At 59.1% G+C, this 129448-nt stretch overlaps 1 protein-coding gene across 22 annotated transcripts; it reads left to right on the top strand.

Moving 5' to 3' along the window:
- Window positions 1-11281: 11281 nt before the first annotated feature.
- On the top strand, window positions 11282-114065 carry TSNARE1 (t-SNARE domain containing 1). 22 transcript variants are annotated; one of them, XR_004627955.1, is made up of 15 exons: window positions 35420-35439; window positions 48247-48372; window positions 55135-55284; window positions 56276-56770; window positions 67572-67649; window positions 68445-68514; window positions 79980-80070; window positions 83081-83155; window positions 83640-83699; window positions 93237-93398; window positions 103736-103808; window positions 105192-105650; window positions 109286-109368; window positions 110602-111160; window positions 112870-113007. XR_004627955.1 is itself a non-coding variant. In XM_034668688.1 (14 exons), exons 2-14 carry the CDS (start codon window positions 47435-47437, stop codon window positions 113457-113459), a joined length of 2454 nt encoding a protein of 817 aa, XP_034524579.1. In that variant the 5' UTR covers window positions 11412-11430; window positions 47339-47434; the 3' UTR covers window positions 113460-114065. The 22 variants fall into 22 exon arrangements, 17 of the variants coding, with proteins under 17 accessions (XP_034524581.1, XP_034524579.1, XP_034524578.1 ...); XR_004627954.1 differs by having other exon boundaries at window positions 110602-111348; window positions 112870-112996; XM_034668688.1 differs by lacking the exons at window positions 35420-35439; window positions 109286-109368; window positions 110602-111160 and adding exons at window positions 11412-11430; window positions 47339-47459 and having other exon boundaries at window positions 112870-114065.
- The last annotated feature ends 15383 nt before the right edge of the window (window positions 114066-129448 follow it).

Raw genomic sequence — 129448 nt, 5'->3', positions numbered from 1 at the left:
CTGGGAAACCAGCTCCAATCAGGACACCAAGACTCTCCCAGCTGGGCTTGGGGAGGTCATGGGGTGGGGGCTGGGAGGGTGGGGAGGCCCAGGACTCCGAAGATCCACCCTGCACAGCCGCGGGCATTTCCAGATGTGCAAGGAAGGTTCCAGACTGTTTCCCAGGTCCCTGGGAAGAGGGCCGCCCACCCCCAGGAGACCCTTCTGACGGCCTACGGTGGTGCCGAGGGCGGGGCCAGAGTCCCAGGGGATGGGTGGCAGGTGGTCCACTAAGAGCTCTCAGAGATGGTGACCCGAAGAGGCCTCTGGGAAAGTGGGTGAGATGAGCCCCCTGCAGGAGGGGCAGGGTAGGGAGAGCAGAGGGCCGGTGACGGGGTGTTCTGGGGAGGGCCAGGTGTGGCTAGCCCGCTACCCCTGCCCCCCTGCCCTGATACGCACCGCCAGCTGCCCTGTCACCCACTAACTCCCTCCTTGACCCCGTTTCGGGTGGCCTGCCCCTTCTCCACCTCACAGCCCGTTCTCACCCCCCGTGTGGCCAACACCGCTCAGAGCTGTGGGCACAGCTCTGCGCGGCGGAGGGGGGGGGTCTGTGCTACCCACAGCAGTCCTCCCACCTGGGCCCCTGCTGCACCCGACAGTGGGAACGGGGAGGCCGGCAGAGGCCGTGGCCCCTCGGCCCCCAGAATCTAGGCAAATCTGGAGCAATGTGGCAGGGGGACAGGTACGTCCCTCTACCATGGGGCAGGAGGCCACCTACCTTCTTGGAGCCTCAGTCTCCCTGTGTCTCATACCCGCTTCATGGGCTGCAGGTTCCAGAAAACTCTGCTCTGGGGGGCTGGGCCGAGGGGCACCCACAGACCCAAAGCAGAAAGAGCGGTTGGCCCACGGGGGGCAGGGGGTGGGGCTGAGGGAGGGTAACCAGGCCCAGCCGCAGGATCTGAGGAAGGGACATCTCGGGTCAGCTGCTGGACACCCTGGTTTCTGCCAACAGAGTGATGTCTGTGTTGGCCCCAGGTTCCGGGTGCAGATGGCAGGTGCGGGGCTGGGAGGGGCCTGCATGGCAGTGAAGTGGACAAGAGTCCCTTCCATGGCCAGCCAACTTGCTGGTGGGGCAGAGAGCTCCCCAAATGATGCCTGAGCCTGGCTGTGCTCCCTGGCCTCAGTGCTTACCCTCGGCCCAGAGCTGACCCGGTTTCTGCCAGAGTCCTGTTCCACTGGCTGCTTGTGCAGACAGCCTCACTTTTGGGGCCCAGGTCAGCTGATGGGGGTCACCCCTCTCCCTTCCTGGGGACAGGGACCCCAGTACTGCTTCCTGGAGCCAGGGGTGGTGGGTTGTGATGGCTGGAAATGAACTTCCAGGACACAGCAGCTAATTTTCCAAACTCCTTGTGGCTCACACGCTCCTGAGCCGTGTCCTGTACTCACAACGCACCTGCAGCCCTGAAGTCCCCCCAACCTCCCACCTGTAAGGTGTCTCTCCACCTCCTAGCCAGCCTGGGTGGGGGTCCTAACTCGGAGGTCCCAATAACCCCCATCAATTCCCGGCAGGAGACTGACTGCTTCAGGCCTAGGTGGATCCAGGAGCTCATGGGTACTCTATGACCCCATCTTGCTCCTCAGCTCTCAGACAAGCTTCTGCTTGTGGCACAAAAACGGGGCCTTTGAAATGTGCGTCTACTTCGTGGCAGCCCCAGCAGAGGAGCGGCAGGAAAGGCTGGGAGGACCCGACGGGGAGGGTGGGGGTCAGGAACGGGGTCCTGGCACAATGGGGCCTGCGGGAAAGAGAGCTTCAGCCCAGACGCAGACCCTGAGAGTGAGATTTTCCTGCTGGAAGTCTACTGGCGAAAGCTGATGGGAACATCTCATGTCAGGGGTGAGGGTGGCAAGGCTGGGTGGAGGGAGAGCCTGCACTGGGTGCCAGGTCCCGGAGGCCTCACCTGGCCCCATAGGAGCAGGGATGGCTCTGAAGAGCTGTGCCCAGGCTGCCCTGTGGACGGCAAGCGAGTTCCTCTGAGTCAGGGTCAGTCCCACAGAATGAGGCTGGAACTGGCGTCTGGCCACACCTGAGTGGCGGGGAGCAGGCTGCGTCGGCCTGAAGGGGAATCTGGGGGTGACCATGGAAACCACTGCAAGCTCCGTGGCCGGGGAAGGGGAGAGGCTTGATGGCAAAGCACCTGCCTCTGAGACTCCCCACGTCTGGCAGGGGGCTCACAGGTCAAGAGGCACAGTGCCAGCGGGAGGGTGAGAGGGAGCTGAGGAGGAAGCCGCCCTCTTTGGAGGACATGGGTGGGGGGACCTTAGATAGGGAGGGGCCACAGGGTTCCCACCTCTGTGAAGCACTCCCTCAGCTGCCCGAGAAGCACTCAGGACAGACTTGTGATGCAGAAGGATCCAGACCACCAGATGCCTGATGGGCACCTGAGCACTGGTTCTGCCTGGGATCACGACTGTAGAGAACCTCCTGCCCGGTCACCTCTGAGCCCAGATCCCGGTCACATGCTGAGCCCTGACCCCGGTCACATGCTGAGCCCTGACCCTGGTCACATTCTGAGCCCTGACCCTGGACCTGCTGCTGACCCAGACCCTGGTCCCAGGCTGAGGCCCTACCTCATTGAACATCCACGGACACGGGCTTTGGCCACAGGGAGGCCTGGGTAGGAGAAGCAGAGGGCAGTAGTGCTTCCAGGTGGGCACGTGGGTCCACTGACATCCACCGATAGGTCCGTGTGTCAGCTGGGCCCCTGTGCCCCGGCCCCAGCCTGCCGCCTCCCGGCCCCGTCTCCAGGCAGAAGAGGCAGAGTCCTCACCGCGCTGCACTCCATGGTGACTCCCGAGATCGCCCTCGCTTTATTTTTATCCCCATCAGGCCCTATAAATACAACAGTGATCACCAAACACGGGCAGTGCGCCCAACACCTCCCACCCCAGCACCGGCCCATGGTCACCAGAGGAGGCCGGTGAGCTGTGGGACCCAGGGCAGAGGGACAGTTGCATGAGGATCTGGGGACAGACCCCATCTCCCCTCCCATCTTGGACAGCCTGGCACTCCACTTCCTTCTCAGTTGCCAAGAAGCTGTGTGCCAAGCTCGGTATACTTTCTGTCCACGTGGTCAGTCTCAGGTACCCATTTCCCCAAGAGGAACTGAGGCCCAGAGAGGTGGAGTGACTTGCTCAGGGTCACACAGCAGGGAAGAGCAAGAGCCGGGTCTGAACCAGGACAAAGCTCCCGGTAGCTCTGGAAGCCACATCTCACGGTCGTGGCTGCGTGGAACAGTGTGGGACCAGAGGCTGAGGGCAGCTGGGGGCCCCTGCTGTGCTCATCACAGCACCGCCGCTGCTGGGCCTTGCCCACTGGGCCCTCGGCCCGAAGTCCTTCCCACAGCCACCTTCCCTGCCACGATGAGCCCGTAAACACTGGGGAAGAAAGCATTGAACGCTGGACTCTTCAAATTGGAGAATCACAGGGTCAGAAGGCCCACCTCCCGAGGCCCCCACCCCTGCACACCCAGGGCCCAGAGACCCCCTTGCACTTGCCTTGGAAGCATGTTCTTCCTTGACTGACAGCAGGGGAGCCCCCAGCCAGGAGGCCGTGCTCTGCCCTGAAGGTGACACTGCACCCCAGTGAGGATCAGAACTGAGGTCAGAAGCCTCGTTCTCCAGATGGAAAAGGAATTTCCAGATCTGGGAAGGCCCACGTGGCTCTGGACACGGGGACTGGACCTCAGGCCTTGGGCTTCCTCAGCTGGTGGCGCTCCCTGGCCCGGCCTCATTGACTGCTGCCCTTGCAGGGGCCTGGGGCCAGGCGCAGAGGAGTCCCACCAGCCGGGGCCTTGCCGTTTGTCGTGGGGGCTGCGCTGGCCCCTGCTCACCTGGTCTCTGTAAGGGTACCTGTGGTGAGCCTCCTGCGGGGAAGAAAACCGAGGGACACCCCTGGGGGGGTCTGTCGCATGGTCGGCACTACGGTAACGCCTCCCGGCAACCTCCTGCTGCCCCGGGCCGTCCAGCTCTTTCTCTGCTGAGCCTGGCGCACCTCGGTCCAGCCCAGAGATGGCGGCCATCCTGGTGCCAGGCGCCTCCGAGCACTGAGGCTCCGTGAGGTTGGGGGGTGAAGGAGCACGAGGCCCGGCAACCCCAGGGCAGAAGCCGTGGTGGTGCCTAGAGCCCCCTTGCCCACCTGTTCTTCAGAGACCATGGCTTGGCCAAGGGGCAAGTGTCTGAGGGGTTGGCCAGGGGCTCCGGCTCAGAGGGCGTTGACAGAGCATGGGGAGCAGTGAGGACCGAGGGGTCAGGGAGCAACAGTGTGGCCCCCAGCCCTCAGGACCCATTCCACCACCACAGCCAAGGAGGGCCAGGAGGCTGCATCCTTCCCCTGGAATAGTCCAGACCCTCTCCCAGACCCCCACAGCTCAGCCACTCCCAGCCCATCATTCACTGGGACAAACACAATGAAAAGCAGCTGTATGCCAGCCGCTGCCGACAAGTTGTGGGGGGGGCAGACAGTGCCCTGAGTGCTTTTAACAAGGCCAGCTTGGAGGAGGTCCCACACCCAGGCCAAGGGCTACGAAGGCTTCCTGGGGGAGGGGCAGTTTGTGTGGGAAGGGCAGCCTTGAAGGATGGAGGATTTCATGTTCCAGGCAGAGGAACCAGGCTGGGTAGAGAGCAGGGGTGGAGGCAGAGGAGGGAGGGTGCAGCTGCGGGCAGGGGTCAGCCTCTGGAAGGACCTGGAATGCCGGGTGAGCCAGGAGGGGCATGAGGCAGGTGGTTCCACACCCCCCAAATCAGACCAGGTGCATAAGCCAGGGAGAATGGGAGTGCTGCCCGGTGGGGCCTGGAGCCAGGGGTTCCCCTTCCTGCCACCTCTGGACCCCATCAACAACCCCGGGAGGAGGGGCTGGCGGGTGCTTTCCGCCTACACACAGCACTGTCCTGAGCTTTGGCGGCATGCTCGTGGGGAGGGAGCCCTGGAAGCACAAAGTGTTGTGATTTTGCAAAATGCCTTTCTCTGTGGTTTTTACCTTCACTCATTAGCATCTCATTACCATGTTTCCCTGCAGCAGCAGTGGGGGAGGGGGGCTTGGGCTCCTGGGGCGTGGGTGGGGGTAGCGTACTGAAGTCATTTCTTGCCTCTGTGAATGTGAGAATGTGAGAATGTGTATGGCCGTGTACGTGTGCAGGGCTGCATCTGTGCGTGTGTGCGTCTGAGAGGGGAAGGAAGCCGGGGGCCGGGCCAAATCTCCGTGTGCTGCATCTGAAACAGGAGTTTGGGCAGAAACCGACACAGAAGCTGGATGTGGGACCTTCCTCAGCATCCGTGCTAGATTCATGCTGTTCCTGCCTGACAAACTCCTACTCATCCTTCGGCACCCAGCCCAAATGTCCCTTCTCTGGGAAACCGAACACCCTGGTATTCGAACCGTGTACTGTTTTCTCATACCCGCTAACGACAAGCTCATGGCTCAGTAGGTAACTCTTCGGTCCCGCGTACCCGTCTGCTCCTCCAAGGTACTCTGCGGGCACGGCGCATGTGTTCTTAGCACCAGAGCCTGGCACCCACTGAGACAGCAATGAGAAATCAGACGCACCAGGAGCTCACATGTGCCTCAGGCTTCCAGGGGTCCCAGCCTGGGCTGAGGGCCGCTACAGGCGTTCCGGGCATGACCCACTCAAGCCTTCGGTTGCCTCCGCAGAGCCGGAAACACTATGGTCCGTGCCGCACACGCATGAGGAAGTGAAGGCTCAGGGCAGGTGTCTGACCTGGTGGGCCGCCCGGCAGGCACGTGGCAGAGCCAGGAGAAAAGCCGTACACTCCAGGGAAGGTGCCAGAGTGCTGGCGGGAGGCTGGGGCTGCTGGTTGGCTGCGGGGCTGGTGGCTCAGCGGGAGGGAGACGAGGGGCAGGGGAGGGAAGACGGATCCTGCCTGACCCTAAGCAGAAACTCAAAACAATGATGGGCTGTGCTGGCCGAACACCTTGGAGGAGCTCAAGGCGTATTGCAGGCTGTGGCTAGGTGAATTCCGGTGTGAGGATTCCCGGGCCTGCGCCCCCCAGGGGCCTGGGCTCTGCTCCTCAGTCATGGGAAGTCCCACCGCCAGGCCTGCCTTTCCAGCCCTGCCCTGAGCGAACGCTCTGTGTGTGTCCCCGACAGGAGCCCAAAGCACAGTCCGGGGTGAGGGCGCCCCTGTGCAGAGTAGAGGGGCTCCACCTCTGGCCTTCACACCCTGCCACCGACTGCTCTTGCCCCTGAGTTTCAAGCCCTCACCCCCACTCTTCATGATGAGAGGAGACCTGTCCTTGCTGAGCCCCTGGGAAATGGTGCTGGCCTGATGCACCGTCCCCAAACCCCCAGGTGCCCCTGGAGCTCAGGAAGATGGAGGCCCGGGTCCCGCAGAGGGTGGAGCCTTTGCCTCTGTCCACTTCCTGCAACAGAACCTTTGTCCTTCCAAACTCAGTCACCTCCTAAGAAAGCCACCAGCCTGGTTCTCCCTCCTTTGGCCCCAGGGCGTCAGTGTGAGGCCTGGAGAGGCTGAGCCCCTCTGCCATCGCCTGCTGGAAGGACAGCAGGGCCGGCTCAGGCAGCGGGAGGCAGTGCCTGGCTCTGCTCATGGTCCCGTGTCTGGGGCCACCATGCGCGGCTGCGGGCCACCGCATTGCCAGGGAGGCAGGGACTGTGGCCGCGTCCAGGGAGACGGAAATGAGCGTTAGCAAGCATCGCGGTCACAGTCCCTCTTAGCTTACCTTCCCGCTCACTCACTCTCGGCCCGCCTGCCCAGCCAGGGTCCCCGGCTCGCCACCCTGGGGTCTGCTGCACAAACCGTGTGCCACGGACTGCGAGGAGAGAGAGTGGCAGATCCTGCCTCCTTGGCCCACGGCCCCATCCCACAGAGAGCTCCCAGCAGCCCTGTGTGTGTCCCCCCACCCCAGGCCTGGCCAGGTTCCCCATTGCAGGATGAGGAGGAGAAGAGGCGGTGGAATGGAAGGGTTCTGAAGTCAGTGGTGGCTGTGAGGTCAGGGCGTGTCCCCAGAGGATCATGGGACAGCCCGACAGGGACACTCACCACCCCTCCCGGAATCACTACCCCTCAAGACTTCCCTGTGCCAGCCTCCTTGTCTGGGGTTGGGGGGGTGCTTCCCTGATCCCAGCCCCTTCGGGTCCCCAACGCCCCCATTCCGCTCCTGCACAGCCTCCACTCGGGTCCCCAGGGCATGCCTGTGACCTTCGTGTCAGACGGTGAGCACCGTGTCCAGGCTGTGTCCTGACGCCAGCTACTAGGTGAGCCCATCCCCCGCTTATGAGGCCCAAGGGCCCAGAGAGCAGCAGGGAGCTTAGCCCCCAGGAGGAAGCCACTTCCTGGCCTCCCCAGCCGCTGCAGGGGCCCAGGGACCCAGCTCTGGCCACGGGGGTCGGAGTCTAGGTGTGTCTGTACACGGCAGGCTTGGGGTGAGAGCGCGCCTGTATGCCTCCTTCCCACAGGCCGCACAGCAGACATGGTGGCCACGTGGCAGACCTAACTGGAGCAGCCCCCAGAGTAAAGGACTCTGGGGTCCTGGTGGCTGCGAGGTCACCTGCGCGGCCCTGCTGCCTGTCTGGCCTCGAAGGTGCAGTATTAGAAGTAAATGAACGCTGATCTTGTCTAAGCCAATGCTATCGGGGTGCTCTGTCCTTAGCAGCCCAATCTAATTGTGTGGTATCTCCAGGGCCCCGCATGTCGCCTGACAGTGGAAGCTTGTTGAATGAGCCCATGACAGTGAACAGGGGGAGATCTGCAGGACAGGAGAGGGGACACTGCCAGGTGGCAAGCCTGGGGGGCGGGTGTGGAAGCCAGGCAGAGCGCGTCCTCCCGGTGCGCTGGGGCCTCCCCAGTCAGGGCTGGGGAGGAGCAGACTCTCCGTTCCCAGGAGGGGCGGCAAACGCATCCCTCACCGACCACGTGATTAGCAAGGACAACACTCATGGATTTGCTTTTACCGTTTTTTGTTTTTTTGTTGTTTTTTTTTTTTTTGCCACTGCTGCTTGGCGTCAAATACCTGGGAGGCTGTTACAAGTCTCATGATGGAGTGGATTCCCCAGGAGCCCCGTGCGGTGACAAGTCCCATCTTCAACGGTCGCGGGGCGTGGCACGGGCCAGGTGCTGGGCCCATGCCAGCCCTGTCTCAGCCCGCGGCCCTCTTGTGGTGCCCTCTGTGTGGGTTCCTGGGCACACCGTGCTCCCTGATTCGCCCAGTCCTCTACCCTGCTTGTGCCAGGGCCTGCCTCACTGGTGACACGGGGAGCACCCTGTGAAAGCGTGCTCACTCACACACCTGTCACTGCTCCTTGAGGCCACACCACGTGCTTCCGCACAAGCACAAATGTCCGGGTCTGCCCTCCACAAGCCCCTCCTGGGCAGGACACACACTTGGGTGGGTGACAGGTCCATCCTGAGGTGCACAGGGGTCATATCTCCTCAGAATGGAGCCCTTAGCAGCAGGAAGGAAACGGGGGCCTGTTTCCTCCATGATGATGAGGCTGGGGGTGCAGTTGGGGCAGAGGTTCCCCATCCTCGGCTTGGGACCCATCCCTTTGCTCCCCAAGTGGCTGCTGTCTTCCAAACATTGCCCGCATTCTGGAGAGAGGATAAGGACAGGAGAGAGCCGGACAGTCAGATCAGCTAACCAGCCACATCCAACCCTTCTGAAGGAGCCTGGAGACCACCGTGCCTTCCACCGTCAGCCCCCCACCAGGATGGTCGCACAGCCAGGCTGGGCACAAGGCTTTCCTGACCAGAACGAGTTCTGTCAGTAAGGAGCAACGGGAGACCGGGCCACAGTGAGTCTCGGGCTCATGGGCTTGATGGGGAGCAAGTGAGGGCTGTGGGAGCAGCATGGCCATGCGAACCGTGCTGTCCGGGCAAGAGTGAGGGAGCCAGGCTTCGGAGCGTGGAGAACAAGGGTGGGGGAGGGAGGTTCACTGCAGATCCCCACGCTGACACTGACCCGGAGAGCCCGCACAACCGTGGAGAAGCCCCTGTTGTTCCCCACGTCAGAACAAGCATTTCCAGGGACAACTTAGCGGGAGCTGCATCAAAGCTCCTTCTGAAGCCCCTCTGGCCATCCCCAACCTTGTTGCTCACACCCCTGCTGAGGCCTAAGGGGAAGATCCAAACTGGGGGAGTGCCGACTAAGGACAAACCAACCCCTGCTCTCAGGTCAGAACCCTCCCTGCAGGAGCCAAGGCCTGCCGCTCATTCTTTTGGCCGCAGAGCTCTGCCCGGGGAAGGGCCTGGCGCTCCAGCGGAGCCAGACTGTCCAGCTCTCAGGCAGGCGTCTGTCTTGGGAGACCTCTCCCCTGAAGCCCCAAAGCTGTGGTCAGCGGTCATGGCCCAGAACTGGCTTCCTTTGCACTCCAGCCATCCTGGGGGCAGGGTGAGAAGCCCTGTCCAAATCCTGGCTTGTCTGTGAAATGGGCACATGCCACCGGCCCCAAGGCCATGGTGAGCACGAGTACGAGCTGCGGCACAGGCTGATCTGAGCAAACGCCTGCTGGTGCCCCTCTTCCTTCCCACCTGTGCGTGTGCGTGCACACAGACACAGACACACACATACACATACACTCCTTTCACGTGGGATCATCCCCGCGCTCTCGTCCCAGCACATACGCACGCACACACACACACACACTCCTGCCACGCGCGATCATCCCATGCACTCGTCCCAGCAAACACGCATGCACACACACACACACTCCTGCCACGTGCGATCATCCCCGCACTCTCGTCCCAGCACACACACACAGTCACACACACACACTCCTGCCACGTGCGATCATCCCCGCGCTCTCGTCCCAGCACACACGCACAGACACACACACACACTCCTGCTACGTGCGATCATCCCCGTACTCTCGTCCCAGCACACACGCATGCACACACACACTCCTGCCATGTGAGATCATCCCTGCGCTCTCGTCCCAGCACACACACACAGACACACACACACACACACACACACACTCTTGCTACGTGCGATCATCCCCGTACTCTCGTCCCAGCACACACGCATGCACACACACACCTCCTGCCATGTGAGATCATCCCTGCGCTCTCGTCCCAGCACACACACACAGACACACACACACACACTCTTGCTACGTGCGATCATCCCCGTACTCTCGTCCCAGCACACACGCATGCACACACACACACTCCTGCCACGTGAGATCATTCCCGTGCTCTCGTCCCAGCACACACGCATGCACACACACACACACACACTCCTGCCACGTGAGATCATCCCCGTGCTCTCGTCCCAGCACACACACACAGACACACACACTCCTGCCATGCGCGATCATCCCCGCGCTCTCGTCCCAGCACACACGCATGCACACCATTGTGTGCACACACTTGGTCACACTCGTGTCGTGCCCACACCTTCAGCCAGTGTCCATGCGCACAGTGCCCACACATACACAGGACTCGTTCACACTTAAATCTTGAGCACACACATCTGGGCACAAACTTAAGGTCCCGGAACGTCCTGAGCATCAGGAAGCAGGCCTGTTCCAGAAACCCAGCTGACAGGAGGCTGCCCCTGCCCAACTCCTCTGTGGAAATGCCCCTCCGGGCGCTGACCACCAGCAAGTAGTAGGAGGCTGCCTTTGACCCAGCCGGAGAGGACATGCCGGTAGTGAGGCGGTAGGAGGACCCGTCCCTGTCGGGACCCTCTCCTGTCCCCACGGTGGCTCTGAGCTCATCTGTGGGGAAGCAGGCTCAGACAGAGGGCATGCGGGCCCAAGGTCCCTCCACCAGCGGGACCCAGCCCTGCAGGGGAGGTAGCGGGGAGGAGGCAGCCCGACCCCAGCAAGGCCTCTGGAGGGGGAGGTGCTGCTTCAGGGAAGGGGACCCACGGTGCTGTGGTCCAAGGCAAAGGCCTCTGAGGCCGTGGGCCCCGGACACATCTTGTCTAATTCACTTTCACGGTCACTCTGCTCCCCACTTCTCTTTCGCCAGCCTCGGTTCCACGGATGGGGAGACTGAGTCTCGGGGCTGACAACAGGCCTGCATTCTCACAGGGTTGGGGAAGTGACCGCGCGGCCCTGGGGACCCTCGGGCGGTGCTTGAGGACTATGGCCCTCCAAGTCGGTCAGGAGCGCCAGCCTGAGAAGCCTTTCTGGCCTTGCCGGCCGCCGTCTCCAGCCGTTTCCGGTCGTCCGCGCGGGGGCAGTCTGGGACTTGTAGTCCTTGGACGCACGCCATTCGCGGCGTGGCGCGGCTAGGGTAGCCATTGGCTGGCGCGAGGCGCCGGGGCCGACGGGACGGACGAGGGACGGCCCCTCGGCGTTCGCCCGGCGCGGGAGGGGCCGTCACGTGATATTTAGGTCCCGGCTCCGCCCCCTGCGCCGCCCCTCCCACCGAGAGCAAGTGGAGCGCCCCCGCGAGCCGCCCCAGCCCAGGTGAGGCGGCGGGGTCGGGCCGGGCAGGGTCGGGCTGGCGGGGCCAGGCGGGGCCAGGCGGGCCCGGCCGGGAGGNNGGGGGAGGAGCGCGCGGGGCGCTCGGGGGCGGGGTGAGGTGAGGGGTGGAATCTCCGCGGGCAGGGCGGTCACGAGGGGCGGGGCCTCCGGAGGGCGTGGTCCAAGTGGGCGGGTCGGGGCGGACGGGCGGGTCGGGGGCGCTGTGGCTCCGCCCCCCAGGGCACCGGTGTCTGGGGACCCACCTGAGCGCGCATGCGCGCGGCCGCCCTGAGGCCTCGGGTCCCGCTTGTGGTGCTCACGGCGCGGTCGTCAGCCCCACGCCTTCGAGGCCGTCGCGTCCGCGCCTTTCTGCCCTCATCCACGTTCGCCTTACGAGGCGCCTCCCGGTGCCGAGCGCTGGGGGCCTCCGAGCGCTGGGGGGCCTCCGCCCGCGGAGCCTGCAGGTGACCCGACCTGCCCTGGCCCGTGGGAGCCCCCCCGGGGGCCTCCTGCAGGAGGCTCGCCTCCCACTGCTCCCAGGCCCGGGGCTCCGTGTGCGCCGCCCGGCGTGGTGGCAGCAGCCACGCGTGGCTCAGGTATGGAACACTGCCCCATCGCAGAAAGTTCTGGGTGCCGCTGCACAGCGTGGGCCTGCTGCCGTCCCAGCTCACCTGGCTCCCTCTCCTGCCCTGCGCGCTTCCAGTCCTTCTCCTGGGTCCTGGTGGAATGGCGGCTCACCTGTTGCAGGCACGTCCAGCTGACTGTCCCCACTGCCCTCTCCCACCAGTGTTTCCGGCCCCACCTCTGCTTCCCTCCCTTGCCAGCCCCATCTTCTGTCGTTGCCACGCGTTTGCTTGTGTTCCGTCTTGTCTGAAGCCCCTGGGAGGCAGGGATGGGTGGGGATTGTGCTTCACTGTACCCCCAGCAGGGGCAGAGACTGGGGCAAGGATGCAGATGAAGCTGGTCGGTGTGGGAGTGTTGCAGCCAGTGGAAAGGGTACGCACACGGTTCAACCAGTGGCGTGGTAGCTCCCAGTAGAACTCTGGTGCGGCAGACGCCTGCCCGGGACAGTGCAGGTTCAGGACCCACGTCGTGGTTGCAGATGGCTGTGGGAGATGGGCAAATCCAAGGGTGCTTCCTGGACGAACTGGAGCTTTAGCTGGGCCACCTCCGCATCTGTCGTCTGTTGGCCTGGCTGCCTTGGCTGCCCTGGCTAGGTCCTGGCAAGTTCCCTGTGCAGGTGATGTGGGTGCCTTGGGAGGGGCTCATAGGCTTCTGGGCAGGCAGCATCTTTAAGTCCCTTCCCCATCTCCCTGCTACCTTTAGGGTGAAGGTCCGGGTCTGGCCCCTGCGTGTCCCTCCAGCCACATCTTTTACGACTTACTTTGCATTCCCCAGCCCTGTCAGCGGCCTTGTCTCCTTCACATCCCACGTCTCTTTTCACCAGCATGACAGCTAGGTCTTCTTCTTGGAATGCCCTTGTGTTCCTCATGTCTCCTTTGGAAGCTCCCCATCCCCTGCCTCCCTGCATGAGGGTCACCCACACGCCCGTGGCCCATAGCACCCAGTGCTCAGCTTGCCTTCTGTGTTACCCTGAGATGATGTGTGTCTGTGTGTGTCCCGCATATGACTGCACAGGGACCTCCGTCTCGGTCATCCTTGTGTGTTGGGTGCCCAGCTCAGAGTCTAGAGTATTGTGGGCAGCCCGCAGATTTCGATGAGGGAGTGGACTGGCAGCATAAAGCAGCAAGGAGAACATGGTGAGAAATGCAGTTGTGGCTGGGGGTTGTTCAGGATGTAGGGAAGCTCGAAGCAGGGAGGTGGGACTTACCTTCCAGCTGGGGGAGAAGACTCCTGCTGGGCATCCTGAGGGCGGTGGCGCTCATCGTCCCCGCCACACCGCATGGCACGCTCGTGCCAGGCTCTGGCCCTCAGCACTTGAGGCTCAGGGGCTCAGCAGGACAAGGGCCTGTGACTGTCCCCCCAGAACAGGTGAAGAACCAGGCAGAGAAAAGGGGACTTGGCCTGAGTCCCTTCACTGCGAAGTGCTGAGGTCCCGGCTGTTCAGCCCCGGACATATGGCAGCTTCCGAGGCCTGGGCACGTCGTCGCTCTGACTCCTGTTGGGGACGCATGCACAGCTGGCCACGGCTTAGGTGTGTCTGCAGCTCCTGAGTTTGTTCCGACGGCGTTGTGTGCTCCGAGTGCAGTTAGCCTGCAGGCTCAGGCTCGCTGTGATTTACTCTGTTAGAATCTGGTTTGTGTGGTGTCAGTTGTGACAGATGCACTGGGACTCTGGATGTGGGCCTCCTCTTGGATTCAGCGTTCTCTGCCCTAGCGCCCCACGCTGCCTGGCTCCTGAATAGTCCCCGCATCCTTGCCATGTCCCTTCCTGGGTAACAGGAGCCCGAAGGGAGAGGAGCAAACAGACAGAAGGAATGAGGGGCCCCCTGTGTGGCCGCACCTCTGCTTGGTCAGCGTTGATTCTCGCTCACGCTTCTGCACCCTGCCTCGAACACCTGTCTCCCGTGTGGGTGCGTGAGGTGCGCGATGGGAACTACCAATTCCTGGTTCTAGGGATGAATGTGGGGCTTACAGGGGGCTCCTCCTGCACCCGAGTGGGACCTCCGTGCACCACCCGGCCGACCTGCCGCCTGCGCCTGGGAACTGCATCTCTGCTGCTCACCTGTGGCCCAGGCCTGGAGCCAACGGCTGCCCGTGGCTGTATGTTGAAAGAGTGAGGTTGGTGGTGATGGAGCTGAGCTGAATCCGCATTCTTATTGTGCCATGCTTCCTGTCAGTACCGCTGTGGCGCCAGGAGAACCTCTCGTAGCAAGGGAGCAAGTTGCCTTGGCCTGTGTCCTGGTGGAGAAGACAGGACTTGCCTGTGAGCCAGACCTGGTAGCTTGCAGGTGTCTGAGCCCGCGGAGCCGACGGGGATGGCGACGCCTCCTGGGGTCCCTTCGTTCAGTGTGCTCTCTGCCATCCAGGGCTGTCTTCAGAAGCCCGTTGCAGCTGTGGGATTGTCCCCGACAGCCTGAAGCCTGGTGAGGACAGGTGTAAGGAAAGGTGACTGCACAATTGGCTTCAAACCCATGCCACTCTGGATGGAGCCCTGCCCTGCTTTTAGGTCCTCCGCAGGCTTGGGGGAGCCCCATGAGGACTCGGGCCGGTTCGTGGGCTGCCCGTGTCACTGTGCTGGGGCATGTGCTGGACACGCAGGGTCTTCAGCAGGGCCCCACGATGGTGTCTGTGCTCAGGGCTGTCACATGTGATGGGCAGCGCTCTGAAGGATTCTCGAAGGCCAGGGCTTGCATGCGGGTCAGGATGTGCGGTGACCGCAGGGGGCTGCCCTGAAGGCTTTCTTGGCGTTGTCAGGGAGGCTCCCGTGTGCATGTGATGGAGTGAGGTCACAGGGAGGGGTCGGTGAGGGGTGTAGAGAGGGCCCCCCACGGTGCATGTGGCTGTGGGGGTGCTGGAGGGTCCAGTCCGTACTGGGGAAGGGGTCCTGGATGCTGGCGAGGCCTGTGCTGAGTCTTGAAAACTGAGCTTCAGCCCTTGGGGCCACTGGGAAGGAAGGGGCTCCAGGCAGCAGGAGGCCTGAGGGAAGCACAGCAGTGCGGGCTCCCACAGGCCAGTGTAACTGGGGCCAGGCTGTGAGGACCTGGAGGCAGGCGAGGCCTGGGTGTTGGTCTTGAGCAGGGGGGGCCTGGCGGGAGCCATGCTGAGGATCACTGGGGGAGGACTGGAAACAGGCTGCGGGGGCAGGGGTCTGGGGTAGGAGGCTGCCGCGGGCCGTGAGAGGCCTGCATCCTCCCCCAGTCCATGGGATCCAGGCCTGTTGGCCCCGTGGCTTGGGATCCTGTGGCTGGGTCCGTGGTGGTGGCAGCAGTGGAGTGATTGCTGGCTGGGGACCGCTGCATCTTTCCCTGTGGGCCTGGGGTGGCAGGGTGCTCACTGCCCCGGCAGCACGGGGCTCCCGCCTGGGGAGAGAGCAGCCCTCCCTGAGGCAGACGTGGGAGGGCAGAGCCCGGTGGTCACGCAGACCTCGCGAGCCCCCAGCCTGGAGCCCTGGCCCAACAAACCTTTATTGTTTTCTGTAACCGGATCGATGGAAAATGGTCTTATTTTCTGCCTTTGATTTCCCCTGAGAGGCGGACTGGGCCCAGCCCTGACCCGGTTGGCGTCCTGGTACGGAAACGGTGATGTCCTGCAGGCGAAGCTATGTGGTGTCTCAGCTGTGGCATCCTGACTGATGTTCCTCATTAGCATGCCCCCGAGCCTGCCCTTTCTGGTCCTGCAGCCACCTGGAAGGGGCACTGGTGCCGTCGCAGGGGCGGGCACGGAAGCCTAGGCAGGAGGGAGGGGTGTGGGGGCCAGGGGGTGCCTGAGAGGCTGCCGTAGCCCCCTTCTGAGTGACCTTCGAGCTGGCTCCCGCTTCGGAGCGCCTGCTCTGCTGGACGAGCGGGGCGAGGTGTGGGCTGCTTGTGAGCAGGGACGCGGGAGAACCGACCATGGTCACTGCAGCAGTTGGCTCCGCTTGTTGACCGCTGTGTCCACCCGGCCCCTGCGGGGTTCCTGATGTCCTCAGATCCGTAGACTTCCCAGGCCTGAGGGGCTGATCTCCAGAGGCCCAGGCCCATCAGTGACCGGTCAGGATTTGAACCCAGCCCTCGGGCTGCAGAGCCCTCTCACCCCTGAGCTGGCCTGCCTACCCCGCACTCCTGCCCTGCTGCTTCGCGGGGGGCCCTGATCAGGGGTGCTTCCATCCTGAAGGATGCCTTGTGAGTTAGAGGACCGTGTGAACATGGCCATGACTGTATGAAGAAAGACTTAATCCCGGTCTTTCCCCCATATTGAGCTGCCAGCAAGCTCTTTCTAGAGGAGAGCTTGGCAGAGGTCTGAGAGCTTTAGGGAGTCCAGGTGTCGAAGTGCAGGCTAGCACGTGGAGACCGGAGGCCGGGGTGACCGGTGAGGCTGGACGGAAGGGGGTAGAATGAGCTTGCTGTCAGGTGGCCGGCTCTCCCCGACCTGTGCAGAGCTGTCCTCTGAGTCCACATTGTCCGGGCTGTGGGGGCCTGGTGCCATGCTCAGGCACCCGCATGTTCACATCTGCCCTCTGTCACCCAGGCCAGACCCTGGGTGTGGGCTGAGGGGCGCTGAGCCTGCACTGGCTAGGAAGCTGGACTTTGGGGATGTGGGGTGGCGGTGAAGGAGGAGGGTGGGATGGCATCTAGGGAAGATGGGGGCGTGGGGGTGGGGGTCAGGCACCCCCGAGGGGCAGTGGGGGGCATTAAGGGGCTGGGCAGAGGCAGCCAGGAGGAGGCAGGGGTGCCGTGCCCACTCTCTCCTGCCGCAGCTCCCTTTGGCTGCCCTCCACCGGGATCCATCAACCATTCCAGCCAAGGACTTGGAAAGGGACGTGTTTTGAAACCCGCAGCCCAGAATCAGTCTTCGCCCACATTAGAATCACACAGCACAGCAGCCCCCTTCCTGGGCTTGGCTGCCTGCTCGGCATGGGCTTTTCTCAGTAGTGCTAATGAGGAGCCGGACTCAATACTTGGTCTGACCTGCTTCCCCCCTGCATCACCAGCAGCGAAGATGGTGATGAGTGTGCCCGGGCGGGGGTGAGGAGGGGGAACTAGGGGTGGGGAGGGAGGCCGGTCTTGTTCTTCCTGGTCCAGGGTGCAGAGAATCTCCAGTTGGTGGGGTGGGCGTTCTAGCTGTCCGCAGCCTCCAGTGGGGCCTCCTTTACTCGCTCGGAACGGTGTGGCTTTCCTTGCCACGTGCCGTGTGGTCCTCTTCTGCTGAAGACCCTTTGGGGCGCTGGTCCGCACACGGCTGGCCGCCTCCCTCTCTTGGCTTTTGCAGCTCCTTGCGGTTTCACCTCATCACCTTTCCAGCCTCTGGTCAGCCTGCCAGGCTGACTTCTTGGCCTCCCGAGCCTGCCCTTGGGTGTCAGGTCTGCCGCCTGTCTGCCTGGAATGGCCGGTGCCAGCCCCACCTGGTGACCTCCTCGCCGTGTTGAAGGCTCTGCTGAATGCTGCTGTCTGGAAGCCTGCCCCATCTGCAGGCCTGACACCTTGGCCTGCCTCTGCTGTTTGCTTGAGTCCTTCGGGAGGGCAGGGCACAGGGGGGCTGGAGACTCATGGAGTCTTGGCTGGCTGATTGCTCGCTGCCTGCAGTGTTGGGCTCCCTGTGCACTCCCCCAGGGTTACTTATGTCTTTTCTGTCTCTGTGGCCCAGGGATGGGAAGAGCACATGATAGGCACTCCATGACCACTTGTGCAAGCAGGAGCTACCGATTGGAAAGAGCTGTTTCTTAGCCAGCGGCACTGGTGTTAGGAAGCTGTGAGGGGCACTGAGAACATGGGTGGGCCAGCCGTGAGCCGGTGCTTCACAGGCGCCATGTCCGCTCCTCAGAGCAAAAGGAGACCCCTGCTTGAAGCTGGGGCAGGGGGAGGGTGACTCAGCTGCTGGGTGGAGTCTTCCAGATCCTGCAGCTCACTGCTTCCCAGGGCCTGGGTAGCCCGGCCGCTGTGAGCAATGAGCGTCTGGCAGGTGGGAGACATGTGAGGAGTGTTGCGGTGACTGTGAGACCACGTGGTGGTCTTGGTGCCACCAGCAGAGCAGGGCAGTGGGCAGGTCCTTTCGCTTGGACTGTGAGAGCTGACTTCGTTTGCCCAAGGCCAGAAGCAGGCTCGGCGGAGCTGGGAGTAGACCCCAGTGTGTCTGGCCGTGAAACCTGGGCCCTGTCTTAACTGTGCTGCCCTGTACGCTGAGGAGGCTGGATTGTGGAGAGCTGCTAGACTGGCAGGTTTGACATTGCTCATCAGGATGGGACGGGATGGGGGCTCTGGTCACCCCTGCTGTGTGCACCCCCTTTCTTTACATGAAACAGCTCCGATTTCGTGTGTCACCTGTACCTTGTGAGTACTGTTGCGTTTGAAGAAGGGGTTCAGTAGTGAGGCATAGTTCTGAAACTCATTCAGCCCTCCTGTTACACGTGGGCGAGCGAGGCCAGAGCTGTCTGCCGCTGTGTTGCAGGCCTGCGTCCTTTGGTCTGACGGTATGTTGGGGCAGAAAACCTGCTGCTTTTCTGGGCCTCTGCTGACCTGCAGGAGGGGTTTGGAGGCCATTGTAAGAGAGGGGCCCCACAGGTAGCACGCAGGGTTCTGTCTTTTGTGCAGGAGGGCCAGGTTGGCAGGAGTGAGGTTAGATATCAGATGTAGGCATGGATATGATTGGGTGGGTGGGGGTCCTAACGGTATAGGCTTCAGCTTGCTGCGGTAACAGGCATCCCCGTGTCAGTAGCCTGAAGCCAGAAAGATATGTGTCCACCAGGCGTTGGCAGGACTGGCTGAGTGTGTTCGGAGCCCCGGGCTGACGGAGGAGCCACTGTTGGGGATGTGTAATCTTTTTGCCAGAGGCAAAGAACTCGGGGGGTCTTGTCCTGGGAACGAAATGCTTGGCTCAGAAGGGAGCTGGGTTGCTTTTCTTCATAACTCTTTGTCCAGAAGGAGTCCCGTGGCTCACCTCCAGGGACCAGGGAGCTCTGTGTCGCCCTGCTTCCCGAGGGAAGGGACTGGAGATGGTGGCCAGCTTTCCTGACACTCACGCTGCTGGGCCAGGCAACCTTGTACCTTTGGAAGACCACTCTTCATCCCTGGGCTGCTTCTCTTTCCTCCTGGGAATCCCCTGTGCACGGGGAGGTTGAGCCCTGTGGTGGTTCACCTCCCTTCTGGTCTCACATTCCAGGAGGCACGTGCTCAGGAAAGCAGATCAGGTTTGTCCACTTAGTGACTTTGTGCATGGAGATGGAGAGCCTGGTGTCATTTTTATGTTATTTAATTTTTTATATCATGACAATGGTAGTTTCACACGCAGTTGTAAGAAACAATTCTGAGCATCCCGGGGACCCTTCCCCAGTTTCTTCTGTGGTGACATGGGTGTCACGCCCAGGATATGGGCGTGGGAGCAGTCCAAGTAGATTCCATCACCGAGGGGACCCCTCACGCCCCCTGCTTGCTGCCCCTGCCCCTCAACTCCTGGGAACTGCTAGCCCGTCCTCCTTGCTCTAATGTCATTTCAAGAATGTTATATAAATGGAATCCTATAGCGTGTCACGTCTGGGGACTGGCTTTGTCCTTTGGCGTGGTTCCCTGGAGATTTCTCAAGGTTGCCACATGTATCGGTAGCTTGTTGCTTTTTATGACTGAGCCCTGTTCCACAGCGTGGATGGGTCGCAGTGTAGCACGTTGAGTGGCTTGTGTAGTTCGAGAGTCACACCACGTGGGGAGCACGCAGCCGAAAGTGACAAGTCTCCCCTTGCAGCTGGCCTCGGCCCCACCTCCGCGGGTGATGCTGGTCTCGCTGTCTTACGGGTGCCCTCAGGTGTGTACGAATGCCAGTGTCCTCCAGACGCACGTGCGGACTTTTCTGTTTGTCCTTTGTCTTGTGCAAGGCACGTGGTAACAAATTTGTGCACCTTGGTTTTTATTTCTCCCCCTAAATAAAATGTCCTGGAAATCTTCTGTATTGGTGCAGAGAGCTTCTCTTTCTCTTTTTGACAGCTACAGAATATTTCAAGTGTGGAGGTGCCAGAATCAATTCAGCAGTCCTTCACCGATGGCACCTGAGGTGATTTTCCATCTTTCCCGTTACAGAAGGGACAGCGTGGTTCCTGTGTCACTTCATACACGTTTAAGGGGACGGTATGTGTGTAGGACGAGTGCTCTCAAGTGCGGGTGCTGACCCAAAGACACACGCTCCGCCCAACTGCCTCCAGAGTTGCTGTGCCCCGCGGGGTGTGGGTGCCCCCCTCCCCCCGCCCTGTGCCTGCCGTGCACCCTGCGCCCTCAGTGATGTAGCCTCCGTAAGGACGCATCTGGATTCCCTTTACTAGGAATGAGTTTGGTATCTCTTCAGGTATCAGAGAGTCGTTTGTATTTTTTTTTTGTGAACTTTCTGTTCCTTTGTTCATTTTTTATGCACGGCGTTGCTGATCTTCTTCCTATGGATGATGGAATCAGCTCTTTGAGAGTCGGATGAATTACCGCAGGTGCTTCTGCTGGTTCTCACTCGTGAGCTGCCGCGGGAAGCTTTTATGGAGTTGGATCCATCTGCTCTTCTGTCACGGCTGTGGATTTTGAGATCGAGTGAACAAGGGCTGCTTTTCTTCCCGTTTAGGAAGGTCCCGTGTTTTCTTCCCGTGTTTGCTGCTGTACTTGCAGGGTTTTCACTCGTTCGGCTTTCGCCGTGGTGAGTGGTGTGAGGTAGGGGTCGGGCTGACTCCGTCCCCGTGTTCGAGCAGTAGTGTCAGCCAAGTGCTGACATGATCAGTTTCTTCCCGGTGGTTTTAGGTTCTAGCTGACTCATGCTCTAAATTCCCATCTGTATTCAGATTTTTTTAAATGTATTTTTTTTATGATAAGAGCACTGGGCATGAGGCCTGCTGTCTCAAATTCAGGTGTGCACTACAGCGTTGCTGACTAGAGGGGCGGCGTTGCGTGGCGTGTCTCTTGACCTTATTCATCTTGCTCGACTGAAGCTTTGTACCCGCTGGTTAGCAGCTCCCCGTTACCCCTCCCTTAGCCCCTGCCAGCGTGCCACGCCGGACTCTGGACTTGGCTCATTTACGTGTACCACGTCAGTGGAATCGTGTGGTGTGTGTCCTTCCGTGACTGGCTTATTTCACTGAGCACGCGTCCTGTAGCTCATCTGTGTTGGCGCGTGTTGTGGGATTCCCTTCCTCAAGAGGCAGAGCGGTACTCCGTGCCGTGGACGTGCCCCACCGTGTTCGTCCATTCGTCTGGTGATGGACACTTAGGCTGCTTCTGTACTTGGCTCTCAAGCTGATGCTGCTGTGAGCGTAGGAATGCTGCTACTCGTTGAGATCCTGGTTTCAGTTCTTTTGGGTAAATCCTGAGAAGTGGAATTGCTGGATCCTACAGTAGTTCATTTCTTTTTTTTAAAAGATTTTATATATTTATTTGACAGAGACAGCCAGCGAGAGAGGGAACACAAGCAGGGGGAGTGGGAGAGGAAGAAGCAGGCTCTCAGCGGAGGAGCCTGATGTGGGGCTCGATCCCACAACACCGGGATCACGCCCTGAGCCGAAGGCAGATGCTTAACGACTGCGCCACCCAGGCGCCCCTATTTTTAGTTTTCCGGGGAGCCTCCATACTGTGTTGCATAGTGGCTGTGCCATTTTGAATTAACCGTGTGCGAAGGTTCCAGTTTCTCCACATCCTTCCCAACGCTCGTTAGCTTTCTTTTTTTTTTTTATAATAGTCATGCAGACAGATGTGAGGTGTTACCTCTGCTGGTTTCGATTTGCATTTCCCTGATGATAAGGGATGTCGAACATTTTTTTCATATACTCGTTGGCCATTTGTATGTCTGTTTTGGAGAAATGTCTGTTCAGGTCCTTAGCGCTTTTAATCATTGTATTATATCATTTTTTTACCATTGCATTGTAGCAGTTCCTTGTAGGTTTTGGAGTTGACCCCTTATCCTGTCTATGGTTTGCATACATTTCCTCCCGTTCCTCACGTGCCTTTCGCTCTGGTGATTGTCTCCTTGGCTTTGCAGAAGCCGTCTCAGCGTGTGTCGTCCGGCTTCTCTGTTTCTGTTTCTGTTGCCTTGTGCTGCAGGAAGCTGTTTTCAAGACCCATGTCAGAGGCTTCTCCCTGAGGTTTTCTTGTAGGAGTTTTACACTTTGGGTCTTGCAGACATTTGAGTATTTAGTTTTGAGTTGATTTTGTGCGCAGTGTAAGATAGGCTCCAATTTCGTTTTTTTTTCATGCACGTCTTCATTTGTGGGAGAGACTGTTCTTTCCCTGTGTGCACTCGTGGCTCCTTGTGGAAGACCAGTTGACCCTACAAGTGTGGGTTTACTCCCGGGTTGTCTGTTCTGCTGTGTTGGTCTTTGTGTCTGTCTTCATGCCGGCAGTATGCTGTTTCAGTTATGGTGGTTTTGTAGTATATTTTGAAGTCAAGATGTGTGATGCCTCCAACTTTTTTGTTCTTTCTTGAGATTGACTGTTTGTTTTCTATGGGCTGTTCCCATTGTCCCTGCGAGCAATTGTAGCCACTACTTTAATTATTAATCTCTTATACTATGTTTTAATGTTTCAAAGAACTTACTGGTTGTTTTGTCATAATTTTGGGGGGCTATTCTAGATTGTTTATGTTTATATATGGACTTTTAATTAGCTTGTCTGTTCTTTACCTAGTCCTTCCACCAAACACACATACACACACTCAGAACCCCCAAACTGGGTTGGTTTTGGGTTGGAATTGTGTTAAAACTGTATGTAACTAGGGAGAAGTGACATCTCTGTGATCCGAGACTTCCCTTCAAGCTGTGGTTTACCTTCCCACTCAGTTAGGTCCCTTTTGCATTCTTCTCCAGAATGGCCGCACTTTCTTTGTTTTGCGGGGTTTTGGCTTTCGTACTGTTACTGTGAGGCATCTTGACTGCCCTGTCTGATGAGTGTGTGTGCACACTGTGGGTTTCCGTGTACAAGTCTGTCCCCTGCTACCTTGTGAATTCTCTTGTTTACTTAGTTATCGTGGGTTCTTCAGCTCTCAGTGTAAGCAAGCAGTAACCTTCCCCTTCCAGTTTTTTTTTTTAAGATTTTATTAATTTATTTGAGAGATAGAGTGAAAGAGAGCGAGAGAGCGCACGTGAGCTCATGAGTAGCAGGCAGAGGGAGAGGGAGAAGCAGGTCCCCGCTGAGCAGGGAGCCCGATGTGGACTCGATCCCAGGACCCCAAGATCATGAACTGAGCCGAAGGCAGACGGTTCACCGACTGAGCCACCAGGCGCCCCCCCTTCCAGTTTTTATACTCCAGCCTCTGCCCGTTACCCAGCTGTGTGGGCCAGTTCTCTTCACGGAACGGCGATGAACCACGGTTGTAGTGGGCGCCTGTTGGGTGCTGCTGTTGGGGTTTTCTCATCAAGCAGGTGTGTCTTTTGGGTTGAGATAGATGTTTCACGTGCCAAGCAAGAACCTCTCCTTCCTCTTTTGTTGAGTGTTTTATTTTATTTTTTTAAAGCAAAAATCACTGCTGAAACGAGTTCCCTTTTAAAAAATCATCTGTGGGGTGGGGGGCCTGGGTGGCTCCGTCGGGTAAGTGTCCGACTCTTGATCTCAGCTCAGGTCTTGATCTTGGGGCTGTGAGTTGAAGCCTGGTATTGGGCTCCGTATGGGCTTGGATCCTACTTAAGAAAGACCATCTATGGGGTGATCGTGGGACTTCTTTCCCTGGATGCACAGACACGAGACCTTCTGCGGATGGAGTTGCTGAACGCGAGGTGTCTTTGGAGTCCGCGAATGTACTTCTCGTGGCCTGATACATAATCCCCGTGAGGGCCGCTGGCCAGTTGTTGCTCATGTGTAATTTAGCACCTGTGCATTGCTCTTCACAAGTGAGGTTGGTCTGTGGTTTTCTTGTGCTTTTTCCAGGGTTTGCTCTCAGTGCTGCACTTGGCTTCATAAGGGTAACTTGGAAATCTTACGTGTGTTCAGGGGCGCCTGGGTGGTGGTTAAGCATCTGCCTTCAGCTCAGGTCATGATCGGGGGGTCCTGGGATCGAGCCCCGCCTCGGGCTCCCTGCTCCGCGGGGAGCCTGCTTCTCCCTCTGATTGCCACTCCTCCCGCTTGTGTTCCCTCTCAAATAAATAAATAAAATCTTAAAAAAAAAAAAAAAAGAAATCTCGTGCGTTCTAAGAACAGTTTTTTTTTTCTTTATTTGCAGAAACTCAGCAATGTTCTTTCTGTTTATTCAGCTTTGACATTCTTTGCACCCGTTGTTTTTAAAAAAGAGCAGTTGAACAGCATTGAATTCCCTGGCCTTTAAAAGGTGGGTGGAGCTCCCCTGTGAAACTGTGGGGGCCTGGTGCTTTTTCATTAGTTTGTTTTGTTTTTGTTTTGAGGAAGAGAGTTCTTTTTAAATTTTCTTTTTTGGGGTCAGTTTTATAAATTACATTTTCCTGGGAAAATATCGGTCTCATCCAGGTTGTCAGATTTATTCATGTAGACTTGAGTAAAATGATTTTTTATGATTTTTTTCAATTTCCCTGGTTTCTGTGGTTATATTCTTCTTTGCTCCCTTTGTTGCTTGGTTGGGGTAGCTAGTACAGTTGACCTTTGGATAAAATGGGATGCTGACGCCCTGCGCTGTCAAAAATCTGCATGTAGCTTGAGCCTCCCCCAGAAGCTTAACTAGAAATGGCCTCCTGTTGGCTGGAAGCCTCACTGATGAACAGAAATAGTGGGTCAACACGTATTTTGTACGTTGTACGTATTATGTGCCGTATTCTTACGATAAAGTAATCTCGAGGAAAGGAAGTGTTAATAAGAAAGCCGAAAGGAAGAGAAAATACATTTACAGTGCTGTACTGTAAAAATCCGCACATAAGCGGATCCATGAAGTTCAGACCTGTGTTGTTCAAGAGTCAGCCCTAGTTGTTATTTTATTGTTTATGCTTGTCTTCAAAGATTCAGCTTTTGGATGTTTTTATTAAATTCATTTTCTATTTTTCTGCTTTAAAAAAAAAAGATTTATTTGAGAGCGAGCATGCGTGTGCGTGCTTGCACCAGTGGGGGAAGGGCAGAGGGAGAGGGGCAGAGGGAGAGGCAGACTCCCCACGGAGCAGGGAGCCCCATGCGGGGCTCCATCCGGGGACCCCAAGATCACGACATGAGCCGAGGGCAGACGCCTAACTGCCAGAGCTGCCCAGGCACCCCTGTTTTTCTGCTTTTTAATTCATCACATTTTGCTTACAGTTAATTTCTTTGCCTTTTCTCAGTTTATCCTGTGTCTCAGGTGTATGATTTGTATGCTTGGTTCATTTGTTCACATTCTTTTCCAAAACGTGTTTAATATTGAAGCGCTGTTTCTTACTTTTGGATTGGATGTATTTTCCATAACGTTGCTGTCTGGAAGTTCTGGAATTTTGTTTGTATTTTTGTTTTTGGTCCAAGAGTTGTTTAGGAGCAGGTTTTAAAATTTCCAAGTGAAGTGTCTTTTGATTTATTGGTTTTGCTATTTTGTTAGTTTTAGTTGCATTTTGAGCAGAGAATCCTGACTGTTCTCTTTCTGGGTTTTATGCGGTTTTCCTTGTCGCCCTGCTATGCAGCCAGTTTTCCTCCTGTCTCATGGGTGCTGGAGAAGAAGATGCGTCTCCTGGCTTGGACGTGCAGAGGTTGACGTGGGCACCCCCCAGTTGTACCGCCTCAGTGTTGTCATTTGGGCCGCATGTGCCCTTGGTTTTTGTGCCCGTGCTCTGCTGTGGTCTCTGCCGTTGGTACATTTCTGTCTCCTATGAATGTTGGCTGCTGCGAGACCTGGTGCATAGCGGTTGAAAACTATTTTATTTTTATTCTGAATTGCTCCCGTTAGTATCATCGAGTGCCCTTCTTTGTCTCCTGTCTGCGTTGTCTGCTTTAGGGCCATGACTCGTGGTGCTTTCTCTGGTTTGCATTTGCTTGGCATGCCTTTGCCCGTCCTTTTATTCCTGACCCTTTGGAATGACCTCAGATGGGTCTCACCTGCCACATGAAGTCGGATTTAGCTTTGTGATCCAATCTGAGCATCTTTTTATTTTTAAAATTTCACTAGAGGAGTTAAAGTAATTGACAATAGTTGGCAGGTCAGATGTATTTGATTTTAGTTCTGTCGTGTGTGTGTGTTTAATATCTTTTACTATCTGGTGTGTTTTCTTTTTCTAAGTTTATGTAGTTCTGACATTTACCAGAGTCTGTATCTGTCTTAAGTGTTACCTTTGTCATGCTATCTCATGTAATGCCCTTAGCACTCTGTTTGTGGGGACCACTTATGAGGACCCTCTGTGCCAGGCAGAACATTATCTCCCCCTGCCCTGGCCCCCCTAACCCTTCGCCCCCGGAGAGCAGCTCCCACCCCTGAAACCTGTGAGTGCGTTCTCGTACATGGCGGAAAGGGAATTTGCGGGTGTAATGAAGTCTGTGGTCCTTCAAAGAGCTTATGTCGGATTATCTGGGTGGCTCAAAGTGGTTATTTGAGCCCTTAAAAGCAGAGAACTTTCTTCAGCGAGGAGTGGGAGAGATTCCGAGGGTGGGAAGGATTTGAGGCGCAGGGCCGCGTGCGAGGACTGGAGAGGAGCCTCTGGCCCCGGGCTGACCAGATGACTGCCAGCACGGAAGGCATGATCTCAGCCCTCTGGCCTCAAGGACCTGCATTCAGCCAGGGCTCCAGGATGCCTCTCAGAGCCGCAGGCAGCCCAGCCCAACTCCTGACACACAGAGCCGAGATCTATGTCCTTTTACTGCCAAATTCGTGGTCATCTGCTCTGCTGCGGGAGGGAACACATGCTGCTTCTGGGGGCGATGATGACCTTTCTGTGCTTTGTGCTCCTTGCATCCCTCAGTCACCGTCCGTGTAGCTCATTCCCTTTCTCAGCGTTTACCTTCGCGCTGCTGATAACTTGTGTTTATTACGGAAATGTTCGCTGTCAGTTCTGCGCTCTGACTGGGAGGCGATGGGAGGGTTCCTCCTCCTCGTCTCCCTCCGTGTTTACTAGTCCAGTTGCTTCTCCAGAGTCAGGCATGTTATCTGTGTTTGGTCTGTCCAGCCCCACGTCTGTCTGTCTTGCACCCACGGGGACGTGTGTAAGTGCTCCCCGCCCTTCAGATCGAGGTCCCCTGTTGGCTTGGCTGGGCTGCGCTTGCCCTGTAGATGCTTTCTTAGAGGGAGCCCGGGACCCTCGCTCCTGCAGGCCCCGTAGCGGCCCCTCCACGGTCTCCTGACTTGTGGTGTCGCTTTGCAGATACCCCAGGCCTGCTGGTTCATGTCCTCCTCTTCCTTCCGGGCCGCATCTCGTCTCTGTCCTTTGTGATACTTCTCTCGTCTTCGTTTTCTGAATTCTGTTTGCTCAGGGTTCTCTCTCTCAGCAAGGGCTTGAAGCTGTGCTTTGGCGACTCCCCGCATGGGGCCAGTGGCTTGTTACTTCTGTGTTTTTGGGCACACTGCTCCTGCCCTGCTTCCTGCTGGGGTGTGGGTGTCACTCTGCTCTTGGGGGTGTCACTGCTGTGTTCCGTGCCCCTCACCCCCACCTCCAGGGTCTCTGGATCAGTGCTGGGCTAGTCTTTTCTCACTGTTCTTTTTAAGAAACTTAAAATCTTTTTTCTTATCGTAGTAAAATACACATAATGTGAAGTTTACCATTATAACCATTTTTAAAAAGATTTTGTGTATTTATCTGAGAAAGAGCACGTGTGTGTGTACACTTGTGTGCCCGTGAGCAGGGGGAGGAGCAGAAGCGGTGGAGAGGGAAGGGGAGAGAATCTAAAGCCAACTCCACACTGAGCGAGGAGCCTGAACGGGGTCTGATCTCACGACCCTGAGGTCATGACCTGAGCCGAAGCCAAGAGTCAGATGCTCAACCCTCTGAGCCATCCAGATGCCCGTGTTTTTTGTTTTTTTGTTTTTTTATGTAAACTGTGCACCCAACGTGGGGCTTGAACTCGTGACCCCCAGATCAGGATCGCATGCTCTGCGGACTGAGCCAGCCGGGCGTCCCTATTGTAACCATCTTTAAGTGTGGAATTCTGGGGCATTGAGTGAATTTATATTGTGCCAGCATCACCACCATCCATCTCCAGAACTTTCTCATCTTCCTAAACTGACACACTGTCCCCATTACACATCAGCTCCCCGTGCCCTCTCCCAGCCCCCGGCCCCATCATGCACTTTCTGTCTCACACTTGGATGCCTCCAGAGACCTCATAGGAGTGCAGTCATACGTATGGCCTTGGTCCTTCTGTCTGGCTGTTTCTGTTTAGCATAATGTCTTCAAGGTTCATCTGTGCTGTAGCGGGTGTGGGTGTCGGAATGTCCTTCCCGCTCAAGGCTGAACAGTATCCCAGTGTGGATGGACGTTTCATTGTCCGCCCATCTGTCCGTGCATGCTGGAGTCTGTTCCCCTGCTGGCCCCTGTGAATGACGCTCTCTGAACACGGTTGTAGCGACATCTCTTCCAGTCCCTTCCTTCCATTCCTTTGGGTGTTTGCCCCGAAGTGGAGTTGCTGGGTCATGTGGAAATGCTGTTTGTACTTCTGACGATGTCCACACTGTCCACAGCAGCTGCACCCGTTTGCAGCCCCGGCAGCGCACGAGGGTTCCCCCTTCTCCACATCCTCGGACACTTGCCATTTTCTGGGGTTTCCAGCAGCAGCCATCCTGCTGGGAGCGAGGTGGTGTCTTGCGGCTGTGGTCTGCATTTCCCTGATGACGCGTCACGTGCAGCAGGTCGGTGTGTCTCCCCTGGCGGAGCGTGTGTGCGAGGCCCTCTGCCCTTGTGGGACGGGACTGTTTGTTTTTGTTGTCGGGTCTCAGGAGCTTTCCTTATGTTCTCAGTATTAATCCCTTATCAGATACACTTTGCAGACATTTGTTTCTGTTCTCTGGTTGCCTTTTCACTCTCCTGATAGCGTGTTTGATGCACAAAAGTCTTTAATTTTGATGGTGTCTGATTCATCTATTTTTTCTTTCCTTGCCTCTGCTTTTGGTGCCAGACCTGAGCAACGACAGCCACATCCAGGGCCACGAAGCTGTTGCTCTGTGTTTGTCTCTGGAGTTTTATAGTTTCAGCTGCTTCTTGGAGGTCTCTGATCTCTTTTTGTGTTGATTGTGTGTATGGTGTTTGGTAAGCGTCCACCTTCGTTTTTCTGCACGTGGATGTCCAGGGTCCCAGCACCACTTGTTGGAGAGACTGTCCTTTCCCTGTTGCGTGGTCTTGGGGCCCTGGTTGGAATCATTCGGCCACGTATGTGGTGATCTGTTTCTGGGCTCTCTGCTCTGTGCCACTGGTCCATGTGTCCGTCTTTATGCCAACACCACAGTGTCTTCATGGCTGTAGCTTTGTAGTAAGTTCTAAAATCAGGAAGTTTTAAAATACCTACAGTGTTGTTCTTTTTCAGTATTATTTTGGCTATTGAGAATTTATTGTTCATTTTAGAATGAATTGTTTTTTTTTTCTGGATCAGCTCTTTGTACGAGTTCTCCCTGCCCCCTTCTCAGAGAGGCGGGGAGTGGGGACCTAGAGGTGAGCAGCCTCCCTCCTCAGCTGCTGTCACAGAGGCAGACGGCCGTGGCCATCCGCAGGTGAGCCTGTCCCCCAGTGAGCCCACTCCGTGGGAGAGCCCTCCCATCCGGCTGCTGTCTGTCCTCACATCTGCTCCTCTCCTGAAGCCTGACTGGCCTCTCTGGGGGCCTCTGACACCAGCCCTACTTGCCCACCTCTGTTCTCCATGATTCAGGGTCAGCCTGTAGCGCTCAGGGAATGTATTTTGCAGGTGCTCTCTGAGACCTGCCGCTGCCCTGCTCCCTTCACACTTGGGAACGTCACTGTGCTTCCTCCTGTGAGGGCCCTGCCTTGGTTCACTTGCTTTCAGTACCTATGTACCTATGTTGTGGGGCCTGCAAATCATATTCGTTTCCTACTTTCTCTGAATACGAAGTCTGAGCTTTTAAATTTTTTGTTTGATTACTTTTGGGGGGTCATTCTCATTGTCTTAATGTGATTTCTAGAAGGAAGTAGGGAAAACTCCTGTTCAGTCTAGAACTGTGGGAAGGGCAGCAGGACAGTGTGGTCCCCATGCCTGCTCTGGTGCTGGTACTTCGTGAGGACTCATGCACACCCCTGCTCCCTCCTGCCAGGATGGCAGGGCCCCCAGCCCTCCAGGGCTGAGCCCAGGCTGGGGGAGGGGATGGCCCAGCAGGCTGGCTTGGGCCTCTTGCATTCAGCACTGCGGACAGCTCTGGGGTGTCCCCTGCAGGAGCCTCTGACTGTGGTGGGGCCTCTATCCTGGGCAGCCCGTCCTGCCCACAGGGATGCCTCCTCCCTGCAGACCCCCGGGCGAGTGGCAGGAGGTGCAGGACTGTCCTGGTGTCTGAGCCGCTGGCCTGGCACTCATTACCCGCCGGTGGGGCGTGCAGTCAGGGGAGGGCTGTGGGGTACTGCTGTGGGGAGGGGGCGAGGGAAAGCTCTCCTTTCACCAGGCAACCCCTCTTAGGTGGGTATGTATTTTCAGTGCTGTGGTGAAGAGTGTGGGCTTTGCTGCCTGACCCCCGGCGACCCTGCCCCCTGCCAGGTGGCACCCCTCTGTGATTTAACTCTGCCACGGTCCCCCCCCCCCCACCTTCCCTGAGACCTTGTTGCAGCTCTTGCTGCCTCCTGTAGCAAGCGCCCTCTCCTCCTTGGCTGCTAACCTGGTGACATTATTCCCGCTGAAACAACAAGCAAGCTGCCCCAGCCTCCGGTCCCTGAGCACTGCCTCACCCTGCTGCGAGGGAGGATGGGGTGTTCGTGGTCTGGCTGGTTGTCCTGCGGTGGCTGGCTCATGGAGGACAGGACGCTGCTGCAGGGGGTGATGGCAGGTGGCAGGGCCCGTGCCAGGGGAGGCTTCCTTGTGGTTGGACGCATGGCAGCCTTGGTGGGGTCATCCTTGGTGGGGTCATCCTGCTGTTGGTGCTGCTCCTGGTGGGGCAGAGTGTGATACGACAGCAAGACCGGGGGCGAAGCCGCACTCTGGACACGTGCCGTGTTCATGGTGATGGTGGTGTGATGGTGCCTGCCGGGAGATGGCGCCCAGGCTTATGTCTCCTCTGCTCGCCTACATGGGGCTGAGTGCCCCCAGTGCCCCAGGGAGCTCCCTCCCGAAGGGAGAAGGTGCTCTGGGTTTGGGTCATACAGGGTGCGCTGTCGGGGTCACGTTTTTATATGTGTGCCTTGCCCTGTTGCTCTGCGACCAGGGCCTCAGCAGCCCCATCAGACAGTCCCTCCGCACTTGGCCCCACAAGAGGGAACCTAGGGCTTTGCGGTCTTGTGGAATGTTCTTGCTGGTGCCCGTGGCTGTCCTTCTTCGCTGGCCTCCGTGCAGACAGCTGGCATGTGACATCCAGGCCTGGCTTGAGCTCCAGCCTGATGGGCCTGCCTGATAGCTGCAGCCCGGTGGGTGGGGCCAGCATGGGTCTTGGCAGGATGCGGGCCTGGGTCTGGATCCCCCTCGACCTCTTACTGGGCTTCCTGGGCAAGTTCCTGCCTCTCTGAGCCTCAGTTTCTCACCTGAAGGGTGACAGTAAAGGTTCCTTTCCTGTGGGTCTGAGGATTAGATGGTGACCAGGTGGGCTGTGCCGAAGCAAATGGGGGCCACAATCCCCCCCAGCCCTGTCCCCCCCCCACCAGAAGTCTCGGGGTCTGAGCGGGAGTGTGACTTGCGGGCCTCATGCAGCTGCGTGGACGGGCACTGCCCCCACCCCTGTGACTCAGGCTGTCTTCTTGCTCCTTTGCTGCCACCACCCTGGGAGAGGGCTCAGCGGATGGAGCAGGCAGCTGGGCAGGAACTGGCCGGGCCTGGAAGCCTGGCCTTCTGTGGCTTTCCCGGAGAGTGGAGAGAGGGGTGGGGCAGGGGACAGCACGACAGGTGGAGAGAGAACAGCCTGTGCGCCTGCTGTCCTGACCGCCCCTTGGTGCTGTCAGCAGTCCTGCTTCTCTGTGGCCCGTTCTGGGCGCTGTTCCGTGAGATGGCTGGGGTGCCCGGCGGGCACTGTGTGTGATGTGGAGTCCATGTTGCTATGACAACATCCCGAGGCGTGCCATTGCAGCCCCCCCAGCTGGCCCTCCTCTGCCTCGGGCTCCGTGGCGCACACAGGCGTGTGGGGCTGAGCATCTGCCTGGGTGGGTGTGTGTGGGGGGAGAGGCAGAAGTGGGTCGGGGGATGGTGGCCTGAGAGTGGGTGCGGGCACGAACTGGGGCTCTGTGCCTCGGGGTCTCCGTGGCCAGATGCAGCTTAGGGAGGTGAGCGTGTGTGCCCAGGTCACCTGCAGGAGACTTGCCCCAGCCTGCAGCCAACTCTCCCCCTGAAGGAAACAAGAAAATCAGCGGTCGTGACTGACCCACCCCTCTTTCGGTGTGCCCTCCCCGAGGCAGGGGATTTGGGTTCCGGCCGGCTGGCCTGAGGCGGCACCATGCCGTGGAAAGACGGTGCTCCGTTGTCTGTCTGTCTCCAACAGCCATTCTCTGGCCACACGCGAGGGCTGGCTTGGGAGACAGTCGGCCGGGGACCCGCTTCTGCCCAGTCGCCTGGTGGTTCCGGGCAAGTCTTACCCCCTGGGCCTCCACAAATGGTCGTATATGCCCAGGACCTGGGAGATGGCCCGCCTCATGGGAATGTCTGGGAAGGTCTTGTCCGGGTTGTCCCGTCAAGGTGGTTGTGTCCGTGGTGTTATGGTGGGGAAAACCACACGGAGGAAATGATACGAAGCTCCTTCCCTCAGTCTCCTAGCCTGCCTGCAAGAGTCACTCCTGCTGCTGCCACCACCCTGTGCCCTTCAGACACCCTGCCCTCCACCTCGGCCCCTCAGAGGCCACACTGGGTGTGGGAAGGAGAAGGCTCGGGGCCTGGGCCTGGCCTCGAGTCGGCTCCCTCAGTGCTGACAGCTCATGGCCCCGGCACCCGGCTGTGGGAGTTAGTCACTCATCAGCAGGTATTTATTGAGTGAGCTGGGGGCTGGCCTTGGGCCGCCCGTGGCTGCAGGGGCTGGCCGGGAGAGCTTGCTGAGATACCGGGGAGGGAGGTATTTGCCCAACGCTCCGGGAGGAAGGAATGGGACTGGACAGGCTTCCTGGGGGATGCTGATGAGAGCCTCCCTCTGGCTTCAGTTCCTCGTCTGCTGGGGACGGAGAGGAGGGTCTTCAGACGCAGGGGAGGAGAGGCTGGGCCCCTCCTCTCATCTGAGCAGCTAGCCCTTGTCAGGTGTTTCAGGGGACTTCCACAGGCCTGGGTGGTTTAGGCGGGGTCTCTAGCCAGGATTGTCTGGCCTTGGGGAACCACAGCAGCCTGTAGCCCCAGGGTTGGCAGCAAAGGTCCATCTGCTCCTGGAGGTGAGGCTGGGTCGGGCCCCCCGGGGTGGGGAGCCGTGTTGCTTCCCTTTATCTGTGGCCCCTCTTCCATTTGGCTGTAGTCCCCTGGGGGGCCAAGGGCATTCAGGGTTGGACAGACCTGTGGCACATTGGTCTGTCTCTGAGAACCGAAATTAGGAAATTCGGGGTCAGGCCTTGCCGTGTGCCCTGCCTAGGCTCAGGTGGTGACCCAATCTGGGGTCAGCCTGGACCCCTCCTGGGCCAGACTGTGGCTGGGTGGGGTGAACTGTTCCCAGTGAGCTGGGTTGGTGCTTTAGTTCCTCTCCCAAGAAGCAGAGAGGAACAAGGTGGGGCAGGAGCAGGAACCGGATGTGCCTGTCACCCATGGTCGTTCGTTCTGCAGACGTGGGCTGCTCCAGGTTGTTGCCGCCCGGGGCAGCTCCCAGGGCACCAGGCAGGCTGGGCGCAGTGTTGACGTGCCGTGGGCCCACCTGCCGCAGATGTCCCTGAGTGCTTGCTGCGCGCCTGCCACTCCAGCCCCGGAGACACCTCGGTGACTGAGGCCGACACCCCCTGGCCTGGGGACTGCTGCCCACCAGCCTGCACGCACCGCCACCCCCCCCCCGAGTCTTTCCTGTCCCCTGGATCATCGCACCCTCATGTGCAGCCCAGGAGCCCTAGCTTGTGTGCTCGGTGAAGGGAGGGTACGTTTATCTCTCGTGGTTATTAGAACTGACGCGTCGCTGGTGGAGAACTTGGGAAATCCCGGGGCTCACACCACGAGTGCCCCCGGGTGCTGGGTCCTGAGTGCGGTTCATCCGCCCGCGGCCTCCCCTGCCCAGCCCCTCGGCCACAGCGCTCGGAGCGGTGTTGTGACCGCTTTGGCGTGTCCTTAACGCACCCTGCAGGGCACCCATTTACCGTGGACAGGTCAGTGTGGGCGCCCTCCGCCTTGTGCAGCCGTCACCACGCTGTGGCTCCGGACGTCTTCATCGCTCTTGTAGAAAGCCCAGCCCACGGCGGTCATCCCCCACTCCTACCCCCCATGCACCTGGCAGCCCCTATTTGCGCCTGGTCTGTGTAGATGTGTCTGTTCTGACATTTCACACTAACGGAATCAGCCGTGCGTGGCCCTGCATGGCGGCTTGTCTCTCCTGGCGGCGTTCATGGCCTGTCTCGGGGCGTCTCCCAGGGTGACACTCAGCAGCTTAATCTGTTCCTTCCAGTCTTCTGTCTACACACGGGCAGAGCGTTGAGTGTGGTAGAACTGAGCTACCCCGGCACACACAGACCTCACGGGCTCAGTTTGGTGACTTTCGACAGCCGCGTTCACCTGTGAAACTGCCACCGCCACCCAGATTGAACATCTGGTCCCCCAGGAGGTCCCCCGGGCCCCTTCCAGCCACTGCACCCCATTCTGAATCCCCGCATCAGACACGCGTGTTGCCTGTCCTAGAATGTCATCTGTGTGGTGTCGTGCAACGTGAGCTCTTTGTGGCCTGGCTTCCTGTGTGTGGCACGATGTCCCCATGTGTGTCGCACCTGTGCAGGCCAGGCGGCCCTTCAGGGGTGGGTGGGCTGGGGTTTGTCCCTTCCCTTTGTTGGGATGTGTCTGGGCTGTTTTCACGTTGGGAGGTGACGACCAGGAGCGGGGGTATCATTACACGAACCGTGCAGTAGGTCTCCCTGGTGGCAGCTCCTGCAGGTGGGACCCACGCTCCGCCTGCGCCTCGGGGTGACTCTGATGGAAGCAGTTCTGGCCTCATTTTTCTCAGTGCTGTTTCTGAGTATTTCCCCCGCAACTAAATGTATACTTTTAATGCTATTAAAAGTCACGATGTAACATTCTGCCTTTGGTGCCTGATGTGATGCATATGATTCTTCATCTCTGGTTATTTCGCTGGTTTCTGGTTTTTGTTTTTAATTTTGTAATGTTTCTGAGTATTTCCTGTCTGACTGGTTGGAGCACGAGCGGGGTGTGGGGTGCGGTCCTGCTGCCAGCGTTCTGCAGGGGTGTGTATCGTGGGCCCGGAGCGCTGCCCTGTGTCCCTGCCACGCGTGGGACGCCCCTGTGGCTGCTGAGGGGTGTTTCTCGCGCAGGTGGGCCACACATTTCTTCCTTGCAGTCTCTGCACCATCCTTGCTGATCGACGTTACCTTTGAATGTGTTTTAGAATCACTCTGTGGAAGTGCTGTGCGTACAAGGGTAGCAGCCCCGTCCTGTCTGCGTTGTTGCTTGTCTTCTGGTTCTGCCTGTGTTGCATTAAAGTCCTCGACCCTTTAATCCATCTGGACTGTTTTCGTTTAGGTTTCGAGTTGAGGAGCTGGTGTGGTGGTTTTCAGCGGCTCATAGGTCCATTGGAGCGCCGGGTCCTGGAAGGACGCGGGTGGGATGGGGATGGGCTCTGGGAGGGGAGGCTCCTTTCTTGACACCTGAGTGAGATCAGGTGAGTCTTCCTCCCCACTCTGTGCGCCAGGTCCTTGCTGAGGGCGTGTGGCTGAGGCTGGGGCGGGACCCCTGTGGTGGCTGCGCGCGAGCTCACTGAAGCGGACTTCTCGTTGACCCCCGTGTTCAGCTGCGCTCCTGCCCAGCCCAGGTCCTGACGGGGCGGCCCAAAGCTGCTGCTTCCTTAGGGGAGGTGGGCTTTCTGCTGTGGGTGTCGGGGGGGGGGGGGGTTCACACAGTCTTCATTTGCACCGGAAGCTTATTGCCCCCATGGCTGTGGCCCTAGGGGTCCTGCGTCTGGCAGGCCCCCTAGTCCTTGACTTGTCCCTTCACCCTGCACCTTCTCCGGGGCCAGCCTTGCAGTTCTCAGGGCTGCCTGTGTGGGAGAACAGGCGTTCCTGTGGCCCCACCGGTGAGCACACCCTGCTCTCTCTCTCACTCCCGGGCGGCCCCGTGGGAGACCGAGTGTGCCCAGACTGAGGGAGGATGGCTTTGTGGTGGCCCCAGGGGTGGTCAGAGGCAGACTGGAGACTCAGACCTGGTGGCGCCTGCAGTCTCCTCACACCCCGTCCTGTAAAGGGGGAGCAGGTCACAAGCCTCCCTCTGGGGGTCCCCTTCTCCTCCCTTCCGCCATCCACACAGTTCTTCCGTAGTTGGCGTCTGCACCCAGGTGTGGTGGGGACAGAGCCGTGTGTCCTGTGTCGGGAACCCCAGTGTGTGGGGCTGGGGGTGGAAGGAGGCACTTGCTTTTAGGACCGTGCTGCTATGCCCGTGACATGGATGGGTGGGTGCGATGCTGTTTTTCGGTGTGAATGACAGTTTGTTCCTTTCAGGACCAGGGCTTTGAGAGACTGCCACGCGCCCTCGCAGTCTGAACAGTGGGCTTGACCAGGAGACAAGGCCAGGCCTGCCCAGTGGGCTGGCCCTGCGGCCGGCGGCTACCAGGCCTGCCTGGCAAGTCCTGAGGAGCAGAGGAAGCGGGTTCCTGTCCCAGGGCCCGTCCTGCCAGGGCGCCCACCCCCTCCTCTGCCAGCCCATCTTCCTCTTTGCCACAGGGACTTAGTGGCTGGTGGGGACAGGCCTTCTGCCCATACCGCCTTGCGCCGTGGTAGCCCTCAGCGGCCCACCACCCCCCGGGCACAGGGTGGGCCAGGTCCCTCCGGGGCAGCAGTTGGAGGACTGCCTGTGTCCTCCCGGAGCCCTGGAACCCTGAGAGGTGTATTGTAGCACGTGGAACAGGGCCTAGTGCGTGGTGGCTCTGGGCGTGTTGTCCACTGACAGTGCCACTCTGTGGGAGGCCAGCGTGGTACAGGGCCGTGGAAGCGCAGTGTGCCTGAATCCGGGCCTTGTCTTTCCACCCAGGCTGCTGCTTCGGTGGGGGAAGGGGACCAGGAGCTCCGGGTGTTGGGGCCCCTCCTGGCATCTGCCCTGCAGGTTCTCTCCTGTGTGGATCTGTGGGCCGCAGCAATCTGGTGGGGGCTGTGAGCCACAGACACCTTCCCAGGCCCTCTGAGGGCAGGGCTCTGAGGCCCCAGGTGGTCCCCCTTGATGTCTGGCCTCTCCCTGCCCCACTCCTGCCTCTTTCCCATTTCAGAATGTTTTCATTTGAGAGAATTCTCGAGGGACCTGGGGTCATGGATTTCCCACTTCTGAAGTGATGTGCTTAGTAGCCGCGTCCCAGGTGAACGGGTTGCAGTCTTTTAACGTTTCCCTGGATTTGGAACTAACACCCCTGCTTTGCTGCTCTCACCGGCACATTAACTGCAGACTAGATTGGTTCTGTCTGCTGTTTCATCTTACGGGGCTGCCTGTGTGCTGACTCCTCCCTCCCTGTCGTCCTTGTNAACTATAGAGAACTGATGGTTACCAAAGGGTGGGGAGGTGGGGTGGAGGGTGGGGGTGTGGAGGCCTGGGCTGGGTCGTTGGCACCCCCCTTGGCCCCGCCCCTGGCCCCACCCTCCTTAGCCCTGCTGCAGGTCCCCTTGTGGCCAGGAGCCTGTGCCCTGTGCCGGGGCAGATCCCTGCGTGGCGGAGGGGGCTGGTGGTGGAGTGACCTTGCAGAGCACTGGGGCCAGCACGCCTCTGCTGCATGGTGGTCTTGGGGTGTCCTGCTGGGAAGGTTCCCCTCCTGTCACCAGCCTGGGCTCCTGCAGCAGCCTGGGGCAGGTCCTGGGGGCCCTAGTGGAAGGACGGCCTGGCAGGAGCTCTGAGGCCCGCCCTGGCCTCCTCCTGGAGGGCGGCAGTGAGTGAATTCTTCATGCCGTCGCGGTGTCTTGGGCGAGTTGGGGGTCGGGTGGGGTGTTGAGGGGAGAGTCCAGGTTGTTACCGCCATTCCCCTGCCTCCCTCGTGGCTGGGGTGTTTGCCCCACTACCCATTTGTGTGAAGTCTGGCGGTTCTGGGCGTTGGGCTCCCAGGGCCCTTAAGACAGGGCGCTGTCCTGTGACCGGGTCTGTGGCGGCTGGAGCAGCCCCCGTGGCCCTGGCTGGGTCTGAGCCCTGCATCTGCGTCAGAGACCAGAGGGTGCTCTTCCCAGGGAGCCGGTCCTGGCCTGCCTTCCCCTGTCCTTTCTTCCTGTGGCACCGAAGCAGAGCACACTGCGTGCTCTCTGAGAAAGCCCGGTGTCTCTGCGCCCCGGGAGGGAGGAAAGTGCCAGGAAAGGGTGGGGGTCCGAGGGGCTGGGCGGCCTGAAGGAGCAGAGGAGGGGAGAAGAGCAGGGAGAAACCAGATGCAGGGATGGGGGCTGAGCCCTGACAAGCCCACAAGTCACAAGACAAGTCCTCCCCGAGCGTCCCTAGGAGGCTGGGCCGTGGGCAGCGCCTGCTCTCAGAGGCCCGGGTGAGCAGAGGGTCGGATGCCCGTCATGTGGGTGATCTTTCCTTTCACAGCCTTGGGATGTTGCGTCCTGCTTAAGACACTTCCCTGCACACGGTTACAGGAGCTCACCTTTTAATTTCCTTATACCCTGTGATTTTTTTTTTTTAAAGATTTTATCTATTTATTTGGCAGAGAGAGAGACAGCCAGCAAGAGAGGGAACACAAGCAGGGGGAGTGGGAGAGGGAGAAGCAGGCTCCCAGTGGAGGAGCCCGATGTGGGGCTCGATCCTGGGACTCCAGGATCATGCCCTGAGCTGAAGGCAGATGCTTAACGACTGAGCCACCCAGGCGCCCTCACCCTGTGATCTTTGAACCAGAAGCCATGATCCATTTGGAATATATTTTTTTACTGTGGTGGGCCTGGACCCCTTTGTCATCCCCCACAGCTTCCTAGACGATCCTGCTTTGATTTGAGATGCCCCATTTATTACGTACTGGGTCTGTTTTCAGACTTTCTCATTCTACTGGTTTATGTTTTCACACACAGAATTTTAATTATAGAAGCTTTCTGGTGTGTTTTGAGGTAGACTTCACATGCCTTGAAGTTCACCCTTTGGAAATGGACAGTTCAGCAGTTTTCGGTCTGTTCACAGAGTTGTGTGTCCACTTTCACTGTCTGATTCCAGAACATATCCATCAGTGGTCCGTCCCCAGACTCCTCTGCCCGCAGCCTCTGGCGACCACCAGTCTGCTTTCTGTTCTCATGGATTTGCCTCTTCCGGACATTTGCGGGAAGTGGAATCACACACGTGTGGTTTCTGTGTCGGGTCCCTTTGGTCAGCGGGATGTATCTCAGCCTGTGCCCAGCACTTCCTTCTCTGGGATGTCGCAGGTCTGGGGAGACTGGTCCTTTCTGGGGGGCTGTTTGCTCTTGTCCTGGATAGTGTTTGTCCTGTGGCTTTCCCGTGGGAACTCCCCGTCAGCCTGCCAAACTCTGGAAGGATGCTTGTTGGTGTTCTTATCAGGGTGGAGAATGGATGTCTTCGTGAGGTTGGGTCGTCCTATCTGAGAGCCAGGGGCGTCTTTCCGTGGGGGCAGATCTGCTTTTCCGGCTTCCTGGAGCATTCTGAAGTTTCCCGGGAGCTGTGCTCCTGTTAGCCGCTCATGTGCGTGGAAATCTAGGTGTGCGGTCTTTGTTGCCATCACAAACGGGGGTTCCCTGCCGGCCTGGCCTCTCGCTGGGCATCTGTGTGCGTGGAGGCTGCTGCTGTCTGTGTGAATTTCTCTCCCGGCCGCTCTGCCTGCGGCTCTGACTCGCAGCGTCACGTTTGGGTTTTGCGAGTGTGCCGTTGTGCCAGTGGCAAAGGGACCGCTGCTTCCAGCTCTCTGTCGTCTTGCGATGACCCTTGCTGTCCGGCTACACTGGCCGGTGCCCCCAGAGTGGAGTAGGGTGGTGCCGGGCGTGGAGGCGCCCGTGCCCCCTCCTGTACCTTTAATCTAATGGTATTATCACTTCTAGAAAGTTCTCCAGTGCTTGCGTCAGGAATGTGGTTGGCGTCTGTGGGGAGCTTGTAAGCCTTTCCCTTTGGTCCATTAATTGGTATGGTCTCTTTGGCTAGTGGATTTCCTAAGTTGAATATGCTTCACATTTCTGGGAAAATAAGCGTCTGGGGTTCTGAATTTTGTTTTGTAGGATTCTGTTTGGTGCTTTTGCATCAGTGTAAAACTGGTTCGCCATTTGTGTTCGGACTGTGTTTATCAGGTTTCGGGACCGATGTTATACATGCTTCATTAAAAAGAATCAGGAAGCCTCCCTTTATCGTCAGCTCCCTGGAATAATTGACGGAGCATTGGAAATGTGGCGGGATCCCCCGCACAGCCGTCTGGCCCTGGTGTCTTTGTGGGGGTGGCTTTACGATAACTGTTTCTATTTCTTCTCTCCAAATTCGTCTGTTCAGCCTGCCTCCGATGGGTCACTTTCGGTAAACTTCACTTTCCTAAGATATAACCCCTTTTATCGGGGTTTTACAACTGATTTGCACAGAGATTTGCAAGTGGGGCCTTAGGCTCCCTTAACCTTTGTTCTGCTGGGAGGATTCTTCCCCTTGAATTTTCCACATTGCCACACGTGCCCTTCCTTCCTCTTTTCTCGAGTGCATTAGCTACCGGGCTGTCTCCTTCGTTAGTGTGTTTTAGAAAACCGGATTTTGCTTTATAAATTAGGTCTGCTGTTTTTCTATCTTCTGCCTCGTTAATACTTCCTTCTATTTATATTGTTTCTCTTTTTTGGTTACCTTTGGATTATTTTATTGTTTTTCTAAACGTTTTTTTAAGCGTAGGTGTATTAATTAAAGTATCTTGGGCTGTGAATAACAGAAAATCAAACTGAGCTCGTGGGAAAGGGGATCCGGGGGATGAGGCAGGTTTCGGAGTTGACTGCCTTCCTGCACGGTCCCCTCGGCGTGGCCTCCCCTGCATGCAAGCTGCTTCAGGCTCACAGGGGCGGTGGTGACAGACGGTGCGACCGTGGACGCTCCCAACGGAGGGTATGCGGGCGAGGGCCACACAAGCAGACGGTGCTGCATGCCTTTTTCTAAACCTTTCAGCTGAGAAATTAGTTTGCTTTTACCTTTTGTCATGAAACGTTTAGTGTTATGAATTTCCTCTGATCGCTGCTTTCAGTGTATCTTATTGATGTTCTTACGCAGTGTTTTCACTGGGGGTTTTTTTTAGAAATTTCTCAATTTTTTTTTTTTTTTCTAAGAGTTTTTAGTGGATTGTGTTTAAAATGGGAGGGACTTATTGGTTTTAGGAAGCATTTAAGCCACATCCATGCCGATGCCGGAGAATGCATCCCCGCAGTCTCGAGTGCACGTCTGCGGACACAGGGCATCTCGCTCACGTCTGTGCACCTCACTTTCTGTTCGTGATGCTTTCAGTTCTCAGTATACAGAGCTGTACCTTTTGTACAGATTTACTTTTAAGATTTAAAAAAATCTCCAGTGAGTTTTAATTTTATTTTTAACTTAATATTTTTGGACATGATAATTCTAGATTTAAACAAGAGTCAGCAGATTAACAGACATCCCGTGTGCACCACGACATCCTTCCTGCAGTGGCTCGTCCTTCCATGTGTCCGTGTGTGTTTCCTTCTGGACGGCTTGACCGTGCACTGCAGCCGCAATGCTCCCTGATCCTGGGTGACACGGTCTCTTGCACAAGCACGGCGCGGTGATCGCCACCAGGAGAGCAGCGCAGATGCGACGCTCTCGTCTGCGGGTCGTGTTCGTGTTCACGGGGCAGAGCCTGTGAGCGGCCGTGCGGGGCAGAGCTGGGAAGTCATGAACACCACACCCGCACGGCCGTGTGCGCGGGGCTGTCTGCCTGCACACGCCCGCGCCTGGACTGTGTGCATGCTGAGAGCGGAATTCACATGGGTGACGCCAAGCTCCCGTCGGGGCAGGGGTGATGCCGGGGTGAGGGAGGGGTGAGGGAGAGGCTCGTGGTCCGGCAGGGAGGACCTGGGTGAGGAGGACCTGAGACCGTACGTGTTGCCGAGAGAGCTCTGGGGAGGGGTGGGCGGGAGCAGCTGTAGTGACGGTGGGTTGGTGGGTTGGCGGCCTGCTCCTGGATCCTGCCTGTGTCTGATTTGGAAGAAGTCACTTTCTCTTTGTGAATTTGGTTTTCTCATCTTAACAGCTGGGGTTTAATTAGATCCAGGGTCCCTGGCCCAGGTGACTCCACTGCTCCCATGAACCCGTGATCGCCGTCCGTCCCTCCAAGGCCCCCACGACCACACACGTCCCAGATGTCTTCCACGTGATGACAGTTCTGCCTCGCTGCCGGTGTGAGTGGACTAGGTACCACGTCTGTTGGGGAGCCTGGTCTTGTGATGTCGAGGCCTTCATCCAGGGTCCCCAGGCTGGTTTGGCTTTTGAGCACCCTATGAGGGCACGTTGGTGTGGCTGAAGCGTGTTGGTGGTCCCGTGGGCAGCAGCCTGTGGAGGGAAGAGTGGGTCCAGATGGCGACAGGCGCCCCTGAGGGCTCTTGCAGGGCTGACTCACGGTGTCCACCTGGCCTTCTGATCATCAGGCAGCCTGGGCAGCTCAGCATCCACCTGGAGCAGTGTGGGTGGGACCGGGTGTCTCTGTTGGCTCCAGCCTCGCCCTCCCTGGGGGCAGCCCTGTGGTCTCTAAGCAACGCAGCCCTGGGCGTCCTGGGGTTGGTGGCTGGGCCCCGGGTGGAGCAGCGCACAGGGCGGTGCGGGCTGCAGGCCTCCTGCCGGCGGGCCTGCTCGGCAGTGCCTGGCGTGTGACCCAGTGAGCGGATGCTGGTTCGCAGCAGGAGGGTACGGGCCGTGGTGGGGAGGGGGGTCCTGGCCAGCTTTCCTTCTGGAGCGCCGTGCTCTTCTCCCAGCCTGCCTCCCCCCTGACACTCTGCACACGGAGGGCATCGAGGAGTGCCAGGGCCTGTTTGCTTCTCTGTGTGTCGCGCACTTTTCTGGGTCTGGCCTGTGTCGTGTCGCGCTTGCTTGGCTTGCTCTGGTTCAATGGGGTGGAGAAAGAAAGGACAGAGTGGTACAGAGCAGTAGAATAACCCCAGGTCAGGGCTGTGGCCTGGCAGTGTGGCCAGAGGAGGGCTTGCTGCCGAGTGTCTGGGGAGGGGACCAGGCTGCCCCTGGGATGGGTCCCAGGATGGTGGGTGGGCAGGCACCCGGTGCGGTCTTGCCATGAAAGCTGGATTAACCAGGGTTGTGGTTGTGCAGGGGTGGGGAGGAAGGGCAACGGAGGGGGAGCAGGGTGAGTTCTGGGGTTGGTGCAGGGCAGAGAGGAGGGAGGTCTCGGGTGAAGGACACCACCCCAGGCTAGAGCACAGGCCTGAGGGCCAGGTCCCCAGGGCTGTCAGCTGGGCGAGGTCTGGCTGGGACTGAGGATGGAGGTCCCCATGACGGTGCGTCAGTCCCTCCTTGTCTGTCCCCAGCTGGAGCAGGAGGCCCCTGAGGGCAGATGGCACTGTGTGATGCTGATTTTGCTGTGTCCCCTTCACGGTGCAGGTCAGGTCCACTGAATGGCACCCAGACATGAATTGATTCATTCCTCACTCTAGTCCCCTGAGTGCTGGCCAGCTGCCTGTGTTACAGATGAGGAAACGGACCCCACCTGGGAAGGACCTGCTTTCCATCTTTGGAGTCCCCTTCAGCCTGAGGGGAACAGGGCCTGTTGTAGGGCACCCCAGTCTAGAAGATACTGTTCTGTGTCTGCTGCTAGGACGGTCAGCTGTAGTCTCGGGAACGCACTGCCTCTGAGAGCCCCAGGCGGACGGAAGAAAGCTGCAGGCAGGGTCGTGTCCTGCTTGGGAGCCCGTCCGGGGCAGAACCTGCCCTGTCTTAGTCCTGGCCTTGGAGTCCAGGTCATTGGAGCCCAGCCTGGAGCTGTATCCGGTGCTCCCTCCTGACCAGGGTCCAGTGGCGTCCTGCTGCCAGTCTGTCCCTCCTCCTGGGCCGAGGGGCTTTGTCCCAGGGGCAGGGCTGCATTGCTGGGGCGTTCCCTGGCACCTCCGCTTCCTCTGCTGCCCTAAGAGCAGGATTTGGCCACTGCAAGGACAGATGGCTCCCTTCAGGCTGCTGGGGTGGGGGGTGGAAGGGGAGGTGGCCGGGGAAGAGCCTGGCGCCAGCCCGGGGGCACAAGGCCGGAGGAGGTTGGCCGCCCTGGCTCAAGGAAGCCTCTCGGTGGGAGGCCTCCTTGGGAGTCGACCTTGTTCCTGTGGCCTCTGTCCCACGGCTCTGAGGCGGTCTGGGGCCATTCCTGGGCACTGCAGCCCGTCGGCATCCGCGCAGCCCTCTGACCTGGCCCTGCAGCAGCTTCCGCCCGCCCGGGCCACCGGTGGCTGCCATGGCCTTTGTCCAATTGCTCCCTCCCTCCTCATCTGGCTCTGTTGCCGCCCACCACCTGCCCTTGCCCGCGGAGGAGTCAGGCCGTGAACTGGCCGCGGTGGGTGAGTGGCAGCAGCGTGCACGAAGCTGCTGGCATAGCCTGGACACAGGGCACCCAGGGAGCTGGGGTGTGTGCCCACGGCCCCTTGCTGTCTGCCAGGGACAGGGGCGGAGGATGAGCGCCGGCATTGGTGCTTCTGGTCCTCAGGCTGGGGCATCTCTTTGTGGCTCTGGCAGCGGGACAGCCTCCACCTCCCGGTCCACTGAGCAAACACTGCCAACACGTGCTCTGGGGCATAGCAAGATGAGACTGCAGGTCAGACGAGGTGGCAGGCTGGGGTCTTTTCTCTTTCCTGCCTCCCTAGCCTGGCCGCTCATTGCCCTTCACTTGCCTGGACGCCGCTGAGGGCAGCCCTCTCTGCCTGCTGTTGCCCCTCAGCCCCTCTGTCCCTTCCTGCTGCCCTTCCTGCGCTGGGTGCGTGGAGACCTCTTGGGCTGGGGGCATCCCTAGTGCTGCCCACCCCGCCTCTGTCCCTTTCTCTAGTCGACCCCGGTCACTCCCATGTGCGGGCTGCCCCTCCTGTCCTCCCAGAGCTGCCCCTGCGCTGCTCCCTTTGCACCCAGTTGGCCAGCTCCTTCCTGCTCCTGTTCGGACCCCACTTGAGCTCCTTCCTCTGGGGGGCTGCCAGACCTGCCCGGTCTGGGGCTCTAGCCATGCCCCCCAGGTCCCTGCACCCTCCTGTTGGAGCCCTCATCACGGGACATTCTGGCTGACGCCCAGCCAAAGTCCACGTCCCTGAGACCGGGACCAGGCCTGTCTTGTTCACGCTGGACACAGTGCCCAGTGTGCTGTGGGTCCACAGGGCGTATCTGTGGAGTTGAGCCTAGGCCTCCTGGAAGCCTGCCTGGGTTCCTCGTAGCCCCCCTAGGACGACATGGCGACTCTGGGGCCGCCCTCCAGACATCTCAGGAGAGTGCTGGGTCCCTGCGTGGGTCGTCCACTCAAGGCAGATGGCCCTGTAGCTCACCACTCTTGTTTCTAGACTCCTCCTTCTGGATGATGATCTCACTGGAATCTTACAAATGAAGCTTTACTATTTTAAGATGATAGCCATCTGAAGTTTGGAGGATAAATGAGCCCTACATGGTTGTTTGAGACAAGAGAGTCGTCCCTTCTTCCTCTCCCTGCAGTTAGCTACTTCTGACCCTACTGGTGTCTGGATAGCGGGTCTCTTTTCTCGATAATGTGCTCCGTCACTGCTGCTGCATGGTTTCCAGCGGCGAGGCATTATCGACTTGCAAGATGAGGACTGATGTGTGCTTTCATGCCTGTGCTTGGCACACACACGTGCTCAAGCACACATGCGTGAACATGCATACAGACATGCTGGAGCACACGTGCATGCTGGTATACCCACATGTGTGCTCATGCACACACGAACACGCATGCACACACATGCTCGAATACACACACACTTGAGCACACATGCACACACAGGCTCGAACACATGCACACTTGAGCACACGTACATGCTGGAGCACACGTGCATGTGACACTAGCACACACATGCACACCCGTGCTCAAACACGCGCACACTTGAGCACACATACATGCTGGAGCACATGTGCACGTGACGCTAGCACACACGAACATGCACACACACAGGCTTGAGCATACACGTACGCACATGCTGGAGCACGCACACACATGCACATGCACCGTCCCTCTCTCCCTGGTGCCGCTCTGGGCTGCATCCTGCTGTAGGCAGGCAGATGAGGACTTTCCTAACTGCAGTTGCTGTTGGGGGGGGGAGCTGAACCTTGCGGTGAACCAGGATCATCCTCATTTCCCGCTCACCACGTTTCCCTGGAGCCTGGTCGTGTTCAGATGCCGCAGTCTTCCCTTTCTTCCTGAGGAAGTCTCTCTGGAACCTTCTGCCACCCAGTCAGCTGGCTGCCCTCCCGACCCCGGCACAGCATCTGCCCCAGGCCTCCTTCCCTTCTCCTCGGGATCCTTCACCTTGCTCCTACCGCAGGCGGTCACACCTGCCTGTTTTCCTGGATTAGGCGAGCTGGATGGAGCGTGGCCTTGCATCCTCTCCCAGGAGGGGCAGGGAAGGGCCCGATTCCTATCTGGAAGTGTCTTCTGTGCTGCATGGGGGCCACCGTGGTTTTGGGTTCTGTCCTTGTGGCCCGTGCGCCCCTGAGGGCAGGCCCTGTCTGGCTGCACTGCATGGCGCTCCGCTTGGTGGCCTCCAGTTCAGGGTTGCACATCCCCTTCTCTGGGTGTCCTCTGTCCCCACGATTTCTGTCCCTCAGATGTGGGTTGGTCCTGGCTTCTGCTCCTGTTCGTCTTCCCTTCTGCTTGCTCGGTGGGGGCACCCTCCCACTGAGCTCTTTACTTCCGTGCCTGCCGTGCCCTCTCTCAGCGGCTTGGTGTTCTCTGGGTATCGACAGGAGCCTGTGGGGTGTTGGGACAGCACCTCCTGTCTCTGGGGTTGGTGGCGAGGGACCAGGTGACCTGGATTCGCCCTCGGAGAGGCCGCGCAGTGAGATCATAGGCACTGGGGTCGACCTGCTGGATCCCAAACCCTTCTCTGCCGGTGGACAGCGACGTGGCCTTGGGTTCCTCACCTGTCATTTGCGCCTCAGTGTCCTCATCTGCCACGTGAGGCAACAGTGGGGCCACCTTACAGGTATTCGTGAGGACGGCCTGCTCTGTGGGCCCCCGCCGACCCCAGGAACTTGGGCTTGCTTCTCGCCGCCTTGAGCTCACTTGGGTCACCGTCCTGCCCTCTCACGTAGGCTTCCATACAGCTGAGTTGAGCCGTGGCTGCTAGGTGCTGAGAGCCCAGCCTGAACTGTTGGGAACGCTGCACGAGCCAGGCCAGCGTCGTTAGGATGTGGCCGATCAGGCAGACGCTGGGTGAGTCCCCGTGCGCTCACAGTGGCCCCTGTGCAGACACCCAGAAAACTGATGACCCTGGAGGGTCCCAGGGGGCACTTGTCAGGCTGGAGGTGTCCCCACTGCCATCCTGGCGCCGCGGTTCCCCCGGAGAGTAGGTCGGGCGGACGGGATGCCGAACCACCCCCAGCAGGGATGGCTGGTGTCGTGCTCAGGTGCTGAGACAGGTGGTTGTGTTCTGAGTGCCTGCAGTCAGTGTGTGTCACCTGCGCCACACGGCTGGCCTGGGGGCAGGTCCTCTCATTACCCTGGTTTTGCAGACGAGGACACTGAGGCTGGGGGCGGTCAGTGTCTCGTCCAAGCTCCGTAGGGACCTAGCATTGAGGTGGTTTCAGCCCTGGCAGCCTGCCCTCTTGCCGTCTTGCCGTCTTGTCTGGCTCAGAAGGACTGAGCTGGAGCTAGAGAGGGGGCAGGTGGCGCAAGCCCCAGGGTTCGCAGCTCGGCGGGGGTGGGCTTATACAGGGGTGTGGGGGCTTTGGTTGGGACCACTGCCGTCTTTGAGAGGTTATTCCCAGTGCCTGTCCCCGCATGGGGACAGTGGGTCAAGAGCGCTCTTTGGAGGGGCTCAGTGGGGCCCCCCGCCCTGGGGCCGGGAGCTTAGCTGAGCTGAGATGTGGGCATGGGGCCGCCTGGGGTGAGGATGAAGTGGAGCCAGGCTGGCGGGCGGGGTGGGCACGGGCCTGAGTCTACCCTGAATCTGGGCACTAACTCCTCTCCTCCCTCCCAACCTGGTTTTTGTCTCCTCCAGCTCTGTGGGAAGACAGTGGCCCTGGTCTCTGTAAGAAGATGTCCTACGGATCTATCGCTGGCAGTGGCGGCCTGGGGAGCCATGGCCCTTTCGGGGGACCCTCCAGACAAGGCTATCAGCCCCTAGGTAATGACAGTGGCTTGCAGTGCTGGCGGGTGGTGGGAGGTGGCAGTGGGCAGGCCTCTGCTTTCGTGATGGTAGCCAGGGGTAGGCGGGTTCTCTTTGACCCATGTTGCCTGTGGCCAGGGGTGAGTGACACTGGCCTTGGTGGGGGCAGAGTTGTTGGTGTTGGACTGGGAGAGGCTGCTCTGCGGTGGGAACAGACCTGGTGTCTGTAGTCAGTCTGGCACCAGGCTGGCACTCAGCAGGTGCACTGAACTGGTCTAGAGGTGCCCGGGGGTGCTTGGCCCCTGGCAGAGTGGATGGATGGTCTGGTTTGGTCCTAATGACAATGTGGTGTAGGCGTTATTTTTGCAAATATAGAGGGGGAAACTGAGGCTGGGCAGGGTCGGGGGCTGCTATGCAACTGGTACAGGGTAGAGCAGGGATCCCCTTACAGTACATCTGAGTCACTTCCCCTTTCCCAGGACACCCTCGCCCTGAGGGCGGTGTTTTGGGCTTCTTTGCTGTTCTGTCCGGTTTTGCTGACATGGGTCTGTGTCCCCACACCATACCTTGCTGGCTTTGCATGTCTTGGAACTTTGTTCGTGGAACTGTGGGATTTCTCTTATCTGCCATTTGCTGGTTTGGCTTCTGAGTCCCTGCTGCTGCAAGTCGCTGTTCCCTTCTGTTTTCCTGCCGTGTGGCTGCATGGCACCCGTGCCGGTCCTCGTGTGAGGGCCAGTGAGCGTGTCTGTTTTGGGGCCTGTCGCCCGGCAGCGCAGGGGAGCTGTTGGCACTGTCTGGGCTACCCTTGGCTCCTCGGCCTCGTCAGTGTGAGTGGGGCCAGGGGCGGATGCTGAACGTTTGTAGTCTGGGGGCGGGGCGTGCTCTCTCTGGGTTTCGTTTACGTTTCTCTGGCGACTGATGGGATGGACCCGTTTCTGCTCCAGCGGATTCTCTTTGTTTTTCTCTAGACTTTGCCATCTTCTTACTGACTTGCAAGGTTTCTTTGTGTATTCTGGAAGTGAAACCCTTGTCCGCTGGCTCTGTGTGTCTTCGTCCAGTCGGGGCCTGTGTTTTGGTTGGCACCTGCTGGGGAGCGTGAGTCCGCAGCGAGCTGTGCTCTCCGTGGTGGCTCGCTTGAGCGCGCAGGTCTCTTCTGTCCGGGGTGCGTTCTGTCTGGCGCGATGAATCCTAGCACGGGGTGGTACTGGCACCACATTTACTCTCCTCCGAAGCTGATGTGACTGTAGTTCATCTGTAAGCCGTCCATCACCATCACCGGGGTTCGATCTTTGTTTATGGGGTGGGGCACGGGGAGGGTGGAGAGCTGCCCTGTATTTCTCTCTCCGAACCACGCGTTGTCCTGGGACTGTTGCTGAAAATGCTGTCCCCTTCCTACAGACCTGCAGAGCCAGAGCTGTGCAATAAATGATGTTTTCGTGTAGGTTCTCTTGGTCAGTTTTTCTCTCCTGTGCCAAATTCCTCCTTAATTTTCAGAGTTATGATTTTTGATGTTTTTCACCACAAGCTGCTCTACTTGCTTTCCCTCAGAAGTGTCTTGGGTGTTTTTGGCCCTTTGTTCTCGAACATACATTTTATTTATTTATTTATTTATTTATTTATTTATTTATTTATTTATTTAATTTATTTGATGGAGACAGCCAGTGAGAGAGGGAACACAGGCAGGGGAAGTGGGAGAGGAAGAAGCAGGCTCATAGCGGAGGAGCCTGATGTGGGGCTCGATCCCAGAACGTCAGGATCACGCCCTGAGCCGAAGGCAGACGCTTAATGACTGCGCCACTCAGGCGCCCCTTGAACATACATTTTAGAATCCCCTTGTCAGGCGTGGCGTTTTGGCTGCAGCTGCCACACATCCAGTGCATTAATGTGGCGAGAACTGGCATCTTTACCGTTCGTGGGCTCCCAGTCCATGAGCATATGCGTCTTCCTATTTCTCGGATCTTCTTTCATGTTTTTCAGTAAAGTTGTATAACTTTCATCACAAAGATCTTACATATCGTTCATTAAGTTGGTTTTAACAAAAAAAACCCCCCATTTTCTGCATAGAAGAACTACCACTCTGAGTATTACGCGTGCCAAATCTTTGTGGCTGGTACATGTACACAACAATCGGTTTTTTAAAAGAAGCAGAGTCCAGAGATTTTATTTAATTTTTAAATGCCTAATTTTAAAACTTTCTAAACATAGACAGTTTCAAACATAGAGAAGTAAACACGATAACGTAACGCGCCCCAGTGCTGCCCACGCCAGCTCATCAGGACTCTGCTGTGGCCGGCCCAGCCCTGGTGACCTTGGGCTGCCGTCGTGTCATTCCGCGGTGAGTCCCAGACGCAGCGTGCCTCCCGCACTGACACGTCGCTGTGCCTCTGCAAGGCAGGGACTCCGTTTGCGCGGACCAGAGTGCCGCTAGAGTGCTGGTCAGATGCAGTGCGCCGTGGCATCTGGACCGCTGGGCGGCTCCGTGGCGTGCAGCAGGGCCGTGGGAAGACCCATATGCAGCATTTGACTGACAGGCCTTTCAGGTCTCTCTGAAGCTTGAGATTCTCCATCGTTTTGGTTTGTCTGTTTTTCTCTCCAAGTTTATTTCTTGAAGGAACCACGGTTTTCCTAGGGAGTGTAATTGATTTTTGCCCACTGACTTTCTATCACGCCATTTTGCTAAACTCCTATTATTGTAATAATTTGTGGGATCTTAAGTTTTCTGTTTGGATGATATCATTTGTAAATAGCGACATTTTTTTCCTTTTTTCTCCAATGCGTCCATTCTTCTTTCCACCTTCCTGAGCTGGTCGGAGCCTCTCTGATGCTGAGTGACATGGTGCTTATATTCTGTGTGACTTTATGGAAGAATAGGACTACACGTTCCTTAACTGTGCCTGGGATTTTGCTGTAAAAACGTCCAGGCCTTGTGCTTCCTTGGTGGAATGCCTCTTGACTAGCAGTTCACTTCTCTGTCATGCAAACTGTCCAGGCACTCTATTTCTTCTTGGGTCAGTTTTGCTAATTTGTGTTTTCTGAGACATATATCTGCTTCACTTAAATGTTCGAATTTATTGAAATGAAATGTGGACAGTAGCCACCGGTTGTCAATGGGGTATTGCTGTGGTGTGGCTGAGGGCCTGGCCAGGTTCTGCCCGCCCTGCTCTGCCCCTGCCCGACCACAGGCTGTCGCGAAGGCTGAGGGCTGCATGGGGCCTACCATTGTGGTGGCCTCTGTCTTACTAATGGTCACGGTATCGGCATCACATCTTTTTTTTATTTCTAATAGGGCTCATTTGTACTTTCCCTGTTTTCTTTCGTAATCAGTATTGACTGAGGCTTGTCAATTTTTTAAGTCTCCCTAAAGAACTGACTTCTGACTTTCTTGATACCGTCTACTGTATTGACTTCCGCTCATACTTTTATCATTTTCTTCCTTCTCTCTTTAAGTTGATGCTGTTTTACTTTTCTAACTCCTAAGTTGGATGTTTTTGTCATTCGTATTCACTTTTTTTTTGTAGTAAAAAGACTTGAGATCATAAGTGTCCAGATGGTCAGTGTTAGTCGAATGGCAGACATTCAGAAGCGTGCAGTGTTTTTAAATTAAAGTTCAGTTGTGTGTTCTTATTTCCATTATTATATCTTCTTTGACTCAGGAATCTTTTTGTTTTTAAAAATTTTTTTATTATTTCTTTTCCCCCAGGATTTATTTAGAATAAATTGTTCATTGTTTCCAAACGTATGTATTTTTTTCCCTAGTTGTTTCTTTTTTTTTTTTTTTAAAGATTTTATTTATTTGACAGAGAGACAGCCAGCGAGAGAGGGAACACAGCAGGGGGAGTGGGAGAGGAAGAAGCAGGCTCATAGTGGAGGAGCCTGATGTGGGGCTCGATCCCATAACGCCGGGATCACGCCCTGAGCCGAAGGCAGACGCTTAATGACTGTGCTACCCAGGCGCCCCTCCCTAGTTGTTTCTTAAAAATGATGTCTGCTTAATTGCATTTTTGTCAGGAGAGGACCCACATTGTCCTGATTTGTTGACCGTCATTGAGTCCTGGTGCTGCTGGTTCCTTACCCGCTCCTCTGCGGGGTGACGTGGGGAGGCTCCGGGGAGGGGCCAGCGCTCTGGGCAGGATGTTGGGGCCAGGTGGAGACCCCCATCTGTGCAGGAGCCGCCGCGACCACCTGGGACCTGCTGTGCACCGAGCAGTGCAGGGTTCGTGGGATCCTGTGGGTAATTACGTGGGGCTTGGGGTGGTCTCTTCGTGGTAGAACCATAGCAAAAACACAGCAAAAAGCCAACTGGCAGATTATTAACACATAAAGAACCCACATAAATCAAAGGAAAACCTGAAAATATTCCTACAAGTGGGCCAGCCCTGTGAAGAGGTTGGAGACACGGCTGAGCCTCACCGCAGCCCAGAGAGACGGGCTTGAAGGTGGCAGTGCGCTGGCACTGCTGGGCCGCGGTGGAGCCGGCTTGCTCCGGAGGAGAGGGCGTGGCTGCTCCCGGACCCCGACACCTTCCCGCTCCTGGCCTGGCTCTCCCTCTTTCTGGATCACCAGGACGTCATCTGGTGTGGATGTCATCGGGGCGCAGGCGTCGTCAGGGTGTGGGCGTCATTGGGGCGTGGGCAGGGGTGCTGGCTGCAGTGTGGTTGTGCACAGAGAATGCGGAAGCGCCATCACCACCTTGCTGGGGGAGGCGGCTGTGATGTGGGCATTAGCTTGAGTTGTCAAAGGTCGCTGGGTGACTTCCACACACGTCCTCATGTGGTGACAGGTGCGCTGAATGCAGTAAAGCAAAGCCGTGTCCAGAGTCTTCTAATCGTGCAAGACCCCCACCTCTGTGGCCACAGCGTTCACCTCTGGGTGCTGTGGTTGCAAACGATCTTTATCATTTCTTTATAATTGTCTGTGTTTGAGCTTTTCCCCCAGTTGTGTGTATTCTAATAATCAGAAACATTGTCTCAGGTCCCCCTCAAAGTTCAAGGGTCATGTGATTCTGGAGGATGGACCAGACCGGCCCTTTCACAGGTGTCTGGACCACGCGGAGTCACCAGGAGGAGGTGGGCAGGGACTGGACCTCCGTGACCAGGTGGTAATGTGGGCGGTGACGTGGGCCTCCAGCCGGGCCCCTCACCTCACTCCTCACAGGAGGGACTCTGGGGGCTCCAAAGCCGATGGTGACCCCTGTCGCCAGGTACCTGGACAGCTGTGCCTCTTCCTTACACTGGCCTGGGCAAGTTGCTGGGCCTGGGGAACGTGTGCCTGCAGGAGAGCCTGGCGCAGCTGTCTGGGGAGAGGACCTGGCTCCCCACCCAGCCCTTCGGGAGGAGGGGAAGTGACAGGGCACCTGGAGGCTTGTGGTCAGACCCTCAGACCCACAGAGATGCCTGAATGTGGGGCTTCGGGCGTGGCCTCTCTGTCACGTGCTGTGACCGTCCAGGACCGTGTCTGCCTCCCCAGATGTCTGGCAGAGTTCTTGTAGTCTGAGTCGGGAGCGTGCTGTACTGTAGCTGCCTGTGGCGTGGGAACCTCCATCCCCAACTAAGCCAGCCGGCTGCCCTGCCCTTCTCCATCCTTCCTGGAGGGTGGAGGCTCTGTGAGTGGGGGGGGGGGTGGAGCCTCCCCCGAGGCTGGCTGGGAGCCCCGTGGGCTTCCCATGTGCTTGGGTCCTTGCTGCCTGGAGGCGAGAATGGCTGAGATGACCTTTTGAGGCCTCTCCCACCCCGCTTGGGGCCCAAGGGGGATTGCTTGGGGCAGTCCTTCTGTCCCTGTCATGCTGGGCCACAGTGTCCCCCTCCCCCGCGCCCCCAGAGGGACGCAGAATATGAGCTGAACAGATGTCCTTTGCTGTTCCTCCTCTGGGGAGATGCGAGTCCAGGGCCTCTTCCAAGAAGGAGCTGCCCTTCAGGAGCTGGGTGCTGGGACTGTGTCCCCTGGGTTTCAGGGCGGCTGTGGGCGTGCTCAGACGGGTCAGCCATCACCTCCTAGAGCTTGCTCCTTGGAAACTGTCCTTCCAAAGAGCTCCAGAGAGAACGAGGTCACACAGATGGCCCAGGGCCATGGACGGAAAGGCACATCTTTCCGAGATCGTAAGACGTTTTCATGAGGTGTGTCTTAGGGTTGATAGATTTGGCGGAACGTGTCTAGGATGTGTTTTTGAGTAAATGAGAATGATCGAGGAGAAAATGAAATGTCGTCTCCGGGCGTCCAGCCCCGTGCGGGGCCTGTCCAGGGCGGGTATGGGGAGGAGGCCGCACAGGTGCCCGGCACCGGTGCTCCTCAGCCCTGAGACCGAGCGTCAGGAAGGGCGGGCTTTTATTTTTCACTCCCAATATGGCATGGAACAACATTTTTATAAACAGAATGATCCCATGCTCGGGTGTTGTGGTGGCTTTGAATTGCCATCAACATCCCTAAGTCCTTACTCTCTAGTTTTGTATGTCATTCGTCACTGACGGGTAACACCTGTCGAAGTCCTGGCCTGGTCTGTGGGCCACACCTGAAGGCCCTGCTCTAGATTTCATCCTTGTCTGGGGTCACCTTTTAGAATAATCGTGATTTAAAGAAGTCTTCAGCCAAAGTGGCTGTTGCTCAGGGCATGGCAGTCTGGGAGGGCTTCTTGGAAGAGGTGGGCCTAAATGGAGCTTCTTGGCATGGATGCTGGGAGGGCTCAGGGCACCTGCTATCCCGTGTAGAGCCTTGCTCTGCCAGCAGCACCCTGAGCTGCTCTGTGGGCAGGCTGGGTATAACTGTGATGTCCCTTGCTGTCTGTAGAGTGCGCTAAATGTTGGACCGAGTACGGAATCCGCCATTTCCCCTGCCCGTCGCCAGACAGCCGCCCGCAGGACCCCTGTGTGGGCAAGGATGGGGAAGGTGATCTGGGGTCGGCGGGCACGTCCAGAGGCCCGAGGGCCAGGAAGCGAGGTACTTCCACTAGGGTGCTGGGTCTGGGGGGGACCTGGGAAAGGCCACCCAGAGGTGCCGGGTGCTGAGGCGGGAGGGCCAGTAGGCGGGAGCTGGGCGTGGCAGCCGGGGGTGCCCAGGCAGCGCTGAGCTGGGGGCAAGCTGCAGCACGGACTGTGGGTGGTCTGGACCCTCACCTCCACTAGCCTCCCCTTCCCCACGGGCGGCAGGTGGAGCGGCAGGTGGCGCGGCAGGAGAGCTGTCGTGTGATGACCAGTGCTTGTCAGGGCCCCGTGGACTCCAGGGAGGAGGCTCAGCCTGTGGGACGAATTCACGCGGCCCCTTCACTCCAGAGCCTGGCTTCTCCGTGTAGGGCGAGCTGGTGAGGGAGCGTCAGGGTCCTTGGCATGTGCGTTAGTGAGGGGAGGGGATGTGGGCCTCTGTAGAGGGAGCCTTCCAGCTGATAGGGACCTGGGGGGAGACAGGTGAGGCTGCTGCTCTCCGAGCGCTCCCCAGGGGGCTCACACATCCTTCTGCCCCCAGGGGCTTTCAGTGCTGGGGGCTCACTCTCTCCTTGCGTCTGGGAAACGCGTGGTCTCATGGGGGAGCTGCCTCTTCTGCCCTTACAGCTGGTCCCCCTGTGCTCGGCAGGCACAGCCTGGCTGCCGACAAAGCTCCCAGGTGGGCAGAGGCCCGGAGACTTGGCCCTGTGTGCCCGCCCAGCTCAGGGACCCCTGTGAGCTGAGGAGTGGGAGGCTGCGGGGCACAGAGGGGCGGGGGGGCGGCTACAGGCCGGGCCGCCTGGCTGTCCTCCTGCTCCTGTCATCCACTTGCTGGGCTCGGACTTGGACGCAGGCCCCTGGACACCGTGCAGGGAGGGGGGCGGTAGCTGGGAGCCCGCGGCAGTGTCCTGAAGCCGAAGCCAAAGAGGAGGCGCCCCGCTAGCCGGTGTCACAGCCGCCACCCCCCCTGGCCCAGGGCCTTAAACACCCACCTTTTGGTGCCTTTCCAGGGCCAGGGGTCGTCCCTGAAGCCAGTGGGATGCCGGAGCCCGCCTCACCACCCACTGCCGGCCCGAGGAAGGACTCCGCCGGTGGGGCCCATGGCCGGCTGGCGGGACCCAGTGCCACGCGGGCCAAGAAGAGGAAGCCCAACTTCTGCCCGCAGGAGACGGAGGTCCTGGTGTCCAAGGTCAGCAAGCACCACCAGCTGCTGTTCGGCACAGGGCTGCTGAAGGCCGAGCCAGCCCGCAGGTACCGCGTGTGGAGCCGAATCCTGCAGGCCGTGAACGCCCTGGGCTACTGCCGCCGCGACATTGTGGACCTCAAGCACAAGTGGCGGGACCTGCGCGCCCTCGTGCGGCGCAAGCTGGGTGATCTCCAGCGTGTGGCCCACGGCCGCGGCGGGCCCCAGGCCCTGGCCCTCACGCCCGTGGAGCAGGCGGTGGCCAAGACCTTCTCGTGGCAGGCCCTGTCATCGGAGGGCTTCGGCCCGGAGCCGCTCCGAGGTGAGTCCCTTGCCCCAGCTGGCTGGCGGGCAGGAAGCAGAGACCCGCCTCGGGCTGCTCCTCGTCTTTCTGCCCCAGGGACCTCCTGTCATGCCCTCCTCCTCTTCCCCACCACCAGGGTCTTGGGGCAGTTCCTGCTCCTCCGTGCACGCACTGTCCCGGCCACGCGGGGACAGACTTCTGAATATCCAGGCGCTTCAGGTGGACTTGCCTCTCCTCTGCTTTGCCTCTGCCCTCGCGCCCTGCTGCGGAGCGGGGAGCTGGGCACGCCCGAGACGCGGCTCTCCTCTCAAGGACGTCTGCTTCTGGCCTCTGGACCACGACCTACGGGAAGAAACGCGTTTTGCTTTGCGGTCCCACATACACACTCACACCTGAAATACGAGGTTTTCGAGACCGTGGTTGCTCCGCGTTGTCCTCTACACCCTGACCTTTCTCTCTTGCGCCCTCCCCGCCATCCCTGCTCGTACCCTGTCTTCTAAATAAAGCGCTCCTGCTGACTTTCTGGTTTTACTGTCTGGGCAGCAAAACTGTGGTCAGGAGTGCTGGGCTCTGTTGCTGGCCTAACATCCAGAACACGCCTGAGTACGGGCTGGGCCTGCCCTGCAGTGTCAGGACGGGCAGGCGGACAGCTAAGGGGGGCGGGTCACCCGGCGTTCAAGCGGTCCTTCCATGGGCCGGTTTCCAGGGGAGCGTTGCTCTGCGGGGTGTGACTTCTCATGTGGCGCAGTGGGTTGGGGGTCGACGGAGGTCGGCCCAGTGTCTGGGGGCTTAGCGGGGTGGGTCTCAGACAGGTGCCCATTGCGCAGACTTACGCGGTCCCAGCAGCGGCATGCAGGGTGAAGAGCTGCACGGGGGCCACTGCAGCCCCCGCTGGGAGCTGGAGGAGGGTGCAGGCTGAGCCCAACACTGGCAGTTAGGGCCGGAAGGGAGGCGTGGGGTGGGGGTGTGGATCATTTGTGCCTGCTGCCTGTCATAGGCGGGTGCTGGAGGTAGGGTCTGAGGTCCATTTCTCAGTCGTTACTAGTCTTTGACTTTGAAACAGGGCCAGAAAATACACTGTCAGAAATAAAGCAGAAGCAAGCACGTGTGTTTGCCTAGAGACCGGCACAGGCTGGGTCTCACGTCTGTGGTGCCAGCCGCACGCATGACTTGGTGACGTCGTCTCCCCAGTGACGGGCAGGGCAGCGGTCTGGGCACTGCTGCCCTGGTGACCTGTGCTAGCTGGGACCCCTGAGCAGTGGGATCCCTGAGGCTGAGGGCCTCCTGCTCTGTAAAGGGGGGTGTGCAAGCCCCTGTGGGTTGCCGTGCTCAGTGGGCCTAGCAAAGCTCTGCCTCCTTCGTTGGCTCCCACGTTCTTCCTGGACAGACCCTTACGCACGCTCGCCTCCCTCCTGCAAGCCCAGAGTGCTGCCCCACACCCGGACCTTGAGGCCACCTCGTCCCGCACAGCTGTCTGCCTCCCTGGTCCTGCTGACGTTGGTCCTGCCCACAACCCGGCCCCGGCCCCGGCCCCGGGCCCTGCTCTGCCTCGCGGCAGTCCGCTCATCCCCTTCGTGGTGAGCTAGTGCGTCTGGCGATGGATGCACCCTCACCAGCTGGGGACCTGGCCGCGCACATTCCTTGCGGCCCTGCCCTCTGGCTTTCCAGCGCTCGAACCTGGGGGCGCTCGTCTCCCTGGAGCGCGTGGAGGCAGTAGTGTGGCACCCTCGCAGTGCTGCTCCCGCGTGCGCACACGGGCTCCCAGCTCCTGGCTTTCACGGCTTCGTGATTGTTGTCCAGATGCTTCCTCTTCATGAGGCCCTGGAAGGTTAGCCTTTGCAGAGTGACCTGCCACAGACTGGAGTTGTGGGGAGTGTTTGAGCATGCGTGGAAGGGTCCGCACTGCGGCCCAGGAGCGGGACACCCTGCACCTGCCCGCACGTGGATCGGGTCGCACAGCCTTTCTTTGCCAGAGCACTTTGCAGGACTGTTGCTGTCCACAAGGAGAAACGGGAAATTCTGCCGTGGTCCCTGGACACTCTGGCGTTGTCTGTGCAGACATTACCAATCCATTGCGGCACGATTAGCCATGCCACGGCCTGCAGCAGCCTTGGCCTCTTTAGGCTGTCACCCTTTGGAGGGGCGCCTTTGTGGGGCAGGCTCCTGGCTGTTCCTCCTCCACCACTGCCCACAGTGGGGTCATCCCCCTGGCATGTGGCACTGCTGTCACTGCCCGCCCCCCCCCCCAGCAGCAGCGCTGGCGCACTGGAGTACTGGGTTTCGCCCAGGCCTGTCTGCTCTGCAGCTGAGAGGTCCCCTGACTTCTCTTGGTCGTCCTGCGTCCAGGGCTCCATGTTACCACTTGGCCCCCTCCTGCCCAGTCCAAGTCAATACTCCGGTCCCTCAGCCAGCCGCCTGTTGTACCTGGGAGACGCCGTGGTTGGGCAGAGCCTGGCGGAGCCCACTGTCCACCCGGCCCACGTGATAGGGCAGGTGGGGGCAATACTTGGTTCCAAGGGGGTCTCTGTGCTCCTGCTGCCCCCCCGCCCCCGCATTACTAGTGGGGCCGCTGCGGCAGCTGCCTCTGGGCCCCGGAGAAATGAAGGGCAGGTGGCTGGAGCAGATGCAGAGCCGGGCCTCATGGCGGACGGAGGGCGTTGCCAAGTGTGCATTGGAAGCCTCGGGTCCCCTTTCTGCAGCGGGCAGATAATGTCGCGCACCTGCATGGCAATGTTGGTGGAGCCAGGAACCTTGATTTGGTGGCTTGAGAGCATCCCATTGTCTCTGCTCACGGTAGAAGCAGAGAGCGAGGAGGAGGACTCCCAGAGAAAAGCCCAATAAGTTCTGCCGATTTTACTTATTGATTTTATTTCCCCTTGTGTGGGGCCTGGGACACGGCTTCATGGAGGTGAACTTACGAGGGATACAGTGCGTCCGTGTGTGGTTCGGGGAGGTGTGCCCAGGACACACCCCCAGCAGCTCCCCTGTGGTGGAATATAGAGAGGGGGCCCCCTCACCTTGTCCGCCCTGGCGCAGGGCAGCCGCTAGCTTGCTTTGTGTCGCCATGGGGTAGGCGTCTGTGGGCTCGCGGGCACGTGGCCTCCTGTGTCAGGGGTCCCGTGGCTTGTCCTTCCGTTGTCGGGAGTGGGCATCTCACAGTTTGTGTCTCGTCCGCCCCGATGGACGGTTTCGTGATTGCTAGCTTTTGGCTGAGTGAAGGTACTGCGAACGTGTAACATCTTTGCATTGGCAGACATCGTCACTCTTCTGGGGGTTGGATAGATAATGTAACTTTCTCCAAAACCTTTGGTTTCCAAAGCGCCTGTCCCGCTCGGTTCCCATAGCAGCGCGTGGGCTTGCGCACGCTCCGCATTCCCATCACCATGTGCTCTTGCCCTGGGTTTGAGTTCAGCCATCCCGTGGCAGTGCGGGCGCGGGCGTCACTCCGATGTCAGCCTGCCTGTCCCTGGTGATGATGTCTTTGTGCTCGTGGCCGCGTGTGGATCTCCTCTGCTGTGGTCCGCGTTCACACCGGGCTTGGGCTGACCCATGTGGCTCGCGCCCGTCCTGGCTTCTGGGTTCTGGGGCTGTCGGATAGCTGTGTTGCAAACCTTCTGTCAGTCTCTGCCCTGCCTTTTCTTTTCTTGATGGGGGTCTTTTTGAAGCTTTTTAGGTTTTGATGTTATCAGTGTTTTCAGGTCTTCATATCCCACCTAAAAAGTTCTTGCCTACTACAAAGTCCCGGAATTATTGTTTTTTAAAGGTTTTTTTTTAAAGATTGTATTTATTCATTTAAGAGAGAGCACGTGCACACACAAGCAGGGGGAATGGCAGGCAGATAGGGAAGCAGACACCCTGCTGAGCAGGGAGTCCGATGCGGGACTCGATCCCAGGACCCTGGGATCATGACCCAAGCCGAAGGCAGATGCTAATCGACTGAGCCCCCCAGGTGCCCCTGTTTTCTGAAGTTTTATCTAGCTTTTGAGTGTAAGTGTCTGATACATGGGGAGTTGATTCCGAGTTTTGTGGATTTGGGGTTGAGTTCAGGGGTTATCTAGTTTTTTTTATTTTTTTAATTTTTATTTTATTTTATTATTTTTTAATGATTTTTTATTATATTATGCTAGTCACCATACGGTAACAGGGGTTACCTAGTTGTTCATCACTGTTGTTTGAAAAGACTGGATCACCTGGACGCTTCTGTCCAAAGCCTCTGGGAGGTCGCTTGTCCCTGGCGATCTGGGTCTCCACTTCCGCAATACCAAGCCGCCTTGTCTATCCTAACTATAAAGTAAGTCTTGATGTGGGCTGGGAATTATTTTCTCCTCCTCTGTTTTCTGAGAGAATTTGTGTAGAATTGGTATTATTCTTCCCTTGAATATTTGGCAGAATTCACCAAAGAAGCCTCTGAGCTGGTGTTTTCATTGTGGGAAGATTTGAAACTACAGTTTCCTCATTGTTACAGTGTCATGTGTCGTATAGTGTTATAATATTATAGGTTATGCATTATGTGTTACATGTTACATGTCAGCGTGTTGCATGTTACGTGTTACATGTTAGCATGCTACAGTGCCACCCAGCCTTCTGCTTCTTCCTATATGACCTTCGATCTTTTGTGTTTTCAGGGAACTTACCCATTTCATCAAAGTTGTGAAATTTGCTGCCATGCTAGTGTCTGCATATTACCTTAGTATTGTTTGAATGTCTGTAGGCAGTAAGCTGCCTCTTTCATTTCCGACATTGCTAATTGTGTTTTCTCTATTTCGTACTTGACTAGTCTGACTGCAGGTCTATCAATTTTATCGATTGTTTCAAAGAACCAGATTTTGATTTCATTAATCTTCTCTATTTATCCAATGTCGAGTTAATTGATTTCTGCTCATCTTTATTATTCCCTTCCTTTTGCTCACTCTGGGGTTAAATTCGCTTCTGTTAGATCATTGACTTGAGACCTTTCTTCTTCCCTAATGTAAGTGTTTATGGCTATAAATTTTCCTCTGTGCATTGCCTTACTTAAACAATTTTGTATATATTGTGTTTTCATTTCATTCAAAAATATTTTCTAATTTCCCTTGTAATTTTTTCTTTAACTAATGGTTGTCCAGAAGTATGTTGTTTAAATTTTGAAATAAGTCTTTCTGTTTCCAGATATCTTTCTGTCAGGAACTTCTAGTTTAAGTCTGTTGTGGTCATAGAATCTTTTCTATAATTTCAGCTGTTATAAACACAACGGGACTTGCTGTATTCTCTGAAATACGGTGTATCCTGGTGTGTGTACCATGTGAGTTTGACAAGAGTGTGTATCCGGCTCTTGTTGGGGGGAGTGTCCTGTAAATGTCACGCAGGTCAAGTTGATCGATGGTGTTGTTCAAGTCTTGCTATCCTCACTGATTTTCTGTCTGCCGCTCCGTTTACTGCTGGGGGCGTGTTGGTGACGCTCACTGTGAGTGTGGATTTGTCTGTTTCTCTTTGCAACTCCATCAGTCTCTGCTTTGTACGTTTTCAGGCTGTGGTAGTAGCGGCAGCACGCTTAGGACTGTCTTGTCGTCTTCATCAGTGGACCCCTTCGTCATTGCAGAAGCATTCCCTCTGTCTCTGCTTACATGCGTGGTTCTGAATTCGCTCACGTTAGCACAGCCGCTCAGCTTTCTTGTGATTTCTGTCTCACGCAGTGTATTTTCCAAACCTTTTACTTACAAATTATGTCTGCTTTTCCATGTAAAGTGCTTTTCTTGTGCTCAGTGTATATGGAGTTTGCTTTAGACCCCATCTCACCATCTCTGCCGTGGCAGTGGTGCCGTCGCGAGAGCGCCGGGGATGGCAGGTCCCGTCGTGTGCGCCCTGCAGCCGGGCAGCCGCGGACCGCACTCAAGCCCAGGTTTCGGCCGTTTGTCGTTAGCAGAAATGCCGATATGCTCAGGTTGAAGTCTCCCGTCTTGATGTGTGCTGTCTGTATTTCCCTTTCTTTTCCTTTCTCTCTTCCTTTGTATTTTTGGAGGAATTGAATGTTGTTTATTCCGTGTGGCCTCCCCCTCGGCTCCTCAGTGATACCGGCTTGTTCTGTGGTTCGGTGGCTGCTCTAGAGTGTCTGGTCCCCCTGAGCTGCGGGCAGCCTGCCTCAGGTCCGGCTCGGTCGCCGCGCGTGTGCCGGCCTCACCCGGCCGACTCCGCTTCCCTTCGGATGGCGCGTCGCCGCTAGTGGCGTGTTGCTGCTTTTGCTTTAATAATCAGCGTTCTCTGAGACAAATTTAAAATGCGACAAGGTGTCTTTTTTATTTGCCTTTCCGCCCGCCCTCTCACACCCTGGCTTCTCATGTGGATCCACGTTTCCTTTTATCGTTTCTTTTGACAGATTTCTTTTAATGCTTCCTGGGCTGCACATCTGGCTGGGACGGAGTCTCTCAGCTTTTTTGTCTAAAATAAATTTTTATTGTTCTTCTATTTTGAAGTACATTTCTGCTGGGTATAAAATTCTGGTTGAAAGATTTTTTCCCCCTCTTTTAGCACTTTGCAGCCGTCGCTGCGGCATGTTTGGGCTAAGCGTCCCCCGTATTTCGTTCTGTGCTGGTGTGCGCGTCCTCTGGCCAGGAGTGTCCTCTTCACCACCGGCTTCCTGCAGTTTTGACTACTGTGCCTTGCGCTCTGAATTTTTAATATTTATTCTGCTTGGGATTTATGAAATTCCCCTTGCACTCAGTTTTTAATTGCATAAAATTTGGATTCTTTCTGCCCTGATCTCTTGAACTTCTTGTTCATTTGTTGCCTGTCTGTGGCTCCTCTTCTGTGGCTTTGCAGGTGCTGGGCTGCTGGGTGTCACCCCGAGGTCCCCGTGGCTCAGCCACCGTGCTTTCCTCGAATCCACTCCCCTGTGCCCCATAGCATCACATCTGCTGCCGACCCCAAGCAGGGGGAGCTCACTGCCGATGTCCTCCTTTGGGTCTTCGGAAGCACCTCTGGGGCTTTTCTGCATCTTCCGTCCCTCCTTGCTGATAGCTGCGCCCCTTCTTGTCCTTCAGCACTGTTGCAACGTTGATGAGTGCTTTTCTCCGCTACTTAGTCCTGTCCGTCGTTTCTGGGTCTGATTTCACGTTAGCTGATTTTTCGTACGGTTAGGGGTTGCGTGCTCCTGCTTCTTCCTATGTGCAGTAAGTTTTGCTTGTGAATTTTGAGTCCTTTTGTACTGGGTTTGGTTGCTTTACCTGAGGAGGATTAGACTTTGTTCCAGGGGCAGAGGGTCGCTGTGATCTTTTGGGGCACTTCTGAATAGCTGCCGCCCTGAGACTAACTCCGCCCTGCTTTGGAGGCATGGCCTGTGCGGTCACTGCTGGGTGCCGCCGTGCTCAGAGCTCCTCGCCTTCTGCTCTGTGCTCCTGTGTGACTCCCCTGACTCACACCGGCTGTGCTGGGTGAGGAGGTGGCCTAGAGCTCCCTCGTGAACCCTGTGCCCTGAGCCGAGGAGTGTCTTTCCCCGTGCAAGCACAGACATGGGCTTGGCTGGAGACCAGGGGACTGAGGCAGGCTCCTGGAGCCCCTTCTGCCTCTTGTCTCCCCTCTGTCTCCTGCTCCCAGGGCAACTGCTGCACCTGCCAGGCCCCGGGGTCTACCTCTGGACCCAGCGCCACCGGCCCATCCTCCCTGCTCCGCGGTCTGGCCTTGCTTCTGAGAAATGGCCGGGGTGATGCTCTCCCAGGGCTGCACTGGAGCTTGCCCGGGATCAGAACATCGTTTCCCGTCTTTCATGCAGTTTTAGCTGTTTTCAGGGGATGGTGACCCAGGGCCCTGTTCCCTTATGACAGAAGCTAAAGTACTGTCAGGCGCCCTGCCTGCATTGTGATTCCAGGAGAAGTTGGCTTCTTTTTTGGTCTTAAGTTCTGGATTCCATTGGCCAGCACATACCTCTGACATGAGAGTCGCCCCACATGGCCCACAACTGACCCGCTGCTGACCACAGTGACCTCTTCGTGTCTTCCTTCGCCTGTTTCTTCTCTATGTCTCCTGTGCCGGTGGCCGACCCTGTCTCACCCCATTTGCACCCACTGGACATCTGGGCCTAAGGGACATGATGTCCTCCCTCTTCCTCTGCTCCTGCGAGTTCAGCCTCCCATAGCCCTGCCACCTCTTCCCCGAGGCCCTGAGCTCATCCTCCCACCCTCGCCCTGCCTGGATCCCAGCCCTGCATCATTCCCCCAGGCTGCGTGCAGAGGCCCTGCTGGTGTTGTGCGGTCACCGTCTCACTGCCCGCCCTGTCTGACGGGCGGGCTGCCTGGGTGTGAAGTCTGGGCGCACAGTCCCGGTGAGCCCGTCCCCCCAACGGCCCCAGCAGTGTGTGTGTGGACATGGGGATCTGTCAGGTTTCCGGCCCTTCCTCTGTGCTGCTGTGTCCGTGTGCTGGTAAAGAAGAGGTTAAGCCTCAGTCTCCTTCTGCAGTCACCAGGGCAGCCCCCAGCTGCGGCTCTGCCCCCTCAGGGGTGTCCCCTGGTCGGATGTCACACCCCATGGCATCCCAGCCAGGAAGAGGGGCAAGAGGCTGTCCCGGGCCAGCAGCTTCCTTGTAAGAACAGGAGGGGAAAGGGCACTTGGATGCTCTAACTCCAGGGTGAGAATTGGGCCCCGCGGTCCCTCCTGGCTGCAGGGGAGCGTCCGAGCTGCGTGGCCAGGTACGAGGACCAAGGAGAGACCGGCTCCTAGGGAGACAGGCCTCAGCTGGCATCCGGCGTTCCCGGGCATCGCCCCCGCTGAGGTAGAAACCCCCATGGCCTCCCCCAGACCCCCGTGGAGGCGGAAGGCTAGGTGCTCTTGCTGTCCTTGCTCCTGGGCTGGGACCTTTGCACCCCCCCAAGCCCTGTGGGTCTGCAGTAGTTCCCAAGGCAGCCGGCTGAAGCCCCCTCCCCTGCCCCGCCCTGCCCTGCCCCGGCTTCCACGCCTGTCTGCGGTGTGTTCTGTGGGCACCAAACGCCCGGGGCTGGTGGCCGTGGTGTCGTAGACGGCGGCACCTGCTGCTCTGGCCGGGCTGGTGCACCCACGGCCGCTGTGCTGGGGGCCTCCCAGGCTGCTCTCGGGCACCTGGTCCTCACCCCAGCCAGTGAGGGGCCTGCTCCCCTGAGGACCCTGCGCTGCCTGGCCATTGGAGCAGGGCCTGGAGAGCTGCATCTGTGTCCCGCCGCTGAGACCATCAGCCGCCTGCCCCGCGGGGTGCAGCTCTCCACCTTTGTAAAGGCTGCCAGCCCAGCCCGCCTCTGCCCTTTCCTGGGCCACTTCCTCCATCTCTCTGAGCCCAGCTGCTTCATCCCCGGATCTGAGACAGAATGTCTCAAAGCCAGTAAGCCAGTGTCATCTGGAAAGACGCACACCCCATGGGGTCAGGAGTAGACAGGGCCCAGGTGGGGGCCCCAGGAGGGCTGGCCAAGGGGCGACCCCACGGACGGGCTACAAGTGATGTCCAGAGGAAGATAGCTTTGCGAAGGGAGGATGGGCGGACTCTGCCCCAGTGTAAATGGCTTCTGGAATCATCTACACACAGACTTCGAGACAAGGAAAGATTTTTAGAGTCATGCACTTCCTCCTTTCATTTCATACTGAGGCGAGGGGTCGGCAGCTGGCATTGCCTGAGCCCCTGCCTATGTCCGTCCTGTAGAAAAATTCCCACCAGCCTCCCCGTTGCATAGGCGAGGACCACGAGGCTGTGCAGCCTGGGGTGGGGGCCCAGAGGCCATGGCTCCCCATTCCTGTCCAGGCCACTGCGCCCTCCACCTCCTGACCCTTGTCATCATGGACAAATTCCTGTCGATTGCCTGGAGACCTGCTCAGGTCTGATGCATCCAGGCTTTCCTGGGGGCTGGTGTGGGCAGTGTAGACATGCATGTGAGTCCTTCTCTTTGTGGCTCCGTCACGTGAAGGGCCCTGTGTGTTGTGTTGGTGGCCAGTGGCACCCTTTTCGGGTTCTGGGAATGAAGCCACTGTGAGCGTCTTACACCATTTCTTGTGGGCCTGTTTGCATTTCTCTGTGTGGATACCCAGGGGGCTGTGGCTGGGCCACAGGGCGGGCAGGGCCACGGGTGGGCAGGGCCTCGTCCATTAAGGGAAGCAGATCTTGCTGTTGTGGCCGCGGTGTGTGGCCTTCCCGTCCCCCCAGGACTTGGTGGTGTCCACACAATGTTTAGTAGAATTTTTTTTAATTGAGTTAAAATTTACACAACATAAAAATCACCATGTTATCCATCTTTGAAATGTACACTTTGGTGGGTTTTAGTATTTCCAACGGTGTGTGTAGCCATCGCCACAAATAATCCGGGACCTTCTATCACCCCCAAAGAAACCGCCCAGCCGTTAGCAGTCATGCCACACCTGGCCCAGCCCCTGGCCGCCGTGCATCTGCTTTCTGTCCCTGTGGAGCTGGACACTTCATGTCCGTGGAACCACATGGCACGAGGCCCATGCCCGCCTCCTTCGCCGGCATGTTTTAGAGGCTTAGCTGTGTTGTGTGTTGTTGTTGGGGCACGGACCCCACCTCAGCATCAGTTGCTGGGCGTTGGGTCGTCTGTCCTGTGAGTCATAATTCTGCAGTGACCGCGCGTGTGCAGGCGCTCACATGGGCCTGGGTCCTTGCTTCTCTCGAGTGTGCCAGTGCAGAGGCTCAGGGGTGCTGGTGCCTTTCCAAGGGGCTGCCCCCTGCTTTCCTCCCTTTCCTGTGGCTTTGCGTGCCCTGGGGCGGGCTTGGCGTTCCGTCCCTGATGCTCTGGGTGACCCCAGGCAGGGAGAGTGAGACTGCCTAGAGCAGACAACTCCAAGAGCACATGTGCTTCCCTCTGCTTTCTTCCAGCCACCCAGGTGGACCCAGGTGACCTCCAGGAGCTGTTCCAGCAGACATCGGCCAGCGTCTTCCGAATTAACTCCCACGGTGAGTCTGTGCCGGGCCTGGTCTCACCGCCACCTGACCTGGCCGTCTTGGGCCACTGAGCATGCCACGGGAGGTCGAGGTGACATGGGGTGGTGGGCGTGCCCGTGGCTGTCCCCTGACTCGGCCACCCTGCAGCCCAGGCCCTGTTGTCGGTCCCAGGAGAGCTCTGTGGTCTCAGGGCAGGGCAGAGGTGGCCTGTGTGTCCACCGCTCCCTGCAGTCTGGACAAGTCCGCCCCTGCCTGGGAAGGGGAGCCTCAGAGCCTCCCTCCAACTGGCAGCACGGGCCGCCTCACAGGTCACCAGGGCTGGGGTCAGGAGTGAGAGTCCTCCCTCACGGGCCGGGGCCAGCCTCCTCCTTTGCTCCTGTAGACCGGTGGGGGGACGGGGGGGTGGCTTGCCACACCCTGTGGGTGAGGGCTGGTGTTTGCCCCTGAACCCTGAGCTCTGCCAGGTGAGCAGGAAGAGTGCGGACCAGGAGAGGAAAAAAGCCCCCTCTCCAGACCTAGGGTGAGGCCCTCAGGGGCAGCTCCCTGGAGCTGGGAGCCTGTGGGCCTGTGTCTGAAGGGCCGGGAAGAGGGCCCTGCCTGGGGGGCTCTGCTGGGGGCATGACTGGCCGATGTGGGGCTGGGGCTGGGCTGTGGCAATCACTCTGTGGTCTCCCTGGCCTCAGCTCCCATGTCCTTGGGCTCCTTGCCCTGCTTCTGCTGGGGGCGGGGCATGCGCCCTGGAGTCTGGGGATCACCTGGTCGGCGGGGGTCCTTCTGCTCCTGATGCCCGTCCCTTTCTCTTGGCAGTGACCTCCTTGGAGCAGAACCTCCGGTCCCTGGGCACGCCGAATGACACGCAGGAGCTGAGGGAGAGCCTGTGAGTGTATGATCGTGTGCGTGCCCATGGGTGTGCACACGTGTGCCCTGCCCCCGCTTGCATACCAGCCCCACACACCCAAGGGCCAGCGAAGCTTGTGCTGGGAGCCTGAGGCTGAGCTCACACCCAGCGTCCCCCGCCGTGGGGCACACAGGGGTGCCTGCATCCACGCCACGTGGAAGTGCAGGTGTGCCTGCCACGCCTGCACAGACACACCCATGCACGCCAGCGTGTGCTCAGCTTGCATGCTTTTTGGCCCAACTGTGTGTGTCACACGCCGGAGCTCACTGACGGGGCCTGCACACTTGCGAGCACCCCTGTGGATGCACGGGCTAGGTTGGAGGGGGGCTTGGGGGTTTTGGTTCTGCCCCTGTGGGGGTCCTGTTGGGCTTTCCTTTTGGGGGTGCCCAGAGGCCTGCCCTGGGTCGGATTGGGTGAAGCAGTCAGCCTAGGATGAGGCTGTGCTCCTCACCGGAAGGCTTTGCTGGAGCTGGGTCTCTGGGGGGAGAGAAAGGAGACCTCTGCAGAGGGGCTAGCCTGGCTGGCACAGGGCAGCTCTGCTTACGCCCTGCCACCCAGGGCCTGGTGACACTTCCTGAGAATGCCACGTGATCCCAACACGGCCCGTGTGGGGAGCACTGAGGGGGAGCCCGAGACCTGCATTTATGCCCTCGTTCCCTTTGCCACGTCCTTGCCAGGGGACCCTGGTGTGGTTGAGCCTGAGCCTCCGGCCTGGGAGGATATCAGTGTGGGGCGCTGGACCAAATGTGCTCTGAGGGGTGTGGGCTGTGGCCAAGAGTGCGTGTCTCTTCTTGGCACTGATGTCTGTTGGAGAGGCCACAGCCCCTCTCCATCTATTTACCCATCACCCTGTCCATCTGTGTGTCCACCCATCCAACCACCCACGCATGCGTTCATTCTCCTACCTGTATGCCCACCCACCTGTCCATCTCTCCACCCGGACGTCCATCTACCCACTCACCCATCGACCCACCCACCTTCCTACCCGCCTGCCTGCCTGCCACCACCTACCCACCCATCTATCCGTGCACCCACCCTAGCATCCGTTCACCCATCCGTCTCACCCAGCTACCCGTCCATCCATCTTTCCTCCTGTCCATCCGTACAGGCTAGCTAGGACCACTTCTTCCAAGTTTGGGGGCCCAGAGCTTAAGGCACCTGAGGCCTCTTTGCACATTTTATGTACACTTCTGTTTTTAATTATTCTTCTTAAAATAACGTATTGTTTTCTGATTGTGAAAGTAGCATATGTTCATTATAGGAAATGCGGCCACACAGGATGTCTGAGGAGGCACTGTTAACATTTTGGTATTTCCTGCCAGCCTCCCCTCAAGTCCTTACGTAGTTTGCAGAATTGGATTTCAGTGAATAATGTTCCGGATCCCGCTCTTACCATTAGGAGTCTGGGGGGTGTGTGTCCTCATCACACACTAGAAACGTGCTCTTCAGAGCTGTGGAGGACGCTGTGCAAGCTGGGTAGTCAACGGGCTGAGACTCGGGGCTGGACCTCCGGCTCTTCCCATTGCTCGGTATCACGACTGGGGTTCCCAGAACAGTGCTGCGGCCCCTCCTTCTGTTCCAGGCTAGGTCTCCGGAGCGGCGTCCCCAGGCTGAGTGGCTGGCATGTTCAGGGCCCTGGCCCTTGAGCGCGTTTCCTGGGCTGCCTTGCCCAGCTGGCCGAAGGCTGCCGTCGCCGGCGCGGGTCTGGAGCGGAGAGCTGGCTCCTGCACCTGGCCGATGCCGGGCGGCCCACGGGGACGGACTGTTGCTGGGGTCACTGCCCACTCCTGCCCCTTCAGCCTCAGCCTTCAGATGCAGAGTCTCTGGCTTTAGCGCCTTCTTGCCTCCCCCCACCCGGAACCCCATTCCCAGCAGAGCCCTTCCCCACCGAACATCTTGCCCCGCGGACTAGGGGGTAGCTCCTCACCAGGCTGTGGGCCTGGAGCCCTCCAGGACCCCTTCCATGGTGGGGTTTGTGCCTGCCGTGGACTGTTCGCATTTGTAAATGACTGAGGCTGGCGTAAGCTGCCGGCTCTGTGTTCTCTCCACGTTGACGGCCAGTGGCTTTTTTATTTTGTCAAATAAGACTAAAAAAAGTTCACTAGCATCCATTATTGCCCTCGTGTTGTAGAAGATAGAAGACAAGACGTTTCAGTATGACAGGAGCAGGTGGGCTCTGATCTCAGGAGAGAGGACATTCCTTCAATGTGAATAAGTCTAGTGACCTAAGAACCTCACCGAGTTGAGCCTGATTTTCCTGCCTTGCACGAGACACATGTGGGCTTTGCCATTTGTGTCAGGACTGTGAGGGGACCCTGTCTTGGGCACACCATCATAGGCTCCCCGATCGGCCGAGGTGGCCGGGTTGGTCTCTCTCCCCCGTGGCGTGAAGCTCAGTGGCCGCAGAACCTTGTCTGTCTGTCTCAGGGGGCTTTCACCCAGGCTGCTGTGGAAGGGATGGGTGGGCGTTCCAGGAGCCCTGTGTGAGCAGTGTGCCTGTGGCTAGGGGGCTGTCCCCTCAGCCTCGTGGGCACAGCATCAGGATGATGGGGCTCAGCCCATACCTGGATGTCATTAGCCGGTGTTCACAGCAGGCGGGGAGGCTCCTTCTGGGCTGACAGGGAGGACTCCCTAGCTGTGGGGCCCTGGTGGTCCCAGCTCGTCCGAGCAGGCGTGAGGGCCGCACCGCGCTGTCTGCCTCTTGCAACATGCTTGAGTCCCGTGGTGGTCAAGGTGCAGACAAGCTCTCCCCTGTTTGTCGCGTTGGCGTCTGTGAAGGGGCCTGGGGGCTCTGGCCTCACTGAGGCATAGGGAGGGCCTGCACGGGGCCGGGGGCACAGCAGCCTCCAGGAGAGTGGTCATGGGGGCCCTGAGCCAGGACCGGTGGACCTTGAAGGGCAGAAAGCAGAGGCGGGTGGGTGGCCGTGCCCGGGGTGCATGGGGGTGCATGCTAACCTCCCACTTCTCACTGCTCCACCTTCATATGGGGCATTTCTTCCTCCAGTACCTGCCTAACGCCACCTCTCTCAGAGGCTGCTCTGTAGTTCCCGCCACCGGAAACCTGTCACTGCTGCATCCCGTTCCCGGGGTCACAGGCAGCCCCAGGGCCAGTGCTTTGGGTACAAGTCTGGAGGCCCACGCAGCTGGGCACCCCCAGGGATGCCTGTGTCATCCTGTTGTCCAGCATGGCCTGCCTCTTCTGCTCCAGAGCCCCTCCCGCGGTGTGCCCCCCAGCGCCCCACCGTGGCCTTCCCTGCCATCCCCCACTGCATGTCCTGGCACCCCACTGCATCCGTAGCCTGGGGCCTGGGCCAGCTCTGCCCTGGAGCCATGTCCTCACAGGCTGCAGCAGTGGGGTGGGGTAGCGGCCTTTCCCCTCCTGGCTGTGTGGCATGCAGTGTGACCCGGGTGTCCCGATCTGTGACGTGTGGAACCAGACCCTACTGGGGGTGTTCTGTGGGAAGGTGGCAATGATGGTGGCCCTGCCTGGTGCTAGGCTCAGCCCCGCAGAGATCCAGTCAGACCTGGCTGCAGTGGGGGGTCAGCCCAGAGCAGGGGTGCAGGTGGAGGGGGCCATGGGGGGATAGAGAATGCCTCAGATGGTAGCAGTGCTGGAGGGTATGGCGGCCACCTGGGCCCCCAGCTCAGGAGCTCTGCTGCAGTCCCCAGAGGTCCGAGACCCCCGCCCCATGTTGCTGGAGGGTGGCCTGGCAGGGGAGGAGCAGAGCTCTGCCTGGAGGCCTGTGTGGGGGCGCTCGCTGATCACCGGTTGTGTCGTGGGGCCTCTGCCCAGAGACTGGACTGGACGGGGCAGATGTGACTGGGGGGAGGGAAGAGAGGGGGAGGGTGGGTGGTTTGGAGCCCTGACCTGTCCTCACGGGGGCCATAGCAGTGCCTCCTTTCCCTAGTGACCGGCCTTACCCACCCGCTTCACAGGGGTGAGGTCCTCATTCAGTGATGGAGGCCAGGCACCTGGCAGGCTGCCCCTGCCCCCGTGGGGTGCTGGGGCCCGTCTGCGGGCCGCTGCTGCCGTCGGCACGCCTGTTCTCCATTCTCGCCCAACCCTGACAGCACCCTTCCCTCTTCCTGGTTTGCAACACTGGGGCGAGTCTGTGTTCACAAAGGGGGCTTCCAGCCTGGAGAAGGGAAGTGACCACCCAGCATCCCCCTCCTAGTGTGTGACTGTGGGGACGGTCTCCCTGGGATGTCCTGACTGTCTCAGGTCTGTTTCCTCTCACTTGACCCTGTGCAGTTCGGGGTGGCCCTGTGTGGGGGTGTGTGTACGAGGTGTCTGCTCAGGGTCTCACCGCTGCCGCCTGGGGTCAGGGCCTCGGCCCAGGGTGGGGGGGCAGGGCGGAGGCCCCGGTGGGTGGGGTAGGGGGGCAGGGCAGAGGCCCCGGCGGGTGGGGTGGGGCCCTGGGGCACCCCTGGCTCTGAGTGGGCAGCACTTTCCTCCCCTCGGCAGGGTTTGTGCATCAGGATCGGCTCGGAGGGGATCAGGGAGGCCTGGATAGCGCTGATCCAGTGCGGTTCGGGGCTGGGGCTCCTGGGGGGGTGGGCTCGGTGCTGACAGCCCAGGGCTGCTGCAGAGGCACCAGGCAGGCTCTGACTCCTCTCCCGGAGCTCGGACCAGCAGGATCTTGGGCCACGTGGGCCTCTCATTCCCGCACCATCACGAGCGCACATGGCTTCAGAGACGGAGCTGGGACTGGCTTAAGAACTAGGGTTGGGGGGTTGCACTTCCAGCCTGCTCTGTCCTCTGCTGTCGGAAGTCATCCGCGTAGGCGTTGGCCCCATACCTGGGCTGACCTGAGATCTGCCGCTCACTCCTCCCGGGCTGCGTTAGAGAGCTGGGGCAGGGGCGGGAGGGCTTTCCCGGCCTCGGGCGAGCACACAGCTGCACGGACGGCTCCCTGGGTGTTAGAGGTGCGTGCATCTGCTGTCTGCACCTGGGCACGCTGTCAGGAGTGGGACATGATGTTCAGCTGTGTCTCTAGGGGAAACATGACAGCAGCCCTGGGGCCAGGCTCAAGGCCTGGAGGCCCGTGGGACTGAAAGCCTCGGAGCGGGCGAGACAGTTTGGCAGGTGCTGTGAGGAAGCTGGTGTCGGCTCCAGGATGTCTGGGACTCAGCTGGGAGCACACAGAGCTGGGGTGCCTCTGCGGCTGGGGCGGGAGAATCTGGAAGTGTTTTCACCACTGACGGTCAGCAGCCTGACACAGAACTCAGCCCGGATGTCCCCTGCAGCATCCGTGCACGGGCTCTCACGTGGCTTGGGCTCCCTGAGGCATGGTGGCCTCATGGGTGCTGAACTCCTTCAGTTCAGGGAGCAGACGCTGTAGCGAAGAAGGTGGGAATGAGCCTGTCCAAATTCAAGGAGAAGGGACTCAACCCCACCTCTCGGTGGGAGAACAGTCAAAAACTTGCAGCCACTCTTCAAACTGCCGTCGACTGGAAAGCAGCAGTGGGCGTGTTGGAGGAGCCCCCAGAGCGGGGGCCTGCAGCCCGGGGTTTAGTGAGGTGGGCACAGGCTACACCACGTGGGCCTCGTAGGCCCGGCACATGGCTCGGGCTTTATTTCCAAACCAGTGGGAAGCCAGTGGAAGGTTCTAGAAGGCCATGGCATGATGGATGGCCGTGAAGACAAGTTGGAGGAGTAAGCTGTCACTGTGGGTGGAGGGAACTGCAGGAGAGGCAGGGAGGATTGCCATGCAGGACCTGACAACCGTCCCCTCGGCCTGGTGGGTCGGGCTGAGCTCCTGCCTGACTGGTGACCTTCCCGACTTCAGGCAGCTGGGACCCTTGAGCATCCCTGATGGCCATGCTGCTGTGCTGGGGGATAGCCTCGGCCCTGCCTGTTGGACTGGGTAAGGGCAGGCCTGGGGGCTTGCCTCGGGGGCTCTGGGGTCGGTGAGCACATGCCGGGCCCACAAAACACGGGCAGGTTCCTCCTGGTTTCCCAGAACCTACCCAAGGGCGTAGCTCTAGGGTGGCAGTACCATCCCCAGCCCAACCTGTTCCACGCAGGCCTTCTAAGGCTTTTGGATGTCCTTGGGACAAGGGAGTGAAGGGGAAGGGATTTTGAACATATCTAGGAAGGACCAAGGGAAAGGTGGAAGGGGACCGGTTTCTGCTATTTCCCATCCTGCTGGCAGAAGGGAAGGGACCAGTGACTCCAGGAGGATGCAGGGCACATCACGTTGCTTTGCAGCAGGGCACGGACCTGTCCTTCACTCCTGTGTACAGCTGAGCAGTATGCCGCTGTACGGATGTCCCTCCAAATCCCTAGGTGGAAACCTAACCCCAGGGGGATGGTGCTAGGAGGTGGGGCCTCAGGTTGCTTGCCGGTCCTATGGGGGCAGCCCTTGTAAAAGGACCCCAGAAGCTCCCTGGCCCCTCCCACCCTGTGAAGAGTGGGGAGGAGATGCTGTCTCTGAACTGGAAGGTGGTCCTCGTTCGACATGGAAGCCGCCAGCGCTCCGATCCTGGACGTCCAGACTCCCCCGTGAGAAGACGTGTCTGCTGTCTCTGCAGTGTCCGGCTCGTGGTGTTTGTTACAGCAGCCTGTGCGGGCTAAGACATACCATTCACCAACTGACGGCCTGGGATGGTTCCGTCTTGGTTGTAATGAGGCAGGCTGCTGTAAGCGCGTGTGGACGTGTGTTTTCAGTTCTCTCGTGTGGATACCTAGGCGTGGGATTGCTGTGCGTAACGTTGGGGCGCTGCCGGACTGTTTTCCACAGCAGCCGCTCTGCTTTACCTTCCCACCAGCAGCGCGTGAGGCTTCGGCTGCTCCACGTCCTCGCCAACACTTGTTACCCGCTGTGACCATGGCCATCTGGTGGGGACGAGGTGCTCTCTCGCTGGGACCCTGGTTTGTATTTCCTGATAACTGATGACACGGAGCATCTTTTCACAGGCCTGTTGACCATTTTTATGTCTTTTATGTGTGTTCAGACCTTTTGCCCATTTTGAATTGGGTTTTTTGTCTTTTTGTTGAGATCGTCCCTCCTTCTAGAAGCTTCTAGCCTGTGCAGCCCCGGTGCTCTCCTGGGCTTTTGCCTTCCCTGGGGTGGGTCATGTGTCACTCTCCTTTGCTGGCTCCTACTCCTTGTTCCAGCCTCTTTCCTTCTCTTCCGTCCCATGTTGGGGTGTTGGGGGAGTGCACATCCATGGCATTCCCATGGCCCGCTGTCCCCTGCAGAGACGCGGCTGTTGGCCATGGGTGCCCCTCACCCGCCCTGGCCCTCCTGCCCAAACATGTCTCCTCCCTGCTCTGCTCCTTCACAGCTCCTGGGCCTTAGCCTCCAGGCCCTCCTTTGACCACTGATTGCCCACCCTGGCTACACTGTGTGTGCAACATGGCCCCTCACTTAGCCGCCTGACCCCTGCCTCCCTGTGCAGCCTTGGTTGGGCGGTTCCCCTTCCACTTACTTGCCTGGCCTCCGGAGGCTGGGGGGCTCCTGGGTCTTGCTGGCTGCCTACCGTGTGTCCTGCATGAGCCCCTGAGCTCCCCTGAGCTCCCCTGAGCCCCTGGGAATGCACAATGGGGCGGGAGTCCAGGCTAATTTTTTTGTTTTTAGCGTGATTATCCAGTTATTCCAACACTATTTGTTGAGAGAATTATCCTTTCCCTCTTGTGAGTACCTTGGCACCTTTCCTGAAAATTACTTATCGTGTATGTGTGGCTGCATTTGGGGTTATTCTGTCTCGTTGGTTTGTATGTCTGTGTTTTTGACAGCACCGTGTTGTCTTAATCACTGGTTTAGAGTACGTCCTGACACCGCTGTGGACGCCTACAGCTTTGTCTGTTTGTGGAATTGTTTTGGATTCTTCCGGTGCTGTGTATTTCAATATCGATTTGAGAATAGCTTGTCAACTTCTGCTGCGTTCCCGTCCTGCTTTAATTTTACTTGAGATTGCATTGACTCTGCAGACCAACGTGAGGAGAATTGACCGCTTAACAATCTTGAGTTTTCAGCCCATGAATATGGTCAGGATTTCCCTGATTTATATGTTCTTCCCTTTCTTCGTTTCTTCTAGCAGTTCCTTGTAGGGTTAGTGTGCAGGTTTTGTGTGTATTTTATTCAATTTATCATTAAAGATTCTGTGTTTTTTATACTATTATACAAATTATTATTATTTAAATTTTACTTTGCAGTTGTTGGCTGTAAGTACACAGAAATTCACCTGATTGTGTGTGTTGCCTTGTGTCCTGGGACTTTGTTAGCTTCTCTTTATCCAGCTGAACAAGTTCCCTTCTTTGTTCTGGTTTTCCTAGAGTTTTTATAATGAATACGTGTTGAATTTTATCAAATGCTTTTTCCGTGTAATTTATGGAGATGGTTTTCTCCTTTTAAAATTTATTCTGTATATATGAGCATTTCATTCATTGTTCTTTGAGTGTTAGGCCAGCCTTGCGCTCCTGGGATGAAATCTCTTGGTCATGATCTATTATCCCTATCACGGGGGGTCCGGGGGGGGCGCCCATCGGTCAGGTCAAGGCAGCCAGGGCCATAAGGACATCTGGAGATGGCCCATCTCCATGCTGCTTGTTTTAATAAAGAGCCTCATAGAGAGATCCCCTCACAGCACGACGGGGTATCTGACACGGACAGCCTGTGCCGCCATGAACGGGAGGAGACGGGCAGAAAATGAAACATGAGGAGGGAGGGCTGCAGACACAGTGAGAGGGGCCATGGAAAGGGGGAAGCGGGGCTCGCTTGCTCACAGCAGAGAACACAGAAAACCAGCATCTTACAGGCCGCCTCAGAAGCCAGCAAGCTGGTCACAAAGGAAGGAGAGAGAGAGAGCGTATAGATACAATAAAGTTCATTCATTAATAAAACACAAACCAATAATAGAAACAGAAAAGGAATAAGAGAGACCAGGACTCCAGATCCAACACGAAAAGGCTGATGGGGAAATACTGTGAATCTAGTATGACAATAAATTGATATTTCATAACTTAAGATGAACCAGCAAAATTTTCAAAAGACATGAATTCTCAAAACTGACTTGGAAAGAAAGGGAAAATCTAAATAGCTCTATGTCTATAATTGGAAGACGTACATGTGTCCTTAAAAACATTCCCACAAACACCCAGGATCAGGTGTTGAGAGAGGTCGTAGCAACAGCACACGCTCCCCCAGAATGCAGACAGTGCTCACCTTTCCTAGGCCAGCACTGGGCTGATGCCAACACCTGAGCAAGGAGTCTAGGAGAAAAAATACTGTACGTCACTCGCCAACACTGTAGCAGAGATCCTTAACGAAACATGAGAACGTTGGCTGTCCCAGTCCGTGATAGGGGCTGTCTCCGCTCACTGCTTCTGCGTCCTAGCAAGAGGCTCCGTGAAGCCGTGGGCACAGTGGGGCGGGAACGCGAGCACTTTGTGTGACTGACGTATTCCCTGACGGGAGTTGGTGGCATCAGGGCAGAAGTGGAGAGGGTGGTAGGGGCAGGGACAAGTGTGGGGTGGGGGCGAGCCTGCCCTCCTGGGGGAGGTGGCCTCCGTGAACTGGAGGCACTTGCCCTGCTGCCCCTGTCTGTCCAGTGCCCTCTGTCTGGACGGCTGTTCCTGGTCCCAGGCCCTGGGTGTGGCTGCCCGTACCCGTTGTCCATCAGGGTGGCTGCAGAGGTGGCCGGGGGGCGTGCGCAGCGAGGCAGGCTCTGTCCAGCACGGTGAGAACAGGGGGACGAGGTGACAGGAGTGGGGACTATGCTTCCATGGAACACACGTGGCCATGCCCAAGAGCTCTGGGGTTTGGAGGGCGTGGCCAGACTCCTGTAACGGGATGTCCCAGCTGCGGGGTGCCGTGGGGTGTATGCAGCGCTGGGCATGAGGGGGCTGGCGGGAGCCTGGTTGGGGGCACACGGGAGCAATGGACGAGAGGCGGCTGGAGTCTGGGTCAGTGCCCGAGGGTCGTGCTGCTCTCAAGAACGAGAGGAGAGAGGCTTTGGGAAGGGCGACCCCAGGGCTTTGGCTGGAGGGACTAGAGGGACGGAGTTGCCGTGGGTGGGCCTGCGGGGGGTGGGCGGTTTGGGCATGTGGAGTTCGAGATGCCCATTGGACATCTGGGTGGAGGTGCTCAGTGGGCTGCTGGCGGGACCAGGCCCGAGTTCAGGCCCAGGTGTGGGCGTGCCTGGGGGATGGTGGCACGCAGGTGACTTCAGGCCACGAGGCTAAAGGAGAGCCCCAGGAGGTGAGCATGGGGGGCGAAGAGGGTGGTCCAGGGCCTGAGGTGCAGAAGCAGACACGGGAGGTCAGGGAGGCGAGGAGCCAGCAAAGCCCCTTGAGCAGCGTGGCCCCATGCTGGGAGGGGCCGTGGGGTGGGAGGGACTGTGGGGGTCACAGGAGGGGTGCAGCAAGGAGAATGGGGGGGCCCAGTGGTGCGCGGCGATGTGAGTGAATCTGAGGGGAAGAACCATATTCCACGCTTTCCCGTAATCCGTTGGTGGCCTGGTGGGAAGGGTGCTCACGCTGGGGTCCTCGGGCGGCCCCTCCCAGGCTAGCCTGGGGGCTCCTCTCCGTCCCGCTCCCCCCGCCTCGCTCTGTGCTGCACCCTCTGTGTGGCCCAAGGGCAGGTGTCAGGGACCCAGGCCCAGGTCAGATGGTGTCCCCACGCCTGCCGCGCAGGGTCCTGCAGGGAGTAGAGGGGCATCAGCCTGCAGCCCCAATGGTCAGGAGGGCTCTTTTCCGGTGCCTGAGCCTGCAGAAGGCCCGAGGGCAGGGTTCGCCCCAGGTGTCACTCCGTCCAGGGGGGCCGTGGGCACCCCCCAAGCAGGTGAGGAGCTGGTCTTTTCAGTCCCTTCGAGGTCACACTCAGAACCACAGACCTGGGCCCGGCCACCAGTGTTCTTGGCTCTGGAGGTGGGAGAGCCATCCTGGCCCACAGAGGCTGTGGTCCCAGGGATGTCTGCTGCCACCCTGCTCCCCCAAGTTCATGACCTTGCTGACCCCCAGGGGGCCCTTCCCCCAGGGAAGGCTCCTGGCTGGTCCTCAGGCGGTGCAGGCGCTGACCCCCAGACCAGGGGGCCCAGGCCGTGGCCCAGACACGGCTTACATGTGGGGTGTGCAGCGGCCATGCGGGTGTGATGGGCGCTGTGGGCCGTCCACCCCAGTCCAAGCTCACCCCTGTCATTCTCTCCCTCCTTCCTCACCCTTGTCGCTGCCTTCTCCATCTGTGGGTGTGTCTGTCTGTCTGTCTCTGGGCCTCCAATCCTCGTCCCCTCCCGTGGCTGCCCTGTGCCTCTGGCTCTGTGTTTCCTGCTGGCTCTCCTGCTCCTGTTCCCTCTTTCACCACATGCAACCCCTGCCTCCCTGCTCCTGCTCTTGTCTGTCTGGTTACCGTTCTGCCGCCCGGCCCGTCTCCGTGGCCTTCCCCTCCCTCCGTCCCTCCCTGTCCTCTCTCTTCTCTGGCTCCCACCCTGGCCTGCCTCAGGCACACGGCGCAGCAGGAGACCAACAAGACCATCGCGGCCAGCACTAGCGCCATGAGGCAGATGACGGAGCTCCTGCGGGGCTGCTCCCGGGTATGTGGCCCTGGAGGCTGTGGGGGGCTGGAGGGTGGGAGGGGGAGAAGGCCTGGGGCTGGGGGGCTGTGGCAGGGGGGGCCCTGGGGTGATTGGTGGGGCCAGGATGCTTGTGCTGGCCTGGGCAGAGCTCAGTGCGCTCGGTAGGCACCCACCGTATGCCGGACGCTGCTGCGGAGGCCCTGAGTCCTGGCCTGGTTATCTGGACGGAGACGGATGGCACCCCTTCCCCCCCACCTCCCTGTCACCCACCCTGCCACCCCTCACCACAGCTACTGCTGTTCCCAGGCCACGCCAGCGCCCATCATCAGAGCACACACATAATCGCCGTGGTCGCAATTGCCAGCATCCTTGGAGCCACGGCCCCTCCACAGCCCTGACCCTCATCACATCACCTTGTGCCCCTTCCCCCATGCAACCCTTCCCCCACCACTGCAGCCCCTCCCCCACCACTGCAGCCCTTCCCCTTGGCCACTTACTTCTGTTCACCCCCTTTTACTAGGTCAGCAATCCCCATCTTTGTTATCCAGGTCCTGTCCCATTCCCCAAAGGTTGGAAGATGTGTGTCACAAAACGTTAAATACTCTGAAACCCTCGGCCGTCCTGGGACAGGGGCTGTGACCACGAGTAAAGTTGTAGCTGGTCCTCGCTCAGCACATGCTGCCCCGGGCACCTGCGCAGCCTGGGATACGGAAGTGCAGCCTCTGCAGACAGAGGTCGGACTGTGGTGTGGAAGGTGCACAACAGCTTCGTGACAGGCCAGAGAAGCTGACACTGCCACTACCCGATGACCACAGCGGTCCACTGAGCAAGAGGCCGGTGCAGATGCCACGTGCAGTGTGGCCCCCAGTGTCTGGAGTGTCCAGAAAACGCAGGCCTGTGCCGACTGCAGGGGTCGGGGCTTGTGTGGCTGGGAGGGGAGCTGGGACGGGCTGCAGGGGGTCCCGAGGAACTTTCTGGGGTGATGGAAATGTTCTGAAACCAGCTGGTGGTCACGGCACAACTAGCAGTTATGAACCATTGAGTTAAAATGAGTACATTCTACTTAGGAAAGGTAAATTATCCTCTCATGGAAACGTAGGCCCAGCTGCGAAGTCTGAGTTAAGCTTTGATTATTGAAGGAGCGTCTGGGGAGCAGGGGTCCACTGTCCATGACGGGTGGACAGCGTGTGCCCGCCGTCTTTGGCTCTGGGACCTGCTCAGCACTCTGCTCTGCCCACGATTTAGTCATGGCCTTGGTGGTTCAGGACGACACACGAGTGCCTGGTCCTGGACGCTGGTGCAAATCGCTGTGGCTCTTTGCAGGGGGAGGTCGTGTGGACAGCACCATCGTCCACACTGCTTCTGCGGTGTGTGTGTCACCTTCTCACGTGTGGCTTTGCTCTCTGCTCTTGGGCTCTGGGGGGTCCACGCCATGCGTTTGTTTGCTGACTTGTCTGAGGGCGTGTCTCGGGCACCTCCCACTGTTGGCTCTGACAGTTGCTCACGTTGAGCGCTTCTGGACGTCCTGCCTGATGCTGTCCTCAGCCCTTTCTATCTTGAGGGACGCTGAGGCCCGGAGAGTGTCTGCGAAGCATTGCAGCCAGCGAGGAGTCTCAGCTAGATTGCCACTCTGGTTTTTCCGGGTCCACAGTCCCTGTTGTCACCTGTGTGCCCTGAGACTCCGAGCTTGAGTTCCCTGGGGGGGTGAAGGGATCGCCTTTAGCCTAATGTGTCCTTCCGTGTGTCCACTCACCCACGTAGCCACCCGTCTGCCCATCCATCCACCCATCTGAGAGCCCAGCAAACACTGATTGAACACCTACTGTGTGCGAGATGCTGGGAGAAGGACATCGATGAGGCTCTCATGGCTCGGTGGTAGGACAGCCTGAGTGGGAGGGGCTGGAATTGCTCCCTGCTCCCTTGGAGAGAAGGCTGTGCCCGTCACCTGGGGCTGATGCTGGGTCACACAGCGCAGAGAGCACTGAAGAGTCCCTGTGCTTGGCTCTGTCCTGGGACACACGTAGGGTGCCCCTCGCGAGAACCTGCCCCAGACACCACACAGGGCTTCTCAGCCACAGTCACATGGGGACCACGCTGAGCCCTCTGAAAAGTGCCCATCGGAAGGCCGGTGCCCCTGACCCTGCTGTCCTGCAGGGGGTCACACGTGGCGGTGGAGGGGCGGGCACCAAGCTCGGGGGCCGAGTTCCGGTGGGAGATAGAGAGAAGCCTCCTGGCAGGGGGCGGGCTGTCTGTGACTTGAGATGAGGGTCGGCTTCTCCTAGGGGATGAGGGGGCAGGAGGGGCCAGGAGTCCACATCGTGGTCCTGGGGCAAGGGCACAGGGCATGGGCGTGGCTTTGTGCCTGTGCCACGTGGAGAGGCATGAGGGTTGGGTCCTGGCGGCCTGGTGGTGCTCACACAGACCAGAGCAGGCAGCACCAGGTTCTGGGGCCCACTTGTCCGTCCCCTTGCTGGGCCAGCTCTGTGCCAGCATCATCCTGGGCACCGGGCGCGTTGGTGAACAAGATGTGAAGTCTTGTTTCAGTGGAGGGGTGGAGGCCGTGCGCGCTGCCGAACGCCTGCCGGTGGGAGGGAGGGTCGATGAGTGCGGTTCTGCCACTGGGGGCGAGACCCAGCCTGGTGTGTGATTCTCCGTGGGGCCCTGGAGTCCGCGGCCTTCGTGGCCTGGCTCCACCCCCGGTGTGGCCCTGAACGGGCCACTCAGAACTCAGGCTGAGGCTTCCTGAGCTGTCAGGTAGAAGTCATGACACTTCTCGCTGTGGGGACCAGACACGCATAGCGTGTTGGAGCAGCGCCTTGCTCTGTGGCCGGGGTTGGAGAAGCGGGATCGGCTGGGATGGTGTCAGGTGGTGGTCAGGGCAGTCTAACAGCAGCGCGGTGATGGCAGCGTGAGACTGCGGGGCGGGGGGGGACGGGGCGCTGGGGAGCTGAAGCGCCCCAGGGATGGAGGAGGCCACGGGCAGGACAAGGCCTCGGCTGTCCTTAGAGCCCACGTTCTCTCTTTGCAGCAGGAGCGACTTCAGCTGGAGCGCCTGAGAACTCAGCTGTCCGATGCTATTCAGTGCTACGGTGTGGTGCAGAAGGTGTGGCTCCCCGGGGAGAGGGTCAGCGGGGGGTGGGCCTCGGGCCCCGGTGCGTGCCCCCCCCCCCACCCGGCAGTGTTGTCCCTGGGTTGGCCTGGTGCGGTCCCATCCCCTAGAGCAGAGGGAGGGCCAGGCCTGTAGATGGCCGGCAGCTGCCAGGAGCCGCACCTCAGAGCGTGTGCGGTGAAGGACGTTTACCGGCGGCTGCTGCCCGAGAGGCATCTGGCAGCTGGAAGAAGACCTGTTCCGACAGGTGAGGACGCCGAGACCCAGGACTTACGTGTGGGGGAGGGAGCCATCCACCAGATTGTCAGCAGAGCCCAGCCCGGCACCCAGCTTTCCCGAGGCCCAGGACAGCTTGGTCCTGTCACGGAGCTGAAGGCGGGCTCTGCTGTGAGGCCTTGTCCGCTGCCTTGTGCTTATCTGACCATTTCTTCTCCTCCCCACGTTTTCTGTTCTCCTGTCTCTCTCCATTCTTTAACAGAAAATTGCAGAAAAGTCCAGAGCCCTGCTTCCCACGGCACAGCGGGGTGGCAAACAGCAGGTGGGTGCCGAGTGATTATTGTGGCCCGTGGACGTTAGGTGCCGGCACAGCGTCCAGTGCCCTTTGTGCTTGGGGAGGAGCGGGAACCACTCGGGGCAGAGGCCCCATCTGAGGGGTCTGACTTGATGAAGAGTCTTTTCAAAAACTGGCATTTTGTGGGCACCTGGGGGGTTCAGTCAGTTAAGCGTCTGCCTTCGGCTCAGGTGGTGATCCTGGGGTCCTGGGATCGAGCCTTGCATCAGGCTCCCTGCTCAGCGGGGAGCTTGCTTCTCCCTTTCCCTCTCCCCTTACTTGTGTTCTCTCTCTCTCTCGGTCAGATAAATAAAATCTTAAAAACAAAAACAAAAACAACAACAACAAAAAAACCTGGTGTTTTGACCTTAGTTCCGTGGTATGGGCCCAAGACGGAGTCCTGAGTGTGGATAGTTCCGCTTGCTGCTCGGGACTGACCTGGACCTGACCAGCCCTCCTGGGAGCAGAACCTGATAGAAATGGGAGGCGTGTACGCCCAGAGTCCCGGATGAGCAGGGGAGAGAGTGGACAGGAACAGCGTTTGACCGTGTAACGGCTGAGGATTTTCCAAGGCTGTCCAAATATTTCAAGCCACGGCTTGAAGAACCTCTGTGATAAACAGGATAAATGTACCCTTACTCATATCATAATAAAATTTTGAAAACCAAAGACAAAATCCTAAAAGCAGATTAAAGCGCAAGAAAAGAAGTCACGTCATTTTTCAAGGAGGGACAAGACTTACGCCTGACGTCTGAGGCAGATCCCTGGAAGCCGGACGACATGGGGAGGTGTCGTTAAAATGCTGAGAGAAAGTCATTGCTCACGTGGAGTTCTCCACTCGCTGAAAATATTTTTGAGAAGTGAGGGTAGAATGAAAACATTTTTAGAGAAACATACAGGGATGGAACTTACCATCGACAGAACTGTGACAGGAGCTGAGGGAAGTGGTCCCGGGCAGCCAGGCAGCTGCGGGAAGGGGCCGCGCGTCCTGGAAACACTGACATGTGGATGCATCTGACTTCACGTTGGCTGTTGAACGATGCTCCCTCCCTGTGGGGCTGGCCTGTGGAGCAAGTCCAAGAGCCTGGCTGGCGGTAGCAAGGAGGACGAGTGAGCGGCGTTTGCATCCTTGGAGAAGGGACAGGAGCCGTGGCCTCAGGCAGCTCGCGGTAAGCCCGTGGTGCATGTCACCTTACGTGGGGGACACCGAAGGACAACACGAGAGTATGAATTATTCAGTAAGTTAATAGAAACGTGAAGTAATAAAACAAATCTGACTAATTTAAAAGAAAGCCAAAAAGAAAAAATAAAACAGGAAGGAACACAGGAAACAAGTTGTAAGATGGCAGATTTATACCAAAGTTGTTTATAACTCCATTAGAACAGCCTGACCCCTCTGATGAAAAGGCACAGATTGTCAGACTCGGTTAAATACCCATCCAGTATCGTGTTGAGAATTAGAGTTACACCGCGCGGCCCCAGAGCCAGGAAGACTGGCGCCCCGGGCCCGCGTCAGAGTGCACGTGCCTCGCGGGACAGCGTGCTAGGTCAGATGTAAGATGCGGTTCTGCCTCCGTGCCTGATGACATGGCCTCAAAGTACACAGGACAAAACCAGCAGTAATAAAAAGGAAAATAGTGAATCCACAGTCACGGGTGAAGATCTTAACAAGCCTGTTGAGACGACTGGTGAAGGAAACAGGAAAGTTCGGTGAGGATCTGAGGACTCGGCCCCTGCCAGATGGTCGCTGCAGACGTGGCCACCAGCCACAGGAGAGCGTGTGTTCCTGCCGGGTGCACGGTGCGGTCTGGACCCTAAAGCCGGTCTCCACGGGTTGCAGGGGGATGACACGACCCCGGGTACGTTCTCGGATCAGCGCAGTTACACTCACATTGGTACCAAAAAGGCAATTTCCAAGCTTGGGAATGAAAAGAATACAGTTTGAAGGAACCCATGAATCAGAAGAAATCACAGTGGGAATTGGAAGCCATCGTGAAGTGAACAACAAAGACAATGCGACGAATCCAGACTCGGGTGCAGCCGCCGCAGAGCTCTGAGCGCGTCTCTTGGAAGGAGGAGCGTGTGAAAATCACAGAGCTTGTTCTCAATCTCAGGGAGCTGGGAAAGCAACACCAAACTAAAGTTGAAGAAAATAGGAAAAAGCAGAATCAATGAAATATAAAATAGATGCATATTGGACAAATCCAACAAAGCCAACATTTGTTTTTTTGGAAGGATTAATAATAAATCCCACGAGATTAGTCATGATACAGAGAGCACAAATTATTGGTATCAGGAGTGACAGTGACTGTGTCCTGGATACCACACACTAGGAAAAATAGAAGTTTGAAGATACTATGATACAACTTTATTTACGTCAATAAATATGACAGCTTGGGTGAAATGCAAATTTTTCTTTTAGAAAAGACATACAGAAAGGCTGGAAAGTCTGGTATTTTTTACAGAAATGAAATCAGTAATTTCCATTGTTAAAATCCCACCAGGAAAACTTTAGATCTAGGTGATTTTAATGGTGAATTCTTCCAGATATTTGAGGAATAAATATTACCAGTTTATACAAACTCTTAAATACAAAAAGAGGGAATACATATCATCTTGCTTTACGAGGCCAGCAAACTGTGATTCTGAATTCCTATGAGCGTGTCACAAAAAGGAAAGTAACACGCTCTCTCATGAGCATAGGAGAAAACCCCTAACCAGATCACTTGTAGGCTAGATGTAGCAATATATAAAAGGGTAATACATCGTTACAAAGTGGGACTTATTCTGGGGGGGTGGAGTTGGTTTACGTTCAGAAATAACGCACGTAAACTGCCGTGTTCATAGAGTCAGAAAATCTGCTCAATCATCTCAATAGGGAGAGAAGAGCACTTGGTAAAATTCGGCACCCACCGAGGGCAGGGAGCAGAACTCTCAGCAGGCTGGTGGATGGGAACGCCTTTAATCTGGTGGGGGTGTCCTCACAAGCCCTATGGTTAGCACCCCACTTTGCTGAGCTGTTAAAAGCTTCCCTCCTGAGACTGAGGACGAGACGCGGGGCCTGCTACTGTTCTTTTCCCCACTGCACTGGAGGGCGTGTCCACTGCACTAAGACACAAAACAGAAATAAGGTGTGAGCAGAACTGGGGAGGAAACCCCCTCAGAGACAGCATGACTGCATTGCTGGGAAAGGTGGATGAATCTGCAGTAATTCAGAGCTAATAAGTGATGGAAGCAGGGTCAGTATACAAGAAAACAGTGTGTGCTCGGCCGAAGACAGTGTGCAACTGAAATTTAAAAAGTGAAACCATTTGTAATAGTGTCAGGACTAGGAAGAAGCCTTCGAAGAGCTGTTTGGGCAAGGGTGCTGCCGTGCAGTAGGGAATGGAGGGTCCATTCAGGGCTCGATGCTGGGTTGGCCAGGGTTTGAACTGGGAAAAAGGATTCTGTTGAGCAAATGACCAGTCCGAGTCCAGACACCCCTAGCCTTGCATCTTGGTTTTGGAGTCACCAGGGAGACAGTGCATTCAGTCCCTGCGAAGAGAAGAGCCAGCAGGATCATCTCCTGCAGTGGGCTTGTCCCCTGTGGCCAGCGGGTCCCTCCTGGCGGTTGATGCAGGGCCTTTGGCTTGCACGCATCCCTCTGGTGCTGCATTAGAAGGACCCTGTCCCCTCCCCGCAGGGGACAGACACAGCAGTGGGCTTGGCCAGGTGCCATGGGATGCACGTGCTTTCGCAGAACAAAGGCGTCTGCCTTGAGTCTGAAACAGGGAAAGACGTTGTCTTACGAGCCAGCAAGCCTGGCACAGCTGTGAAGCCTCTGTCTCTTGGTGAGAAAGTGCTCCAGGCCGTGGTCCGTTCTTATGTGGCTGAGAGGGGCCAGGAGGGCGCATGCCCAGGACTGCCATTGCCAGCAGGTCCGTTACTGCAGCCCGCCTCCCATGCGCGGAAGCACTTCGGCCGGGTCGTGGACCTACATGTGAAAGATACGGCAAGGAAGCCTCTAGGGGATCCCACAGGAGTCTGTCTTCACATCTTTACGGCGAGCAACATTTCTTACACAGATGAAGAAGTCCCAAGTATAAAGCAGATCAACTCGACTTCTTTAAATTAACACATCGTTAAGCGAGTGACAAGGGAATCTACAGTGTGAATGGTGTTCGCGTACGCATCTCTGGGAGGGACTGATGTCTGTAAGCCATGACGATCTCTCAGAAATCAGTAAGAAAGAGGCAGACGACTCATTTCAAAAACACAAAAAGGCAAAAGCCTTAGGCACATCATGAAAGGGGACAGGCATGTCATGAAAGGGGACGTGCACGTGGCCAGTAAGTGCACGAACGTCCTCAGAAGCAGGCCGAGGGTGCCCACGGTGCTCGGCCACTGCCTGTCCCCTCGCACACACCCGAGCGCTGGGAGGCTGTGGGGCAGCTGGAAGCCTGTGCCGATGGAAGCAGATGGACGCCACCCCTCCGGACACTGAAACGCTTCCCGGAGTCACACATTGTCTCTCCTTGTGACCTTGCAGTCCCTCCCCAAGTGCACGGCCGGTGGAGATGCACATGTGTGTTCACCCGAAGTCACGCAGAAGAACGCTCATAGCAACTGACGCGGTAGCACAGCGCTGGGAAGACAGCCAGCCTGCGGTGCGGCGGCCACATCATTTGTGCTAGATTCCCGCACGGAGCCCACAGCGCCAGGAAGAGCCAGCCGTCGCCAGCAAGGCCCACCGTGTGATCTCAGACAGAGCGTCAAGCCAAGGAAGCCTGAAACCAGAGAGGAGAGAGGTCAAAACCAGGCCAAAGTAACGGGCGGTGTTGGAAGCCAGACGCTCTTTCCCTTGGTTGGGGGCAGCGTGACGGCTGGGAGCTGAGGGGCGTGTCGGGGGTCCCAGTGATGTTCTGTGTCATGCCTCAAGTCTTCTCTTTGTAAGAATTCAGACCTGTGCATTTCTGATTTTGCGTTGGACTGTAGATGTGTTGTTTTTCAACATTTTTTAAAAAGGAAGAGAATGGTCAACATTGTTTCTGAGAAATTATGAAAGATTAGATTATTTCCAGGAATTGTGCAAACTGTAAACAGTGAAATGACATACTACCCTATTCAACACAGGGTGGCTGTGACACTGCTCTCACAGACGTCAGGGCTGCTGTCTGCAGGGTGGTGGTCCTGGCGGGAGCGAGGGGCGCCCACCGCCCACCTTCTCCCATCTGAGCCGGGTGCCGGCTGTGGCTGTGAGCAGGTCAGCCCTCTGGCATCAGCCCTCCGGGCTGGGTCCATGGTCAGTCTTAGACTCGGTCAGGCCCAGCCAGTGGGCAGTGCCGGTGTGTCTGGGCTGATTGCTGCCCCTTGATGGGGACGGTCCACAGCGTGTGCTGCCGTCAGCCGGCTTGGCGTAGATTTCCGCCAGAGCTCCATGTGTTTGCGGCCACAGTGGGAAAGACATGCTTCATCTCCATGAGTTCGCTGGAAATCCTGTCCTACTTCCCCACCGGGCACAGGGCGGGGGTGCTTCTGGCCTCTGGGCCCCAGTGCTGTCATTTCACGTGGGTGTGGGGGGACGGATTGCCATAGTCATGCCAGTTTTGACATTCTGGACTTTGACGAGTCTCCAGAAAGTTCATCAGCTAACAAACAGAGTCATTTATTATTTGGAGAAATTGATGACCAGCCTTGGGCTGCTAAACAGAAGCAGTTTTCCCAAGCCCGTGACTGGCTTGCGCTCTGACCCCTGCCCTCCCGTCAGGGTCATGGACGTTCTTGCGCGGAGCCTGGGGTCGGAGTGCGCGAGAAAGCGGCCTGTTTCCCAGAGCTCCCAAGAACCTGGGAGCCTGCTGCGCATTCTCCCCGCCTCGGCTCTTCTCACGGGAAACCTCTCTCAGCCCCGCGGTCCAGCAGTCACATTGGTTTGTGGGTTTCTTCCGTACAGAGTGGGACCCAAACCATTGGCCTTGGAGGGAGGAGAAAGCCGTCTTTGTTGGCCGCCTCTCGTGCTGGAAAACCATCACACGGCTGTCCCCTCTGCACCGGCCCCAGCGCCTTGCCAGCAAATCCCTAATCCCCAAACTGGGCCTTTGTGAGGAGAATAAAGGGGCGCTTTCTGATCCTTTCAGGAGATCAGGGGTCCAGGCCATGTCTTGCTGCCCTGTCTTGTCGTGAGCTGCTGAGGGGAGGGCTGGCCGTACCTGTGCAGGTGAGGGCATGGGGCACCCTTTGCCCCAGCTGTTGGGCCGCTTGCACGGGCCCCTGAGTCCAGGGAAGGTTACATGTAATGTCCTGGGCCTGTGTGTCCCCCACGGTGTCTGACCGCCTTTGCCAGTTGGTCTGTAGGCGTCATGGTGGTTTTTCCAGCTCCTTCTCCCGGGGTGTGTGCTTGCCATGAGCCTTCCTGCGTTTCTGTCCCCGTGCACAGACGGGCGCCCTCGGCAGCTCTCACCACGGGGGATGGTCAGGTGTATCGGGGAAGCTTCCCGAATGCCATGCCCAGGCTGCGTCCTTGTGGAGCGGGTGGCTGCGTGGCCTGGCCCGGGACAGGCCCCTGGGGGAGGTGGCTCTGGCGCTGCTCCTGGGGGCAGCAGGGTCCCTCACGGCTTCCCCTCCTGCTTCTGCCAGGCTGTCATCTTCATGTGCACCGGCCGATGCAGCGAGGTGATTCGTCCCGCTCACTCCCCTCCCTGACTCTGGTTGGGGGGGGGGGCGTCAGCCGCATGCCATGGGGTTGGAGACGGGGCTGGGTGAAGCCAGCGAGGGTTGCACCCTGGGGTTTGCGTCTGGGCCGAGGCGTGAGCGTTTGGCGAGGAGACCCCCCGCACAGTCCCTTTGGTGGGTGTGAGGGTGCCTGGCAGCGCCTGGAAGGGAGGCGGGATGGGTCAGACCAGCGGCATAGCTGTCATGAGCAGCTGGGGAGGTGGGGGGGGTCCTTGTCCAATTCTGCAGATGAGGACACTGAGGCCCTGAGAGTGCGGTGCTGGGCCAGAAGCCATGGCTTGGCTCCGTGCCAGCCCCTCCTCCGGCCGTCCTCCCGGCACCGCTCACTTCCTCCCGCCCACACCGGGAAGGGGAGGTGGTGATTGCCACCTTGGACCAGTAGTGCTTGTCAACAGATTTTTTAGCTCTTTTATTTAATGTTCATCTATCCACGTATTTATTTCTGTAAAGGCCTCTGCTGACTCTGGGGGAAGAGGTTCCGCCCGCGGTAGTGTGGTGTGGGGGCAGAACATGGGCTTTGGAAGGAGAACTGTGTTAGCGGGGCCTCACCACGCCCTGTGGGGGACCCGCACTGCCACCCTCTACCTGAGTGTGAGCGTACCCACCTTACAGGTCGTGAGCCACGCTGCAGAGAAGGAGCACCCGGCCTCCCGCCTTGTCCCTACCGTGGCTCCTGGTGTGGCCATCTCATGGCCACCAGGGCCTTCTGCAGACCTTTGTCAAAACTGAGCAGAAATCGTTGTTTGCGTGACTTGTTGGTTTCTGTGCCCAGCCAAGTCCATCGGTGCATGGGACTCTTGCTGTCTGTCCACCATACCCCGGGCTTGGCGTGGGGCGGGCCAGCACCGGCCTGGAGAGTGTGCAGGAAAGGTGGTGCTCCCCCCACTGCCGAGACCATCTGAAGGCTGCTGGGGGGGGGCATTCTGGGCCGTGGCATGGCCAGCACCCTGCCCCCTGGCCCCGAGTGGCATAGGAGGGTGGGAAGGTGGTCTTGTCACGAAGGGAAAGGAGAGAACAGGCAGGTGGTAGCCTCCGAAGCCTCCTTCCGTGCTGCCCAGTGTGGCATGTGCTGGAGACGTGGAGCCTCAGACGGAGGTCCCATGAGGGACGGCCAGCCCTGCCTTTCAGTCCCAGCCCATTGCCCAGACACACGTAGGGGGTTGACCAGGGCTCGGGGCTTGAATTGGGTGACTAGGGGTGGCGGCTGCCCCCTGCCATCTGCCCAGCACTGTCTCTGGGCAGGGGGAGGGTGCTGTCCAGCACTGTCTCTGGGCAGGGGGAGGGTGCTGTGGTCAGAGTCAGTACCTGGGGCTGGACTGAGGGTAGGAGAGGAGCCAAGGAGGCCCGGGTGCAGTGTGGGGGATGGAGCCAGCTGGGGAGGAAGCTGCTCCAGCCAGGGGCTCAGGCCGGTCCCTCCCACGCCTCTGGTCTGGGGTGCACCGTCCTCTTCGCTTCTCGCCCTGGAGCTCCTATGTGTCGGAATTGGAATCCGGAGCCCCAGCTTTACATCCTACCTGTTCTGGACTCCGTGGCCTCTTGGCCTCAGTGTTCTCCTCAGTAAAATGGGCTCAGTGCTCCCTCGCAGGGTGGTGGGGAGTGTTGGAGACAGTGGGCTGGAAGGAGCTCCGACATGCTGGGAGGGTGGAGCCAGGGTCACCAGTGGCACTGCCCATCCTGCAGCCTTTCCTGCTGACCTTTTGATTCCCTTCTCTCGCACATGCACACAGGTGTACGTACACACCCACGCACCCACACGTCTGCCTGACGTGAGGCAGAGCTCGGCTGACCTGGGGTGGGACGGTGGGGAGCACGCTGAGAGCCGGCGTCTGGCATTCTGACGGCGGGAGGGGCTGAGGCGGGCACATGGGTCATCTTTGCTGTTGTACGTTTTCCGCCTGAAGCCGTGGTTCCAGAGTGAGACCCATTCCCGCATCCTGCACTCCCTCACTCCTGTGGGGTGTGCAGGATGGAGACGACAGCCCCCCACAGGCATCCCTGCACGCCCACTCAGCACCTGACTCAGCCTGACTCCAGGGGAGGGTGTCCGCTCACTTGTGCGCAGAGCCCCGTCAGAGAGCAGATCGTTAATTGAAGGAAAAAGCCACATTTAATTGAATTCCAAAATTTGGTAAATTAAGGCAATCAATACAGAATTAAAGGATATAAAAAGCCCTCTGGCTCCCCTTCCCTGGGACCCAGTCTCCGCGAGGGCGTGTGCAGGACACGCTGCCCCTGGTGGTGTGTGCACACTGCCATGTGGGAGGCCATGTCTCCGTGTCCGCAGCCCCTGCCTGGCAGCTAGACCCCTACTGTGACCCGTGGCCGCCCCCAGAATGGGCTTTCGGTGGGTTCACAGCCCTGTGAGAAGGTGCAGCTTGCGTCCACGTGTGAAGGGGTGTTTCTCGGGTGTCACCGAGAGCTGGGAACGCGAGGAGTCCCTGCTCCAGCACGGCTGTGGGTGGGTGGGTGGGGGGCTGCCGAGTGTGCCCTGAAGCCAGGTCTGGGATGGCCTGAGGTGGGCTCGGGGCATCCGCCCAACCCCGATTCCTGCAGCAGCCTTGTGAGCACCTCCCCCACGCAGCAGGCCAGAGGTCCCATGGCCGCAGCCCCCATCAGGGCTGCAGAACCTGGGCTGTGGGTCCTCTCCCCTCTGAGAGCGTGGGCTGGGGGGCCTGCTGACCCCCGGAGGCCCCTGGTGCCCAGAGCCGAAGCTTAGCCCAGATGGGGAGCTGCCTGCCATGAGCCCTGGGTGAAGCTGTGGCCTGGGCTGGGTGGCAGCCGGGCGCACTGCGCTAACTGGTGTGTTTCTGTTGCCAGCAGAGTCCCCAGACCACTTTTGCTGAGCTGCCTGATGATGAAAAGATCTTTAATGGGGGTGACAGCATGTGGCAGGGCCAGGAGCAGGTACTGCTTCCAGAGATCACGGAGGAGGACCTGGAGGCCATCCGGCTGCGTGAGGAGGCCATCCTGCAGATTGAGGTGAGGACCTGGGCTGGTGAGTGTGTTGGGGGTGGGTGTGATGGTGCGAGTGACGCTGCCACTGGCCTCTTGTCCCTGGGTGCTGGAAGTGCATCGAGAACGCATCAGGGATGCTGGCTCTGCCAACAGAGGGGCCCGAGCCCCCGGGCACCCCCGTGTGTAGCTGTGGGTGCATTCTCTTCCCCCCTGGGGCCTTGTCCTGGCACCAGGGAGCTGATGCTGCTGACCGAGGGCAGGGCCCTGGGCGTGAGGACATGGGTGGGCTGAGGGCCGCCCTTGGGAGAGGTCAGGAGCTCCTAAGCAGATGGGGGCCCACCTCTGAGAGCGAAGCTGCAGGAGGGGCCCCCAGAATGGGGTTCCAAGGAACACCTGTGTGAGTGGGGTTCTTCCTGCATCGGGCAGCCCAGGCCTGGGTCCTGTTCTGGTTCTCTCTGTGGTGACTAGGCAGAGAGTGGGCTTTGCCAGGGGCGATCGGCCCTGTCAGCCGAGATGGAGGGGCCCGGGGCTCTGGGCCCATCTAGGACCTGGAGTAGCATGGGACCTGCCTGAATTCAGCCAGTTCCTTCTGCGGCCCTCAGAGCCTCGTGGGGGTCAGCAGGGGGACCACTGTGGCCAGCCTCCTTGGGAGCTCCGCCCTGCCCCACCCTACTCAGCCCAGCTCCGCCCCACCCATCTACGCCACGCCCCATTTGGACCAACTCCGCTCCACCCTGCCCAGCTCGGTCCCTCTCAGCCTAGCTCCTCCCAGCTGCGCCCCACCCAGCTCCACCACGCCCCTCAGACCAGCTCTGCCCCCCCCAACTCTGCCCCACCCCCACCCTGCCCCACTCCGCCCTGCTCCACCCTGCTCAGCTCATCTTTGCCTAGTGTAACCCAACCCCGCCCCACCCTGCTCGGCCCACTCAGCCCCGTACTGCCTTACTTCACCCAACTCTGCTCTAGTCCACTCGGCCCTGACCCGCAGCCCCTTCATCCCTGCTCTGCCCCACCCAGCTCAGCCCTGCCCCACCTAGCCCCACNCACCCTGCCCCCCCAGCCCTGCTCAGCCCCTTCATCCCTGCTCTGCCCCACCCAGCTCAGCCCTGCCCCACCTAGCCCCACTCTGCCCCACCCTGCTCAGCCTGCCCCACTCCACTCCCCCCAGCCCTGCTCTGCCCCACTCAGCTCACCCCCGCCCCACTCAGCCCAGCTCAGCTCCCCTCAACCCTGCTCCTCCCTGCTCTGCCCTGCAGACCACGGCTGCTTACAGGCACTCTTAGCACAACTGCCCTGGGGTCTGGACTCAGCTGTCCTCTGTACTGACCCCCGGCCTCTCCTGGGCCTGAATGAAGCATGCTTTCCCAGCCTGGGCTCCACCCTCCCATCACTGAGTATGGCCTGGGGCAGTCCCAGGTTCTCCCTGGGCCTCATATTCCCTCCTGTGGGAAGTGCTGGCCTGCTCCGGTCATGGCTGCCCGAGTCTTTGGAGTGTTGGAAGGAGGGCTGCAGGGCCACACTGTGCGGCCGGCCTGAGACAGCCCTGCCCCAGACAGTCTCCCACATAGTCTGCAGGTTGGGCTCTGCATAGCACGAGGGCCTCTTCTCGTTTCCATGGGGAGACTAGAGTTGAGAGGGAAAGCACCTGTGTGCAGGTAGAGCTCTGGGGACACCCAGCGTGGAGGGCTGTGCCTGGGTGCTTCGTATCTGCTTACTGCTCCAGGGATGGCCATGCTGGCCTCTGGGCCCCTTCCTGACACTGGTCCTAGGTGGGTCATAACCTGGGTGACCCCAAACCTCCTAGGGCCCCTCGGGGCTGGGTGTCAGGGCTGCTGGGGTGGGTGTTGATGGCCGGTGGCCTCCTGGTCTGTGGCCCTGTCTGTGAAGTGGCCAGGGACGTTCCTGTCTTGCTGGGAGCTCAGGCTTTAACTGGGCGTGGGCGGGAGGAGGCAGGACAGCTGAAGCACCCAAGTAAGCTGCGTCCAGGGTCTGCTGTCCCTCCCCACCGTGGGCTGGCAGATGACCGCGTGGTGGGCCGCTCAGTCCCCAGGCCTGTGTGCTGCCCCTCAGTGGTTTGTCCTTCCCTCGCAGCTGTGCCGGAACCAGTGCCGGCGCTGCCGACCAGCCCCTGCTCCTCTGTGGCCTCGGCTTTCGCCTCCCAGGAGTCTGGCCTGCAGGGCTGAGTCCCCACTTCCCATTCCCACTGGCCGCGTACCCCCATCCTGTGCCCTCCGCCGCGGGGCACGCACAGCAAGGCCATGGCCAGTCTGGGCAGAGCCAGCTCTCTGGGCTGCAAACTCTCATGTTCCTTCTGGCCCGAGGTCCCTTCTCTGAGCCCGTTTCCTAGTCCTGTGGGGCTGTCAGAAACGGGGACCCTCAGATGATGGGCTGTGGGAAACTGCATCTGGAGCCCTCGGCTGAGCCACCTGTCTTGGGAGGTGTCCTCCCCCTGAGGAGCAGAAGGTATGTGTCCAGGGCCTCGTGCTCCAAGGCTACGGGCGAGGAGGCCCCTCACTTCTTTCTCCTGGGAATGAGGCTGCTCCGGGAAGTTGGCTTGTTCGTTGTCCTCACAGCTGCAGCCAAGACCACCTGTGGTCCAGTGTGGCCTCTCACCACCAGGGCAGCCAGCCGGTGCCCGCAGGAAGGGCAGTCTCCCTGCGGGGCCTGGAGGGGTGGCTATGGATGTAGCCGGAGCTTCCTTGTCCCCTGTGCGGAGGGGCTGGCTGGCCTTCGGCAGCTCTTGGTCACAGAGGGGAAGTGGAGGTCTGGCCCAGGGTCCCAGCCCCAGCCATGCCACTGCGTGGATGTGGGAGTGCCGAGGGGTCTCTTCTGGAAGCTTCAGTCTATCTGTATGATAGGACCATGACACCAATCTTGGAGACTGTAGAAAGGGTTAAGGGAGCGTGAAAGCCATTTGTTAGCCCCCTGGTGACAGTATGCCACACTATGCCAGCTGGACTGCCTGGCAGGGCAGGGGCCTCACCTGGGCAGAGCCAGACCTGGTGGGTGTGGGTGGGGCAGGGCCTAGCTCACAACACCCCCCTCAGGCTGCCTCACCCCTCCCTGGGAGCTCCTCAAGTTTACACCCCAGTTTACACCCCAGCCCCAGTTTCCACCCCCGGTTTCCACCCCAGTTCACATCCTGCCAGGCCTGGTGTGGCTACTGCTGACTAGGGGTTCACCCCGGTGGGAGGCTCTGCTATCACCAGGGCACTGAGGTCGGCCAAGAGCCCGGCGCCAACGCAGTAACGGCGAGGGGGGCCTTGCAGGGTGCCGGCCTTCTCCCGGGGAAGGAAGACTCTCCTGTCTCCAGGTGCGAGGCTCCTCCCAGTTTCTCCCCGTGGAGGATCCGGTTGCTTTTGTGACCCAGCCTTGGACATCACGTGGCCTCACCTCGGCCCTGTTGGTTAAGGCAGTTATGAAGGCAGAGGTGTGCCGCGGTGCCTTGTTAGGAATAACGTGGCAGGTGTGTTGGGGTGGCTCCCAGGCCCCGCGGTACCGTTCCGTGGAGCACACACACTTCCCTTGGTCCCCTTCCACTTTGAGCACACTGGCGCGTTTCTGGCCAGACCCTGTTCCTCCAGACACTCCAGCGGCTTCGCCTGTTTCCTTCTGTCGGGTCTTGACACAGGTGCTGTCCATCTAAAATCCCAGTCCCCTGCATTGTCGAACACACCACATGAGGGGTGACCTTGCTGTGATTTTTCTCCTCGCGGGAACGGAGCCCGTGGAGGCAGGGACTCTCGTCTGTCGTGGTCATCGCAGTGTTCCTACCCCAGAGGACACACGACACGATCTGGGTGCCCGATGACTGTTTATTGAACAAGTAAATGGCTGAGTGGAAGGATGAGGGATGGGTGGATGGGAGACGGCTGGAGGCGGGGACAGATGAGTGGATGGATGGGGGGCCGGACGGATGGGTGGTGGGTGGAAGGATGAATACGTTTCGCGTGTTGGGCTCTACGGCAGATCTGTGACTTAATGAGAGGGCTCCGTTGCCTGTATTTATATGCCTCATTTTATCAGCCCTCACAAAAGCCCTGCGAGAGTGAGCACTCCTGTGTTCCAATTTTATCCGAGACGATGTGGAGGCTTCGAGAAGCTACGTCACTTGGCCCGGCTGTGCAGCTCGTGTGTGGCAGAGCGGGGCGTGAGCCCAGGCTGTCTGACTCAGGAGCAGGGCTGTGCTGGCGGGTGGCGTGCCTGACCCCTGCCTCTCCGTCAGCCTCTCTCCTGGAGGGGGAAGGGTGCGGTCCCCCAGGTGTGCAGAGCCCAGGAGCCTGGTGTGGCCCTGTGGCCCAGCTCTGCCTGCCTACGGCCGCTTACCTAATCCTGGTTGAGGCTGGCTCTTCCTGTCTGGACGATGGGGCGGTGCCTGGCCTCCCAGGGGCCCCGGGAGGTCAAATGAAACGGGCACATGCCTCTAGCCATTGCCAGCAGGTAACAGCCCCGCTGGTTGACGGAGCTGGGGCCCAAGTCGTGTGTCCACTCCCAACCCGGGCAGCCCGCTGGGCCCGACTGCCTTGTCTGCACTGGGCTCCCCCTGCTGAGCCCACCTCACCCGGTCTTACCTGTGAGGGCTGGTGCTCCCTGCTCCCCTCCGGAGCAGGTGTCCCCTGACCCAGCACATTAGCGGCTCTGTTGCCATGGCTGCCAGGCAGGCCCAGGAGGGAGGAGGCTGGGGATGAGGAGGGGCAGGAGGGGCCTCTGGGCCGGGCCCCCTGGCCCAGCTCCCCTCCCTGAGGTCGGCACCGTGCGGCCGGAACGCGGGGTGTGGGGGGTTGATGTGGCTGACGACTATGAATAAGTGAGCAAATCAGTGAATCCTGGTGTTCCGTTGGCTGGAGCAGTTCTGGTTCCGGGTGGATGGTTGCCAGGATCCTGATTATAAGAAGAGCTTGGGTAATAGAAACAGTGCCGTGTGTTTTCTTTCTTTTCTTTCCTGAAAGTGAAGGGAACACACAGGTGCACACACGTGCACGCACACGCATGCACACACATTGAGGTTCCACTGTGTCCCGTGCAAGGTTGTTACTCCGCGGTGCCAGCAGTAGAGGAGAAAGAAGATTCCGTGAGAGCTTTTAATGAGTTCTAGTTTTAGAAGCAGTCAGGGAAATAATTGCATGATTTAAACATTTACTAAGTGAAGGTGTTTTGAGTCTCTCCCTGTCGCCCACTCTCCTGCGCTCTGGTGCCACAGCTGGTGCCGCCTGCTGTGCCTGGAGGGCGCCGTCCTGGGGCAGCTCTGGGGGGCTTCTGGGCACCCAGTGCAGGCCCACCTTCCTTCAGGCCCATGACTAGTCTGGCTCCAAGCCCCCGGCCCAGGACACCGAGGACCAGGCTTCTGCCGGAACGTGGCTCCCACCCAGGCTCCTGGTGGGACCGACATCTTGGGCCCCACCTGCCCTTGGCATCCTCCTGCAGGAGCTGAGGCGTTCCCAGGTGTCCAGGCACAGTGACTAGAGGGGCACCATCCCTGCCAGGGGCCTGCGCCCCCATGTTCCTGTTCCGCCTGCAGCCTCCTGCCGCTGAGGCCGCCCAGCCGCACCTCCTCTCTTGGGCCCTCCTCTCCTGGCAGATCGCAGCCTCTGTCCCCAGAGCCGGCCTAATCTCACTGCCCCATCCGTTCTGCAGATGGCCATTGGATGCAGGGGTGAATGAGACACAAACCCCTCACCCCCAGGAGGTCCCAGTGCCTGGGAGCTGTCTCGCAGGAAGCACACACCTGAGAGCCGGCACAGCTGGGTGAAGACCCTTCCACGGAGCACCGCCTCTCTGCCGCTCCCCCCCCCCCCCCCCCCGCCCCGCCCAGGCACAGTGGGCAGCTGTGGGCGGGGACTTGCAGGAGGCTGCTGCCTAGGGGTCTGGAAGGGGTGTGCAGCCCCAAGCTCACCAGCCCCTCCCCGTAGTCTGCTTCCCTGCCGAGGGTAGCCCGTCACGTGTGCCCCCTTGCAGCATCCCTGTCCTCCTGCGCACGGTCCTGCAGCCCTCGGACCTGGCGGAGACCAGCTGAAACACATGGGGCCTTGGGACACCCTCTCATCCTTCATTCCTCCCCAACACAGCTTACTTACTGCTTTGAGCAGGGAAAGTCTTTTTTCAAAAAGATTATTATGATGGGGGATGTCTTACAAAACGGAGAATGCTGGGAAGTAGAGAGTGCAAGCAGCCCAAGAGCTGGGAAATCGGGGTCCTGCTGCATGGGGCAGAGGGCTGGGTGAGGGCTCTCTGGGTCAGAGGGTGCTCAGGCCTGGGGAGGAGAGGAACTCAGCTCCAAGTGGGTTCCCAGGCCTTTTGTCCTGACAGGTCGGGGATGAGCAAGCATTCCGCTCACCTTGTAGGAGGCACAGAGTGGGAGCGAGGGGTCCTGTCCAGGGTGAACAGCGGGGTGCCGTTGGGTCTGTCACACATGGGGAAAAGTCCCCTGGAGAAGGGGTTGTCTGCAGAAAGCATTTTCCATAACAGCAAAGGGGGGGGGTGGTTCTTAGTGTCACTGTTCCCAGGAGCCCAGCCTGAGCTCCTGTTGAAGATGAGGATGTTACTGTGTCACTGACAGAGGGTCGTGGGTCGTGGATCTTGGGGGTGAAGCAGGGCCTCAGGACGGTCTGCAGGGGACGAGGGCTGGCCTTGTTCCTGCAGCATCAGCTTGGAGGCTGGTGTGGGTCAGGGGTCTGCGTGTCGGGCGTTTTGAAAAGTGGGAGGCCTGGGATAAAGAAGCGTGTGTGTGACAAGTGCCCTGGATTGCCAAGAGGCCAGGGAGTGGGAACCTCCCAGGTGCGCAGCCCTGAGATGCGGGCAGCCCTGAGGTGCGGGTGTCCCTGAGGCACGGTCCAGGGGGGGTCACCGCGTGTAGGGTTCCCCCTCCTCCGCACTGCTGCTTTTGGCGCACTGAGGGCTCTGAGAGTTGGAACATGGCAAGTGCCCGTGCATCTTCGCTCACACCACCCGACCAGGGGCTGCCTGCTCCAGGTGGCCTGTCTGCTGGGCCAACCGGGCATGGACAGGAAGCCCAGGTCGTGGCCCCCCCGGCTCTGTCCTACTCTGGGCAGGGCCCCATGTGTGGGCCTGGCAGGTGTTACAGTGTGGTTGGGGGTGATGGTAGGGACCTGGACGGGGCACCCCAGCTTGAGGTGGGCGGGCCGGTGACGGCTGCTGGCGGTGTTCAGAGGACGGCTTCCTGCAGAAACCTGCCTGGGAGGGGTCAGGCCCTGGTGGAGAACGTCTGCACAGCCGGCCACAGCGGTGGTCCTAGTGTGTTGGCAGCAAGAAGCCGGAAAACTGCCTTGGCCACTGCATCTTTCAGGGAGGCCTCCCCCAAAGTCCGGAGCGTGAGCCAGACTGGGGACACCGTGTTCCGTCCTGGCCATCCCAGGTTGTTGGGGCCAGTGCTACGCCGTTCAGGGAAGAGTGAGCACCGCTGCTGTGCTGTACGGAGGCCGCCTCTCCCCTGGCTGGCAGCCTGAGAGTCCCAGGCCCCTGGGAGCGTGCTGGGCTTGGGTCCCCTGCTCCACAACACCCCTCCCTGGCCTCTCCTTTGCTGAGTGAGGCTGTGTCCCTAGGCAGCTGTGGCCCCCAGCTGCCCCTGCCCATGGGACAAGAGTGCACACCCATGAATCCTGCCCGTGTGGGCAGCTGTGCCATGTGACCTCCCTGTGTGCTGACTCCCAGGTGTCGTGACTGCCAGGGGTGCCCCACAGCTGTGAGGTCTGGGTGGGTAGTGACCTGGGGTAGGCCAGCCCAAACTCAGGTGTGATTGCTGGCTCCAACATTGATCAGTCACATCCCTTGGGAGAGACCCTTAACGTCTTGGTGACTTGGCTTCCCCGTCTGCACTGTCTGCAAAGTGGGGGTGCCGGCAGGTGTGCTCACATACAGCGCGGGGAGACTGAGTCACCTTAGAGGAGCTAAGAGTCTCAGAGTCCAAGTGCACCTAGGGCCAGGCTCAGGGCCCCCAGACGAGCCTCAGTGAGAGAGGCCTCTATGACCAAGCCGGAGGTGGGGTGTGGCTGGCCTGTGCCCAGCCTCCCACGGGGTTGGGGCAGAAACCTGGAAATCTGGGCAGTGAGGCAGTGGGACTGAGACCTTGCCCAGCCTGCAGCCTTTGTCTTGTGACCTCGATGTCTCGACTTCAGGGTGGAGCCTTGGTTTGGCCTCCCCAGCTGGGGCCTCACTCCCCTCACTCAGGATTCCCAGGAATGGGCTCAGGCCTGGGGCCACCGGCACCCACTCATCGGCCGCCGTCCTCCAGAGCGGAGACCCACAGGCTTCCCAGCCATGGGCCCTGTTTCTAGAATGGCCGCCGGCCCTGCACTGTGATTAAGCCTGTAATTGACCTGCAATTGATAGTACACGTGGGTTTAAGATCATGCTAATTGGTTCATTTCCCAGAACACTTCTAAAAAGAAAATGAATTTCCCCGTAATATTTTGCAGTGGGTGAAATGACCCTCGTGGAAATCGATCCAGGTTCTAGAATGAGCTGTAGAGAGGGTGGGCCTGGGGTAGGGTTCGCACCCTCGCCTCCCCCGCCCCTCTCACTTTCCTGACTTGAGCTCAATCCTGGCCACATGCCAGGCACCCAGGGAGGAAGCTTTCGTTTTGCTCCTGTGATTGATGAGGAAATCTGGCCCCGAGGTGAACAGTCTTGCCCAGGGTTACCTCTCTGGCCAGTGGAGGAGCTGTCCCCTGCAAAGTGGCATTCAAGAGAAGGGTGGCCTTGGAGCCAATGGGCACAGATGCCAGTCCCAGCCACCCCTCTCTCTCGGAGGCTCTGAGGTCAGGGACCCCCTTGAGTGTCCACAACCTTTACTGTCAGGTGGGTGTTGTGGCCTGGCCTCAGGGATGCTGCCAAGTATGATGGTGGTGTGTGACTTGCCCCCAGCATTGCTCCAGGCATGTGGCCCGTGAATAATGTGGCCACGGCCCTCACAAGCATCACTGCTACTTTGTTGGCAAATGGAGATAAGACAATTGGGCAACGTGGAGGATGCAAGGCATGCTTAAGCGGGATACCCCAAATTCTCTTGGTCCAAATTTCTACTTACCCTGTTCACTAGCTTCTTGAAGCCACTCAGTCTTTCCATGGCAGTGGGACTGGCATCCATCCACCATCCACCCATCCTCCATCCATCCCTCCATCCATGTATCTACCCATCCACCCATCCATCCACTATTTATCCATCCATCTATCGTCTGTCCACCGTCTACCACACATCCACTATCCATCCATCTGCCATCCATCCACCATCAGTCTGTCGTCCATCCATCCATCTATCCATCCATGTATCTACCCATCCATCCATCTGTCCATCTACCCATCCATCCATCCACCCACCCATCTATCCATTTATCCATCTATCCATCTACCCATCCATTCATCTTCCTGTCCATCTATCCATCCACCCATCCATCCATCAATTTATCACCTATCCACCCATCTGCCATCCATCCATCCACTACCTATCCATCCACTATTTATCCATCCACCCATCCACCATTTATCCACCCATCCACCATTTATCCACCCATCCATCCATTCATCCACCTATGCATCCACCCATCATCCATCCACCATCCATCCAGCCACCCACCCATCCACCCATCCATCCACCATCCATCCGCCCACCCATCCATCCACCCACCCATTCACCATCCATCCATCCATCAATCTACCCATCCATTCATCTTCCTGTCCATCCATCCATCCATCCATCCATTCATCTTCCTGTCCATCCATCCATCCATCCATCAGTTCATCCACCTGTCCACCAATCTACCATCCGTCTATCCACCCATCCACTATCTATCCGTCTACCATTTATCCACCCCATCCATCCATTCACCCATCCACTGTCCATCCATCCACCTATACATCCACTTATACATCCATCCACCATTCATCCATCCATCCACCCACCATCCATCCACCATCTCTCTATCCATCTGTCCATCTACTACCCACCCCACTCCTTCAGGATTAATTGAGCAGCAGCTGTGTGCTGGCTTGTGCCAGGGGCTGGGTGTACAGAGAGGGAAAGATACCATCCTTCAGTCAAGGATCCCCAAAGCAAGTACGGGGAATAAGTGGTATCTACAGGACTGACAGGCCTGTAGGAGGTGTGGACGGTGTTGGCAACGCTGCCCTGCACTTGACTGCAGTCCTGCAGGGGCCAGCCTTGGGATACCCAGGGAGCTTGGGGTTTGGCCTTGGGATCAGGAAAGAATATTCAGATCCCAGCCCTGTCTCTGACTTGGCGGGGAGGGGTGACCCAGGCTTGTTCCTGGTTCTTGGCTTTCACTCAGCACTCCTGATGGCTGTGCCCTTCATCACTGCACCTAATGGCTACCCTCTTGTTTCCACAGAGTGACTTACTGGATGTAAATCAGATCATCAAGGACTTGGCCTCCATGGTGTCAGAGCAAGGAGATGCCATTGGTGGGTACCTGTGCTACCCTCTGAACCACCTGCCCCACAGCCACATGCCCTTTCCCCCAGGTATAGGCAGGGCTGCCTCTCAGATGAGCAAGAGCGAGGGCGGTTCTGGAGGTCTGAGCCTCTGCTGCCCTCCCTCTCCATGCCCCCAGGTCCCCCCAGACCCTCAGGAAGGCCAGGGTTGGGGAGGCTCATGCAAGAGGGTGGCCCACCCATGGCTCATTGAAGAGTCTGGGCCTCCATGCCTCCCCCCCGGGCCTTCCTCCCACCCAAGGACTCCCCAGGGTGAGGACAAACTGTCTTGGTTGGGGGAGGGGTCAAGACTGCAGCGGGTGACACAGCAGAGAACACTGGACGTGTGGAGCCCAGAGCCACCTTTTAGCGGCATGTCTCAGGAAATGGGTGTGGTGGGGGCAGGACTGTACCAGGCTGAGCCCATTTCCCTGGTTTCTGTGTTCCCTCCACATGAGGACCTCAGCCCCACCCAGCCTGGCCTTTCCACCCCAGGTGGCCACGTGGTTCTTCCTGCTACTGCCCCGAGTACCTGGGAGCCCTGAGTGGGTGGTGTAGGAACCATGGTTCTTGGGCCCAGAAACGTGGGGCTGACTCCCAGTACCAGACACCGGCCAGTACGGTCAGCTTCTAGCCAGCCTCTGCTCCCCCTTCCTAGGTTCTGAGGTCCGTGTGCGTCCTGCTTCCCGCAGGGCAGCCTGGCCATCCCCCTGGCTGTGCTGCACCCCCAGGAGAAGAAGGAATGGGGTGGGGCGGCTGCTATCTCCCGGGGCTGCTGTCCAGCACGCTTGCCTTTCGCTCGTTCTCAGAGCCGGGGCCGCGTGCAGGGCTGTGCTCAGAGGCTGTGCATTGGGCTGCCCCAGCACGCTCTCACGCTGCCTTCCATAGGCCCCTGCCTGGGCTGCACGTCCTCCTGCCTCGTGCCCCTGCCGGCCTCGGCGCAGCTGCTGCAGCCACTCCCACCTCTGGCTGGCTGTCTCCGGGTGTGGCGTGCGGAGTGTTCTGTCCACTCCAGATGTCACCCAGATGGCCACTCAGTCCCAGTGACAGACTGGTCGGGAGGGGCCGTCTCTAGGAGCAGAGGGGAAGAGGGGCAGGCAAGGCTGACTCGCCACCGTGGTCAGGGCCTGTGGACCTGGGGGCACCTGGAGTGGGGCACCGGGGGCCGAGAGCAGCTGAGACCTCAGGACCCACCATGTGCTGCTGTGGGTGATCTGACCGTGATGGATGATGGGCAGGGGCCTGTGTGCCCCTCTGCAGGGACAGTGGAGGCCGTGAGACTGGCAGTGCTCGGCTGGGCCCGGCCCCGGCCCGTCCGCTCCCCAGCTGGCCGCCGGCCTCTGCCTGCTCCTTCAGCCTCTGGTGCCTTTCCAGGGTCCGGCAGCAGCAAGGCAACGTGCCGGCAGAGCTCCAGCCCAGAGCCAGCCGTGGCGGCCCTGCTGCCTGGGCTGGGCTGTGCACCCCTGCGGCAGGGCCCCCACTCCCGCACCAAGACGCGCAAGCCCAACTTCAGCCCCCAGGAGACGGAGGTGCTGGTGCAGAGGGTGACACGCCACTACCCGCTGCTGTTTGGGGCGCTGCGGGGCACGCCGTCCCGGAAGCACCGCGTGTGGAACAAGATCCTGCAGGCGGTGAACGCGCTGGGCTACTGCCGGAGGGACCTGGGTGACCTCAAGCACAAGTGGCGGGACCTGCGTGGGGCGGTGCGCAAGAAACTGGCGGAGCGCCCGCGGGCCCCCGGCCTCATCCTCACCCCTGTCGAGTGCATGGTGGCCGAGACCTTTTCAGCCCCAGCCCCCCTAGGCGAGGGCCAGGCTGCCGAGCCCCTGCCAAGTAAGTGGGCCCCCCAGGCCTGCCCCTGTTCTGGGGTTCCAGTGAAGAAGGGCCCCAGGGACCAGGACCCTCGGGGCAGCTGGAGGCCTATAGGTCTGACCACGCACGTAGTACCTCTCTGCTTCTAGATGGGAAACTGAGCCTGGAGTCAGGGAGGGGCCTGCCTGCCTGGGGAACAGAGGAGCTTGGGCTCAGAGTCAGGCTTATTTTGGCCCCAAGCTGGGAGCCCTTCTGGGGGTCCCCCCACCATGATGTAGCCCAGCCAAGGGCCTCCAGAGGCTCAGGGAGCAGAGGACAAGGGGTCACACTCCCCTCCCTGTCCCCACCCGGTGCCACTCTCCTGGTGTGGAGGAGGGGGACCACCCCTGACCCCTTCCTGTGCTCTCATTATGGGGGCCCTTCTCCCTGGGGTCACTCAGCCCCCAGGCCAGACCAGGGCAGCGTCCAGTGGCTCTCAGCTTCCTAGGGCATACTGACCCCCCACACTCTGAGCCCATGCGCCCCCCTGTAGGGCCCCCCTTTGCTGGAAGTGTCTGCGCCTGGTGAGGAAGGCATAGGGTGCTTGGTGGTCTTCCCTGCCGCACACGGCCGTCTCTGGCCTCCAGGGTGGTGCTGGCTCGGACTCCCGGTGCCGCCTCCTTCTACGCCGCCTCCTGCCGCTCGTCCTCCTCAAGACACCTCTGATCGTCCTGGTCTGGCCGCACCCAACGGCTGCACACACCCCTCACGGCCAAGATGGACTCTTCGCTTTGGGGAGCTGCTGGACGCCCCTCAGGGATGAAGCCTGGAGCAGGACCAGCTCCCTCTTGAAGGCCACAGAGCGGACCATGGGACTCAGCCTGCACACGAACACCCCAGCGGAGGGCCACAGCGCGGCTTCTGGTGGGCCCGGGGAAGATGTGTGCCGGCGTGCTGCTGTTCCCTGGGTGCTGGCCTTGGTCGTGGGCATGGGAGACGGCCTGGGACGGGGCCAGCCTGGCAGGCCAGGGGAGGCCGCCACACTCTGCTACAGGCAGAGCCAGACCCAGACCCACCCCACGCGTCCCCAGCCCTGGAGCAGGGCAGGAATTTGGCAGCTGTGTTTTTCCTGAAGGTCGTCGGTGCTTGGCTTAGCAAACTGGTTTTGGTGGGGTCCAGTCCAGCACAGATGTCCCGGCCTGCCCTGCTGGCCAGGAACCCCCTTCCTAGACCCTGCAGCCCTGGGTTCGCCTCTGTCAGGGCAGCCAGCTGACTGGTCCCATAGTGCTGTGAGCTCCTCCTGGGGGTGCCCATCCTGGGACGGTGCTGATTGTCAGTGAGTGACTGAGCGAGGGGGTGGCCCGGGGCCGGACCTCCCTGGCAGGGCTGAGCTTTGGGTCAGGGAGGCGGCTACCAAACCGAATTTGGGGTAGGAGGCGATAGCAGGGACTCCGAGGAGGTCCCACCAGCCCCTGCATCTGGGTTGGCGCTGGCCTAGGGCCTGGGCAGGGTCGGGCCTGCAGGGGCCTTTCACGGCCAGCCGCGGGGGCTGAGGGTAGTCAGTTGGCAGTGTGGTGGGGTCTCCGTGGGGGGCTGAGTAGGCAGCTCTCTGGCTGTGCCGTGGGGTGCATCCCCTGCTCTCTCTGAGTGTTTGGGGAAGTAACGCTGAAGGCGGTTTTCTTCGGTCCCCGGAGGCCTGGCCCGGAGTCTGGATGCCTCGTAGTGTCCAGAGCACAGGCCCGGCAGGACCAGCTGCCGCCGAGCAGCCCCTGCACCTGCAGATCTGCCCCCGGCCAACCCAGGGTCTTCAGGAGGGAGCAGAAGTTGTGTTCGGGGCTGACGAAGTGTCCGCGTGCTGCAGGCCACGTGGTGGGGCGCCGCACACCTGCCCGGCAGCCCCTCGGGGAGGGAGCTGGCTGTGGGGGGCGGGTCTGCTCTGACCACGTCCCAGGGCAGAACTGGGTCTGACCTGGGGCGTGCCCTGCCGGCTGAGCGTGTTGGTTCTGGGTCTGAGGTGGGCTTTGGGATCGCTTGTGTCCCCAGGCAGTCCCCTGCCATCAGAGCTGGGCCCACAGTGTCCCCAGGGCCAGTGCTCGGTGCAGACCAGAGTGGGGCTTTGTCGGAGTCTGAGAGCAGGGTGCCGGCGCAGCCCAGGCTCTGTGCGGTGGCTGGACGGAGGTGAGAACCAGCTAGGAGCGTGGCCCCCAGTGCCTGGCTCCGGCCCAGACCCTGCCGTCTGCCTGTGCACGGGGGCAGCTGCTCCTGCCCTGTGCGTCCCTGTCTCCCCTCCACAGGAACAGGGTGCGGCTGCTGCCACCCACGGCCTAGGGGTGCGAGGTTCGCAGGGCTGTGACAGGAGCAGGGGCCTGGGTGGACCCTGGGGGTCAGCGCTGCACATGGGAGAGAAGCAAGGGTGCCCCAGCATGAGAAGGGGTGAAGCCATCCTGCCTCTCCTCCCAGTGGGGCTCCTCGTGGAGGGGCTGGCTGCGCGTGGTGGGGAGGGAACCCAGAGAGGACAATACCTCAGAGCCATCTGCTGGTCAGAGGGCACGCCGTGCTCTGGTGGCGCCTGCGTTCATCTGGGCCTTCTCTGCCGCGGGCCGTGGGGCTGCCGCCCCGCTCAGCTCCGGGGCGCCCAAGCATGTCATGCTGCAGGGGGGATGGAGAATTTGAATGGGACTATTTCTGCCCCTGAAACCCTGTGAGCTTGGAGTCCCGTGGCCTCTTCCTGAAGGTGGTGCTGTGTTCGTAGCAGCTGGCAGGAACAGCAGCAGGAACAGCAGCTGGGCTGCGCAGAGAGCGCCTCTTGCTGTGGTCACTCGCTCACCTCATCTAGCGTTCCCAGGATCTCTGGTGGTGGAAGAGGACACAGTGTAGACGTGTCCTTCACCTGGATTTAAACCCAGTTCCTACTGGGGGCGAATGTCACAGTCTTAACTCACCATCGCTCTGCATGTCCCTGCAGCCTGGCCTTGGGTTCCGAGTGGGGTGGTTATGAATTTCGTGCACGTTTTCACGATGCTGCCTTTTTACTGCTGGCATCGCGGCGTGGAATGCTCTGGTTTCCTGGGGCTGCTCTGGGCCTCGTGCCGCCGGTGGGACTGGTTAGGGCTGTGTTGACACCCCTACCAGGCCTGTGCGTGAGGCCCCACTTTGAAGTCCGAGCCGTTCGGCCACTGTCTGGAGACCACGGGCCGGCGCGCACTGTGGCCCGACCACCTGCACCTTTGTTCCCAGACCCAGTCAGGGGTCCTCGCAGCGGCTCTGCGGGACCTGCAGAGACAGGGCCTCGGCCCCTTTGAGGCAGAGGTCATGGGCAGGAGCGGGAGGACTGTCCAAGGGTGCAGAGAAGTCACAGAGCCAGGCTTTTGTCTGGGCTGGCCTCTACCCTTTCCTGAGTGGGCTGCCCCTGCCCCCAGGGGCACCTCCTGACAGCTCTGGTGACCGGTGCCCATGCTAGCCATGGGGCGCAGCGCCCCATCCCTGTGGCCTCTGCCTCTCTGGAGGCTGGAGTCCTCCCCTGGCCTCCAGTGAAACCAGCATTTGGGCCTTAGTGACCACGAGGGGGGCAGCGACCATTCACTCCCCACATGTCTGAGCCTGGGCTCCCTGGGGCCCGCCCTCAGGGTGTCCTCAGGGTCACACTCTGTAATTCCTTCTATTGTCTTGATTTGCAGATAGTATTGAAGCCAGCCTTGAGGCTGTGTCCTCGCACACACAGGCGGCCAGCGAGCTCCTGGCTGGAGCCAGCCGGCACCAAGTAAGTCGGTATGAGGGCACAGCCCGGCTGGCCCGCGGCCCCCTCCGTCCCGTCTCCCTGGGAGGCTCAGGCCCTGCCCTGTACTTGGGAGGGGCACGCCCGCAGGGTCTTCTCTGAGCCAGGGGGGACTGGTGTGGGGGAGGGGAAAGGTAGGCCCGCGGGGTCTGCTCCGCCGCCTGCTGTCTGCACCCCTGCTGAGGCGGACGGCCAGGGCCTTTGCCCAGCTGGCTTAGTGGAAGCTCGAGGGAGGGAATTGGCCCACACGGGGCATCTCACTGCCATGGTTGCCCAGGAGCACACTTGCGAGGCTGCCTCTCCAGAAAGCTCTGTGGCTTCTCTTTTGCCCAGAAGGGCAAGCTGGTTCTGGTGGTGTGTGTCCCCTTTCTCTGACCCCCCTGCTCCTGCACCAGCTGCCCAGGCACCTGTGTGGCTCGGGGCTGCCTCTGGCCTGGCCCTGGTCTGGAGCTGGGATGGGCCCTTCCTTCTTGGAGCCATCAGAACTTGGCTTGGGACAAGTTGGCTGGCTCAGAGGGAGCGAGAGCAAATATCAGGCCTTTATTTGCTTGTGATGGGGCTTAGAGCAGCCCTGGGGACTGACGGCTGGGCCTCCGTGCCGACCCGCCACTGCCGTGTGAGCACTGATCTGGCCAGGCGGGCTTTGGCCTTGGTCCAGCTGGGGCGGGGGGCTGGGCAGCCATCCTCCACTCACTCCTCACTCACTCACTGGCCCACTGCTCCGTGCTGGGTTCTGACATACGGACATGGACACTATAGAGCCGGCCTCTCTGCGAGTGGGCATCCCCGGGGGAGGGGGGGTGGATGGTCCAGGCCAGTGAGAGGAGGGCCCTGGGCCGGTGGGGTGGGGAGAGTGTCCTGGGAGAGCGCACGCTCCGGCTTGAAGGCCAAGTAGTGGTTGTCCTGGTGGAGAGGACGGTGTGCTCGGAGGCCAAAGGAGGAGCCACGCAGGCAAGCTCAGGACAGCGCAGGCTGGAGTGTGAGCACTGTGTGGGGGCTGTGGTGGGCGGGAGCAGGGCAGAGCGCTCCAGGGACAGGGAGGCAGACGATGCTGTCATTCCCTGGGGTCTCTGGGAAGTCAAAGCTGTGTTGGCTTCCCCTCTTCTCCATGAACGGCCCTCAGAATGAGAAGTCGCAGTGACAGGGTCGGCTGCACACAAGAGCGGGTGAATGCTGCACTGGGAGAAGAAGCAGGCTACACCAAGGTCTTGTCTGCAGGATGGGAGCAGAGGCAGGCTGATGCCAACTTGGTGCCCACTGCCAGGCCCACGGCCCCTGCCACCATGCCGCACACTGAGGGCAGCCGGGCCTCCACCTGGGACCTCTCCACCAGGCTTGGTCCTTCCCGAGCCTCCCGGAGTGGAAGGTACAGGTTGCAAATGACCAGCAAGGCCGACTTGCCCGAAGCTCAGGATCCGGCCTCTCTCTGATGGGAACTCTTCCAAGTGGCGGGGTCTGCCTGGCGCCCTCACTAGCAGCCGCATCTTGAGAGGGAAGCAACACGCCAGCAGGTGGCTGCCTCCATGAATACCCGGGGCCACCGGATCGGAAGGACCGGCAGATGCGGGGACCGCAGAAGGCAGATGTGACAGGAGGAGGAGCAGCAGGAGGCGGCGGCGGCGGCACGGGTGGCCACCTGTGTCCATGGACACCTCATCAGGCTCAGACCCCCTACCCTGTGCCATCCCCAGGGAGCTCGTTGGACCCTGCCCTCTGGGGTGACACTGTCCCTGTCCCATTTCCATCACAAAGCCGGGATCCCTACGCCATGGGTGGGGTGAGTGAGGCTCGGGCCCGGGAGGTCCAGCCCACAGTTGCTGCCACGCAGGAGTGTCCTCCCACTCATCTCCACCGGCATGTTGGCAAGTGCCCCGCAAGACACGGCACGGCACAGGCCCATGTTTCGGGTCCAGGTTTTCCCTGGGAAGTTGGCCAGTGGACCCCCCGCCCCAGACAAGAGGGAAGGTTAGACAGCCCTACAGCCAGACATTGGGGACTGGAGGTCCAGAGAAGAGAAGGGTTTCCCAAAGCCACACAGTTCTCAAGAAGCAGAGCTGGTTTTGGAGCCTAGGCTCTAGGATTTCATGTCCAGGGCTTTTCTTGCTGCCCTGGGGAAACTCTGGTGCACCCTCTCAGACTCCTGGAACATCCACTTGCTGGAGGAGTGGACCCAGAGATTGATGGATGGGTGCCTGGATGGATGGAAGGATTGATGGATGTGTGGAGGGAGGGAGGGATGGATGGATGGATGGATGATGGATGGACGGACGGACAGACAAGAAGCAGAGGTAAATAGATGGGTGGATGGAGGATGGATGGATGGATCAGGGATGGAGGGATGGTGGGTGGATGGATGGGCGGACGGAGGTGTGGGTAAATGGATGGGTGGATGGGAGGATGGATGGATGGATCAGGGATGGAGGGATGGTGGGTGGATGGATGGGCGGACGGAGGTGTGGGTAAATGGATGGGTGGATGGAGGATGGATGGATGGATCAGGGATGGAGGGATGGTGGGTGGATGGATGGGCGGACGGAGGTGTGGGTAAATGGATGGGTGGATGGAGGATGGATGGATGGATCAGGGATGGAGGGATGGTGGGTGGATGGATGGGCGGACGGAGGTGTGGGTAAATGGATGGGTGGATGGAGGATGGATGGATGGATCAGGGATGGAGGGATGGTGGGTGGATGGATGGGCGGACGGAGGTGTGGGTAAATGGATGGGTGGATGGAGGATGGATGGATGGATCAGGGATGGAGGGATGGTGGGTGGATGGATGGGCGGACGGAGGTGTGGGTAAATGGATGGGTGGATGGAGGATGGATGGATGGATCAGGGATGGAGGGATGGTGGGTGGATGGATGGGCGGACGGAGGTGTGGGTAAATGGATGGGTGGATGGAGGATGGATGGATGGATCAGGGATGGAGGGATGGTGGGTGGATGGATGGGCGGACGAAGGTGTGGGTAAATGTGGAGGATGGATGGATGGATCAGGGATGGAGGGATGGTGGGTGGATGGATGGGCGGACGGAGGTGTGGGTAAATGGATGGGTGGATGGATGGATAGATGAATATAAAGAAGGAGGATGAAAGGAAGGAAGAAGATAAACGGATGTTGGATGAAGTAATTGATGGGCAGATAGATGAGTGGTGGTATTGTGGATGAACAGAAGGACAAACAGGATGGTGGATAGACAGCGGCCAGCTGGGTGGATGTCAGGACAAATGACAGCATGGGGGCTGGGCACCAAGGCTTTGCAGTTGCCATGCTGAGGTTTGGACCTCAGTGTTACTGGAGAAACACTCACCCTGTGAGTCCTAGTTTCCTCGTATGGGTGCTGCTGCCTACCACAGAAGGGCATTGGGAGACCTAAGTAGCTCTGTGTGCAGAGGGCCCCCCGTCGGTCACCTCTCCGTCCCTCTGACGTATTGCCCCAGTCGCGGCTGCTGGAGGCTGACATTGCCTGTCTCCCTCCACCAGCGGACGAGGAAGATGAGGCCCCCAGCTGCCTGTGGCTACCCCTGCGGACCCTGGATGGGCCGAGCCTGCCTGAACCTGACCCCTTGGATCTACGAGGAGCTATCCCTGCATCCGCCTCCTCGCCCTCCCCACCAGCCTCCCCAGCCTCGGTGCCCCCTGCGGCTGCGTTCCCAGGGGCCCTTGGGCCCTCCCCACCCTCCACTGTGCCACCCCCACCCCCTGGGCGGCCCGCGGGGGAGGCCTCCGAGTTTGAGCAGCGGCTGCTGGACTCCCATCGGCGACAGGGTGCGCTGCTGTCGCACTGGTCCCGGCAGCAGAGTGCTCTGATGGCCCAGCAGAACGTGCTGCTGGAGAGCCTGGTGACGCAGAGCCAGCGGCTGGCCGATGGCATGGAGGCCCTCACCCGGACCCTCGAGAAGCTGGTGGGGGCCGGCCCGGTGCGGGGAACCTCGCCTCCGGTCGTGGATGGCACCCCTGCCGGCGGAGCGGCCTGTGGGCCCGGCAGAGGCTCGCGGGGCAGCCCCCAGGGCCCCCACCCGGGCCTGGAGGTCTTCTCAGGGATGATCCTGAAGGTGGAGGAGGAGGTCTAGGGTCTGGCCCCCGGAGGGCTGCACACAGCATTGTCTCCGGCCCTTCCGGGAGGTGGGCTGGGGGACAGCGGGACGGAGTTGGGGCCTCGACGGAGCCGGCGAGGACAAAGACACCCTCATGGGCGTTGTCTGTGGTGCTCAACGTGCAGGGAAAGGCCCTGGGGCCGGTCCGTGGGTCCTGAGCAGCAGTCTACTCAGGGACGTCATGGCTGCAGGAGGCAGAGGGGCGCTGGCAGAGCCCAGCCCCCACTCCCATCCCGCGCTCTCACCCGCTGCGGAGTGCCTTGGAGGACAGTGCCGGCACCTCCCTGCGGCTGCGGGGCATAGCTCCCTGGACCTGGAGTGCCCCCGCGAAGCCGCCGCCTCCTCCTCCTGATGTGTGGGCTTTGTGGCCTGGGATCCAGCACTTTCCTCGATTCTGCCAAGGGAACCGCGTCTTGTGGGCCTGCAGTCATTTCTGCCCGGTTTTACATCTGTGGGGTGATGGACACATGGACGCGTCTGGGTGACTCAGTACTGTATGGGGGGGATGCCATTTTGTACCTACTGATATCCTTGCAAAAAAATATTTTTCTCATATGAGCATAAAATAACGAAAAAAAGACAGTAACAGTAATGATGCTCACCGACAAACGAGGCGGAGCCCAGTCCCGTTCTCCCAGACGGGCTGCCCAGCCCCCGCAGGGAGCCCTGCACACTTGCTGGGTGTTCCGATCTGCTCCATCTGTGAGCTCCCGTGCCCCTCGTGGGGTTCCTCAGGGAGCTTGTCGCCCCCGGCCCTCTCACACAGCTGCAGCCACGCAGCTCGGGAGGCTGTTGGGGCCAGCGGGAGAGGGCAGGGCTCCCTGAACCCCAGGGCCTCACTGGTCAAGACTAGTGTCGCAGGCACATTGGGCGGACCCTCTTCTGGTTTTCCATGTTTAGCATGGACCAGCAGCATGTCAGTCACTTTGTCTACGGAAGAGAGCCTGAACTCTTCAGCCGTTCATCCAGCTGCTCCCTGCGACCTGGCCCGACTGCCTTCCCAGCCTCCTCTCCCTCTGTGCGGGCAAATGGTGCCATTTGCTGTCCATGGCAGCCTGACTCAGACGGCCCTGCCCTGGGAAGCCTGCCTTCTACTCTAAAACCTCAGGTCCGTCTCCATGCCAGCTCTTACGCCTTGTTAATCTTCATGGTGGGTGGAGGGGATAGACTGTTCCTGGTCACTAAGGATGCCCTGTCTTTGGCATTCACCTCCCTGCTGGCTATGAACACTGCTTCCTTGTGATACAGGCTGACGCTTCTCCAGTCTCAGACTGAGCACTGACCCAGCGACTCGCTGATCCCTGACCTGGGTGACACTCTGAGCCCTGACCCCAGTCACACTCTGAGCCCTGATCCCAGTCACACTCTGGACCCTGACCCTGGTCACACTCTGAGCCCTGACCCTGGTCACACTCTGAGCCCTGACCCTGGTCACACCTGTGGATCCTGACCCTAGTCACACTCTGAGCCCTGACCCTGGTCACACTCTGGACCCTGACCCTGGTCACACTCTGAGCCCTGACCCCGGTCACACTCTGGACCCTGACCCTAGTCACACTCTGAGCCCTGACCCTCGTCACACTCTGGACCCTGACCCCGGTCACACTCTGGACCCTAACCCTGGTCACACTCTGAGTCCTGACCCCGGTCACACTGTGGACCCTGACCCCGGTCATACTGTGGACCCTGACCCTGGTCACACTGTGGACCCTGACCCTGGTCACACTCTTGAGCCCTGACCCCGGTCACACTGTGGACCCTGACCCTGGTCATACTCTGAGCTCTGACCCTGGTCACACTCTGGACCCTGACCCTGGTCACACTGTGGATCCTGACCCTAGTCACACTCTGAGCCCTGACCCTGGTCACACTCTGGACCCTGACCCTGGTCACACTCTGAGCCCTGACCCCGGTCACACTCTGGACCCTGACCCTAGTCACACTCTGAGCCCTGACCCTCGTCACACTCTGGACCCTGACCCCGGTCACACTCTGGACCCTAACCCTGGTCACACTCTGAGTCCTGACCCCGGTCACACTGTGGACCCTGACCCCGGTCATACTGTGGACCCTGACCCTGGTCACACTGTGGACCCTGACCCTGGTCACACTCTTGAGCCCTGACCCCGGTCACACTGTGGACCCTGACCCTGGTCATACTCTGAGCTCTGACCCTGGTCACACTCTGGACCCTGACCCTGGTCACACTGTGGATCCTGACCCTAGTCACACTCTGAGCCTTGACCCTGGTCACACTCTGGACCCTGACCACAGTCACACTCTGAGCTCTGACCCTGGTCACACTGTGGACCCTGACCCCGGTCACACTCTGAGCCTTCATCCTAGTTATACTCTGGGCCCTGGCCCTGGTCACCTAGAGCCCTGACCCGTCATTTTCATCATACGTGTCATGAGCGTCCTGTGGCCCTGGCTCTGTACTAGGGGCGGAAGGTGCATGAGTGACCGAGGCAGACCAGGAGCCTCTCCTCCCAGAGCTCACGGTCGGCTGTAGGAACAACACTAAGCGAGTGAATGCAGGCGGGGTGGATGTTTTCGGTGTGTAAGCTGAAACTCGATTTGGCCCTATCTGACAGAAAACCCAGATGGCATGTTTTGGAGAAAACAGGCTTGATGACTTCGAAGCTCTCTGAGCTTGGCGATCTAGCACGGCCTGCGGTCCCTGCTCCGCCACGTGCTCATGGTCCAGAATGGCTGCAGGACTCCTGCCACTGCGCCCATGCTCCAGTGGTGGGAGGGAGAGGAGGGATTAAGAAGGTGCGTCCACTCCTTTCAGGATTCCTTGCTTAGCTCTCATCCCGTTGGCTGGCAGTTAAAACGGGTGGCCAGAAGCCCCAGCGTGGGAGCCAGCGGTAGGACCCAGTGCCCCCGAAGCGGGGGGGTGGCCTTGCTAGTGAAGGGTGTGGGCAGAGGCCCTAAGACGATGTGGCAGATGTCGGCGAGGCCCGGAGAGCAGGTGGGAGGGGAGGGGCTGGCGGAGAATCAGGGCTGAGCTTGGGGAAAAGCAGCCTCTATCCCTGCTGCGGGCTTACGAGTAGGGGCCTAAGAGGTGGTGTCTCCGGGTCCGTCGGCCTCCGAGGCCGTGCCCTTTGGCCTCCGTGGCTGGAGCCCTGTGCCGCGGACACAGCCTGAGGAGGAGCATGAGGGGGCAGCAGGTGCCTGTCAGCAGACCACGGGTCGGGGTGCACGAGGAGGCCAGGCAACGCCGCAGGGAGAACAGAGCCCCTGGCTGGCCTGGAGGGTGGGGGTGCTCATGCACGGGGGAGCCCAGCTGGTTCTGGGGTCTGGCAGCTCCTCTCGGGGGTGCACCAGGGGAGCCTCAAGAGCCTCGAGGAAGGGGTCTGAGGTCTTGGGTTAAACAGGAGCCAGTCAGAGTCAGAGGATCCCGGAAGGGAAATCTTGGGGAGCGTGTGAAGCAGGCAGCGAGAGGACGGCCACCCCTCCCAGACGGGACTGAGGCGGGGTCAGTGCCGGCCGCCAGCCTCAGAGCCTGCCCTGCTTGGACACTCTCCCCAGCAGCACAGACTCTGAACGGCCATGAGCAGGTGGGGGGGTAAAGCCAGGGTCAGGGTCCCGTACCAGGTGCCCATGGGCCCGGCAGCGGGTGCTCCGGAGCAATGGGCTGAGCGGGCTGTCCCAGCGCAGGGGTCAGTGGGGCTGTGGGGCCCGAGGGGGGAAGCGGTGTAGACGGGGACAGGGCCCTGAGGATCCAGTGTGGGAGGATGGGAACGGGGGCGAGAGAAGGCAGGAGCAGTCCCGCGGAGGAGGAGAGCCCATGAAGGCTGTGGGGACTGACACCAGGGAGGGTTCCAGAAGGGCCCGGTGGGGTAGAGAAGACGCAGTCCCGATGTGGGACATCTAGAAGGTGTTGGTGTCCGTGACAGGAGACAGCCTGTGGCTTGACTGCAGGGCCTTCGACGGTGTGTTCCGGAGGCTGGAGGGGCAGGGATGGTTTTCATTGAGGCTGGAAGATGCTACAGGTCACCTCAGTACTCCCCTCGTATGGATGGCAAACCTGAGAGTCTGGGGTGCATTGCATGGTGCAGGGGTGACGTCTGGGGCAGTCCTGGAGCCCCTGTCAGGACTGCAGTTTCTCCCCTGGTCCCCTTGTGGCGCTGCCTTCCCAGGTGAGGAAGCCTGGAGCGTCTCAGTCCTGAGCTGCCGCGGGACGTGCGGGCAGCTGGGCAGATCGGCTCTTGGAGGACGGCTGTCCTGCTGTAGAGCAGTGTAACGTGGAAACCCACCGCTTACGTGTTTTGCTGCCTTGCAGAAACGCAGCAAAGGAACTGGTCTTGTTCCCGACCCGCCGTCACCTGCCTTGCTGCCCTGATGGAAAGTGCTGGAGTGGGAAGCAAGTTCAGGGCTGGCCTGAGATCCCAGACTGGCAAAGGCCCTTCACAGAGGGAAGGGGCCAGGCGGGCCTTGGAGCGGCCCACGAAATGAGGGGCCCACGTGACCTCACATTTGGAGGCCACTCCATGTGTGACGGGGCTGTGGAGTGAAAAATGGGAAAGCAGGAGCAGTTGGAGAGATAACAAAATGGGCCCCGTTATGGGTCCAACCGTGTCCCCAAATCCACACGCCGAGTCCTCGGCCCCGGGCCTCAGAGGGTGACCGTGCTTGGAGATGGGTCTTTGCGGAGGTGATTAGGGTAAAGGAGGTCACGGGGGCCCTGATCCACGCTGACCGGTGTCCTTACAAGAAGAGGAGAGCAGGACACAGACACGCACTGGATGACCATGTGAAGACATGGGGAGGAGACGCCGTCTCCATGCCAGCAGAGGGGCCTCGGGCACCAGCCCTGCCTGCACCTGTGTCCCGGACTCGGACTCGCCCCCGCCAGAGCCGGGAGGAAACCGTTTCCGCTGCCTCGGGCTCCCGACCTGTGTTCACTGAGGCACCGAGCTGGTGACCCAGGCCCTGGAGGAATGCCACTACTGGAATTAGTCAGACTTTTAACAGTTCCCAAGAAATCCTTTAAAATAAGATGAAATCACAAAAGTGAACAATAAGAGATTATCAGAAGTGACCAAGTGTGTCTGAAAAACATGACCCTACCTTTTAGAAATGAAGAGCTTCGTGGACTGCCACGCGCCTGGGCATCTGGTGGGAGGGGGAGGGACACCCAGAGCGGCTGCCGTGTTGCAGAGGGCAGAGCCCGGGTCAGAGGAAGAGGCCGAGCACGGTCACCGGGACCCAGAAGGCGGGAGTCTGGCACGGGCCAGGCAGGTGCGAGGGGTGCAGGGACACCGCGCGGCAGAAACGTGACAGCTGTCCTCCCAGCCATGTGGGGAGAAGCCACAGAGCGCCACGGGAGGGGGTCCTGTCCACATGGAAAGGACGAGCGCGACAAGGGAACTTGCCGCCCACATCACAGCAACCACAAGGGAAACCGGAGCGCGGTGAGGCCGTGTCTGCGAAGTGTTCCGAAAATAACCATGAGTGTAGAGTCCCATTTCCAACAAAATGGCCCAACAAGGACAAAGACCAATGCAGGCGCTTCCGGGCCAGTGAGAATCTGGCGGGCTCGCCGGCAAGAGCGCTCCCTAGCGGAGCGTCTGAAGGACAGACGGCAGACGGAGGCGGTGACGTTGGAAGATCTGTACACAAGGATTCATGGCAGCAAGACATTGGTAAATATGTAGGCAGATCCAACAAATGCCTATGTGACTTTGTGGTAAAGTAATAATTATGACCATAGTGTCTAATTTGTGGGGTGAAATTTTTGGAAAGCACAGACTGACCACCGCACAAGGGTAGTGTATTAGTCGGGAGAGTCACTAAAGTAGTCTCCTGTCAGATTGTTTGCAGGGAAGTTAAATATGGGCTAATTTTAGCTTCTGTTAATAATTACACATGTAAAAACTCAAGGGCTCCTTCATTAAAATTAAAAACGCTGCAAAAGACTCTGCGAAGACGTTGGGAGGACAAGTTATTCACGGGGAGAAGCAGGGGACTTGTATCCTGTGTATGTAAAGAATTCTCTGAATTCAACAGTAAGAAAACAAACAATTCAGTGAGAAAATGGGCAAAAGATTTGAGCATTTACCAAAGATTTACGATGGCCCCATGAGCACCTGGAAAGATGTTCAGCACCTCCAGCTGTTAGAGAAATGCAAAGTAAAACTGTAATGAGGCCCTGCTGCGCTCCTGCCCCGAGGCAGAGGGGGAGACTCACGGACACGGGGAGCCCGGGCTGTCTGGCGCTGCCCGCGGGACGGACGGCCACTCTGAAAGCCGATTCGGGAGTTTCTTAAATATACTGTCCAACAACTGCAGCCCTGGGCGCTTATCCTGGAGAAGTAAAAAGTCATGTTCACACAAAAACCTGTACACGGATGTCCGCTGCATCTGTGGGAGAGTCCCAGGTTGGAAACACCTGGATGTCCTTCGCGGTAAGCCGGGAAAGCGCGGCTTCTTCAGCCATGCGGCAGGGTGCGTGGGCGCTCAGCAGACTGGCCAGGCTCGAGGTCACCCACTGTGTGAGTCCCCGAATAGGATGTGGTCAAAGCAGTGGCACTGTGGCAGTGGTGGCGGGACGGAAGCCGTGGTGGCCAGGGCGTGGCCGCAGAGGGGCCGTGGGGCCGTGGTGCGTGGCGACATCATGGGATCAGTGAAAAGTGCAGTGAGATGTGAGTCAGGGGTCAGCTCTGAACCAGCAGTGTTAGGCGATTGGACTTCCAAACCAGTAAAAACAAATGAGAACACAATTAAGCAAACACAAATTCTTATTAAACAAAAAAGGGGGAGGGGCGCCTGGGTAGCACAGCGGTTAAGCGTCTGCCTTTGGCTCAGGGTGTGATCCCGGTGTTATGGGATCGAGCCCCACATCGGGCTCCTCCGCTATGAGCCTGCTTCTTCCTCTCCCACTCCCCCTGCTTGTGTTCCCTCTCTCACTGGCTGTCTCTCTGTCGAATAAATAAATAAATAAAATCTTTAAAAAAAAAAAAGGGGGGGGGAATAAAGGAAGAAACAAAACTAATGTGGAAGAAAAAGCAAATGTAAAACAGGAAATTGCGCCCAGAAGACACACCTCTGGCCGTGGGTTCAGAGCAGGTCCGACGTAAGGATCCTCGACTGCAGGAGGACGGGGACCAGGAGAAGAGGCGGACGCGCCCGCACGAAGTCTGCTGCTGGTGGAGCTGGTGTCGGGCAGGATGGACGTTAGGACACACGCGTAAACACGAGTAAAGCAAGAAAATGAGAGGTGATGAAGAGAATTATTCTGTGGCACGTTCCAGTCCTCAGGAAAATGAGGGCCCTATACCTGGATACGCCTGGTAAGAAAGCCCAAGATGAGGTAAAGCTCGACACTCCCTCCCCAGAGGGAGCCCAGCGTCGTGGGGGAGGCTGTGCTGTGCTGGGGCTCAGGGACGGGGTCAGTGAAGAGACGGCTGGGGCTTCCCCGACTCACAGAACCGGGACCAGCAGGGAGCAGTCCCTGTCCTCGAGGGTGCCCGGGACGTGCACACCGTTTGACGTCAGGTGTTAACGAACCAGAGAGTTGTCAACGCGTAACCCACAGCGCTTTCTAGAAAGTGCGGTTAGAGAAGTGCAGTTGTTGGTGTAAGTAGTAAGAGAGAGCTAAGTGTTTTGTGTGTTTGGTAAAAAGACTTTTTTTTTATAAAAATTTTTTATTATGTTATGTTAGTCACCATACAGTACGTCTCAAGTCCCGTGATTCATTACTTGCGTGTAACACCCAGCGCTCCGTCTAAATAACTCCGCGGTCAAAGAAGAAATCATTAACGGGTGTGCAGATTACTGGATGTGTGAAAAGGACACACGTGAGTAATAATAGGACACCGCGTGCGGAGGTCTGTGGGGACCTTCCGCAGCCCGAGATGCTTCTGCCACAAACGAGGCTGCCGGCGGAAGGAGGACGCACAAACCCGGGGAGCTGGGAGGGAGGACACTGGGGACAAGGGCACATCCAGGGAGTTACAACAGTCTCCTAGAGGCCAGATGCTGGTTCTTTGGAAAGACCAGGAAAGTAGACAAGCCGCTAATGAGAAGGGTCCAGGCGGGGAGAGGCAAAATTCCAGTATAAGAGAGTTCTGTGAACGATTTGATCCCGACATAGCTGGAAACGTAGAAAACAAATGGGCAGGTTCCTGGGGAAGCACGCGGAGGGGCAGAGAGCAGGTCGTCAGGCGCACGCAGCCCACGTGGCCTCTTAAGTGTCCCCCACCTCCGACCGTCAAGGAAGAGGTCCGGCCTCCACAGACTCTTCTAGAGAGCAGAAAAAGAGAGGAGTTCCCAAATTCCTGATCCTCAGAGACGGCCACGCAGCAAAGGCGCACGACGGGCGCCTGTCCCAGGACCGTGGAGGCGGTAATCCCGGGTGAAGCGTTAGCCACACGGCGCCACAGGCCCTGCCCTTCGGAGCTGGAGGTGCAGGACGTGTGCGTGTGCGTGCCCCGTGCTGTTTGCTGCCAGGACACGGCCAATGAGAGCAACTGTGCTGTGGAACGCCGACTCGCCCGCCGGCCCCTTCCCGGCCCTCTCCCCACCAGCCCAGCGCCCAGCCGGCTGACCAGCGTGGTGCAGTGCGGCCTCCTTCCTTCCCCTCCCGCCTGGCCCGGCTCTGTCCGCTGCTGCGCGTGACACAGAGGATCCCCCTGATTCGTGCCCCCTGCGGCCGACACCCCTGTTGGGACTTGTCTTGTGGGGTGCTGTCTCTCCCAAGTAGGGCACGAGCTCCACGCGGCGGGCTCCGGGCAGAGCTCAGCATGCAGTAGTGCCCAGTAAAAGCCCTCCTGCGCTTCTGTCCAGGAGCTGGGGAGGATGGGACTGGGCAGGTGCCCCTGGAGGCGAGGCTGGGGCTGGTCCTTTGGGCAGGTGACATTAGGAGATGCACAACTAAGGTCTTGGTTGGGGCCTGGCTGAGGTCAGAGGGCGGCCTGAGGAACTCGGGCTGCTGGGCTAATCTGCACCCAGTAAAGGGCAGGCCTAGCTAAGAACCGCCCTGGCCACCCGGCCCGGCCCCTGGCTGATGCGCCTGCAGGGAGGATGGCCCTGTCCAGGGAGGGCTGAGGGCTGAGGGCCTGGCCCACCCCAGCCCAGCTGGCTCCTGCTTGCTCAGGGGCCACTTAATTTTTCCCTCCTCCCTCCTCCCTCCCCCTCCCTCCCCCTCTTCTGTTTCTTCCTCCTCCAGTCCTGTCTCCCTGCCCCTCCTCTCCCCTCCTCCCTTCCTTCCTCCTGCCCCCCTTCCTCCCTCCTCTGTCCGCCTCCCCTCCTCCCTCTCCCTCCCTCCTTCTCTCCTCCATCCTTCAGAAGTCAGTTGAGCTTCCCAGGTGCTAAGGTTCTGGGCTAGTTTTCCCATGACCATGACTTGACCTTTTCCATTTTCTTCTCTGTGAAATTGGGGGTTTGGATCTGGTCAGAATCTTAGATACTTTTGCTGGGTGTCTGCCAGCCGTCAGGGTCCAGGTTCAAGCTGTCCAGGCCCGAGGAGGGAGTCATCTCTGGGCCCTGGCGGAGGGAGGAGGGGGGGAGGGAGAGTCAGCCAGCCTTCCAAAGCCTGAAGCCTGGGGGGGCCTCGCAGTGGTGTTCTCGGGACAGGGTGATTTAACCCCAGCCGCCAGAGGGCCTGTTGAAGCCGGCTATGGGGGCGGGGTGTGTGTGTGTTGGGGGCGGGGAGGGGAGGCTGCCTTTTAATTTGGAGGCTGAGCAGGTTAAATAAGCAGCAATTGGATTTCGTGGCGGTCGGAGTGTGTGAGATATCCCAGTGCAGAGAACATGGGGCAATCTCATTTTCGTGATCAGATTGTTATAGATTCTCTCCTCCATCTGCTGAGAAATGTAAATGCGAATTGTGTTCTGGGCGCCCTGGGGGACAGCTGGTGGGGGCGTGGGGGCGGGAGGGGTGACCCTGCATGCACTTGGGCCTCAGGCCCAGGGCCCCGGAGCCTTGCCCTTTCCCGGTCGCAATGGCTCCGCACAGCATTACCGGCCCCACCAGCCCTGCTCCGGATGAGTGCTGGGCAGAAAAATAACCCTGGGCGGAGATTTAAATCAGTCTGGGCAGTGTTTAATAAATACCCCCACAGCCCCTGTGGGCCAGAGCCGCCGACCTCCTCCCGCCTGAGGGCGGGCGCTGCCTGGCACGAGAGCGGGGCAGGGGGAGCCCGGCCACAGATGGGGAGCTTTCCTTCCTGCATCAGCGGGAAGCAGTTGGACACTGTCCCTCTCCCGTCCCTGGAGCCCCTCATCAGATGTGCCCCTGACAAGCCCCTGCACCCCACTCAGCCCCCCACCGACCTAGCCCACAGTGTCCTGGGCTACTCGGAGCAGCTTCAGGCCTGAGTTCATCCTGACTTTGGGGGTGGCCTTGCTCGTCTGAGCCGCTGTATCGTGTCCAGGATGTCGGGGACCTGGGCTGACATGGCTGGTCTCCCGGCTGGCAGGGGGAGCGTCCTCCGGGCGGGACCTGGGGAGCCTGCAGGCACGCAGGTGTGTGTGGGCCCTGGGGCCAGGCTCGGGACTGCTCCGGGCTGCCCTGGTCTGGAGCGAGCTCCTGCAGGGGGCTGTCCCCAAGGCTGATGGAGGAAAGGCATCGATAGCTGTGTGGCCCTCCGGCCCCCCCAGGCAGAGGCCACATTACCCTTTCTTGATTCATGAAGAAGGCCTGGTCAGATGGAGAACAGGGCTGGTCCTTGCGAGTGGCTGCGGAGCCCTGGGAGCTGCCCCTGCCCGTGGTCCTGCTGGGCTCTTCCAGCAAATAGGCTCACCTTGGGCTCTGGGAGGGCCAGCAGGGCTCTGGCAAATGGGCTGTGGAGGGGCGGCTTGGGGCAGCTGGCCACCCGGGCCACTGTGTTCCTGTTTTATGGGCCAGGGTCAGGGGGTGCCCTTGAGGTCCAGAAGAAACTGCCAGAGAGAGTGGCTAATTAAATGCCAACACTGTGAGCCAGACAAGGATAGAGGATAAATCAGCATGACTTAGATTGATTTGGAAAATCCTCCCAAGGGAGGGCAATGAAATTGCTTTGAGAGACCAATAGAATCTTAGAGCTAGAAAGGCCTGCCCCCTAGGGTGGGGGGAGCCTCAGTGTGTGGTCCTTATAGCAGCCCCATGAGGTAGGATGCATGTCACCCTGTTGCACAGGTGAGAAATCTGAGTCCCAAGAGGTAGAGACTTGTCCAAGGTACAGGAAACGCTCAAGGAGCACCTGCTCGAAGCCTGGGGGCCCGGGCCCGGGCATGCCCTGGGGGTGGTGTGAACGTGTGCGTGCGTGTGCGTGCGTGTGCATGCGTGCGTGCGTGTGCACCTGAGGACTTGCCTGCCTACCGAAACGGTGTTAGGAGCACAGAGGAGGAATTGGTTCATTTTCTGGACGTGGGGCCAGCCAAGTGGGCAGGAGGGCTTCTCCGGGAGGTGGCTGGTTCTGCCACAAGCAGAGGAAGGCTGAAAAGGATATAGGGAGCTGGGCACGGGGGCAGAGGAAGAGCAGCATGCCCAGGGCCTGACCTCCAGCCTCTGAGCTGTCCAGCCACCCCCCGTGAAGGGAGAGAGGGGCGTGGCCACACCTCACAGTCACCCAGACAGACCCTTGTCCAGGGTGGATCTACAGAGAGGCCCAGACCTCGTCCCCACATGTCTCTGGAATCTCACTCGGGGGGCAGCCTCCAGGGGCCCCTTCTAGCCCAGCTTCTTCCCAGCCCAATAACCTCGAGTCCCAGATTGAGTTTTGGAGAGCTGTATGTACCAGCAGGGAAGCTGCCCAGTAGTCCTGAGCCCTGGCCAAAGGGCAGACAGATGGGAGGGACAAGGCTGAAAGATGGTGGCCTGGAGCGGGGAGCAGACCCCCAGAGGCTCTTCGGCTGGGCGGGCAGCGGCCAGCCTGCCCCTGGAGGCAGCACCTGGCATCCAGCCCAGCCCAGGTGTTTAGAGGCAGTAGGACTGCTGTCAAGGAAGCCATAGGTTCACAAAACACCTGCCCAAGCAAGGTTGCCCCCCTCAGCCTCTCCCCTGCAGGAGAACTCAGCCTCCCACCCTGCCCCAGTCCAACTTGGCATGCTTCAGCCGGGAGGGCTGAGGGAAAACCTAGCTCCTAAGAGAGAGGAGTTTCCCTGTCTAAGGTCACCCCTGAGTGGGGAATTGCCTCCTTCAGAGGGGTGACGAGGGGACATCACCCCATAGCAGGGTGATTGGGGGTGGTGCGCGCGTGGGAAGGTCCCATTCAAGACAGAAACAATGCAGTTTTTAAGTGATGGGGAATCTGGGCTTATTTTCAGCAGCTGTATGCAAATTACATGCAAATGAACCTATTTTCCTTCCAGTACCTGCGGCCCGGAGCAACCACGTTCTAGAGGCCCAGAGTCAGCCCAGCATCTTGTCTGGTTCACAGCAGGAAGCCCCTTCTCCAGAAGCTGCACTGAGTAGGGGCGGCCTCTGCTATTTAGTTAACAGACGAGATGGTCCCTTGGGTCAGACAGTTCTCATCCCAGCTCTGCAAAGGACTACTCGTGTGTGACCTTGAGCACATTGCTTCATCTCGCTGCTTCTCATTTTCCTTTTCTGTAAAATACATTGCAGTAACGCCTCAGAGGTTTGCATGTGAAGTACATAGCACAGCGACTTGTTCTGATGACAGTGCGATGATGATGGTGGTGGTGGTGGTGGTGATGGTAGTGGTGATGGTGATGGTGGTGATGATAGTGATGATGGTGGTGATGATGGTGGGGGTGGTGGTGATGGTGATGATGGTGGTGGTGATGGTGATGATGGTGGGGGTGGTGGTGATGGTGGTGGTGGTGGTGATGGTGATGATGGTGGGGGTGGTGGTGATGGTGGTGATGGTGATGGTGGCGGTGATGGTGATGGTGGTGATGATGGTGGGGGGGGTGGTGGTGGTGGTGGTGGTGGTGGTGATGGTGATGATGGTGGGGGTGGTGGTCATGGTGGGGGTGGTGGTCATGGTGGTGGTGGTGGTGGTGATGGTGATGGTGGTGGTGATGGTGGTGGTGATAATGAGTCTTTTATACCAGGCATGATACAAAGCATTGGGAAAATGGGGGAAAAAAGATATCTCTGTCTTTGAGATGCTCACATCTTATTCAGAGGCCTCCTGGTGTGAGGCCACTGTCCCAACCCATGTCCCTACCCTCCAAACACTGGAAACCTTGGTCTGTAAGAGCTCTATTACTCAGCGTCCCTCCACTGTCACCTCTCCTGTCAGTGGGAACAGTGGCTACCTTTTCCAGAACTCCTGCCATGTCAAGAAGGCCACCTCAGGCAGGTAGACAACGCAGGGGAGGCTGAGATGTGGTTCTGGCTCTGGAAGTGCCACTATTCGTGGCCACGTGGCCTAGCATGCAGGACAACACCCCGTCCTGTTCTCCACTTGCGCTGCAGCCCTGCTGGGTCTGTGCCTTCCTCTGAACGTCAGAGCCCCCACCCCACTGTCTGCATCTTAGGGACCTGCCTCCCAGCTGGCCTCCAGCTCCCCTAGGAAAGGCACAGTCCTGCCCTTCCCGGCCATTCTGGGGGTCAGCACAGGGATGAGTGCAGAGTGAGGGTGGAGGGCCTGCCAGAGGGCCCTGCTCGGCCTTCTCAGAGCTTCCCATGGGGCGGTGCTGGCGATGGAGGGCATGGGGCACCGAGCTACAGCACCAGGACCCCCTAGAGTGTGGCCCAGTCCCTTACCCCACTCTTGGGCCGACATGCCCTCCACAATGGGTTGCTGTCTACCCATTTCGTAGATGTGAGACTGAAACTCAAAAAAGCTTGCATTTGCCTTAAATCATGCACCTGGCAAGTGGGGGGGCAGCATCTGAATCCAGGTCCCCGAAGGCCAGGCTCTCCCAGATCCCTCAGAACTTCTGAGGGAGTCAGACAGGCAGGAAAGGGAAGATTCTACAAGCAGCCGGAAGAGTCAGAGAAGATGGCCAGGGAGAAACCGTGCAGACAGCCCCATGAGGCAGCCCCACTCCCACCCGCTGTGCACAGATGGGGATTCCGAGCTTTCTGGAAGCTCAGGGAACATTCGGTGCTTGTTGCCTCGAGTTGGTAGAGGAGGTGGGCTGGAAAGCGGCTTCCTTTGGGGCCGACGGGGTTGGCTGGTCAGCGGCAGAGGGGGAGGTGGGAGAGAGGGGAGGGCCTGTGTGCCAGGCTGTGTAGCAGGGCGCCGGGGAAGCCAGCGCAGCCGAGCCTTGGAGCAGGGTGAGTCCAGCTGGCTGAGCCCTGCCATCTGCAGACAGACACGGGCTGGGTTTCATTGAAACACCTCGGTGCTGCCAGGTCTATGGGACCAGGGCCCACGGCTCTGCTGCCCTTTCTGCCAAGAAAGGAGGGAAAGGAAACAGAGTTGTCTTGCTCGCTCAGCAAAAAGCCAGGAATACCTGCATGGAATCATTCCTGTCTTCTGGAAAAAACTGGGCTCTTCCCAGTGTAGCCCTGGGTTGGAAGGGGGCTGGGGGCAGCAGGAATGAGGAGCAGGCCATGTCCCGGCCTCCTACCTGCCCCGCTGTGAGTGTGACTGCTGGTCCATCAGCCCTGGCTGGGCGGCTGCCCGGTTGTGCGGCTTCAGAGTCCCGCCTGCGACTGAGTCTGCTCCCCACCAGCCAGGCCTGCCCCGTCCAGTCACCCTAAAATGCCAGCTACTCCGGGGGGAGCTGCATCTGGTCTGAGGCCAGTCTGTGTGAGCCCCTGAATGCCGTCCTACCGGGTGGGAGGGGCGCGGGGCGGGGAGGAGGGGGCCTTGTGTGCAGTTCTGTGTGTCCTCGTAGCCCTCGTACCCAAGCAGGACCTGATGGAGAGAGAGCAAGCCCGCCCCGTGTTGCTCAGCCGAGTCTCACACCTGTCTTAGGCAGGAGGCAGGGCAGGAAGCCGGGCCCCCGACCTGCAGGTAAAGCAGCCCAGAGGCAGGGAGGTTAGGGGACCCACCCAGCGCAAGGAGGATCAGGGTGGGGACTTGGTGCCAAGGCCCCCCAGGCCTGCCTCCAAACCATTGCCTACAGGAGTGACGAGGGCAGTGACCGTCATCGGGAAGCCAGGGTGCCTCAGTGTCCCCGCTCACGGCCGAGGAAGCAGCAAAGCTTGGAACTGGCCTGGCCAGAGTCCTGGCTGCGAGACGCTGCAGAGACTAAGTCCCGTCTCTGGCTGTCCTTCCTCATCTGGAAAGATCTCCCCCCCGGGGTTGGGGGCTGTGAAGTGACCAAGCAGGGCAGGCTGGGTGCCCCTTCTTGCATGGAGCACAGCCGCCGCCAGCACCACCTTGAGCTCAGGGTGGGGCAGGGTCCTGGCCCCAAATACACCTGACGAGGAGAGGCCCAGAGACACACAGCCCCTTGGCCTGGGCCACACAGCTGGTTGGTGGCACAGCTGGCCCTTCCTCCCACCTGCTCTGATGCATTATTAATCTGGCCCTCCTTAGGAAGATGAGGCGGTGTGTCTGTTTACCTCTTGACAGCAGGAAGGGAGAACAACAAAATTAAACCAGATAAACCGCCCAGACATCGAGCAGGCGCTCTCTGAAGGTGCGTGCTGTGCAGATAGACGCAGTCCCCAGCCGCTGCGGAGTTACCGAAGATGTGAGCCGCTCCCCAATGAGCCACAGGCGCATCTCCAGGGCGGGAGCGCTCCCGGGCCTGCCTGATGCTCTCAGAGAGCAGGGGTGCAGCGTTGACGCGAGACGGACAGGTGTGTGCTCTGCCCCAGCTGGACGGACCACGGCTGCCTGGAGCTGCTTGTGGGCCCACTCGTGGGGCGTGTGGGGACGTGGACAGGGCAGGACGGGAGCAGGAGAACCCATGCTTTGCTGCCTCCTTGCCCCTCAGAACCAGGGAGGACCAGCTCTCCTTTCGTGATCGTGGCTTTTTGGGGGTTCGGTGTCTCCCCTTCAGCCTCAGCTAGGGGGACCACAGCTGCGAGAGAAGCCCCCTGGAGCGGGTGTTGTGGGATGAGGTCCCTGAGAACAAGGGGGTCAGTCCTGCCAGAAGGCGGG

This window comes from Ailuropoda melanoleuca, chromosome 9 (genome assembly GCF_002007445.2).
Source record: "Ailuropoda melanoleuca isolate Jingjing chromosome 9, ASM200744v2, whole genome shotgun sequence".
Lineage (NCBI taxonomy): Eukaryota > Metazoa > Chordata > Mammalia > Carnivora > Ursidae > Ailuropoda > Ailuropoda melanoleuca.
The sequence above is the reverse complement of the archived record's forward strand: the minus strand, read 5'-3'. Positions and strand labels throughout refer to the sequence as shown.

Coding starts and splice junctions, on each gene's coding strand:
- TSNARE1 (XM_034668688.1), top strand. CDS start 47,435: ATGTGGCCGATCAGGCAGACGCTGG. Junction 47,460..48,246: donor GCCGATCAGGCAGACGCTGG/GTGAGTCCCCGT, acceptor TGTCTCCTCCAG/CTCTGTGGGAAGACAGTGGC. Junction 80,071..83,080: donor TCCTGCGGGGCTGCTCCCGG/GTATGTGGCCCT, acceptor CTCTCTTTGCAG/CAGGAGCGACTTCAGCTGGA.